General features: G+C 55.8%; 2 protein-coding genes across 6 annotated transcripts; one reads left to right on the plus strand and one right to left on the minus strand.

Annotated features, from left to right (window-relative positions):
* Nucleotides 1–8,358: 8,358 nt before the first annotated feature.
* LDLRAD2 (low density lipoprotein receptor class A domain containing 2) lies at nucleotides 8,359–18,414 on the plus strand (the record flags this gene model as incomplete). Its single annotated transcript, XM_082612110.1, is given in 8 exon segments — nucleotides 8,359–8,440; nucleotides 10,968–11,009; nucleotides 11,012–11,398; nucleotides 14,286–14,354; nucleotides 14,357–14,420; nucleotides 17,848–18,008; nucleotides 18,131–18,286; nucleotides 18,386–18,414. Coding segments are annotated over 8 exon segments (990 nt in total).
* A 270-nt stretch (nucleotides 18,415–18,684) lies between these two features.
* HSPG2 (heparan sulfate proteoglycan 2) lies at nucleotides 18,685–121,416 on the minus strand. Of its 5 annotated transcripts, none has more exons than XM_082612553.1 (98): nucleotides 121,271–121,416; nucleotides 86,027–86,162; nucleotides 84,528–84,572; nucleotides 78,620–78,729; nucleotides 78,460–78,518; nucleotides 78,003–78,163; nucleotides 76,811–76,861; nucleotides 76,256–76,384; nucleotides 75,805–76,059; nucleotides 75,594–75,713; nucleotides 73,456–73,587; nucleotides 73,159–73,303; nucleotides 72,912–73,063; nucleotides 72,670–72,816; nucleotides 71,020–71,183; nucleotides 70,323–70,502; nucleotides 70,031–70,227; nucleotides 69,775–69,922; nucleotides 68,928–69,055; nucleotides 68,495–68,581; nucleotides 68,348–68,406; nucleotides 68,113–68,180; nucleotides 67,064–67,204; nucleotides 66,766–66,942; nucleotides 66,448–66,627; nucleotides 66,216–66,334; nucleotides 65,448–65,559; nucleotides 65,164–65,277; nucleotides 64,947–65,074; nucleotides 64,477–64,563; nucleotides 63,940–63,989; nucleotides 63,528–63,622; nucleotides 63,073–63,213; nucleotides 62,509–62,700; nucleotides 56,788–56,880; nucleotides 56,382–56,462; nucleotides 55,927–56,157; nucleotides 54,146–54,259; nucleotides 52,329–52,456; nucleotides 52,104–52,190; nucleotides 51,028–51,086; nucleotides 50,670–50,834; nucleotides 50,406–50,516; nucleotides 48,335–48,435; nucleotides 48,056–48,236; nucleotides 47,043–47,168; nucleotides 46,746–46,898; nucleotides 46,523–46,665; nucleotides 46,062–46,197; nucleotides 45,827–45,981; nucleotides 45,451–45,601; nucleotides 44,596–44,765; nucleotides 44,369–44,510; nucleotides 43,796–43,947; nucleotides 43,483–43,618; nucleotides 43,234–43,385; nucleotides 41,944–42,079; nucleotides 41,656–41,807; nucleotides 41,155–41,293; nucleotides 40,912–41,063; nucleotides 40,170–40,305; nucleotides 39,901–40,052; nucleotides 39,562–39,700; nucleotides 38,803–38,954; nucleotides 38,441–38,588; nucleotides 37,048–37,199; nucleotides 36,485–36,626; nucleotides 36,004–36,155; nucleotides 35,473–35,614; nucleotides 35,206–35,346; nucleotides 34,742–34,876; nucleotides 34,308–34,489; nucleotides 33,583–33,778; nucleotides 33,153–33,332; nucleotides 32,582–32,842; nucleotides 30,814–31,018; nucleotides 30,175–30,272; nucleotides 29,479–29,745; nucleotides 28,629–28,738; nucleotides 28,279–28,426; nucleotides 28,080–28,196; nucleotides 27,308–27,419; nucleotides 26,391–26,535; nucleotides 26,207–26,306; nucleotides 25,954–26,063; nucleotides 25,721–25,829; nucleotides 25,052–25,150; nucleotides 24,442–24,663; nucleotides 23,907–24,151; nucleotides 23,391–23,562; nucleotides 23,174–23,296; nucleotides 23,031–23,087; nucleotides 21,207–21,282; nucleotides 21,046–21,124; nucleotides 20,849–20,919; nucleotides 20,566–20,649; nucleotides 20,051–20,154; nucleotides 18,685–19,904 (listed from the first exon to the last, which is right to left on the minus strand). In XM_082612553.1, exons 1-98 carry the CDS (start codon nucleotides 121,331–121,333, stop codon nucleotides 19,732–19,734), a joined length of 13,254 nt encoding a protein of 4,417 aa, XP_082468679.1. In that variant the 5' UTR covers nucleotides 121,334–121,416; the 3' UTR covers nucleotides 18,685–19,731. The 5 variants fall into 5 exon arrangements, with proteins under 5 accessions (XP_082468679.1, XP_082468678.1, XP_082468681.1 ...); XM_082612552.1 differs by having other exon boundaries at nucleotides 50,670–50,837; XM_082612555.1 differs by lacking the exon at nucleotides 76,811–76,861.
* Between the last annotated feature and the right edge of the window lie 480 nt (nucleotides 121,417–121,896).

Genomic DNA, 121,896 nt, shown 5'->3' on the forward strand with positions numbered 1-121,896 from the left:
GATTTGGCTTCCTAGTCTATAAAAGGAGATGATTATACCTGTCTCAGGGCTTTTCTGGAGTGAAGGTATTCAAAACACCAGACTTGGAACTGGCATCAATGAAGAGTTATTTACTAGTAGCTTATCAAACTGTAAGTTGCATAAAGAATGTGGCAGATGAGATGTGACAGCCTTGATGTAGGAATGTCAGCCCATATCCAGGACTCAAGGAAGGTCTGAGGGGAGAGAGCCCTTGGAGATGATCCAGTCTGGCTGACCCATTGTACACAATAAGGGCACATTGATTGGTGGGGACAATGGCCCTTCTCTAGAGTTACCTGAGCATGTAGTGAAGTGACCAAAGCCTCAGTCTCAAGATGCTGAGTACTTGGTTTCTTGGTGAGCTGCCACCACCCCCAGCCCCTAAGCTGAATGGCATACTGCCGCCTCCCAGGGGCAGTTTCTAGGGTACACAAGTTTCCTCATCCTCGTCTTGGTATTGACTGCCCCCTAGTGGACATTTTCTCCAGAACCATGAGTACCAGCTAAATACCCCAGAAGGGCTGGGCACTGTCCAACCTATTTGGTCCTCCTCTTCTCTCTCTATGCTCACTCCTGTGGCTCTCTTGCCCCATCTTGTGGCTTTACATATTATGCATGTGCTGACTACTCCCAAAATTGTATGCCTGGTCTGCACTTCCCCCCTCAATTCCAGACTTGGAGATCCAACCTCCACTTGTCCTCTCCACTGGAATGTCAAATGGGCATCTTAATCTGAATGTGTCCAGAACAGAACTCCTCATCCTCCCCCGACCCTGCTCCTCTCACAGTTCTTCCCCTCCCACTTATGGCAACTCCATCCTTCCAGATGCTCAGGTTAAATCCCAGGGTACCCTCCTTGACTCATCTCTTTTCTTCACACTCCAAGTCCAATCTGTCAACAAATCCTATTGGCGGTACCTTCAAAGTATGTTCATTCAGAATCTGACTACTTCTTGCTATTGCAAGAAAACCAAAGTTTTCTTTTCTTTTTTTTTTGGCCATGCCATGCGGCTTGAGGGATCTTAGTTCCCCAACCAGGGATTGAACCCGTGCCCCCTGCAGTGGAAGCGCAGATTCTTAATCACTGGACCGCCAGGGAAGTCCCCAGGCCACCATCATTTCTAGACTTATTATTAAAATAGTCTCCTATCTGGTCCTGCAGCATCTGGCCTTGCCCAGTGGTTCTCATCTCAGAGAAAAAGCCAAAGTTCTTACAATGACCTCTAGGGCCCTACGTGATCTGATCTCCTATCACTCTCCCCTTTGCTGCATTCACTCCACACTGTTATTGCTTGTGCCAGGCCTGCTCTTGCCTCAGGGCCTTTGCACTTGCTATTCTCCCTGCCTAGTATATTCTTCAAAGAACTGCATGGCTGGTTGTCTTACTCCTTCAGATCTTTACTTAAAAGACTCTTCTCTGTGAGGACTTCCCAAGCTATCCTATCAAAATTTCAACATCTCTCTGACTTTTCACATCTCCTGGCCTTGCTTCATGTTTTTTCTTCTTAATATTTATCACTATTCAGTACATCATACATTTTACCCATTTATCCTTCTCTGGAATGTAAGTTCCACAAGGGTAGAGTTTTTGTTTATTTTGTTCCCTGAAGTATCTCCAGTGCCTCACACAGAGGTCAGTGGTATTTGAAAAATGAATTTACATCTTTCTTTTAATTTAACCTTCCCAACAATCCAGTAGGATACTTTAGTATTGTCTCCAATTTGTAGATGAGAAAACTGAGGCATAGAGAGGTTAAGTCACTTGCTTAAGGGTTACAGCTAGGAAATGGGACCTGGGGAATACTGTACCCCCCCTTACCTACCAACCTTATTTATTATCATTATCTGTACTCAGATTTCTCATCAGTTAAATGAGGCTCATAAGAGTGTCCTCTTTGTAGGTTCATTGTGACGATTATGTTGATAAAGCACGTGAGAAGCTTACAGCCAGTGACTGGAGTGTTGCAAACACTTAAGAAGTGGTTGCTAGGGATTTGCTGGTGGCGCAGTCGTTAAGAATCCACCTGCCAATGCAGGGGACACGGGTTTGAGCCCTGGTCCGGGAAGATCCCACATGCCAAGGAGCAACTAAGCCCGTGCGTCACAACTACTGAGCCTGTGCTCTAGAGCCTGTGAGCCACAACTTCTGAGCCCACGTGCCATAACTACTGAAACCCATGCACCTAGAGCCTGTGCACTGCAATGAAGAGTAGCCCCCATTTGCATCAACTAGAGAAAGCCTGTGTGCTGCAAAGACCCAACACAGCCAAAAGTGAAAAAAAAAAAAAAAAAAAGAAGTAGCTGCTAGAAATATGAAAAGGTTGACATGGAGTTCATGAAAGGTAGGGATGTTTCAGGCACAGAGCCTGGTCAAGGGGCCAGGAAGTTACTATTACTGCATTTAACACAGTTTCTGCATGGAAACTCCTATGCATCCTTCAGAGTCCAAGTCAGAAATGCTCTTCTCTGGGAAGCACTTCCTGACTTCCCAGGGTACCTCATGTGCTTGTTAAGATTGGGATTTAAAAAAAAAAAAAAAAAAAAAAAAAAGATTGGGATTTATTTAATGGTTGTTTTTTTGTTTGTTTGTCTGTTTATTTATTTGTTTAATCTGAAGCTGCTACCAGGCTATGAGCTCCCTGAGGGCCAGGTTATTTGGGTCCTGAAGCATAGACACTTTGAAGGCCCTCTTTAAAAATATGAAATTATAAACACAAAAAATTTTGAAAGTGAATATTTATTCAGGATGAGAAAAAAATCCCAGCAGTATATATTTTTAAAACCTACATGAAGTTTTTAATTCAAAGATACATCAGTTGTGAATTCCCTGGCTGTCCAGTGGTTAGGACTCCACACTTCCACTGCAGGGGGCATGGGTTTGGCCCCTGGTCAGGGAGCTAAGATCCCACATGCCAGGTGGCACAGCCAAAACAAACAAACAAAGAAAAGATACATCAGTTTGTTCTCTAGTCCTTTTAAGAAACCAAGAAAAGGTACTTTGACTGGTTTAGTTTGACTGTGAAAAGCAACACCACTTTTGTGAACTGAAAGAAAAATAAAATTTAAATTTGGCTCATTGGTTCCATACTTCATCTACCAGTGTATTTGCTGCTATTTACAAATAGAAATGTCTACTTAGTTCTATGCATTAATCTGAATAACAGATGCATATTATAATATTTGAGGCAGATGGTAAACTTTCTTATAGGTCTTATCATGGGGCAAACACTATTTTACAAAGTATAATAATGCTTCTTTTTTTCTTTTTTTTTTGCGGTACGCGGGCCTCTCACTGTTGTGGCTCTCCCATTGTGGAGCACAGGCTCTGGATGCGCAGGATCAGCGGCCATGGCCCACGGGCCCAGCCGCTCCGCGACACGTGGGATCTTCCTGGACTGGGGCACGAACCCACGTCCCCTGCATCGGCAGGCGGACCCCCAACCACTGCGCCACCAGGGAAGCCAATAATGCTTCATTTTTTAAAGTTGAGGTAAAGAACTTGAGCAACAAAATAGCAAAGCTTCATGGGCAGTGAAATGTAACCTCATGCTCTGATTATGCTCTCTGCCTTTCCATTAGGCCAGTATAGCTTTCTACCTGCTACAGTGGGAAACAGGAACTGCTTATAAAGCCTGAAAATAAGATGTTCTAAACCCAAATCCCAGAGCGTTTTAGTAGGATTAGCATCTTTGAGAAAAGTACTAATTGCCCAACTACTCCTTCAAAACAGCTCCAGGGCTTCCCTGGTGGCGCAGTGGTTGAGAGTCCGCCTGCCGATGCAGGGGACACGGGTTCGTGCCCCGGTCTGGGAAGATCCCACATGCTGCGGAGCGTCTGGGCGTGTGAGCCATGGCCACTGAGCCTGCGCGTCCAGAGCCTGTGCTCCGCAACGGGAGAGACCACAACAGTGAGAGGCCCGTGTACCGTAAAAACAACAAACAGGGGCTTCCCTGGTGGCGCAGTGGTTGAGAGTCCGCCTGCCAGTGCAGGGGACACGGGTTCATGCCCCGGTCCAGGAAGATCCCACGTGCCACGGAGCAGCTAGTCCCGTGATCCGTGGCCGCTGAGCCTGCGCATCTGGAGCCTGTGCTCCACAATGGGAGAGGCCACAACAGTGAGAGGCCCGTGTACCGCAAAAAAAAAAAGAAATAAATAAAATAATAAAAATAAAAATAAATCAAATTAAAAAAAAAAACCAACCAACAAACAAAAAAAACAGCTCCAAAGAAAAGCTCTGCTTTCTCAGAAGACTTATTCCATTCCGTTCCATTCACACCTTTTGCTAACTAGAGTGAAGAGCTTTAGATCAAACAGCACTTTTATTAATACTATTTTTCTCTCAAAGCAAGTTCTGCATGCTGACATTTCCAGTGTCGGGAAGCACAAATACTCTTACATTCAAAAGTTTTTATTTTTATTTTTCTAAAATTTATTTTATTGAAGTATAGTTGATTTACAATGTTGTATTAATTTCTGTTGTACAGCAAAGTGATTCAGTTATATATATATATGTATATACATACACATATATATTCTTTTTCATACTCTTTTCCATTATGGCTTATTACAGGATATTGAATATAGTTTTTTGTGTTATACAGTAGGATCTTGTTGTTTAGCGATTCTATATGTAATAGTTTGCATCTGCTAACCCCAAACTCCCACTCCATCCTTCCTCCCTCCCCCTTGGCAACCACAAGTCTGTTCTCTATGTCTGTGAGTCTGCTTCTGTTTTGGAGATAAGTTTATTTGTGTCATATTCTGGATTTCACACATAAGTGATACCATAGGGTATTTGTCTTTCTCCTTCTGACATACTTCACTTAGTAGGATGATCTCTAGGTCCATGCATGTTGCTGCAAATAGCATTATTTTATTCTTTTTTATGGCTGAGTAGTATTCCATTTGTATATACACCATATCTTCTTTATCCATTCATCTGTTGATGGACACTTAAGTTGCTTCCATGTCCAACAACTTTTAAAGTTTAAAAAATGGACAGGAACTTCCCTGGTGGTGCAGTGGTTAAGAATCCGCCTGCCAATGCAGGGGACACAGTTTCGAGCCCTGGTCTGGGAAGATCCCACATGTCGCAGAGCAACTAAGCCCATGCACCACAACTACTGAGTCTGCACTTTAGAGCCCATAAGCCACAACTACTGAGCCCACGTGCTGCAACTACTGAAGCCCGTGCGTCTAGAGCCCGTGCTCCGCAACAAAGAGAAGCCACTGCAATGAGAGGTCCACTCACCGCAACAAAGAGTAGCCCCCTCTCTGCAACTAGAGAAAGCCCGTGCGCAGCAGTGAAGAAACAACGCAGCCAAAAATAAATAAAAAAGAAAAAAAAACCTGACAAATACCATGAACACTATAAATTTAAAATAATAGCACGTTTTTATTAAAATACTGCTTAAATCTCTTCTGTGATACTTTTTTCCTTACTTTTCTTGGCTGCACACCCTTTTATGATTTCTGTGACAACACTATATGATATTTTCTATAACAGGACTAGAAAGATAAGTCAGTCTTTCCTTTAGCATGATTGACCAAAATTAGTTTTTTATTAGTGATCATTTAGACTTTTTTTCTTGAGCTTTGCAATTCGTTATTAGTAAGATTATTTATTCTCTTAAGGACTGCTAAACTTGGGATAACCACTATCAAATTTCTTACATATGTGAGCTTTAAGATTTGGAAGGATTTTCCATAGACTGGCTTCTGGCTTCATATGTTTCAAACCTTATTTCTCCTCCAATACCCTCACACCAGCGAGGCCAGGCATAATAAATGATCTCTGGTTCTGCACCTTCATATCACAACATATCACAGCATAGAGGGCGTGAGGAGGATTACTGGAAGGCATTCTGGGGCATTTATTTGAAATAATAAAACTATACCTGGAAGGAGCTAGGACCCCATAATTATATGCCCCCCAAACCCAAACCCAAACCCAAACCCAAAGCCACCTCCCCTTAGCCAGATTTCAAAAATGCCCGTGACCATCTGAAGAGAGGTGCAATGGAGGAGATTGGGGTGGAAAGAGACAGTGATCTGAATTGACTGTGGTTGAAATATCTTAATTTTGTAAATTTTATAAAAATATATAATCTCTTGGGGCTTCCCTAGTGGCGCAGTGGTTGAGAGTCCGCCTGCCGATGCAGGGGACACGGGTTCGTGCCCCGGTCCGGGAAAGATCCCACATGCCGTGGAGCGGCTGGGCCCGTGAGCCATGGCCGCTGAGCCTGCACGTCCGGAGCCTGTGCTCCACAACGGGAGAGGCCACAACGGTGAGAGGCCCGCGTACCCCCCAAAATAAATAAATAAATAAAGACAGTTTTCTGAGTGAAATAAATTATGAATATGGCTATATTTAAAAAAATATATATATATATATATAATCTCATGCAAATAATATGTCCTGATGTGTAAGCTTCACGAGTTTCTTTCTTTCTTTTTAAAAGTGAAATCAAGTTTATTTAGAGAGATACACATTCCATAGGCAGAATGTTGTCCGTCTCAAGAGGGAGAGCGGCCAGCTTCAAGGGTTTCATGATAAATCCACTCCTGCCAAAGGAGTCCCCCAAGGCCTAGCCTTGGACATCACACACAGTGGGGTATCAAGTTTGCATCGAATGTCAGGACTAGAAAGAAGAGCATTAGAGAGAAGCAGGGCCAGTGGTTTTAACCTTCTCATACAGTCTTCAGACTCTGAGGTGGTGTCTCAAAGTCTGAGGTGGGGACTTCTGGAAACATAGATGACCTCTGTTTAAGTAATAATGATGACATTAAGGGTCATCATCCAGCCTGACGTGCATTGTGCACTTTACTATGTGACAGACACTGTTCTAAGTAAGTAACTTGATACCCCACTTGTATCAAGTTACTTACCCTTTACAATATACCTACAAAGTTGGAACTATCATTATTCCATTTTACGGATAAGAAAACTGAGACTTGAAAAGTTTCAGCTTTATATATTAAGGTTCCATGTATAATGCCTTTGTAAAAAAATGGTTCTACTAATTACAGGTTTTGAAAAAGGCTGAAATGGCCCAAGCCCTTCCTTTTACACATGGGGAAGTAAAACCCAGAATAAAGGGAGGTCATTCGCTCAACGTCACACATTTGTCCTTTTTCTTTTGTAAAAAAATTTATTTATTTTTGGCGGTGTTGGGTCTTCGTTGCGGTGCGCATGCTTCTCACTGAGGTGGCTTCTCTTTTTTTTTTTTTTTGAGGTGGCTTCTCTTGCTGCGGAGCATGGGCTCTAGGCGCGTGGGCTTCAGTAGTTGTGGCACGTGAGCTCTACTTGTGGCTCGCGGGCTCTAGAGCGCAGGCTCAGTAGCTGTGGTGCACGGGCTTAGTTGCTCGGCAGCATGTGGGATCTTCCCAGACCAGGGCTCGAACCTGTGTCCCCTGCATTGGCAGGTGGATTCTTAACCACTGCACCACTAGGGAAGTCCCCACACATTTGTTCTTATTTCCTGGATGCCTGCTCTGTGCCAGGCACTGTTCTATGACCTAGGGCTTCAGAGAACAACAAGACACAGAACACAATTTTAGTGGGTGGGGGGCGGTTAATGTACAATACATACAAGATATAAATAAGCAAAGTAATTCCAGTGAGTGCTGAGATAAATTTGCGGACATGGGACTGAGTGACAGGGAGGGAGAACACTAATTCAGACTGAGAAGTGGTCAGGGAAATGTGGTCTGAGCAGGTGACATGTGAGCTCGAAATCTGAATGACCCAGAGAAGCCAGCCATGGACCTCCATGGGAGAGGACACCCCAGGTGGAGGAACGGTGAGGGCAAAGGCCCTGAGGCAGGAATACTTTGTCTTTAAAATAGAGCAGACTCCTGGGCCAGCGCTCATTCACCACTTGCTGCCTCTCTAGGCCCTCAGAGAGGCCCTTTGATGTCCTGGGGCTCCCTTAAGCTCAGCCCTAAAATGCCAACTTCTCCAGGAAGGCAGCAGCTCTCTGAGGCTGTGGGTCCCCCTCCCAGAAGCCCTGTGGCTGAACTGGATCTGAGTTTCCTGGTTCCTGTCTGGCAGGGGATGAGCAGACATCCTCTCCGCCTTCTCTCCCCAGGCTCCAGCCCCAGTCCCAAATCTCCATGACAACCCTAGACACAATCCTGATCTGAAGAAGGATCTGGAACAGGGAGCACAAACATCACTGAAGAGACCAGAGGAACTGGCATACTTGCCTCCCTTGCTCTCTGTGTCCCGCCAATCCCTCCACTGGCCTAACCAGGCCCCTATACCCCAGTCTCCCCAAAGACCCCAAACTGCAGATTCTGCAGGTCTTCCCCATCGCTGGGCACAGGAGGGCCTGGATGGAAGCCTGTCCTCTGCAGCTGCCCCAAAGGCTGCTCCTGCTGGGGGCAACTGCCCTGACTGTGTCTGCTCTGCACACAGGTGAGTACAAGGTGGCTTGGTTGGGGCAGGCAGGAGATTCAGGTCCCACCACCCTTTGAGATTGTGTTTCCTCAATCAGCACTCACCCTGATGAGCTGGGATCCCTTGAGTTGGGAGACACTGGGAAACCCTGTGCTTGGTCTTGGCTGGCACCCTCAAGTCCACCCCCAACCCTGTGGGTAGCTGGAGCTCCAAGTCACCCAGAAGCAGGTGTCTGGGGGCGGGTGGGGCAGTCTGGCACCGGGAAACACTGTGGGCTTCGGAGTCAGACGGCCCTGCGTTCACACATACACCCTTGACATTACTGTTTCCACTGTCTAAGACTTGGTTTCTTCAGCAGTAAAATGGAAAGAATAATAGGCCCTTGCCCCTTAAGGCAGGGGTCCCCAACCCCCAAGGCCAGTCCGCAGCCTGTTAGGAACTGGGCCTCAAAGCAGGAGGTGAGTGGTGGGCAAGCGAGCGAAGTTTCATCTGCTACTCCCCGTCGCTCCCTGTCGCTCTTCTGCTGCTCCCCGTCGCTCCCTGTCGCTCCCCATCACTCCCCGTCACTCCCCGTCACTCCCCGTCGCTCCCCGTCACTCCCAGTCACTCCCGTCACTCCCCATCGCTCCCCTTCGCTCCCCATCGCTCCCCGTCGCTCCCCATCCCTCGCATTACCACCTGAACCATCCCCACCCCCCGACCCCCGTCTGTGGAAAAATTGTTTTCCACAAAACCAGTCCCTGGTGCCAAAAAGGCTGGGGACCGCTGTCTTAAGGGACTATTATTATTGTGCATATAAGGTGAGATAAACCATGCAAGACACATAGACAGTGCCCAGCTCATAGAAGGTGCTCGTTCACCCACTCTCTAAACCTCCGCCTGTCCCGTGTGCCTCCAGGGCAGGTTCTGGCTTTAGTAGGTCCGCACAGATATGAGAAGATGCTCCCACGTCCTGAGCCCTAATGGAGAACTTCTCCCCCGAAGGCCCACATCCCGGCTTGTCCTCAAGCACCACCGGTGCCCCTACCATGCACCAGAAAAGCCACGTCCTGTTCTCTCTCTACCCTTACAAACATCAGATGGTTTGAGTACTTACACGTTATCTCATTAATCCTCACAACAACACGGTACCAGTGAGGATGTTTTGGGTTGTAAGTAACAGTTACCAGACTAAACAGAGCTTAAATCATAAGGACAGGGCTGCCCTGGTGGCACAGTAGTTGAGAGGCCGCCTGCCGATGCAGGGGACACGGGTTCGTGCCCCGGTCCGGGAAGATCCCACATGACGCGGAGCGGCTGGGCCCGTGAGCCATGGCCGCTGAGCCTGCGCGTCCGGAGCCTGTGCTCCGCGACGGGAGAGGCCACAACAGTGAGAGGCCCGCGTACCACACACACACACACAAAAACAACCACAAGGACATTTATTATTTCACTTAAGAAGAGAGGCCAGAGATGAGTCCAGAAATGGTTAATTCAGCAGCTCAACCATGTCAGGGCTCCTCCATAATTCTCATGACCTCATCCTTGCAAGGTATCTGCTGCAGCTCTGGGCATCGCATCCTCAGTCAATAGCTTTCAAAAGCAGGAAGAAAAAGGAGCTCCTCATCACACAGCTCTCCCTCTTTTTTTTTTTTAAATCAGGGAGGAAAACCTTTCCCAGGAACCCTCAGCAAACCTCTCCTTAAATCTCATTGGCCAGAATCAGTTCACAGGCCAATCCCTAAACCTGGCAAATGGAATTAGGATTACAAGGCTTGGTTTAGGCCAAAGACCAGGGGGCCTCTCTGATAATTGAGGGGAATTAAGTTTCTCTTAGCAAGGAGAAACAGGGAATGCCTGTTGGCTGGGCAGGTGCCCAACTGTGTCTCCCACATCCTTTTATTTTTTGGCTGCACTGCGAGGGTTGTGGCATCTTAGTTTCCCGAACAGGAATTGAACCTGGGCCCTCCACAGTGAGAGTGCGGAGTCCTAACCACTGGAGGGAAGGCCAGGAAATGCCCTCCCCCATCCTTGAATAACACGTCCATAATGCTCATTAAATGCCAGGCACTGTCCTAAGCACTGAACCCATACACATCCACAATCCTTTAGTTTCCACTACAAAATATGAAAAGCTCTGACAACCAAAATTTGTTCTTAGCTAACTAACTGGCAACACCTGACCTGAACTGACAGGAGGCTGTTTACAGTCTGTGTTTGTCCTACTTAGAGTACATGTTCTGTGCAATTGCTCTAGAAAATGTGTTTGATCGTGGAGGGCTGTGGCAGACTCCATGTGGGGCTGCAAAATATTATATATGTTTCTAAAATCTGAAAAATTCTGAAACACATCCTAGGGTTTCTGAATACGAGACTGAGGACTTGAATTACATTTTTTAATCCTCACAAAAATTCTGACATTGCTCAATCATCCCCATTTTCCCGACAAGAACACTGAGGCTCAGAGAGGCTGAGTGACTCACTCGGGGGTCACACAGCGGGCAGAGGGCAGGGCCAGGCTTGGAACGGGACCGCATGGTTCCAGGGTCGGTGCTTTTCGCCGAAGCCGACCTGGTGGACCCGTGCGGCCGGACGTGGCAGGGGGACGGCTGCTGCTGCGCTCGCACTCCGCGTCGTGCCGCTTCTACTTCGTGGCCCCGGACACCGACCGCAGGCTCTGGATGCAGGCGACGACCCCTAGCGACAGGATCCGCTTCCAGTTCCGCTTCTTCCTGGTCTACAGCCTGACCCCGGCGGCGCCCAACGCCTCCTCCCCGGCGCCGGCGCCGGCGCCGGAGGACCCCTGCACCCCCGGGTCCTACCTGCAGTTCTACGAGGGCCCGCCGGGGGCGCCACGGCCCTTGGGGGCCCGGTTCTGCGGCCTGACCATCCCTGGGCCGGTGGCGTCCTCCGGGGGCTTCCTGGGCCTGTGCCTGGTCACCAGAGGCCGCCAGCCCCACGTGGACTTCGTGGGTGAAGTCTCCTCTTTCCGGTTGGGTGGGTGCGGGCTGGTCCTGAGAGAGGGCGGGGGCTGGGGCCTGGCGGCAAGGTCAGGGGCTTCAGTAAAGGGCGGTCCAGACCCAAAGAGCCAGCCCCAAAAACCTGACTTCCATGGATGCACGGACCAGCCCCTCACCTGTTCACACACAACTCCCACTCCCACACGATTCCCACACACTCACACATCTCACACTCCAGCACCCACCCCACTCACACACACTGTACCTGTGCACAACTCACACCTCGTACACACACCTGGCACACCCACCTGTGCCACACACACTGAAACACCCAACCCACAGGCCTGGTGTACTGTGCACTCTCTCCCACACACAGTTCACATCATGCACACCTCATCGTACACAATACCACTTTGCACACTGCCATGCAACTCACACACTCTCATGTTCACACACTGACTTCTCTGTCCTGGGTCCACCTGATTGCAGAGGGGCCGAGAGTTGGGACTCTGGCTGTAAGTGACAGAAACCCACTTAGGCAAGGAAAGGGAACTGATAATAATCCCTTGTTGAGCACTGCCTTTGGCCCTTTGCATGCCAGATCTCATCTGTTCTCACAGCAGCTCTTCTGGGCCGGTGCTCCTACCCTCGTATTTATTGATGGGAAACAGGCTTGGAGAAGTTGAGTGAAGTGCCACAGGACTCCCAGCTCACAGGTGGAGGAGCCGGGCTTTAACTGCTAGAGTTTGTCCTCTGCTCAAATTGAGTCAAGGCTTTAGACCCAGCAGGTTTCCCCAGGACTGAAGACACTCACTGATGTTTCAGCAGAGGAGCTGCCAAAGCCCAGAAGTTTCCAAAACCTTGGAGAAACATCATCGCCCTCGCTGGCAAAATATCCAGACTGGAGAATTAAACATGGGGTTGTGAGCACTTCAAGGCAAGAGCAGGGGGGCCTCTGAGAGCCAACACAGGTTCACCAGGAGCTGGACCTCGACATGCCAGGCCCTGGACAGCCCTTCAACCTGAGCTGGTCAGAGAGCACCCCCTGCTGTCTCATGTGTGTCTTTGGGGCCATGACTGATGGTGCCTGGGGTCCCCTTTCTGGCTCCTGTGGGCTCTAGCGTGCCAAGGGTCCCATTATATTGTTTTGCAGGCAGATCTCACAGGCTAATTGGAAATCAACCCCTCCCTCCCTCCCTCCCTTTCTCACCTTCCGTGAGGTGCAAGCCAAGCATGTTGCAGCTGCTTTGTGTTTAGCAGGATTGGACTCAAAAGCAGGCGGCAGTGGTGAAGCCCTGTCACAACTCTGGCTTCCCTGGATCACTTTTTACCACTTTTTACTTGGATTACTGTTTGTGTTTTCTCTCTCACAGATATTCACTTTTACCCCTGCACATCTTTTATAAATTAGAGCATTCACTTTCATTTGCACATGAAAAAACCCCAAGTCAAGTTGGCTTAAGCCAAAGGAGAACTTGGGGGGCTCCTATAACTGGGATATTAAGGTGTTCGTTCAGGTATAGCTGGATTCAGGAGATCAAGTAATGCCACCTGGGCTCTCCCTTTGCATTGCACTGGGTCTGTTTGGCTTCCATCTCAAGCAGCTCCAGTTCCTCTTTCTACTTGGCAGCAAGGTGACCCTGAAGCTCCAAGCTCACAGTCCCCCTTATAACTCTCACCTCAGTGAAATAAAGAGTGAGGATCTTTTCTCTCTCTCTCTCTCTTTTTTTGGCTGCTGCGCCAAGCGCCTTGCAAGATCTCAGTTCCTGAACAGGGACTGAACCTGGGCCCCCGGCAGTGAAAGAGCTGAGTCCTAACCAATGGACTGCCAGGGAACCGCGAAGATCTTTTCTTACGGTTCTAGGAAAAGTCCTCGGGGCCAAATTTGATTAGTCACATGGGCCATGTGTCCGTTCCCGGGGCCAGGAATGGAATGCTCTGATTCCCATGTCCACCTCTGAGCCATGGTATTGGTCAGTCCCTCCTGAACCAGCTTTTCTCTACAGAATGGGGTGCTGGGTAAGCCAACCTGTCTGCCACACCCTGTGCACCAAGTCATACCCTTCTCTCACCTGTGTGCCTATTCATTCATTTAACAAAGATTGAGTACCTGCCCTTGTGCCAGGTGCTGTTCTAGGCTCCAGGGATACATGCAGCAGTGAATGAAAGAGAAGTCCCTGCCCCATTTGAGCTGACATTCTAGTGGGGGAAGCAGACCATAAACAAAGAACCGATCAAATCCATAATCTGCAGAGGTGGTAAGTGCTGCAGAGGAACCCAAATCAGGATAAAGGGGTGGTGGGGGAGGGATGGTGTGCCATTCTCACGTGGAGGTGATGGCAGGCCTTCCAACACGATGACATTTGAGTGGAGACCTGAGGGGAGCACGCCATGCAGTTACGGGCAGGGCTGATGGCAGGTGCAGTGCCACGAGCCGAGATGAGCTTGGAGTGTTCAGGTTGCTGGGCTACCACAGGCTGCATGCACACACGCGTGCGCACACACACACACACACACTGGGTGCCACAGTGCTCATGAGCATGGGGCTGAATTCCTATCCTGCTGCTTAGATACAAGCTATGTGGCCTTGGTCTAGTGACCTAACCTCCTTGTGCCTCGGTCTTCTCATTTCTAAAATGGGATTGATAATAGTATTGACCCTACAGGGTTAATGTGAGAACTTAATGAGCTGGGATGTGAACCACGCCTGGCTTGGAATAGGAGCTCAATAAATGTTAGCTGCCATCATCATCATCACCATCCCCATCATCATCTTTATGATCATACACCTGTCTCATCCATACTCTCACTTGCACACACATGGAAACAGCCTCTCCTGCTCACACCTCCCACATTCCCTCCCCAAAGGGCCAAACATTCTGTGGTGCTCAGTGTCCTCACCGTGCCTCCCCTCTCAACCCCAGGATCCTGTTGTGCCTACTTCCGATGTCAGAACAGCAGGTGCATCCCCCCGAGGCTGGTGTGCGATCCCTGGGCATGGACAACTGTGGCGACGGCAGTGACCAGGCTTCGTGGCCAGCAGCTAACTGCAGAGGTCAGTGACAGGTGTGGCTTGGGCCCTGCTGAGCAGCTGGGTTAGAAGCTGGAGGCCGGAGGCACGGGTGCGGCAGGAGAGGATAAGGTGAGGCACAGTAGTGGGGAATCCATTCAGACCAGACTGCCTGAGGAGCAGAGGATGTTAGAGCTCAAACGGTGATCGAATCCAGCTGCTTCCAAATGTCATTTCAGTGGTGGAAGCTTTTCCTAAACAGAGCCTTGCAGAGGCCCCAGGCTTCACAAGGAGAGATGCTCTACTTGACGTGGGAGGCCTGGGCCGCGGCTGACTGATGTCCCACTGAGAGACTTGAGTTTGACCTTCAAGACTTTGAAAACCATTGATCCAGCCTGACTCCCACATTTTATAGATGGGGAAACTGAGGCCTAGGGAGGAGAAATGACTTGCCCAAGGTCATAGAATCACTGAGTGACATAACCAGGAATGACCTCTGTGGATGGACAGAGGGGACCAGACTAGGTCACCCCTGATTATCCTTCTTAGGAATCTGGATATGCCCCACTCCCAGTCAGGGTTGCCATGTCCTGTTGAACAGGTTGTTCGTTGCAAAAATGCACCTGGCTGAGGGGTGAAACCCAGCTTCCTGGGAGCCCACACACTTCCCTCCCAGCCACTCCTCAGGGTCCTCCCTGACACTATGCTCTGTGCCCAGAGGCCCGGGCCCTACGTCCTCTCCTCCAGCTGCCACACCCGTTCCCTCCTCGTTCTCCTTTATACTGTATCGCCAGCTGGACTCATCTTTGAATGCTACTTATATAACCACCTCCCCACCTGACATCTCCACGTGGCTGTGCAGGCGGGTCTCACACTTAACTTGCCCCAAACTGAACTCATGACCCACAGCCTGCCCTGCGTCCTGCTCCTCACCCGTGTCCCCTTCTCAATCAGTGGCAGCTTTGAATTCCAGTTGTTCAGGCCCAAACGGTTGAGTGGTCCTTTACTCCCTTTTCCCTCTCAGCCCATAACCAAGCCATCAGTGTTGTCGGAATTAATCTGATGTTTTCCTCATGATAAGGCTGCAGTCATGGGTTATGAGGAGGAAGATCCCAGAGGTCAAGTGCACACCAGGCCAAACCAACGCGATCACTCCCCAACATGATCCACGGATGTTGATGTTGGCCTTGGTCACTGGGTTGAGGCTGTGTTTGTCAGTTTCTCCACTGTTACTCTGTCTCCTCTCTCCACACTGTCCTCTTTGGGAGGAAGTCACTGCGCGCAGCCCACACACTAGCAGGGAGTTAAGCTCTCCTGCCAGGGGAGCATTTTATTCTTTTTTTTTGGCTGCACCCCTCGGCTTGCAGGATCTTAATTCCAGGACCAGGGATTGAACCTGGGCCCCCGGTAGTGGAAGCGTGGAGTCCTAACAATTGGACGGCCAGGGAATTCCCCAGAGGAGGCTTTTAATTGTTTTTTTATTTTTATTTTTTTGCGGTACGCGTGCCTCTCACTGTTGTGGCCTCTCCTGTTGCGGACCACAGGCTCCGGACGCGCAGGCTCAGCGGCCATGGCTCACGGGCCCAGCTGCTCCGCGGCGTGTGGGATCTTCCCGGACCGGGGCACAAACCCGTGTCCCCCGCATCGGCAGGCGGACTCTCAACCACTGCGCCACCAGGGAAGCCCCTCTGAGGAGCGTTTTAAAACACTAAGTCAGATCGCGTCACTCCTGTGCGCAGGACCCTCCTCACTCCTCACTCAGCCCACACAAGCCTCCCAGGGGCCTCCAGGCCCTGAGTGACCTGGCCCATCACCTCCCACCTGCCCGCTTGCTCCAACAGCTCCTCCACTCCGGCCCCTGGCAGCTCCTTCCACGCTCCAGTCTTGTCCTGCCTCTGGTCTCTCACTAGCTCTTTCCTCTACCTGGAGGCTTTTCCCAAAGGTTTACACGCTCATTCCTTTGCCTTCTGCAGGTCTTGGCTTAACCCTCACCCTCTCCATGAGCTCTTTCCTGACCCCTTTGTTTAAAAATAGCAACCCTGGGATTTCCCTGGGCGGTCCAATGGTTAGGACTCCGCGCTTCCACTGCAGGGGCCACGGGTTTCCTGGTTGGGGAACTAAGATCCAACAAGCTGTGCGGCCAAAAAAGAAAAAAAGAAAAAGAAAAGCAACCCTGTGTCCATTGAAAGAAAAACAGGTAAACAAAAGTGGTATGTCCACACACTGGAATATTGTTCAGCCCTACAAAGGAAGGAAATGCCAACACATGCTACAACCTGGATGAACCTTGAGGACATTATGCTGACTGCAATGAACCAGTCACAAAAGGACGAATACTGGGGCTTCCCTGGTGGCGCAGTGGTTGAGAGTCCGCCTGCCGATGCAGGGGACACGGGTTCGTGCCCCGGTCTGGGAAGATCCCACATGCCGTGGAGCGGCTGGGCCCGTGAGCCATGGCCGCTGAGCCTGCGCGTCCGGAGCCTGTGCTCCGCAACGGGAGAGGCCACAACAGTGAGAGACCCGCGTACCGCAAAAAAAAAAAAACAAAAAAAGGACGAATACTATGTGATTCTACCTATATGAGACATCTAGAGTACTCAAAGTCAAAGAGACGGAAAGTAGAATGATGGTTGCCAGGGGCTGGGGGGAGGGGAAATGGGGAGTTATTAATAATGGGTTCAGAGTTTCAGTTTTATGAGATGAATTCAGTTCTGAGAATGGATGGTGTTGATGGTTGCTCAACAATATGAATGGACTTAATACTACGGAACTGTACTTAAAAATGGTTAAAATGGTAAATTTTGTTTTGTATAGTTTACCACAATTAAAAGAAAAATAGCAACCTTGCCCCTCGCCAACATGCCCTGTCCCTTTCCCTGCTTAATTTTCCCTCGTAGCACCTATCTCCATTTGACACATGGTAGAATTTGTGTTTTGTGTTGCCTCACACTAAAATGCCAGCTCCATGGAGACATTTTTGTCTATTTTGCTCACTGTCATATCCCCCAGTCCCTAGAGCAATGTCTGGGGTATAGTAGCAGGTGATTGAAAAATACTCATCAAGTGAGTGGAAGAATGAACCTCTCTGTGTCTCCGTTTCCTTATCTGTAAACTGGGGATGATACACCTAACCTCTCAGATTTGTCATGAACTGTAAGTGAAATCCTGTGGGTGAAGGGCCCAGCGCAGAACATGGTGCTTGGTGCACAGAAAATGCTCACTACAGCATTACTCCTTGAGAAGTAGCTCCATTCATCCACCCCAGCCCCTGGAGCTAGACTGTGAGTTCAAGTCCACCCCTGTCACTTCCAGCTGTGTGATCTGGGCAAGTGACTTAACCTCTCTGTGCCTCACTTCTCTTATCTGTGAAATAAAAATACTAACACTAAGAGGTTTTGGGAGGATTAAACAAGACATAATCATACCCCGCAAGGGGCAGATCTCAGTGTGTTAGAGCTGTTATTTCCCACTGCCAGTCCCTCTCTGGTGCCCAGCCAGGAAGGGAATACGGATGATGGTACCTCCGGGCCCCTGACTCTTCCCCCAGCTCGCAGGTCTGAGGGCCCCCTGGGTATTGCAGCTGAGCGGAGCCCCCCAGCATGCCGGGACCCTGCACGGCAGGATGCGGCTCCGGAAGGTAGATGGCTCTTGGTCATCACCTGCTGCCACTCCTCCCGCCGAAACCACACTTGTCCCTCTCTAGTGGTGGGTGGGGGCAGCTGGCCCAGGCTGAGGCCTGAGTGCTCTTTCTTGCGACAGGCCTCCAGCCGCGGGCGGTGGCGCTGGCCTCCTCATGGGCCTCCTCTGGTGCAGCTGCCCCTCCAGCCGGCTGGCTTGGTGGGCTGGTGGTGTGCACCGTCCGTTACACATGTCCTGGCCAGGTGGCCCCTGGGGGCCTGCGGCTGAGTGAGCCAGGTCAGGGGGGGTCATCCTTAGAGAGGCTGTGGGCATCAGAGGAAGGAGAGTGGGCTCTGGGGTCAGACAGTCCCTGGGTTCTGCCCCCACCCCCCACAGGGCTGTCCAATCTTGGGCAGATCATATAACCCTCCGAGACTCAGTCTGCTCCTCTGGAAAATGGGATGATTCCTGCCTCACAGGGTCATGGTGAAGGCCACAGGAGGCAGCTGACCCTGCAACCTGCACGGTGACTGGCACTCTGCTGGATCAGTGAAGGGCAGGGAGTAGGGGCCTCGCTCACCTGAAGCTGCCTTGCTTCACTCCCGGACCTCACTTGCCCTGCTCTCTCTGCCCCAACCTGGCCCACCCTCAGGTACCCTGAGTCCAGTCGTAGTCAAAGACACAGGAGACAGCCCTGGCGGGGATAGCACCGTTTATTAAGAAAGATCAAGACAAAGACCACAGGAGGGTCCCTTCTAGGACACAGAAGCCAGGCGTTCCGGACCCACATCTGGGGGCTGCTGGTGGGGAGGGCGCTTGCCCCCAGTTGGGCCCTGGGGCTCCCGCAGATGGGGCAGGGCTGTCACGCCCCCTTCCTGTCCCTCCCAGTCATGAGTCCCGGCTCCCCTACCCAAGGCATTGACTCCTTCCGACCACCAGGGCTCTCCTCCCCCCATGCGCCCTGGGCCTTCACTTCCAGATCAGTGGGGGGACGTGGCCTGGTGCAGGCAGGGAGGCACTCTCAGTGCTGGGCTCTGCCTGTAGCAGCTCCTGGTAAGAGTTGGGGTGGGCTTTCCCTTGCAGCCCCTCAGGGCAGGGGCCCTGGGCTAGGTGTGGGGTGGGAGGGATGCAGGCCAGGAAGGCTTGGTGGGAGGGGGGAGGCTGCCAGGGGCCGGTGGCCTGGCTGGCTAGGCGGAGGTGGAGGGGTGCTGGGACACGGGCTGGCAGGGCTGGGGGCTGCCTGCCCAGGGGTGAGCTGCCTTTCGCACCACAGTTAGCACTAAAGAGCTTTCCCAACCCGGAGGGGGGTGGCGAAGGCCACTGCGATGCCCTCTGCTCCGGGTAGCTGGTGAGGCTCCAGGCTGGAAGCCGAGCTTGGCTCCTGTAGGAATGAGGGCTGCCCAAGGGCTGAAGAAATGGGCAGCCCAGCACTACCTTGGGGGGCTCTGTCGGTGGGGGCAGTTCTGAGCCTGCTCAGCCACCGTGCCCGACCCCCAGTCCTGGTGACCCTTTGAGGCATCTGCTCCCATGCAACCCACCCTGCCCAGCAGCCTGTGGCTTTGCCCAGGTGTGTCTGTGTGGGGTGGCGTGCCCACCCTCCAGTCCAGCCCAGGGCAGTAGCAGCAAAGCATGGCATCGCCTCCGTTTCTTACAAAATATTCATAATAATAATATTAATAATAATATAGTCGACGCTGTGGGGCTGGGGCGCTGCCCGGGAGTCCGTGTGGGGCAGGCAGTGCCTACGAGGGGCAGGGGCGCGTGTTGGCCCCCGCCTGGGCGCGGTGCTGCAGGTCCAGTGGCTGTGGAGGCGGGGTGCCAGGCCGGGCAGAGTGCAGCACCAGGTTCTTGATACAGCCCATGATGCCCGAGGAGAACCTGCCCCCGGTCAGCACCGCCACGTCGGGGGCTCCACCTGTGGGGAAGGGAGAGGGCGGGGCCTGTCAGCTCCAGGAGGTGGGGGAAGGAAGGCCCCGTGCTCTACCTGTGCCGGAGCCCCGGGCCCTCCCCCACCTGGAGGAGCGGCCCCAGGCCTGCACGAGGCCCGAGCTCAAGACTTACCGACGTAGATGCTGCCCTTGGTGTTGACTGCCACGTTAGGGCCTGGGGACTGGCCGCTGACCAGCTCCTCTCCGTCCACCTGGATGGAACCTCTCCGGCCCTCTCTGCAGTGGAACAGGGTCAGGCCCCTCACCACCGATCCCCCGTCCTTCTCAACCCAGTGAGAGCCCCCTCCCTTTGCTTACAGAGACTCCAGTCAGAGCAGTGTGCCCCCCGCTCCCTGAGTTCTTTCTTGCCCCCTCCCTCCGCTGGATGAGAGATCTGGTCCCACAAACACAACTTCCTAGCACCCCACCCAGGCTTCATCCATCCCCTAGGGTGCTTGTGCGCCCACCCCAAGGAGTTCTGTCCTGCCCTGGAAGTCTGTGCTCCGGCTGGCGGGCTCTCCCCCGACCCTGGCTTCAAGTTCTGTCTTCCCAGAGCTCAATGCCTGCCTCCCTGCGCACGATGGGGGGCGTCCTGTCCCAGTCCAGGACTCTGGGCCCTTCGCCCTAGTGCCCGGGGGGCTCCCTTACCGCAGTGCCATCACCCGATGCCACTCGCCATCGTTGATGGGGTCCTCAGAGACAAGGCGGGCCTCCCCACTGCCCAGCTGGTAGCTGCAGTCACACAGGCCCAAGAGGGTGTGAGCAGGGGGCAGGACTGGAGGGGGTGTGGGACGGTGGTGGTGGTGTGCAGCTGGGGCACTGGGCGCTGCAGCTTCTTGTTGGGGGGGCCATGGGGCTGACCGGAGGGGAAGCCACTGAAGGGTAAGGGGGCTGAGGGAAGGGAGAGGAAGGGTCGGGTGCCAGGACCCACCTGAAGACAAGGTGCCCATCCTGAAGCCCAAGACTGATGAAGTCCTTGCCTCGGCCAGACTCTCCCAACTCCTACCAGAGAAGCACAGGGTTCCTGGGGGCTACCGACAGCTGTGGCCTCCTCCTTCCTCTCTCCCACTTTTGTGGCCACCAGGGGGCTGGGAACCCTGAGATCCTGGGTGGGACGTCCACACTTACCACGCCCTGCCAGAGCAGGAGGCCGCTGGCCGTGCTGGTCTGAACCTCCAGCTCGATGGTCTCAGGCACCTCGGGGAGACTGTGGTGCGGGGGAAGTGGGTGAGAGGGCAGGAGTCCCAGATTCCCGTTCCCCACCCTGGGCCCACAGACTCTCTTCTCACCTCCTGGAGAAGATGCGGCCAGGGAGGGCGAGGAAGCCGTCATCGTAGAAGTAGGCTCCGTACTGCCCGGGGGCATCTGTCGGGGGAGTGGGGGCGATGCTGGGACATCTGCTCACCCGCATGGAGTATCCATCCCGCATCGGTGCCCTTGACCCCCACCTCCACCCCGACCTGTACTACTGCAGGGCTCTGAACCTGCAGTCCCTGGAGACCCAAGGGGGCTGGGGGCAGAATTCAGAGGCCTGTGAACTTGGCTTGGAGAACATTACAGTTCTAGCCTTGCTCACTTCTCCTTGAAGGTTAGCAGTTCCTTTAGTAATGCAGGTAGGCAACACACTGAAGGAGTAGCAGGGCCTGTGACTCAGTCACCAATGGAAGATTTCCTTATTGCATTACAGTTGCTGCAAATATTTCAAAACATTGTTTATGCTTATTGCAATTGTGGTAGCTAACCCTAACCCTAACACTAGATCTTGTATTTAATGCATTAATAAAGATGCAAAAAAACTTCAAATATTTTGATAACCTTCTTTCAGAACAATTGATTCCCTTTGAAATCCTATGTATTTCATTCTATGCAGTCAGTAGGGTCCAGGTAGGGTGATCAACCATCTCTATTTGCCGGGTCCTGTCCTGGTTTTAGCTCTGGAAGTCCCACATCCCCAGAAGCTCCTCAGTCCTGAGCAAACTGGGGCAGCTGGTCATCTAGGTCAGTGGCACATAAACGGTTCTGAACCTTTGTACTCCCTCCATCTTACAGACGGGAAGACAGGTCCAGGGATGAGTGACTTGCCCAGGAAGTGGGAAGCCTGGATGGCAACCCAGACCTTTCGGCTGCATCGTCCACACTGTGTGTGTGGCTATAACATCCCCAACCCTACCTGGTCAAAGCCATCCCACACCAGTGCTGGCCCCTGAGGCCTGGCAGCTACCAGGGTAGGTGACACTTTGCCACCCTCCACCAACTGATGAAGTTAGCAGCTAACAGTTACCAAGCACCTACTATCTGCTAGTCACCATGCAGGAAGTTTCAAATCCAGCTACAAACATAATTTTTAACTGGGTCCTTGTAACAACCCTATGCCTTTGCTATAACATTAACAAAAGCTAACATTCTGTGCCCACTCTGGACCAGACATTGTTCTAAGCATTTAAAATACATTAAAGAATTTTACTCTCACACAAAATTTTATCCAAAGCCTTGTGGAAGGATGTTACTTCTTTCTATTTTATATGTGAGGAAACTGAGGCACAGAGAGGTTAAGTGAGTCACCCAAGTCACACAGCTAGTAAGTGGTAGAGCTAGGATTTGAACCCAGGTTCTTATCCACTATGCCACTACCTCTCCTATTATATTAGTAATAAATAAGGTATGTATCTATAATGCAGTTAGCACAGGACCTGTAAATGTTCAATAAGTATTCATTTTTACAAATCATTATCATTGCTTTTAAACAGATTGTGGAATCCTTGAGAATGAGGGTCCTGCCTTACGCATCTTATATTTACTGCTCCCAGGGCAAGGATGGGCACACATACATGTCTGTTGCTGGAATGCATGAATACAGAGGAGGGTACAGAAGTGAAAGTGGTTCAAGGGCCTGCCCAAAGTCACTAGGCAGTGAACATAGGGCAGGACCCAGCTCTGTGCGGCTGTGCTCTTCTTATTCTGTCTCTCTATGCCCAGGGAGCCTCTCACCTGGGTTGGTTTTGTTCAGAGGCCAGGATGGAGGGGTGGGGTCATTGGAAGAGGGGCTGAGAGACCCAAAGCCTGGGAGGGACAAGCCTGCTCAGCAGCTCTGGCTGGTCACAGCAAGTACGTACCGTTGCCCCCACTGCCTTCAAGATGCCAGTCGGACTCCGCTATGCCATGTGCAGAGCCTGTGGGGAGAGGCAGGGTCCAGTCGGTGGGCTGTGTCAGGCCCCAGCGCCCCAAGGGGGAGGTGGAGAGAAGCTGGGGCAGTTACCTTGTTGGCAGCGAGGGCCAGAGAAGCCAGGGGGACAGAGGCAGCGGGTGCCCTGGCAGGTACCCCCATGCAGACAGGGCTCACGGAGCTGGCAGGGGTTCTCCTCGTGCTCACAGAGGTCTCCTGTGGGCCAGGGGAGAGGCGAGTGGGCATGGGCTGGAGCGGCCACTGACCACCCCCCACCCCTCCCTCCCAGTGCCTGGCCAGGCTCCCTCGCCTTTGAAGCCGTCTGGACACAGGCACTGGAACTCGTATTCGCCAGCAGGCATGCACGTGGCGCCACTGAGGCAAGGCTGGCGCTCACACGGGGAGCTGTCGTAGCACTGCCCAACGCCTCGGCTGCCCAGGAAGCTGTAGGTGAGGTCCAGCCGCTTTCCATTCACTGACACCTGTGGGCATAGGGACACTAAGGGACTTGAAGAAGGCAGGAGGCTGAAGTACGGGTGTACCAGCAGAGAGAAGACTGCAGCAGAGGGTAGCTGGGAACCCAGGCTGGAACTTGAGCAGTAATGTGGGTTTCTAGGGTTGCGGGGGAGGACCAAAGTCGAGGGTCTACTGTGTGCCAGGAGCATCCACCAGTGCAGTCCCTCCTCACTACAACCTTCAAAGCAGGTGTAATTATACCCATTTTACAGAGGAGGAAACTGAGGCTCTGATCCCAAGCACCTTGGGCTGGCTGCAGGCGGAGGGAAATCACCCCGCCCTCCCCGCTTGCCGTCTGGAAGTCGCTCACCTCGCCCACGCAGCCGCGGAAGTGAGCGCTCATGTTCGTGGCCAGGGGCAGCTGCAAGGACGGCTCCACACCACCCAGGTAGAGCAGGGTGTGCAGGTTGAGGCCCTGGCTCTTGCCAGGTGAGGAGCGCAGCACAGGGCGCCCGCCGTTCACCCGCAGGCTGCCGTCCTTGTTGAGACGCTCTGCGGATATGCGATGCCAGCGGCCCAGGGCCAGGGGCTCAGAGCTGCGCAGAATGGCCAGCCCTGGGGAGGACGCCGGCAGGGTTGGCACATGGATGGCCCTCTGCCCTGTCCCACCCCCTACAGGAACTTGAGCAGACGGGGAACCTCCTTCAGCCTCCCAGTGTCCCAGAGGAACCCGAGAGGACTAGAGACTTGCTTCAGGTCACACAGAGAGAAGGAACGTGAAGAACAGGGGACTCCGGTTGGTCTGACTTCAGAATTTATTCCTCCCGTCTCCGGGGGTGTGGAGGGCCAAGGCGGGCACGGAGCTTGGTGCCTACAGCTCAACTGCATTTGGTGTCAGTGCTCACCTGACCCCAACTCGTAGCGGAACTCCAGGTGGCTGCCAACCATCGCCAGGGACACGAAATCCTCCACAGGCCCGCTCTTTCCCCCGCTGAACAGCAGGACTCCATCAGGGGCCAGTGGCTTAAACTCAACGTCCAGGCGTAGCTCGTGGTGCGTGTTGGTGAGAGCAGGCAGCGCCAGGTAGGAGTCCGCGCCCGACAGGGAAGGGGTGGTCACAGTCACACCTGCAGCAGCCACAGCTCAGCCAGGGCAGTGGGGATGCCAGAGTCCTGGGAGGGCTCCAACTATGCAGCCTTCCTCTGGGACCCCTGCCCACCCCACTCTCCAGTCCTAGAGGCTCGGGATCAGCTGGGCAATGGCTGCAACAGCCTAGAAGCACCCTGCCCCCAGCACTACAGACCAGGCTGGATCTCCGATTAGATGGGGTTCCCCTTTGGGGCCCTTGTGTACGGGATTCAGGCTGGGCATGAAGCTTGGCCAGGTGACTTTGAGGCCCTCTGGCTCTGGAATAATTTTATCATCCATAGCGCCCGTCTTGGCCTCAGAATGCCCTGCCCAGCTTCTCCCGTCCTTACTGGGACCCCTGGGGGTCTCAGGCCCAGCTCCACTTACCTTCCTCACACTTCATTCCCGAGCGGCCCAGGTGGCAGCGGCAGGTGTAGCCTTGGCCGTCGGGCCGGTTCACACAGGTGGCGTCGGGCCCACAGGCCTCTGGGGGACACACAGGCCAATGAGGAGGACACTGAGGTGGCCTGGGAGATGGTGGGGTCCTGATGCCAGAACTCTAACTACTGCCTGCCCCCCGGGGGCCTTGGCTACTTAGGGCCGGGACACCTGGGAGGGCTGCATCGGGTGACCGGGGAGGAGGAATGGATTCGGGCAAGGGTGGGGCCAGAGGAGGCTGGGCAGGGAGAGAGCAAGGGGGGCAGTGAACAAGTGACTCTTTTGTTCTTGAAAGACTGTACCTGGGTGGTGGGTAGGGGGGTGAGTGCCTTGGTAACAGATGGGAAGGTGGTAGGTACCAGGGAGCAGTGATTGGGGCTGGGGGGAGTGTCCGGGTACAGTGACAGGGGATGAGTGCTTGGGTAGCAGAGATGGGAGGCATGGTGGATATTAGGATGGCAGTGATGGAAGTCAGAATCCAGAAAGAGTGGTTAAGTACTCGGGAAAGATGGAGAGAGTGTGGTGAGTCTGGTTAGCAGTTGGGGTGGGTATGACGGGGCAGCAACGGGCAGAGGGAAGAGCCCGGAGTGGCAGTGATGGAGAGGGTGGGTTACACACCTGGGTGGCAGTGCAGGGCCTGCGAGTGCTCACAGCGGCTCCCGGTGAAGCCAGCCGGGCACACACACACATAGCTGCTGCTCTCCGAGTCCTGGCACTGGCCCCCGTTCTGCAAAGCAGCCCCCGGAAGTCAGACCGAGAACACTCTGGTCCTTCCCCACTCCCCACCAGGGCCGGCCATGGCTGAGGACAGTGGCCTGGGCGGCCGGGAGGAGTGTGCGGTGTGGGGTTACCTGGCAGGGCCGGTCCCGACAGGTGGGGCAGTGGGAGATGCCGTGCGCCGTAAGGTTGAGGTCGTGGAAGACGATCTCCTCACCCTGGATGCGCAGCTCCCGGACACAGCCTGGGGGGCGGGCAGGCAGGATGAGCCAAGGCAGGGGTGCAGGGAGGCCTGCCCAGCTCCAACCCACGCCCTGCAGTGCCCTCCCAGGTGCTCTGCCAGCCAGGTGAGGTCTGGCCAGGGCTGAAGGTGGGGAGGGGGTTCACCTATGAAGCCGCTGCTCAGCCCTGCCTTGGGGATGGCGCCATAGTCGGGGTAGCCACCCAGGTAGAGCTCCTCATTCAGGTCCAGACCCTGGAACTTGCCCTGGACAGGGGGTAAGTCAGGAATGGCAGAGGCTGAGCGGAGGTGGGGAGGGGCTAGGAATAGAGGAACGGGGCTGGGTCTCACCTGGGAGGTGCCGTTGACCGGGGCCAGGCTGCCCACGATCAGGGAGCCCTGGGTGAGGCTGCGCAGCAGGGTCACGGTGTGGAACTGGCCCAGTGCTAGCGGTGTGGGGTGACGGATGGTGGCCATGCCCGAGCCTGCATCAAACCTGCTCCAGGGGGTGGGAGGGAGGGCCAGAGCGGGAGAGGGCGGATACGGGGTTTGTAGGAAGGGCTGGGCAGGGAGCCCAGGCTGGGCAAAGGTGTGGATGCCATTCCCTGCCATCCTGCTCCAGTTCCTGTCCTGCCTTGTGCTCTCGCCCCACCACCACCCCCAGCTCACCCTATCCCTGCCCCTCCCCAGGGGTTCTTCTTCTCCTACACTCTTTCCCTGGGAGCTTATTCAGAGCAGCCCCCGGGGCTCCAAGTGCCCCTGGCTCTAGGCCCTACAGCGTAGCACCTGGCCTCACTGTTCGTCTGAGCACTCCTCCCTCTGAGATGACCTTGTTTCTTTCCTTCTTTGTTTGTGGCTGGTCTTCCCCAACTAGAATATACAGTCCCACAAGGGCCAGAACTTGATTTGTTTTGTTTGTATCAGTGCCTGGCACATAGTAGGTATTCAGCAAAAAACTGTTGAATGAATAAATGAATGAATGAATTCTGGCCTGCAGCAGTCCCACCCTGGAAGGACACACTCAGCATCGCTGAGTATTTCTGCTGCAACTGTGTGCAAGTCTGAGGCTGCTTCCTCCGCCACGTGGCTGGCGCACTGTGCTGACCCCGGCAGCACGGGGGGTCACCGAAGGTAACGGCCACATCTCCTCCTTCTTTCAGAACCTCCGTCGTACAACTCAGCCCAGGGTGGTGTGTGCCTGACGAAAGTCCTGCAATCTAGTCCCCCAGCCCCCCTTCCCCTGTAAACCGGGAGGGCGAGGGTCTCACCGGAACTCGGGCCTCCCGCCCACAAGGCCGAAGGAGATGAAGTCGGGCTGCCTGTTGGCCAGGTTGGTGGGGCTCCCTGGGATCCGCTTCTGCCCGTTGTACAGCAGCATCCCTGGGCGGGCACAGCTGTGTTAGGGCCTCCCGTCCAGCCATGGGCTCCCTGTCTGCCCAGCCCCGGAACGAATGGCCCAAGCTTGTGAGCCTTTCCCCTCGCTAACTGCTGTCCCTCCCTCCAGCACACCCCACACAGCCAGGGCGTCTCACTCTCAGGATGGGGCCCTAAATAGAAGGGGTTTGCTGAGAGCCCCTAGAAAGAAGCTGAATTTGCTTCACTTACACTGTAGGGTCTACCTGAAGGAGGAGAGGGAGGCGGAGACTCACCCGAGTAGAGAAGGAGGCCTGGACAGTGAAAGTCAGAGACCCGTAAGAGGTGGGAGGAGACAGATGAGAGAGAGAGAGAGAGAGAGGAGGGAAGGGTGAGAGATGGGGAAAAGGAGGAAGGAGCAGAGACAGGAGCAGGGAGATGGGACAAAAGGACTGGGGGTTGCTGCACCAATGGCAGAGGGGCCGGGGGAGGCTGGGGTGCAGGTATCACAGAGGAGGGAATGGAGGAGAGGAGGCATGAGAGAACCAGAGGGGGAGGCCCGGCTGGCCTGGAGCCCCTGGGGCAGGGAAGGCTGAGGACTGGGGGCTGCCAGGGCTCATACCCTGATGGCAGTGACTTCAGAGATGCCCAGCCCCAGGCCCCCCAATCAGCTCCTCCCCTGCTCACCATCGGCTGAGTCGGGCCGGAAGGTGATCTTGATCTCAAACTTCCTGTAGGCATCCTTGATGGTGGGCAGCGGCAGGAATGAGTGGGGGGTCTGCGTGAAGTAGGGCACCACCCGCTCTGTGGGCAGAAAGCACAGTTCAAGACACCACCCACAAGGTGGCGGGCAGGGTGCTGCCTATCCCGGGGTGTGTGGTCTCACCTGGCACCTGCAGATGGGCAAAGGCTTTGACCTTGCCCTGGCGGTTGGTGGCGGTGCAGACATAGGTGCCTGCGTCCTGGGGCTGGACCGAGGGCAGCAGCAGCATGTTGTTCTCCAGGCGGCTGTCAGGCGGCAGGTTCCCATCCAGCTGCAAACACACTGGCGCTTTGAACCCTGGCCTTGGCCCACACCTCCACGGGGCCTGTCTCCCATCCCTGCCTGGGGCCCACCCTCAGACATGGCGTGCATACTCTGGGCCAAGCCTGGGCCAGCTCCTGGGGGCACCGAGATGGTGAGGACCTGGTCCCTTCCCCTCAGGCACGCCCGCTGGTTTCCTGCCTAGCATTTACCTTGCTCCAGGTGATGTCAGGAGTGGGGTAGCCAGAGACCATGCAGGGGAAGACAGCTGCAGAACCAGTGGGCACACGGACCTCTGGGGGCGTTGAGATCTGCGGCAAGGCTGAGAGGGGAGGAGGAGACACAGGCCATCAACCTGATGACACCAACTGTTTGTAAGCCCAGCCTGTGTCCTGACTCATTTAATCCTCATGCCATCCCTGGAAGGGAGGCACTATGTCCCCATTTCACAGATGAGGAAACTGTGGCCATTCACTCCTGGTTGCACAGGTGGAACCATGCAGAGCCAGGGCTCAGGGACAGGTCCAACTGACTCCATAGGCCGAGCCTCTTCAACACACCTGGGTGGAAAATTGTGCAGCCCTCTGGGGACCTGAAAAGGGGGTACTAGGGCAGTGTGGGTAAGTTTGGGGCAAGTCATAGGGCTTGGGGTGAAGAAGAATAGCCTTTGAAGAACACACAGATTGTGTCTGCCTGGCATCATCCATTGTCCACGTTTTACTGTCTTTTACGTCTGTTTTGTGTTTGCGCTGTCTCTGCCATCAGACTGAGCTGTAGGTCTTCCTCATCAGAGCAGGAGCTCCAGCAGGTGAAGACTACTTATCTGATTTCCTCTTGATGCCCCATGGCACAGCTTTTCCCTGCAAGTTCCAGCTGCCCCAGAGGAACACTCACTGCTATTCCCTGCTGCACCTGCTTGTTCTGAAACCTGCTCCCTAAATACACCAAATTGAAAATCCCCAAGAGAGCAGGAAGGAGGCGTAGCACAGGTAAGGCAGGAGATGGCGTGAGAGCAGCCCCTGCACGCTCGCCGGCCCCGCAGAGCTCCCTGCCAGCCTTCACCTTGCACGAGCAGCAGCACGTGGGACTGGGTGGTGCCTGCGGCATTGGTGGCGGTGCAGCGGTACTGCCCTGCGTCAGCCAGCTCCACGTGGGCGATTCTGACGATGCCTCCGCTCTGCACGATGCCGGGCCGCAGGCGCCCTCCAACTTTGCTCCATGTCACCTGAGGCTTGGGGTCACCCAGGGCCAGGCACTCGAACTCCACGGCATGGCCGACCACCACGGTCTGCACGGAGGTCCGGATGTTGATGAGCACAGAGGGCAGAGCTGGGGGAGGATGAGGCAGAACAGAGTGAGGCCAGCCTGTTGCAGGCCTGGGCTCAGTGAGGCCGCAGACTGCCCCAGAAAAGGTGAGCACTGGAGCCCGAGGCGTTCAGCATTTCATTCACTTTTTTGTGCATCCACTCATTAGCATGCTCACTTGTGTGCTCTTTGTTCATTCGTTTTACTCACTTGTGCATCCGCAGTCATTTTCATTGGTTTGTCTGAGCACCCACTCACTCCGCCCATCTCCCTTCTTCCCTCCTCCCTTGCAATATTTGTCAAGCCCCCTCACTCTGTGCTAGGCGAAAGCAAGATACAATCAAATACTTCTCTTTATTTGTACACATTTAAGGGGTTTCTTGGGGAATATGGTCCCTGTGCACTTCACCTCTGTCCCCTGCTCTTAGCAGAAGCCTGAAGCCACCGTCCTACCTTGGACAACAAGCTGGGCACTGGCCTGGGCCTGTCCCCATGGTCCATGGGCCTGGCAAATATACGTCCCTTGGCAGCTCTGGTCCAAGTTCTGGATTCTGTAAAGAAAAAAATAATAAGATATCAGTGAATAAAAACAATTGGTGAGAATACTTTGCAACTGTGTGGGAGTTAAAAGTCGTCAAGTATCAGCACACGATGTAAACTTCTAGTCTCCCCAAAACCATGGGAGGTAGGTAGGAAGTCAGGGTGAGTGTCACCACACCCATTTTAGACCAAGACCTTGTGGTCTAGAGTTCCAGATCACACAGTTATCAAGTAGCAGAGCTGAGATCTGGGTCACATGTATATATCTGGCCTCAGAGCTTGTTCTCTTCCCTTTAACAATAATACGAACATGGGCCACTGATTACTGAAGGCCTTCCACATGCTAAGCACTGTGTTAAGTGCTTTAGGTTATCTCATTCTGGTCTCATATAACCCACTGTACCGCTGAGAACACTGAGGCTCAGGGAGGTGAAGTGACTTGCCCAAGGCCATTGTTTTATGCTAAGCCCAGTAGGATAGGTATTCTAACAGCCCCACTGGGTGCCTTGGGCTGGCATGCCCAAGTTCAGTCCTGCCACTGCTCCCACTCACCGGAGCACCCCATCATGCATGCTGTGGCCGGGAGGCAGCTGACCCCCTTCTTTGATCCAGCGGAGTTGAGTGCCCAGTTCGCTGGGCACGACACAGTGGAACTCGACGCTGGCCCCTATGCTCTTGGTCTCCAGCTGAGGCGTGACCTGAACGGTGGGCGTGGATCCTGCTGGGATGGGGGTGGCGGGGAGAGAGCCGGAGGGGCCTGCGGGGACAGGTAAGAGGGAGGGTGTGTGTGTGTGTGTGTGTGTGTGTGTGTGTGTGTGTGTGTGTGTGTGTGTGTGTGTGTGTGTGTGTGTGTGTGTGTGTGTGTGTGTGTGTGTGTGTGTGTGTGTGTGTGTGTGTGTGTGTGTGTGTGTGTGTGTGTGTGTGTGTGTGTGTGTGTGTGTGTGTTATCCCCGATGCCCCTCCAGGACCCAGGAAACCCCCACCCTAACATTCAGGGGACGTCCTCCTGTTTGCCTCTCTGACCAGGGAAAAAAGGCCTTTCATTGGCAGATTCATTCATCTGCTCACTCGTGCAGTCATTCAATCAACACAAATAAGAGCCTGTGGAGTGCTGGGCTGTGCTTCCAGAAGCTCCTGGCCTTCGGGAGGGGAGGGCAGCCCAAGGCGAGAGCGGGAGGGGTCGGCCTTGGAAAGATTCAGACACCTGAAGGAAGGACAGCAAAGACTATTCTGGCTCTAGTCTAAAATAGGAGAGGGACTTCCCTGGTGGTGCAGTGGTTAAGAATCCGCCTGCCAAAGCAGGGGACACGGGTTCAGGCCCTGGTCCTGGAAGATCCCACATGCTGCGGAGCAACTAAGCCCGTGTGCCACAACTACTGAAGCCCGTGCGCCTAGAGCCCGTGCTCTGCAACAAGAGAGGCCACCGCAATGAGAAGCCCGTGCACTGTAATGAAGAGTAGCCCCCACTCGCCGCAAATAGAGAAAGCCCGTGCGCAGCAACGAAGACCCAATGCAGCCATACATACATACATACATACATACATTAATTAATTAAAAATAGGAGGATCCCAGGTGAAGGCGCCTAACGTCCGGGTGCAGGGGACATATGGGAGGGTGGGTCAAATGCATACTATCACCATTTACCAAGTGCCTACTAGGTGCCACGGGCTCTACATATGTGTCCCTTTCTAAGTCAGCCTGTGTGCTGGCATTGTCCTCTCCACTTTACAGGATGAAGAAAGTGAGGCTTGAGGTTCACTGACTTGGCCAAGGTCACACAACTATCAAGTGATCGGGCTGTGCACTGAACCCAGGACCTGGGCTCCCTTCGGTCCAGGCTCTTGAGGAGACCACGGAGATGTGGGATTCTTCAGAGATCCACTGAAACCCTGGGCATCCGGGGGTGAGGTGCTACCCTATCACACATCCATTTTTGTCACCGTCCAGCATTTACGCAGCCCATTCTGGGTGCTGTGGTGGACAAGCCCGGGGCTGCTGAGATGTTGGGTCCAGGCCCTGCCCTGAGCATCCTCCGTCTGGCAGGCGAGGCAGGCTGGGGTACTCATGTAAACATAGCCTCTGGCAGTATGAGGTCAATGCCAAGGGAGGGATGCAGCAGTGAGAGCTAGGGTTGCTGAGAACACAGTGACTGGGGTCTTCCTGGGGGGAAAGAAGGCATTCCAGATAGGGTAGTGGAGGGGGGTCTTCGTGCCCCAGGTGGGGGTCCCCTGGCACCAGCTGAGGGGTAAGTGAAAGGCTCGGACAAGCGCCTGGAGGAAAGCTGACCCCTTTCTACCCAGCCTGAGCTGGGGCTGCTCACCTCGGACCAGCACCTGGGCGAAGGCCTCAGCTGAGCCCACCTTGTTGGTGACCCGGCAGCGGTAGCGGCCTGAGTCCTCAGGGGCCGCAGGCTCAAAGAGCAGCATCGCATTCCTGGTGGTTGCCCTCCCAGGGAGGCTGCCGCCCACACGGCTCCACTGGAAGGTGAGTGGGGGCGTCCCATGAGCCAGGCACTGGAGCTGCACCGTCTCCCCTGCCTGCACCGAGGCGTGCTCCGGGACTGTGGTGGCATACGGCGGGCCTGGGGTTAGAGACACAGAGGTCAGGGCGGCGAAGAGCAGAGGTCAGGATGGGAGCAGGTGCTGGGCCCTGGCGACTTGCCAAAGGACTAGGGAAGCTGAACGGGGAGCCCAGAGGACTGGGGATGAGGGAAGCCCAGGTCCCAGGAGGGGACGTGGGTTTTAGGTTAGGGCAGGCTCCAGGGCCTGAGGTGCATGTGGCCCTCCAGATAGGTTTCCTGGAGTTCTGTCCAGGGTGTGGCCTGGTTGGGGGGCTCAGACCTCCATGCAGTGCGGAGAGGGTAGCCTGAGGAGGGTGGACGAAGGCCTTACTCTCTACATGCAGGGCGATGGTGGCCTCAGCATGCCCGGCAGGGCTAGTGGCGTTGCAGATGTACTGGCCCGAGTCCTGCTGGGCTACCCGTGGGATGATTAGCGTGTCACCTTCCAGCTGGTGCTGCCACGGCAGCGGGGAGCGCAGCTTGGACCAGTGGATGGTGGGCGTGGGGCTGCCTGTGGAGTGGAGTGGCAGAGGTTGGTGGGCTGCCCCAGGACTGGCTGGGGGTGGGATGGTCAGGAAGGGACCTGGGTCAGCTTGCTCCTTCATGGGGGGCACAAAGTGGGCACCTCAGCCATCACTGGGAGATTGCCAGCAGTAAAGCCCCCTTCCTGAGCATGACATCCTCTTCAGGCCTCTTATGTCTAAATTCAGGCCCCAGGGCCCGCTGCTCTGCCTGCCCCGTGTGCCAGCCCCCGTCCACACCTGTGGCTGAGCAGCGCAGGGTGGCCGTGTGTCCAGCTTCCACAGTCAGCTCGGCTTCTTCTACCTGGACCTGGGGGGTCCCTGGGGCCACAGTGCCCGAGTCTACAATTACTTCCACTCGCTTCTGCGCTGTGCCCAGTGCATTCTGAGCTAGGCAGACGTAGACGCCTGCATCTGATGGTTTAGCTGACGAAATCTGGAAGAAGCAAGGATGTTGGTCATGGGGCCACTGAGGGGGGACCTTGGCATCAGCCCTCTGGCTTGCTTTCACCTCTTTCTTCTACCCGTCCCTTTGTTTTTAGCTTTCCTATTTGACTGGCTGCTTGAGGGCTCACACTCAAGATATCCCATTAGTCTATCCATCCACACATCCACCCCCCCATCTACCCGTCCATGCATCCATCATCCATCCATCCATACATAAATCTACCCACCTATCCACTCATCCACCCATTTACCCATCCATCCATCCATCTACCCACCCATCTACCCACCCATCCACCTACCCACCCAACCACCCATCCTTCTACCCATTCCTCCTTCCACCTTCCTTCTTTCTTTCTAACCGTCTTCCAATCTAGCCATCACCCACCTATCCCATCCCTCCCTTCCTTCACCAATTCATCACCCATCTGTCCATCCACCACTCTCTCCTCCAGGCAACTGCTCAAGAACGGGCCCTGACTGGGCCTCAGATCCAGAGATGAGACCCCCCCTGACATCACCTGCAGCACCGCGTGGCTGTCCAGGAGCCCAGGTGCCCGCTGCTCCAAGTTGGTGGGGGCACCGATCCGGGTCCAGCGAGCAGAAGAGCGGGGCTCCCCAGCACTGACACACTCCAGGGTGATGGCTTTTCCCACTTTCACCCGCACGGGGCTCTCGGGGAGCACAGACACTGTAGGGGGCCCTGCCCAGAGGAATGACACCACTGATACACATGCAAGGCTCTGCTGGTCACATGCACTGTCACAGCCCCCTTACCAGTAACTGCCAGTGGGCACTAGTCTCCCCACTGCACCCATGTAGAGACTGAGGCTCAGAGGAGGAGAATGCCCAAGAGGGAGGCAGTGGCAGAGGCTGGATTTAAGCCTGGAGGTTCTGAGCTCGGAATCGGGGCTGGAAACATGAAGTCAGAGCCCACGGGGTTGAAGCCCCTCACCGTGCACGCTGAGGTTCACGACACTCTGGGCCACACCATAGGCATTGGAGGCCACGCAGCGGTAGGCACCGTGGTTGCTGGGCCGGGTGCCCATGATGGTGATGATGGAGCCGTTGGGGCTGATGTGGACATTGTCTGCGGGGTTGGCATCAAGGAGGGTGTGGTCAGTGAGGGTGTCCTCCTGCCTTGGCGCTGCCAGTAGGCACACCAGTGCCCCATGGCCCCGACCCCTCCAGTCTGGGTGTATCCAGCTCACAGGGTCACAGATGGTTGATAAACAAGTCCTTGGAGACTCCTGGGTCCAGCCCTCTCACCATCCAGATAGGGACAGCAAGTCCCCAGAGGGGAAGGGCTTTACCCGGGGTCACACAGAAAGTTTGGTGCCATGGTGGTCTCTGCCCAGCCACCAGTGGTGATTCTCGTGCATTCACACCCGCCTCCAGCCCCCCATCCCCCCGGCTCACCCTCCAGCTCCTGGTTCCGGGTCTTCCACTCAAGGCTGATGGGGGCCGCGCCATCATGGATGAGGCACTTGAAGCTGGCATCTTGGCCCTGCCGCACGGTGCTGCTGGGCGGGTCGATAGAGATGACAGGGCTCCTAAGGCCTGGGGGAGGACGGAGGCAGAGGGCTGGGCTCAGCAGGGCTGGGTGGGCTCCCCTGCTTCCCCTCCCCCCTCCTCAGCCCCAGTGTCTCCCCGCCTCCCCCGGCCCGTGGCGTCTCCCTCACTCACGGTAGGAGGACCCTGCACTGGGCGGGACAGTGACCGTGAATGAGGCCTCGTGCTCAGGGCCCGAGCTGCCAACCACACGGCACACGTATTCTCCGGAGTCGGCCTGGGAGACGTGGTGGAGCCGCAGCCGGGAGCCGTGGGTCTGTCGGAGTGAGGAGAGGGTGGCTATCGTGCCAGAGCACTCGGGACAGGGCAAGTCCCCAAGCCCGGCTGTGCCAGTGCCCAAGAGTTCTCAGGAGCTCAGGGCTCCAGCTGGTGGAGATGAGGAAGCTTCATTCACAGAATCCTACAAGTCCACTCCATCCCCTTTCCAGAGGAGGATACTGCTGCAGGAAATGATTCAGCAGCAAAGCCAGGAGAAAAACCCAGGTCTCTCAATTCCCAGGCTGCTGAACTCCTCCCCGCAAAGTATTTTATCCCCTGGGGTCCCCAAGCATGCCAGGGTTTGTGTGAAGAAGGTTTGGGATGCAGAAGGCAACTGCAGGTCAAAACTTGCCTGCCCTGAATCCTCCCCACCTCTGGCCCCTGTACCTGGTGCCGGGCGGGGAGGCTGCCCCCACGCTTATACCACGTGACCTGGGCATGTGCCTGCCCGGGTACCACACAGTTCAGGTCCAGGGTTTGTCCTTCGGCCACATGGGAGGAGGAGGCCTCGATGTGGATGGGCTGGGCCAGTCCTGGGGCTGTGGGCACAATGGGTGGGTGAGAAAGGGGCGGCCCCGGGGGTGCAGGCAGAGACCTGAGGTGGTGGCACCAAGTGCCAGCTGGCCCTCCTGGAGGTGCAGTGGCTTGAGAGTGACTGACATGGCTGAGCACCATTGACCTAAGAAGGGTCTCTGTCCCCTGGGGGCCGAGATGCCCTGGTGAGACCTTGGTTCCCAGTGGTTGGGGGAGGGGCTGGAGGACCTTCCTGGAGCTGAGGGCTAGAGCCCTGCTGGACAGCAGGGGGAGCAAGGCCAGGCAGGGGCCCCCAAGCCTGTGCCCAGAACCGCCCGCCGCTCCTGTCACTCACCAGGAATGGGGCCTGGGCTGGAGGCCTCGATTGTGACCAGGACAGAAGCCTCCAGAGTGCCTGAGCTGCTGGCCACTCGACAGGAGTACTCGCCAGAGTCGGCAGGGGACACCTGGTTCAGCCTCAGCAGGGGGCCATGGACCTGGCCAGGGTGGGGTGAGAGTGGGGAGAGTGAGCCGGGGGGCTGGTGGCCAAGGCCGTCAGACGTCCCAGCCCTCTCATACCTGTACCCCAGGGCTGTCATGTACCATTGCGGGTGCTGCCTCCTGCCAAAGGTGACCCCCTTTGACATTAGACGTTGGGGGGTATGTTTACTATTATGCTATTCCTGGCAGGAGAAAGTCCAGTGTCTTGAATAAGAGGCGTCCTTTTCTAATTTGCACCAAGGTGCTGGGCAGCCAGTGACGGCCCTACCATGCCCAGCCTGTTCTTAAACTCCTGGGTCCCAGTGATCTCCTGCTGCCATTTTCCTGAAGCCCCGGATGTTGGGGCCACCTTCCCTCCCGGGCAGAGGACGGGGTGGGGTGGGAATGCCCACATCCTGCTTTCTCCAGGCTCCATACCTGGTGCCGGGCGGGAAGGCTGCCCCCGCGCCTGTGCCATGTGACCTGGGCGTGGGTCTGGCCAGGCACCACGCATTTCAGATCCAGGGTCTGCCCTTCGGCCACGTGGGAGGAGGAGGTCTCGATGAGGATGGGTGGGGCTCTGCCCGGGGCTGAGGCACAGGAAGAAGTCAGTGAGCTGGGACTCCCTGTGTCCTCAGCCCCTGCCCCTGGGTGCCCAGATGGTCAGGCCAGAGGCCACAGGGAGACGGCCTTGATTCCCCCCTTCCCATTCCCCTGAAGCCTGGAGCAGCTGGGCTAGCCTGGCGCCTCATTCTCCCAGCCCAGCCCCAGACAATGGTCCCACCATCTCCTGTGCTCCCGGCACCACTGGCGGCCAGGGCTCAGGGCCAGGCAGCTCCACACAGATCACTAACGTTTCCCAGACTTGAGTAGTATGGGGCTAAGAACCCAGACTCTGGGGCCAGACTGCCTGGGTTCAAAACCCAGCCCTGCCATTTATTAGCTGTGTGACCTTGGGAAAGCTACTTCACCTCTCCATGCCTCAGTTTCCCCAACTGTAAAACAGACAGAACAATCACACCTACTTCAAAGGGTTATTGTGACGGTGAAATGAGTTAATATGTGTAAAAATACCAGGGCCCAGCACCTGGTAAGTGCATATCACGTTCATTACTTAGCAATTCAGGCACTCTTTTTTTTTTTTTTTTTTTTTTTTTTTGCGGTACGCGGGCCTCTCACTGCTGTGGCCTCTCCGGTTGTGGAGCACAGGCCCCAGACGCGCAGGCTCAGTGGCCATGGCTCACGGGCCCAGCCGCTCCACGGCATGTGGGATCTTCCCGGACCGGGGCACGAACCCGTGTCCCCTGCATCGGCAGGCAGATTCTCAACCACTGCGCCACCAGGGAAGCCCAAGGCACTCTTATCATGATGTCTGCTATGGCCATGTGCTCCCTGTGCTATTAATTCCTTTACACTTTCCTTTCAATTGATTCACTTAAGAAAACCCTTAAACACACAGCCCCATCATAGGCAATGATTTCCATGCAATCATGACAGGTTTGATGTGTTGATGTTTTTTCCCTAACATTATCACTATTAATATAAAAAAAAGTTCAATCAGGGCACCAGCTAAAATCACCCTCTCAGATCCCGGAGGTGAAATTCCAGCCTCTACTAGCCCCACTTTACAGATGAGGAAAGTGACACACCGAGAGGAATCCCTCGTGTAACATTTCAGAGTGTGGACAGAGGAGCCGGGACTCAAGCCCACACAAGCCAGACTCCAAAGCCCATGCTCTTGGGCCCTCGGGATGAAGCCCACTTGATCTGGCTCTCGAGCCCTCCTTTCTTCCCTCCTCCTGCTTCCCAGCCCCACTGTAGGGATCCTCACCAGGGACGAGAACAGTGCCAGAGCCAGAGGCCTCGATGGTGACCAGGACTGAGGTCTCCAGGGGGCCAGAGCTGCTCACCACGCGGCACACGTACTCGCCCGAGTCAGCCGGGGATACCTGGTGCAGCCGCAGCCGTGAGCCGTGGGCCTGCGCAGGGACAGGATGGGAGAGGAGCAGAATGAGATGGCACTTGGAATCCTTGAAGGCTGGGGCCAGGGTCCAACCTCGGACGCAGGCAGGCACTGCACCACACAGGGGATCCCAGGCCCTCCTTCCCGGGCAGAGCTTGGGGGACAGGCCCCTAGCCAGGGCCCGCACATCCAGCAGCCCTCCCATTATGTCCTGCCCCCAACTCCCATACCTGGTGGTGAGTGGGGAGGCTGCCCCCGCGCTTGTACCATGTGACCTGGGCATGGGCCTGTCCAGGGACCACGCAGTTCAGATCCAGGGTCTGCCCTTCGGCCACGTGTGAAGATGATGACTCGATTCTGATGGGCGTGGCCCCGCCAGGGACTGGGCGCACAGAAAGAGCAAGTCGGGGCTTTGGTCATGGTCAGATTTGGGAACAACTGGGTTGGTGGGAGCCTCAGCTGTAGAAGCCTCCACCCTCCCAAGGTAATAAGAATAGCTAACGCTTATTAAGCACTTACAGTACGCCAGGCACTGTTCTAAGTACTTTACATGCATTAACTCACTTAGTCCTCACAAAATTCACATACTTTCTGCGACGATGGAAATGTTCTATTATCCGCACTGTTCAGTGCAGTGGCAGCCAGCTATGTGCGGCTACTGAGCACTTTGTTTTTGAAATGTGAATTTAGAATTTTAACTAATTTTAATGACCCTGCATGGCTAGTGGCCACTGTATCGGACAGCTCTCTGAGGATGGAATGATCGACATCCCCACTTCACTGATGAGGGTACGGAAGCTGAGAGGGGAGAGTCACTCCCTCAAGGTCCCTAGTGGTGCAGGCAGGATGTGAACCCCGGCATCCTTCTGCTGAGCCCTCGTCCTGGACCACCACCCTCCTCTGAGGGCTCTGACTACAGGGCCTTTCTTCCCCGGGAAACACTGGTACCTGCATCTCCCAGTTCCTTCCTGGGTCTTCATCAGACTCACCAGAGGGGCTGCCGGTGCTGGGGGAGACTGAGACCACGATGGAGGCCTCCTGGGCATCGATGTTGTTGTTAGCCCGGCACACGTACTCGCCTGAATCCGCCACGGACATCTGGTGCAGCCGCAGACGGGAGCCGTGGGCCTAGGGGTGTGGATAAGGAGGGAGGGAGTCAAGGGGCTGAGGGGTCACCGGCTGGCTCAGGCCTCCTCCATCAGACTGGCTGAGGCTACCCTCTGTCTACCCAGGGCAGGAGGGAGGACTGCCAGCTAATGTTTCATGTTCTTTGCCCATGGGGGGCTGTCCCTGAACTGCCCACCCCACTGCCAGGCTCTACTCTGTACCTGGTGTCGAGTGGGAAGGCTGCCCCCACGCTTGTACCACGTGATGGTGGCCTGGGGCTGCCCGGCGACCACGCAGTTCAGATCCAAGGTCTGCCCTTCAACCACCGTGGGGGACGAGGACTCGATCCTGATTGGTGGGGAGACACTGGGCACTGGGGACAGAGAGGAATGCACCACATGGCCGGAGTCAGACAACAGTGACGGTGCCAGGCACCTCGCTGCCTCCCCTGCACCCGCTTGCCTAGACCCCCTGCCCTAGGAGTTCTCACTGTGGGAGGAGCCGCTGCCCTGGATGGTGACGATGAGCGAGGTCTCCTGGGAGCCGGCACCATTGCTGACATGACACACGTACTCGCCCGAGTCCGCGGGCGTCACCTGGGGGATCCGCAGCCGGGAGCCCACGATCTGAGGGGGAGCAGGTGTCAGGGGGGTGTGGGCAGCACCTCCATGTCTTAGGTGCTGCTGCTGCTGCTTCCCCTGGACTCCGGGAGCCTCACTGCCTTGTCGGGGGTAGCCTCCACCCTGGCCTCCTTCAGAACTCTCTTGGTGGCCTTCCTGAGGCTCTGGGCTGGGTGGACAGTGTCTCCAGCCTTTGGACTATTCTCACCCGTCACCCCTGCAGAAAGCCCATTGAAGCCCTCCCCGGTGACGCCTGTTATGGCGCTGTCACATGGCATGTCTGCCTCGCCCTTTAGCCTGTGAGCTCCCTGAGGGCAGGCAGTGGTCTCATTCCATTTGACTCCTTAGTGCCAGGACCAGGACTTGGCCTGGAGCAGGTTCTCAGGGAAATGTAGTGAGTGAGTGAAGCAAAGAATGTTATGTACAGGATCCAGTTGAGGTCAGTGGGACTTATCTCCATATCCTCAGCACTGGTCCAGGGCCTGTCCAGCAAGAACACTCAATGTTTGTTGAATGACTGAATGAGCACAGACGGGCTGTTGACAGCTCTTCCTGATTCCCGTCAGGGCCGGTGACCCCAGCTTTTGCCCTCCCTGCCTGCTGGTTCCATACCTGGTGCCGGCTGGGTAGGCTGCCCCCACGCTTATACCAGGTGATGGTGTGGGGGGCTTGACTGGCCACCAGGCAGTTGAGGTCCAGCGTATGTCCATTGGCCAGGGAGGCTGAGGACGACTCAATGCGGACGGGGTACACCACGCTCTGGGCTGGGAGGGTGAAATGGAAGGCAGGGTGTGGGAGCCACTGAGGGTGGAGGGGCCCTCCCAGCCCATTTGTTATGACCCCTGAGACACTCACAGCGGGAGGGGCCGAGGCGCTGCTGGATGGTGACGAGGACGGAGGCTTCCTGGGTGCCCGAGCTGCTGACCACGCGGCACACGTACTCCCCAGAGTCAGCTGGAGTCACCTGGGGCAGCCGCAGCCTCGAGCCGTGTACCTGGGAGGGGAGGCAGGTTCACAGCCAGGCTCCCACCCCCTCCCCTGGTCCCTATCCCAGCCAGACCCGGCCAGATGAAGCTTTAGGGAAGCTCTTCCAGGGAGAACCACCATTCATGACCCTTCAATTCCCTTGCCCGAGGTTTGGGACTGGGTCCAGTGGGAAGAAGTGGGGGACTGGCATTTGCCACTTATGGGGCAGGTGAGGTAGACAGTGTGAGCCCATTTGGCAGATGAGGACACTGAGGATCAGGGAAGTCAAAGGACTGGCCAGGCAAGTGGCAAAGCAGTATCCAAACTCAAAGCTCCTTACTCCGCAGTCTCGAGGGTCCTTCAGGCCCCCCTTAGCACCCCACCTCCTACCTGGTGCCGGGCAGGGAGGCTGCTCCCGCGCTTGTGCCATGTGACCTGGGCGTGGGCCTGCCCAGAAACCAGGCAGTTCAGATCCAAGGTCTGCCCTTCAGCCACGTGTGAGGAGGACGACTCGATCCGGACTGGAGGGGTGACCCCCAGCGCTGGGGACAGAGAGCAGAGGGTCAATCCCTAGCTGGGAGGAGAGGGGGAGGGGAGGGTGTGAGTGGAGGTAGGGACTGCTGGTCTCTGGGGTCCTGTCACTGCTGGAGTGGGAAGCCTCCCCCCAGCACCACTCACCAGGCACAGAGTCTGCAGACTCAATGGTGACCAGGACGGAGGCTTCCAGAGGCACTGAGCCACCTACCACGCGGCACACATACTCGCCCGAGTCGGCTGGGGACACCTGGTAGAGTCTCAGCAGTGAGCCATGGGTCTGGCCAGAAGGAAGGTGAGGTCAGAAGGGGCCCTCTTAGGACCCTCGCGCCTATAACCTGCCACCCTGCCTCACTCTGAGCCTGAGAACTGGCTTTTAGTTCTGTCCTGCTCAGGGGTGAAGCGGGTGTCTTGTCCCAGGAGTGAGGGGTGGCCCGGAGGAGCCATGGGGAACTGGGCAATCACTAATACCACACTCCATCAATTCTTACACACTTAAAAAAAAAAAATAGGATAGAGAAGATAACCTGCATATTATTTTTATTTTATTTTTTATTATTATTATTTTGGCCACAGCGTGCGGCCTGCGGGATCCCAGCTACCCAACCAGGGACCGAACCCGGGCCCTTGGCAGTGAAAGCATGGAGTCCTAACCACTGGACGGCCAGGGAATTCCCTAGACATACTTTTTAAAGTCTCTGAAATCAAGATGCATCTCACAGTGAATTACAATTACAAATGGCAGTTGTTGTTTTTTTTTTCTCCTTAGAGGTACATAAAATAATGGTGCATCTTGCAATCAGTGGCATCCTAAATTCTATAAAATATATCAATAATAAGTTAATGAGGGTACTTCCCTGGTGGTCCAGTGATTAAGACTCCATGCTCCCAATGCAGGGAGCCCGGGTTTGATCCCTGGTCAGGGAACTAGATCCTGCATGCCACAACTAAGATCCCGCATGCCGCAACTAAAGATCCTGCACACCGCAACTAAGACCCAGCGCAGCCAAATGAATGAATGAATAAATAAATAAATATTTTTAAACAATAGCTACTGATACGACAGCAGTAACAGCTCACAGCACTTTCTATGAGCCAGAGCTCTGAGCACTTTGCATATAAGTTAATTCATTTCATCCTTAAGATAACTCTGTAAGGGAGGCACTATTATTACCATTTTACAGATGCTGAAAATATGGTACAGGGAGATTAAGTAATTCGCTGAAGGTCACAAGCAAGGAAGTGGTGGGAGCAGCAGCCACACCTAGGCTGGCTGGTCCTACAGGCTGGGACCATTGCCCCACACACCTGTGCAGTGGGGTCCTAGGCCTCCCCGTCTCAGAGGAGCCTCCAACCCACCCTACCCTTGACCTCCACTCCCCAGTGGCCTCCCTCTTGTTCCCTTCTTGGCCTGTCCATCCTCCGGTCCTATACCTGGTGCCGGGCGGGAAGGCTGCCTCCGCGCTTGTGCCATGTGACCTGGGCGTGGGCCTGCCTGGGCACCACGCAGTTCAGATCCAGGGTCTGCCCTTCGGCCACATGAGAGGAGGAGGGTTCAATGCGGATGGACTGGGTGCCACCAGGAGCTGGGGGAGAAGACGGTCACTGGTCAGTCCAGTTCTCTGCAGCTTCCCCCGTCTTTCCCCTTTCTCTGTCCAAGCGCAGCCTGGAGGTCCCACTCACGGTAGGCGAAGTTGGCTCCCTGGGTCCTGGTTACCGTGACTGTGATGGAGGCCTCCACACCATTGCTGGCCCGGCAAACATACTCGCCTGCATCAGCTGGTGAGGCCTGGAAGATGTACAGGCGGGAGCCACGGACCTGGACAGCCATGGGCAGGGGTGTGAGGGGGTTGCTTCTCAGAGCTCAGCAGGTACCCCCTACCCTGTTCCTCTGAGCTGGGAACTGACAGCCCCTCAGCTCAGAAGCTGCCCCCGCCGACCCACTGTCCACAGCTTGGCCTGGCTGGCCCCCTCCTGCCTTTCTGCCGCTGTGTACCTGGTGCCGGGCGGGGAGGCTGCCTCCACGTTTGTACCACGTGACCGGGGCATGGGCCTGCCCGGGCACCACACAGCTCAGATCCAGAGTCTGCCCCTCGGCCACCGTGGGGGATGAGGATTCAATCCTGACAGGCGGGACGGGTCCTGGGGCTGTGGGGAAACGGGCGAGGGTAGCAGACGTTCCCCAGAAGAGAAGGAAAGGACTGTTCCCCCTGGAGCCAGCTCAGCCTGTGGGTTCAGTGCCCTGGGCTTGAGGTCCTCGGCTGAGCAACCCTGAGGGGAGGGCTGGGGCAGGAGCCAAGCCTTGCAGAGGGAGTGAGGAAGTGGGAGAGATGAGGATAACTGAGGCAGGAGCAAAACCATGAGTGATGTGGCCAGAGGGAACAGTGATGGGAAGACGGCAGGTTACTCAGAGAAGTGGAGTCCTCCTGGGCCGGCCCTGTAGCCAGCCCCAAGGTGGGCTTCCTGCCCTCCCCTTCCCCGCATCAGCAACGGGAGTCACTAGGGCCTCGGCACCTGGGAAGGCTCTCAGCGCCCCCACCAGCTTGCCCTGTCACTGGCAGTCACTCACCGGGGATGGAGCCAGTGCCGGCGGCCTCGATGGTGACTAGGACGGAGGTCTCGAGGGGCCCAGAGCCGAGGACTACGCGGCACACGTACTCGCCTGAGTCTGCTGGGGACACCTGGTTCAGCCGCAGCAGTGAGCCGTGGGTCTGAGTGCAAATAGGGAGGGTCAGGAGGGGCCTGAGCAGCTCCATCCAACCCCTCCAGCGGGCTGGCCCTGGGGGGCTGCTGTACCTGGTGCCGGGCGGGGAGGCTGCCTCCACGTTTGTACCATGTGACCTGGGCGTGGGCCTGCCCGGGCACCACACAGTTCAGATCCAGCGTCTGCCCTTCGGCCACATGAGAGGAGGACGACTCGATGCGGATGGGCTGACTACTGCCTGGAGCTGGGGCTCCACCAGGAGCTGGGGCGCAAAGGAGCTGGTCAGAGGCCTGGGCCCCTGAGCCCCAGCCCTGCAGCCCTGGAGCAGAGGGTCCTGGGATCTGACCAGGCCCTAGCTTGGGAGGGCAGATGGGAGGCCTTCTAGGGCTGGGACCATGCTTTTCTGCCTCGGCAGGGCCAGCCAGACCCCTCTTTCCCTCTCTGACCTTCAACTTGGAGTTGGCTTGCAGGGAACCAGAGTCTTTTAGCGCCCAGGTGGGGCCAAAGGATGCAGACAATGATGCCACAACTCCCTTCTTTAGAGTGCACGCCGTGTACTCACACTACATGGCAGTGCTACTGTCCCCATTTCACACGTGAGGAAACTGAGGCCCCAGAGGTAAAATAACCAGTTCAAGGCTGATAAAGGGTAGAGCCAGGATTTGAACCCAGGTCAGCCTGACTCCCAACTCAGTGTTCAACCCTGACTCTGCTGCTTTTTGATGAATTCTGAAAACAGCACCCTCCTCATGGGGTCCCAGGTAAGTCAGGTCAACCTGTCCCCACCCTCAGTCCCCTCATCTCTCCTTGCAGGGAGTGGAGGGTTGAAGCCTGCCTGGAGCACCTCTTCTTGTCCTGATGGCATCGAAGAGACCACAGGCACCAGCCTTGGGAACAGAGGGCAGGTCGGAGGGCTCGGCCCCCACCCAGCCCCACTGGCTCCTCACCTGGGGTGTAGCTAGGGCCCGAATGGCTGCCGTGGAGGACAGAGACGATGATGGAGGCCTCCTTGGGGCCTGACTCATTCTCCACTCGGCACACGTATTCTCCAGAATCAGCTGGTGAGACACGGGGCAGCCGCAGCCGGGAGCCATGCACCTGGGCCGGGTAAGGACAGAGCCATGTGAGGATGGGGAGAGGCCGAGGTCAGCACTCCCTCTGTGCCTCAGCGCCTGCCTCTGCTCGGAGCCGCCCCGCATGGGAAGCCGAAGAGGGAGGGAAACAAGGGCGGACCCTGCTCGTGCAGAGTGCAGAGTGCAGAGTGCCAGGCTGTGTGAAGGACCATCCCCAGGTCCCCTGCCACGGGCTCAGGGACCCTCGTACCTGGGCATGGGGAGGCAGGCTGCCCCCTCGCTTGTACCACGTGATCTGGGTGTGGGCCAGCCCTGTCACCATGCAGTTGAGGTCCAGCGTCTGCCCTTCAGTCACGGAAGGTGATGAGGACTCAATCCTCACTGGCGGGGTGCTGGCACCTGAGGCTGGGAGCAGAGGGGGAGTAAGCAGGCCTCGGGGGGACCCTGGCTTGCCCTCCCATGCCTTCAGCCCCAAGGCCCCGCACCTGGAAGGACAACCACTTGGATCCGGGCCTGTGCGGTGCCCGCGGGGCTGGTGGCCACGCAGATGTAGAAGCCCGCGTCGGCAGCAGTGATGGCTGGGATGAGCAGCGTGGCGATGTCTGTGCGCTCAGACCGGGCCTGCCACACGGCGAGAAGGGTCAGCCGCCCGAGGGGCCCAGGCAGCCTGGCAAGGGCTAGCCAGGGAGGGCAGGAGGAGGGGGCATAAAGAGTAGAGGCAAGCTCCGAGCCAATATAAGGACCCCAGTTGGGCACCAAGGAGGGCAGAGCCAGGCAGCAGAGCAGGAGGCTGCCGGCTGCCACCCGCCGGGACGCACGGAGCGTGAGGTCTGAGCAGGGCACCATCTTGGAAGCGAAGGGAACCAGAAGAGGAGATGGGAGGGGCAGGGGGCAAGTGCTGGGACTCCGCTGAGCCCGTGGGCCTGGCCCGGGTGGGTATCCTCACCTGTGGGGGGAGGCTGCCCCCCTCTTTCCTCCAGGTGATGGTGGCGCTGGGCACACCCGCAGCCCTGCAGTACAGCCTGATGCTGCGGCCTTCATGTACCTGGGTCCTCTCTGGACTCACCTGGACCCTAGGCCCGCTGCCCCCTGCAGACAGAGTCCTGTGAGAACACCTCTCTGGGCTGCCATGAGCTCCCAACCGCCCACCCTCAGCCCCGTCCTCTCACCGTGCACGTGGAGCACGGCCCTGGCCACGTGCTGCCCGGCGCTGCTGTGGGCGCGACACAGGTACTGGGCTTGATCCGAGGGCTCGACGGCTGGCAGGCGCAGGATGCCGCCATGGATTTGGGCCTTCTGAGGGAGCTGGCCACCGGGGCCCCCTGACGTGGAGAGGTGGGGTCAGCACCCACTGGATTGGCATTGCCAGGCCCCCCAGGGGTTGAAGTCCACAGCCTAGAGTCCTGCCGCTGGCCCCCATATGCAGGAGAGCCAGGCCCTGACTGTCATTCCCACCGGGGCCTCACCTGTCCACTCGAGGGTGGGCGTGGGTTTCCCTGTGGCACTGCAGCGGAACTCAGCCAACTGCCCAGGCTGCACTGTGAGCTGTGGCGGGTGGATGGAGACCACGGGGGCAGACGGGGTGGCCGAGGCTGACAAGGGAGGAGAAAGCGTATGTGGTCACGGTGGGGAGGGAGCCACGGCAACAGCCTCCTTGCCACTCTCTTTGCTTCCACTCTAGCCCCTCGTGGCCATTTGTCCATAGAACAGCCAGAGGGAGCCTTTAAAATGTCAGTGGGGGAATCCCCTCGTGGTCCAGGGGTTAAGACTCTGCTCTTTCACTGCTGAGGGCGTGGGTTCGATCCCTAGTCGGGGAACTAAGATCCCGCATGCCACATGGCGTGGCCAAAAAAAAAGAAAAAAAATGTCAATGGGGTCTTGTTACTTCTCCACTTAAGACCTGTCCGTGGCTTTTAGAACAAAATCTGAATTCCCTGCTGTGACCCACTGCGTGTACCCACCTCTGCCCACATCTTCAAGTCCCTCACCCCATCTCCCCTCCATGGCTCCAGCCACGCTGGCCTTGCGTCCCTCAAACACATCAACATGCTCCTGCTTCAGGGCCTTTGCACATGCTGCTTCGTCCGCCTGCTCTTATGTGGCTGAACAACTTCTCTTTCCTTCAGGTCTCAGCTGAGATGTCACCTCCTCAGAGAAGCCCTCCCCAACCACCCCACGGAGAATAGCTCACCCTTCTCCCACCTCATTCCTCACTTTCCAATCACTCTGTTTACTCCTGTCCCAGCACTGGTCACCCGCGTAATTATGTTGTTTGTCCACTTGTTCCCTACAGAACATGGAGGGCAGGAGGGCAGAGCTCCTGTTTGTCCCCTCCCACCCGTTTCTTCAGAGTCTAGGCCAGGACCTGCCATACTGTAGTTCAGAAACTGTCAGCTGAATGAAGATATGGTCACTGATTTTGGTGGATGTGGAGAAAGGTCAGGACTGGGTGAGTCAGGCATGGACATGAACAGTGTACCTTGCACGTGCAGTGTAGCTGTGCCCTGGTCCATGGCGAACATGTTGGAGCCGGTGCACACGTAGGTGCCCGCGTCACTAGGCTGTACACTGCGAATGGTCAGGATACCGTTGAAATCCATGGCTCGGGCTGGCAGTTTCCCATTATGCAGGCGAGTCCACACCAGGGTGTAAGCCGGAGACTGCAGGCAGGACAAGGGAGATGGGATGGGAGTCCGGGTGGGGCTTGGAGACCCCAGAAGACAGATCCTCACTGATGCCCACTCCCTGCCCCGCCCACCTTGCTCTTGGCTGTGCAGATGAAGGTGACGTCGGTTCCGGGACGCACGCTCTGGCTCCGCTGCTCTTCTACTGTCACTGTGATGGGCTTGCTGGGAGCCTCTGCCGGGACGGGAGGTCCCCCAGTGAGCTGGGTGCTGGCCAGGCCGCTGTCCCGTGGCCACTTTCTCTCCCTCTTCATCACCCCATCCGGATGTCACTTCCTTCCCAGTCTGGCTTAGATTCCATTCCACTCCCTGGCACCGCCCTCCCTCATCCTGGCCGAAACCCATCATCTACTTTCTTCCTGCTGGCACTGAGCACCCAGCAGGCTGTGATCAGGGAACATCACACCATGATCCCCTTGGCTCCAATTCATGATCACAGACCACAAATGAGCTCTTAACACTTCGCACTTCACTCCAACTGGGCTTCTCTGTCTGGTTTGAGTTTCTATCCTCCCAAACAACCATTTCACACCTGCTCCCAACTTCTCCACCCTCCTGAAACCCCCCCTTCCACTTCCATGGCTTCAACTCACGCTTCTTGAGAGAACTGAAACAATTAGTCGGGAATTTTCCACGTTCCCAAATCTACCCACCTCCCTCCTTCCTGGTGCCTGAAGGATGAGACTTCTCCCCACCTCCCACTCCACCTCAACTCCCCTTCCTGAGTGCTGGAGCCCCTCCCAAGGACTCCAGCTGTGCCCTCTCCTTTCCTTCCCCATGGGATCATTCTGCTCCATAGACAAATGTGTTCTAGAATTTCTCATCTCTGAAAATGCCCCCTTGACCCTATACACCCCTCAGCTACTGCCCCATCTCTTGGCCTCCCTTCAGAGCCAAGAGTCTTGAAAGAGTTGTGTACACTGGCTGCCTTGCCATCCCTTCTTTGCCTCACTCCCATCCAGTCTCTACCCCATCTCTCCACTGCAAACCGCTCTTGTCAAGGCATGACCTCCAAGGGTTATTTTTCTGTCTGAAGCTGACCTTCCCGGGGCATCCGGTGAGGACGGCCACTCTCTCCGGGAAGTCGTTTCCCCTCTTGATTTCCAACTCACTACCTCCCCCGGCCTCCTCCTGTCTACTGGCTGCCCCTGCTCACTCTCTTGCTGTCCTCCCTCCTCCATTTGTTCCAGTTGGAGCTCCTTGGGGCTCTGTTCTGGGCCCTGTTCTCGAGCTACACTCTCCTGGGTAATTTCATCCTGCCCCACCCCTATGCCAACAGCTCCCAAATTCATTTCTCTGGCCAGGGCCTCTTTCCTGAGTTCCAGATTCACATATCCAAATGCCCACCTGATGTACCTACTTCAGTGTTTCCCCAAGCTTCTCAAACTTTAACAAGTCCAAAACCAAACTTGTGGTTCCCTCGGACCTGTTGGTGGCAGGTGTTGCTGGTGCCCCACCCATGTCCCCTCGTCACTTCAGAACCAACCTGCCTGACTTCTGCAGCTGCTGCATTTCTTTGCATGAGGGTTTTCTCAGGCCACGGGTGACCATTGTGTGTGCCCACGAGGTGGGACAGAATGCAGGGGAATCGATGCTACTGGAACAGGCCCCAGGCAGTGACTGATACGAGCTGGTGTGCACATACCCCAGCTCCCTGGACCCTAGGGCGGAGGGCAGGGGGACTCCAAGGAGCATGTTTTACTCTGGAGTTTCCCAGGGCTGCCTCGGCTGCGTTCAGTAACAACTGCTCTAGGTGGTAATGTGTTCAATGACACACCGTTTATTGGATGCCTTCTCTTCCCTGTTTCATTTCATTTCCCAAATAAACTATGTACACACAAATCCTTGCCTCAGCCTCTGCTTTTGGTGGAGCTCAAATGAAGGTGCCCTCCTGTTGGATCCTCTCTCATCTCAGTAAATGGCACTCTGCCCAGCTGCTGGAATCCAGACCCCTAGGCTTTTCTCTCTCCCTCAATGACCAGACTCAAGTCCTGCCAGTTCTGCCTCTAACATCAGCCTTGACCCATCACCTCTTTCCATCTTCCTGGCCAGTGTCCTCGTCCACCATCCCCTCTGGTAGATGGTCTGCAGTTTGCAGCCCATCCCAGGACAGGCAGTCTTGTGGACAGAGGAGTAGAAACTCACCAGTGACCAGCAGCTCTGCCCGGCTGGTGTTGGCATGATGGAGATTACGACAGGTACAAATGTAGACTCCAGCATCTGAAGGCTGGACGCTGGGGAAGTGGAGCTCGGAGCCTGGTGGCAAGGAGATGGGAGCTCATTAGTACAGATGTACCCCTTTTCCCACCCAGTCCTGCGTGTGGGTCCCTATAGGATCTCAGCAGGGCAGGGTCAGACCCGTGCCTCCCTTTCCATTGGAATGGCCGAAGGGCCTGGGGCCATGTGTACCTTGATGTCGTTGCTGGGTGCTGCTGGGCAAGGGCCGCCCATCTTCACGAGACCAGTAAAAGTAGTGGGGTGGGCTCCCACTGACCTGGCACCGCAGGGAGTGGGGACCACCTTGGGGTACTATGCTCCGAGTTGGATGGACCTGGACCACCAGCGGGGCTTGGTCTGCTGGGGGAGGGACAGGAGAGGCCATTCAGGCAGGAGGCCCCCAGCATGTACCATTGTCTCAGATATCTCTGCCCTCCCAAACACTCGCGTGCCCCACCCTTCACCCTGTTCCCCAGACCTGGTAACTCTCAAATTTCCTGGGTCCCCTGCCTTGCCCATCACCTTGACCCAAGACCATGGTCCCACTTACTCCGTGGCAGGCACTGACCCCCTCGCACATTGGGGTTACCCACGTATCCTGCGGCACATCTGTAAGGAGGAACAAGGACCAGCTGTGTCAGACCCCAGGGGACCCAGTGCCTCATAGTGGACTTGGGGAGACAGAAGCTCAGCTCTCTGCCCAGTATGGGGTGAAGAAGCTCTGAGCTCTGGAAGGACTTCAGAGACCAAAAAAGCCCCACCACAGGGCCTCTGGGAGCTGAGAAAGGGGAGTGTGAGGAAATGTCAGTAGGTTGGATTCAGGGAAACATTCATTCAACAAATGTTTATTAAGCAACTACGAGGCAAGGTTATTGAAACATAACAGTAAACATGATAAAGTCCTTGCTCTTATGAAACTGACTTGTTGGGAAACTAACATGGAAACTATGTAAATGAGAGTGATGGACATCTATGGGGGTTGTGAGGGCATGGTGGGGGGGCACTAATCTAGCCCTAAAAATCAGGAGGCTTCCCAGAGGATGGGACTGCTGAGCTGCTATATTCCCTCGGAGTGGACTGTACTCTGTAGCGAACTTATCACTGTTTTAACTATGTATTTGTATGATTACTCACTATCTTGTCTCCCATTATAGTTGCGAAGCTATAAGGGCTGGGACTGAATCTGTTTTGCTCATTACTTTATTTCCAACACCTTGGCACACTGCATGGCACACAGTAGATGCTCAATAAAAATGTGCTGAATGAGGGAATAAAGCTGAGCCTTGAAGGCTAAACAGGAGTTAGCCAGGAACAGGCGGTTTGAGGGTGAAGAATGTTCCATGAAGAGGAAATAGCACATGCAAAGAAATGAACATGAAGAAGTCAAGAAATGAAGCCCAGCTAGAGTACAGAGTTGGGTGTCAGAAATGGGATGTGACTGAAGAGTGATAAAGCTACCTGAGGAGCTTGGGCTGGTCCCAAGGGCAATGGGGAATCTTGGAAGGGTTTTGAGCAGGGGAGGGCCATGATCCTGGTAGGGACCTTTCTGAGCAACATCATCCAGGACTCTCACCTAGGAGTCTACCATATGCCCCCTCCCTTCATCCCTCCTATTTGCAAACTTACTGCTCACAGTACTGGCCAGTGTAGCCAGGTTCGCAGGCTGTGCAGCGGTATCCACCAGCTCCCAGGCTTTCACAGGTGCGGGAGAACCTGGGATAAGAGGCAAAGGTCAGGCCATGGGACGCCCACTCCCCACCCTGTTCCCTCCACTTCTCCCCCAAAAGTCAGTTCAATGCCCTCCACTCCCCAGTGGGAGTTCTTCCTTGAGCCTTGAGCAAGGGCACCCACATGTTCTCTGGGTTGGTCAGTGGGCAGGCACAGGGCTGGCAGTCCTCAGGTGTTCCAGCCGTGGCGTCTCCATAGTAGCCAGGTGCACACAGCTCGCAGAACTCCCCGGCGGCATTGTGCTGGCATTGCTGCGAGGCACAAGGATGTCAGCTACTTGCTATTTGGCAAAATTTACCAAAACCTGTACAATTCTGTAATCTCTTGACCTCGAAATTCCATGTTTGTGAGCTTATCTTAAAGAGATAGTCATAGAGGGGCACAATGACTTCGCTACAGGATGTTCATCTCAGTGGTGTTTATAAAAGCAAAATGCTGGAAACAAACCATGAAAGAAGAACTGAGAAAGTTAAAAAGAGCACCCATCCAAATAGCTATCAAAAAGGATGATACTGATTCCATTTCTTCCATTTTTCTACCTAAATACCTGTAATATCAGAGGAAAGTCCCCACATGAGTATGTGGGGGCGGAGTTTTAGGAATAAGTGCTTCATCGTAAAAATGTGTGTGGGTTTTATGTTTTCCTCCAAAGAGATCCATGTTTCTTTTATTAACGTAGCATATTCCTCATTCCATATTTAGCTTGTGGCTCTGTCAACCCCTGGTCCTTGACCACATACCCTGGACAGCTATACATACATCACTCCGAAAAGTTCAGGTATAAAAAACTACTGAAAGGGCTTCCCTGGTGGCGCACTGGTTGAGAGTCCGCCTGCCGATGCAGGGGACACGGGTTCGTGCCCCAGTCCGGGAGCATCCCACATGCCGCGGAGCGGCTGGGCCCGTGAGCCATGGTCACTGAGCCTGCGCGTCCGGAGCCTGTGCTCCGCAACGGGAGAGGCCACAACAGTGAGAGGCCTGCATACCGCAAACAAACAAACAAACAAACAAACCAAAAAACTACTGAAATATTCAAAGACGTCATGAACTTGTAAGTGAAAAAAGTTGATCATAAAACACAGTGATCCTATGGTTATTTGTAAAACGAAAGGTATATTAATCTGCATAAATATTTGCCTAGAAAAAGAGCAAAAGAGCTCCACAGTCTAACATTGACAGTAATTACCTCCAGATGGTAGGATTTCAGGGAATTTTTACTTTCTTTTTAAGTTATCTCTATAGTCTGATTCTTCTACAGAAAACATGTGTCACTTTGGTGATAAGAAATAGCAGGGGGCTTCCCTGGTGGCGCAGTGGTTGCGAGTCCATCTGCCGATGCAGGGGACGCGGGTTCGTGCCCCGGTTCGGGAAGATCCCACATGCCGCGCGGCGGCTGGGCCCGTGGGCCATGGCCGCTGGGCCTGCGCGTCCGGAGCCTGCGCGTCCGGAGCCTGTGCTCCGCAGCGGGAGAGGCCACAACGGGGAGAGGCCACAGCAGTGAGCGGCCCGTGTACCGCAAAAAAATAAAAAAATAAACATAAAAAAAAAAGAAATAGCAGGAACCAAAGTTTTCTTTTCTTTTTTTTTTTTGGCCATGCCATGCGGCTTGAGGGATCTTAGTTCCCCGACCAGGGACTGAACCCGTGCCCGCTGCAGTGGAAGCGTGGAGTCCTAACCACTGGACCGCCAGGGAATTCCCCCAAAGTTTTCTTTATAAGGAAGGATGTTACTCCATAGTTCTGGCCACCCCACCATGCCTGCAACCCCTCGATGCCCAGACCTGCTGGGCCAGGAGCTCTTCCCCATAGGATGTGTCCCACGACCTTGCCCCTGGATCCGGGTCTATCCAAACCAAACCCCTCCCTATCCCACAGCCAGCCCTGACACCCCACCCAGGCCCAGCCAAGCTGACCCCTGCCCTGGCCCTGCTTGCATCTTACCGAGCAGGCCCCGGTCTCTGGGTGGCACAGGTCTGAGTGGCCATTGCATTCGCACAGCTCACAGTGGCCAAGGTAGAGTCCACTCCCAGTGCGCGTGTAGCCCGGGGCACAGTCCTGGGGGTAGAGGGGAGAGTTGGTCTCTGTCTCCATTGTGGTCCCACTCAGAGACAGCAGACCTAGAACCCGTCTCCTCCATCCCCCCTCCACCATCTAGACTCCCATTGGCTCTTGGCAGGGAAATTCCAGGCCCAGCTCTCCACCCCAGCACCCCCTCTTGGTAGCTCTCCTCCCCCATCTTCACTTTCCCAACACTCCAGAGCTGGGACAGTGTCGCCCCCATCCTGCCTGGCATCTCCAGTCACTCTGGATATACTGAAATAACAGTTCATTCTTAACGGAGAACCCTTCTCCAGCCCCAGGACTTTATCCCTGAAAAGTCTTCTGGCAGGGTCTTTATTGAAAAGTGTAACCCTGAGATGGAAAAAGGGAGTTCAGGAGATCTGGATTTGGGATGAGTCCTCGAAGACCTTTATGACTATGTTTACATTTGCTCAGTAAAGTGAAAGACGCAGCACCCATATAACCAAGGATGTTTTCCACATCCTAAGTGGGTAATCATGGGTTCTGACAATAATGAATTTCTGTTCGTTGCCCCTTCTTTGAAATCTCTCCAGGCCCTCACTCCCCAACCATTTCAAAGGGATGTTTATAAATCTGTTTTGCTTCACTGTGGAAAACGTGCACCAAGGATTCTGCTTTCCCCAGGGGTTCTCCTTCAAAATGTGTTAAATTTTATAACTTCAAGGGACGTGAATTCATCTATTTGGATTTGAAAGTTCTTGTGGACACGGCAAAGGTGCACAGATGTAAAGCTGCAGAGATGTGGACTTCCCACTGGGACTCCCTCAGTTGGGTGGGGGGCTAGCTGTTTCCACGCTTGACCTCCCTGCCACCCACTTGGCATTGCAGCCCTGCCCTCTTCCCTCCTGCGATCCCCCTTCCCCAGTTCCACATTCATTCATCAAATGTTAACTGGTTGCCTGCTTCGTGCCTAGGGATTCAGTGGTGAACAGTCAGCTCAGGCCCTGCCCTCGTGTTCAGTCTCCAGCTGGACCCTGCAAATGTCCTTGGAGTCCCTCCATCTGCCGGCCCTCTCTTCCACCCCCTACCGCTCTTCCCTCCCGATAGGACTCACTGTCTCTCCCCCGCCCCATCCATCTCATTCACTGGGGGCAGAGGAATTTTCCTGGGGTTCAGTTCTGACCCCAGCACTCCCTCAGCAGCTTGGCAGTCCCTGCTGGAGGGAGCCTTGCTCCAGGCCTGAGGAAGCACCCCCCACTCAGCTTTCCAGGGGTGACCCTTCTGCATCGCAGGCTATGTCCCCACACATTCCTCCTTCTGAGCTTCTGCTTATTCTGCACCCCCTGCCTAGAATGCTACTCTAATCCACGCTGTTCACCACTCTGAGGCATTTCCATGCTCTGCTTTGGGCTAATTTGTGTCTCTGTCTCTCTGTCTCTGGCGGGCATCCTGGGAACATGAGCTGGGTCTTAACGTCTGCAGAGTATAGCTATGTGCCCTTGGGTAAGTTGTGCACCCTTCAGAGCCTCATTTTTAAAAAAACCTGTTAAGAGGGGACAATTACGCATCTCTCAGTGCTGTTGGGAAGAATAAATGAGGTGTTGCTGAGTATATTAAAGTTATGACAGTAATCACAGGTGGCCCAGTTGACCTCTTGCTGATCCGGTTAGCGCAGAGGCATCTGGGCCGGTCACACTCACCTGGCAGGATAAGCCGACATAGCCCGGGGGGCAGCGGCATTCCTCCACCTCAAGGGCCCGGGGTCCCTCTGAGGGCCCAGGCTGGGCGACCTCCAGGCTGACCGCGCTGATGCTGGCTGCTGCTGGCATCGAGGAGAACGTGGCCCGGACCAGGAGCTCGTCCAGGTCAGCCAGTGCCATCAGGAGGTGCTCACGGGTGGCTGGCTGCCCATCAGGCCGGCGCCAGAATTCCTGGGTTGGTGGGGGAAGACAGCAAATGAGGGTGAGGGGCGTTGGGCTTTGTGTGCTGTTTCTGCAGTGCCCCCAGCCCCAACACCTGCCTTCCAGGCACTGGCCAAGGACCGTTAGCTGAGGATGGGGGGAGTGAGAGGCAGTGTAGCTGGCGTCAAAGCCAGGCTCCGAAGCAGGGTGGAGGGTGCAGACGGTCAGACATGGTGTGGCCGAGTGCCTCTCACCTCTCGGAAGATGATCTCGTAGCTCTTCCTCTCCGGGCCCTGCAGCGCTGGCTGGGAGGCCACCAGCATGATGTTGTTGCCCTGGGGAGACACGAGTGGGCTTGGGAGGGGAATTGAGGGGCTCTCGGGGACAGTGGGCTCCTCTCCCAATCCCAGTCTCCTACCTCTCCAATCTCCCAAGCTCATGTACCCAAAGGAGTCAGGTACATGCCCACTACCCCATCTTCCAGCAGCTGGGCCTCTGCCTACATAGTGTCCAAACAGATGGTGGGGCAGGGGCATGGGCCTAACTAGTGGGTGGGTGCCAGGCCAGCTGAGTGCTGGACTGAAAGGAAAGAAACACTGAGGGTACCCCCAGCCTCCACCTTCCCCTTTTGCCCACTCGGTGTGGAATCCATGTGCTCACCGTGATCTGGACATCAGGGTCAGACAGCGGGCTGCCCTGGGACCCCGCTGTGTAGGAGAGGGTGTACCGCAGCTTTCCGCCATAGGCTGCCACCTGCAAGAGGCAAGCCCTGCAGTCACAACCTGACTCTGCCCTCCTCTGGGGTGTGTGCGACCAGACAGGTGAGGGGGCGGAGCCTCTGGAGGCCTTTCTGCACCCGTGCTGTCCTCCCCACCCAACCGGAGGCTGGTGGTTGCCTAAGTGACAGGACATCTATCAGTTCCTTCACAGTCTCAGACCTGGTGGCAGTGTCCCTGAGAAGCCTCTATTCTGTTTTATGGGGTTTCCCATTTCCCACTGTCTCACGATCCCAGCAAACAAGCTCCAAGTCCCTTCCATTAAAGGAATTTCCCATAAAGCAGACAGGGGTAATGACTGTGACCACCACAGGGAGGTTGTAGAAGGTTCAGAAGTTCTCAGCCATGGCGGGGGCAAGGGGATGCGGCAAGTTGCCCCTCAGAACTCTTGCCTCCTGGGTAGGTGGTTTTTGTTTGTTTGCTCAGAGTCCATTTCCCCTGTTGTTTTGCAAACTGTAGTCCTGGTTTCCTTGAAAGGAAACTATGTTCTACAGGCAGCCTGTGTGGTTTGTGGGGCCCGGCCCCTCCTCCTCTAAAGTGGAGACGTGAGCCAGGTCTGGCCAATCTGCACATTCCACCACTCCTCCTCTCTGCTCCAGCAGGGATGAACATGTGAACCTGGTACTTCTGCCCTTTCTACTGGAACAGAAAAACCCCCTTTACTAGTCAGATTGGAAGCTGGAGAATGATGCCAGCTGAGATAAAGTCCTAATGAGCTCCTGGGTCGAGCCATGCCTGATACCAGCTATCTTTGGGCTTTGTACTTTGTACTTTCATGAGCCAATAGATTCTTCATTGCGGGCAAGCCAGCTGGACTCGGGTTTCCTATTGCTCACAACTGGAAGAGCGTTATTGTTTGCTGCTGGGGGCTTCCACTTGGGCAGCCAAGGCCCCAGCTCTGCCCCACAGGACTTTCCTTTCTCTCCTCTGCCACTAGGGCAGTTGTTCAGGTCAATACCACACTGTGTCAGGCCTGGCCCATTTGCTCATTTGTGTTCATTCAGTTGGTGAGCATTTATTAAATACCTACTGATGACATGCCAGGCCCTGGGCTACACAGGCCCTGAGGATGTTCTCCACAAGCTCAGGGTGAGGTAAGGAATTTAGGGGCATAACCAGATAACCATGAAACAGCTGGTTTCCCGTTTTCTTTGGATGTCAGCAAGCTCATCGCCATGTCTAGGACCAAGCTGCAGGTGTGTACCGCAGGGTGGCTAAGGGAGCAGACCCTGCAGTCTAAGACTGGGGTTCAAGTCCAGCTCTATTGGCTGGACAGCCTTGGGCAAGTCACTTAACTTCTCTGAGCCCAACTTTCCTCCTATGGAAATGGGAATAAAAATAATACCTACCTTGAAAGGTAGTATGAGGATTAAGTAATGCAGGCCACGTAAAACCCTGCACTCAGCATAGGGCCTGCTGAGCACACGGCCTCAATGCTTGCTAACTCCCCTCATTGCACCCAGCTCCACCCCTGGCTCCAGCAAGCTTCCTACCTTCATTTCCCCCTGAACCAGACTGTCTTGTCTGCTTCTCTGAATGTTATTTTATTGCATATTGTGTGTGTTCTTAAGAGGAACTCTAAATCATTTCTGGAACAATACTAGTACAAATGCGATACTACTAATAATGACGATGATGACGATGACGGTGATTCCGACATGACAGGAATGATAATCAGATTAACATTGAACTCTGGGAGGCCAGGGTCTTATTCTACGCATATACAGTACAGCACACAGTAAGTACTTAATGCTTCTTGAATGAATGAATGCAGTCCCAAGAGCTAGGTCAGTGACCTGGATACAGGGTAAAGGGAGACCAAAGAAGAGGTGCCTTACCTCCCAGTTAAGATAGCCTTTCTGTCAGGGGACTGTGGCTCGCTGAAGGGTAAGAGCTGAGCTGGGTTCGATCTCAGCCCTACTTTGACCTGGATGTGGGACCCCTCTCTGGGCCTTGGCCTACCCATTTGTGTCATAAAAGGTTTTGACAAAGGGCCCTCTGATATTTTAGGATTTGATGACACCCCTATTCCCCCACCCCCCCCAAATCCTTGTTACCTTGTTCCCCAGGAAGGCTTTGGGCAGCTGCCAATAATAGAGGCTTTCAGGAAGCAGAGAGAAGCCTTTGTAGGAGAGAGAGAACTAGGACAGAAGGACAGGTGGTGAGAGTGGATCGAACAGGTCGGGGGCCAAAAGGGCAGAGATGGTCCCAACGGGGGTGAGAACAGACCCCAGAGGGAGGTCCAGGAGGGCAGAGGGATAGAAACCCCACCCCCAGCCCCACAGCTCAGGTCCTGGCCCAGCTCTTTGGACAACTTGCTCCCCTGTCTGGACCCGGACACCCCAACTGTTCTCACTGGCTGTGGTTTGGGTCGGTGTCTCCTCACATCTGGTGCTACGCCCCTTGTGGATCCCAAGATGATTTACGGGGCACACCAGAGAACATTTTAAAATTTAGTGGCTATTTTGGGACTACCCTGGTGGCGCAGTGGTTAAGAATCCACCTGTCAATGCAGGGGACACGGGTCCAGTCCCTGGTCGGGGAAGATCTCACATGCCGCGGAGCAACTAAGCCCGTGCGCCACAACCCCTGAGCCTGTGCTCTAGGGTCCAAGAGCCACAACTCCTGAGCCCGTGCTCCGCAAGAGAAGCCACTGCCATGAGAAGCCTGCGCACCGCAATGAAGAGTAGCCCCCACTCACCGCAACTAGAGAAAGCCCGTGCGCAGCAACAAAGACCCAAAGCAGCCAAAAATAAATAAATAAATAAATAAATAAATAAATAAATAAATAAAATTTAGTGGCTATTTTAATGTGTATTTAAAAATGTAAAACTAGCATAACTGAGTTGGTATATGATTGGTTGAAAGAAAAAACTGGAGTAAATAACTGTCCAAGTGGTGTGCAGAAATGGCAGAATTTGTGAAATTGGTTCAGAGAAAACTGAAGTCTAGAAAACACGATGGGTGTGGGGGGCGTGTCCCTTGGTGGGTGCTTTGGCACATACCTGAGAGCCTGCTGAGGAAGACAGAGAAGCAGAGGAGGAGGGGGAGGAGGGGGAGGGAGAGAGCAGAGCTGCTTGCAGAGCAGCTGCCGGCTGGGGACGGGGCGAGAGCCCCTGGGGAGGGGGCCGGGGGTGGGCAGCAAAGCTGGAAAGGAGCCGCCAGATCTCGGCATCCATCCGCCTCTGGGCCTCATCCACCTGGGGGACCGAGAGAGGGTAGGACAGAGGAAAGGAGCAGAAGGACAGAAAGGACACCGTGAGGCTCTGCCTGCCCCCAGGTCGGGCCAGGTCCAACCAGCCGCCCACGCCTGTGCTATCTGTTCACAAGTGCCGATGCCTGACGCTCCGGCCTTTGTACCTGCTGCCCTTTTGCTCCCCGTGAGACTGGTGGAGCTCCCTGGAATGGGCCCGGACTACGGGGAGAAGCTCATAGAGTGGGTACCCCTGGTAAGAGAGGGGCAGACAGTTCTGCCCAAGCTCAGGCTAGAGGGGCTAGAGGCAGCCCCAGGGGCATATGTGGTGCCGAGACGGCTCATTGGGCCTCACGTTCCGTGCATGCCCATGGTACCAGCCCAAGCCACTCACAGTTCTGTAATGCTTCCCAAGGGCAACACCGGAGTGGTCTGGGCATCAGGTTGGGGCCTGGCCTGGCCTGGGGGAAAGTAAGGGCCCAGGAAGGCCAGGGCCTCAGCCCCAAGCTCCTACTTGGACTGTGCTGATTTCTTCCCTGGGGCCCTAGACACAGGCTGTCCCCAGCCAGGCCTTGGCTGTCCTCTGTGACAGCTGCTGTGTCCGGCCCTTGCCCTGTGGGGGCCCCAGGATCCTCCCAGCAGCCACAGCTGCCCTCAACTGCTCCTCTGAGAGGGACGTGCGGTTCTGACAGGTAGAGGGCACAGGCCAGCTCAGACCCTCCCAGAGCCCTAGAGCTGGAGCCCTGGGGGGTGTCCTCTCCCCGTGGATATGGCGGCCAGAAAGGCCCACGCGGACTGGGGAGAAAGACGCATGCTCCCTTCTCCAGGCTGGCACACAGGGTTAACTCCAGGCCGTGGAGGGCCGTACACACACAGATGGTTAATGGAGGCTGCTTGGGAGACAGCGCTGGGGTAACCTGGTGGGCCAGGTATAGTCACATGGTTTAGCATCAAGTTAGTTTCCTGGCTAACTCAGCCACCACTCTGGCCACAGACGGTTGGCACCAGAACCAGACCACACAGTAGACGAGGCACACACCCCTCCTGGCTCTAACTCCTGCTATCACAGGGCTTGGGCACAGCAGTGCCCTGACCGTGCGCCATCGGGCACGACCTGGGTCCACGTGGACCCATATTGCCCGGGGCACTGGGCATCTCCCCATGCGGGGCTGAGGGCATCCAAGAACACACCATGCCCACGTCACATCAGTTTCACACCACTCAGATTGTGGGCCTACCTGGTGAGCCTGTTGCATCCGCGCAAAATATGCCTCCCTCTGTGGGGCACAGGGAAATGCCAGGAGAGGGAGTCAGAGAGAAAGAAAGGTCTGAAGCTGCAGGGCAGTAGGGAGGAAGACGCGGAGGCCAGGAAAGGAGGAGAAGGGAGAAGGGACCAGAAGGCAGCCAGCCCTGGGAGGAGGCTGGGATACGTGGGTCTGTCCAAGGAACAGGGACAGGGCAGCCTTGAACACCCCCTCCTAAGTGTCCCTGACCTTCCTGGGGCCCTGGGCGTGGGGACACATCTGCTTGAACACCGGCCTCAGCCAGCAGGGGATGCTTGTACCAAGACCCACTTTCCCTGGGTGCCCCCAGGTGGCTCTGACCACTCACAGAACCCATTTGGGCAGCCGTCCTGGAGTCCAGCCAAAGACCCTGCACCCCACCGTGCCACTAACACCATCGCCCCATCACCTCCGCGCTAGACCGTGACACTGGCGGAGCAAAGACTCCGACTAGTGTAGTATTTAAGGGCGGCCTCTGACCTGGTTGGAATCCCAGCATTGCCACCTTCAGGCTGTGGGAGCCCAGGCAAGTCCCCTAACCTCTCTCACCTCAGTCTTCTCACTTATGCAATAGGGCAGTAGTTGTACTTAGCTCATGCAGTTGTGATTTATGACATGTAAAAGTGCTTGCAACAGTGCCCAGCACAGAGTAAGAGATCAGTAAATATGACCTCTAATAAGAATACCCAACACCAAGCACAGGGCTGACAGCACAGAGGGAATTCCATGTGTGAGCAAATGAATGAAACTGAAACTGTGTCTCATTTGTCCTTGTGTTTCCAGGGCCTCGCTCAGGACCTGTTTGTTGACTAACTGCGCGAAAGCTAATAATCATTAACAGGCGAGCACTTATTATGCACCAGGCATGAGCTCTAATCCTCCGAACTGCTTTGGAGCTGAGGTTTATCAAAAGGCAGCCAGCTGGGAAGCGGCAGGGCTGGGTTTAGACCGAGGCCTATATGACCCCAAAGGCTGCACGCTTAACCATGACATGGCATGCTTCTCTGCCAGCCCAGACTGCTCTGAGGTCAACTCGTGTCTGAGTCCCTGCTGGCCCCAGGGCTTGGCAGGGGCCTGGCTCAGAGCTGGCGATCAGGCAGGGTCTGCCAGGCCCTGCTGCATGTCACACCTTGTCTCCCTGGTATGTCTCCGGCAGCTGCCAGTAGAAGGACTCGTGGCCAAGGTTGGCGAAGTTGCCAAAAGTAAGCTGGGCACCCTCGGGCACTGGTTCCACGGTGAAGCCTCCTGTCAGGTGGCTGTTCCGCTGTGGGTTCACCAGGGTGAAGCCTTGGAAGTCCCCAGGGGCAAAGTGGGTGGAGATCTGGCAGCAGAAGGAGGATGGGGGTCAGCCTGGGCGCTGGGGCAGGCACCTTGGTGGGGGAGGGGCGGGGGTGGGCATTAGAATGGGGAATGGGGGGATGGTGAGACCAGGGCTAGGACAGAAATGATGGGGAAATGGAGAGGACATTTGGGGGAAGGAGGGGGTTGGGGTCAGTGATGACATAAACAATAATGGGGTCATGGGGAGGGCATTAGGGGCGGGGGCGAGGGTTGCTGGGATCTGTGCTTACATGGGCAGTGATGGAGGCATGGGGATGCCACTGGGCTAGGCTTCTCACCTGCCCCGCCCTAGTGATGAGCCAGGAGAGGCCGGCGGCAGGCCCCGGTGCTGGGGCAGTGGAGGGGCTCTTACCAGGTGGCGCGTGTAGGAAGAGCTGGTGCACTGCTGGGTGATGCCCATGCAGAAGCAGGGCAGGCAGCCAACCGGGTTGCTGGCGCTCAGGTGAAAGTGGTGGGGCCGGCAATAGCTGCAGGTGAGGCCTTCCACCTGGGCCTGGAGGATGGGTAGAAAGGTGGGTGCGGGGAGCTCGGATGGCTCTCTTGCACCTTCAGCAGCCTTTGAGGCCAGGCTTCCCAGCCACTTCCAGCAGTTCTGGGGAGCCCCTGCTGCCCCCATGCCTAGGCCCCAGCTCCCATCAGATGCTGCCTGACTTTCCACGAGGCCCCGAGCAGTAGGGCAGAGATGGGTCCTGCGAGGAAGGGTGGCGGGGGCGCAGGGACAGCCCTGAGGGTATGGTGACAGGGAAGGCCTGGCAACCACTGTGGCTGCGGTTCAGGGCCTCGTGGAGGGCAGGGGTTTGTACTAACCTTGCACTGGCATTGTCCAGCAGAGTCACACTGGTCGCTGATGCTGCCCTGGGGGTCACAGCCACAGCCGATCGGCTCTGGCAATTGGCCGTCTCCTGAGGTGGAGGGAAGCCACAGCTGGAACCCCAAACCTGCCACCGAGCATCCCCATTTCACCACCCTCTGGGCATCTAACTTGCCACCTGAGAGAGGAAGTGTTTGTTTCTGAACACCTACCACGCACAGGCATTATACACATTCACAGCAGCCCTCTGGGGTACGTGGGCCTTTTACTGCCCCCGTTTTACAGATAAAGAAGCCGAGGCTCAGAAAGGTAAAAGTCACTTGCCACAGGTTGAAGGAGAACAAAGGCTCTGTCCTAGCTCCACCCCTAGGATAGCCAGATCCCAAAAGCCTCCCCAACCGGACTCACTTCGACAAGGCTGGCCCTGGCCGGGGTTGCCATAGTAACCTGGGGCACACCTGTGGTGAGAGAAAGCACTGGGTGAATGGAGGGAAGAACCACAGAATCCTGGACTGTGCTGGGGGCCCCGAATTGGACTCAATGACCTCAGAGTGCTGGAAGGAAACTATTAGCCTAACTCACCCATTTCACAGATGGGGAAATAGGTGGGAGAAGAAGGGCAGGGACATGCCCAGCATGGTCAGGCCTCAAACCCAGGACTTTCAGCAAGAATGAGGGGTTTTCTGGGAAGATTCTGGCCTGGTTGGGGCAGGGGGGCAGGGGGTGTTGGGAGTTGGGGGCAAACTGCAGGCCTAGATCTCTGAGGGCCTCGAATGCCAGGCTAAAGGTTTAGGCTCTCGGGTAAAGGAGCTGATTGTCTTCTGGGGGCCTTTGTGAGGCAGAGTGGGCGGATTCTGGTTCCTTCTGGTCAGGAGGGCTGGGCCTAGTCTGACTCCAGGGGCAGCCCCTCCTGCACGCTCCCCACCCTGCCCGCACCTGCCTCACCTCTCACAATGACGCCCGCTGTGGCCTGGGGAACACGCATCACAGGTGGGGTGGCCATCTGTGTCCAGAAAGCAAGTGTGGGTGGCTCTGTGGGTGTGGGGGGCAAATTTCCAGTTAGAAGGTCAGCAGCTCTTCTTTTAGGACCAGGGCAGGAGGGAGAGGAGGAGCGGGCATGTGAGTTAAGGTGTCCTGAGTGCCAGCTACATGCCAGGCTCTGTGCTAAGAGTTCCATGGCATCATCTCATGCTCACACCAGGGGCCAAGGTGGAGGTACGTCATTATCCCCATTTCACAGATGAAGAAATTGAGGTCCAGAGAGAGAAGTGTATCTTATACAAAGTGACACCTTGAGGGAGTGGTAAGGCCACAATTTAACCACTGCCTCTCAGAAGGGTCTGGGAAGAAGGGAAACTGGGGCAGGGCAATGGACGTTTCAGGAAAGGGCAGGTACAGGCAGGGACTGGACGCACTGGCCAGCAGCGGGGGCTCCGTGACAGGGGCACGGCTGGCAGTCTTGTGGTGTCCCACGCTGGGCATCCCCGTAATATCCGGGCTGGCACTGCTCACATCGGGGGCCCTCTGTGTGGTGCTGGCAGCCCTGTGGGGGGGGGGGTAGAACGTGGGTTGAGGCTGAGCCCCTGGAGGCCACAGATCCCTGGGGTAGGAAAGAAGGAGGGTAGGACTCACCTGGCAGGCACCTGTTTCGGGCTCACAGACCTCTGTGTGGCCATGGCAGCTGCAACGTTCGCAGGTGCCCAGGTAGAGGCCGCTGGGCATGCGTGTATAGCCTGTGTCACAGTCCTGGGGGCAGGAAGATGACGGTGGAGGGACTTCCTCAGTAGGGGCCGTTCTGGGAAGGGACCACTGGATGGCTGGGGCGGGCTTGGGGAGGTGGGAGAGCTAAAGGAGGAGGAGCCAGCAAGCACCGTGGAGGGAGCTGGCTGGACAGGTGGGTGGGGCCCAGGGCTCACCTGGCAGGATGGGCCACGGTACCCAGGTGGGCAGGTACACTGCTCCACTTCCAGTGCAGGGTCCTGGCCAGTGTCCTCAGGCACAGCCACGTCCATGCTGATGCCAGAGATCCTGGGTGTGGCAAGACCCATTATGAACGAGCACTCGCGCTGGCCTGGCACCCCTGGAGCCCTACATGCTATCACCTCGTTAATCCTCTCAGCAGCCCTGCGTTGATGCTACTGGGGCCCCGTCCAGCTCCCTGACTGGGCGTCCATGCCCCAGCAGCTGCAAGGGCTGTGGTGAAAGGCTTATACCTGTAACTTCCTCCAGGGAATGAACGTTCCTTGCCAGGAGAGGTCACACTGTCCCACTCCCTTGGGGTGACCAATGACAGACTGACCCAGGGTACAAAGGTCCCTCTGCCTCAAGGCAGGATGACTCTGCAGGGCTCCATGGGGATGAGACCGAGGCTGGTCTTCACCTGACACCGCTTCCTTGCCTGGCCGCTTCTCCCTCCTGTGTCCCTCCCTCCCAGGTTCTCCTTGTCAATCACGGGCACCCAAATCCCCATCTCAGGCTTTGCTTCTTGGGGACCCGACCTAAGACAAGCCTTCTGAGGGAGGTACTGTTATAATCTCCATTTTACAGATGGGGAAAATGAGGCACAAGAAGGCCGCAGAGCCAGAAAGCAGCAGAGCTGGCAGTCTGGCTGCACCACGTCGCACCGCTTAGCCTGGAGCCACCCCCAAGTCCCCTCCGGTCCTCCCGCCCCGGGCCCCAGACACCTGCTCTCCGCTGGCCGCTGGGTGTAGGATGCCTGGATCAGGAGGGTGTCGATGCCCGCCAGCGCCATCAGCAGGTGCTCCCGCGTGGCCGGCTGTCCGTCAGGCCGCTGCCATGCTTGCTGCCGAGGAAAGAGCTTATCGGCTGCAACCCCTGACAGCCTGACACCTGAGTGAGAGGGGCAGGGGGCCTGCCCGCCTCCCCCAGGGGGTCTCCTGGGATGGTGTTGCTCACTTCTCGGAAGGGCACGGTGAAGGTGCTGGGCTGCCCGGGGCTAGGCTCCTGGGAAGTGTGATGCTCCAAGATAATGTTATTGCCCTGCAGTACCACCAGCGGCTGCCTGTGCAGGGTCGCGGAGCCAGGCTGGGGCCGCTGGGTCACTGTAAAGCGCAGCTCTCCGCCGTAGGAGGTCACCTGGGACACAAGGCAGACAGGTGCTCAGCTGGGGCCCCCACCGTCGGGCCCTGCCACTGCTCCGGCCACCTCCTCCGCCTCTTCTCCAAAGGTACCAAGCTGCCTGGAATTCCCTTTCTCTTCCCACCCCCCGCCCACCTTGTCCCCCAGGAAGCGTGAAGGGAGGCTCCAGAAGTAGGGCCCAGATGGGAGGCTGTGGAAGGAGGAGAAGACCAGTTCCCCGGGCATGGGTGACGAGATGCCCTCGCTGGTGTTGTGGGTGCCCGCGGCGTTGGTCAGGCTGAACGGAGTGGGCTCCTCAGAGGCCCCCAGCACCTGGGGGGGGGGGGAGAAGAGGCCGGGATGGGGGCCGTGGCCTGTGACTGGCCCTTGGTCCACCCAGCCCTGGGCTTGGCTGTCCCGCCAGTCTGCCCAGCCACCCGCCTCGTGTAGGTACCTGTGCGCGGCTCCAGGAGGAGCTGGTGCACTGGCGACTGACGCCCATGCAGAAGCACTTGAGGCAGCCGTCAGGGTTGTGGGTGCTCAGGTGGAAAGAGCCAGCGACACACTCATTGCACAGGCGCCCCACCACGTTGCTCTGCAGGCACAGAGCTGGGAGCTGCAGGGTGGCCCACAGGAGGGGCTGCCTGGAGCTTCCGGTCCAACCCACCCATATTCTAGATGGGAACCCAAGGCCAGAGGGAGCCGTGAAAAGAGCACACGTATGAGGGCGGCCACCATGTGAACAATAATTCCCCATTAACGGGAGCTTATACAACCAATCGTTTTTCTCTTTTCTCTTTGGTTGCTAGGGGGCTCACAAATAAATTTTAGACTTGAAATATAGCAAAGTGGTCAGAATAATTACTGCTACTATGAGTGGAGTGTTTCATGAACTGTGCTAGTTTCTATCCAACCAGCACCTCCTTTAACTCCTCTAAGTCCCTTGAGAGGGATGTGACATCTCCATGCTGCACACGAGGAAACCGAGGCTCAGGAATGGGAAATGATCTACACAGGGTTCCTCAGCTTGCTAATCCACTCTGGGATGTAACATCAGGAATGCCTGATTTCAAAATCTGCCCAGTTCTTTTTTCTGCAGACACCTGATGCTCCCACCCTCAGTGCAAACCATTTCCCTCCTCTGAGCCCCCATCTCCTCATCTGTGACTTGGTGTTGCTACTAGCTACACCATTGTGTCAGTGTGGAATGAAAGCACGGTTAAAGCAAAGGTACAGTACAGATATAACGGTCACACAAAGAGTGACTAGCAAAGGACCTGAGACTTGAACCCAGGTCACCTGCCACCCCAAACCAGTGCTCCTTCCTGATGCCAGGCCACCTCTCGTGAAGGGGAAGACGAGCCCACCAGGCCCATCTGCCTGCAGCTAGGTCACCGCCCACTGGCCAAGGAGCCATGGAGAGGATGGAGCCTCCTTCCTCCCTCTCCCCGCTGTGTGCTGGGACCCAAGGCCCCCGGGGTCGGGGGGGGAGGTCACGCGTACCTTGCAGAGGCAGGCCTCTCCAGAGGTCCCCGTGCTGCCTCGCTCATCACAGCGCACAATCTGCTGGTCTGGAGACACAAAGTAGGTATGGGCAGGCACGATGGGAGTGGGATGGACATAACCTGGACAAGGCGGGGCGGCTCCCCAAGGATCACGGGGTTTGTGCTGGTCTCGGGGACTGGGGCCTGGTGGGCAGCCTGGGGAGGTGCCAGGGGATGGTGGCTGTGATACTCACTGGTGGGCCTGCACTTCCCGCCGGGCTGGATGGGGTTGCCCTCATATCCGGGGGCACAGCTGCGGGAGGGAGAGGGTTGTCAACGGCACTCCCATGCCCCCACCCACGATGGCCTGCTTCTCCCAGCCCCCACCGGCTCTCCCTCACCTCTCACAGCGGCGGCCCGTGTAGCCTGGGGCACACGCATCACACGTGGCTTGGCCATCCGTGTCCAGGAAGCAGGTATCTGAGAACCTGTGGGTACCAAGTGGACAGGACATGGGGCAGGGCTGCGATGATGGGCCAGGCGAGGGCTTACGGTCCCACTCTGGGAATGACTGCTGTCCACAGGGACATAGCAGGCTATGAAGCCCACCTGCTCTTGGTCTGCAGCCTCATAGCAACACTAGGAGGACAGATGGGCCCATTGTATGGAAAAGGAAGCAGGCCTGGAGAGGTCAAGGGGCCTAGTATAATTTAGTGACCAGGTGAAGATTTGAACCCAGGCAGGTCTCCCATCTCCCTGCCCAGAGGATGCCCCTAGCCTACCGCACTACCCACTCCCTCAGCCCTATGTGCCCCATCTCGAGCTGGGTCTGACCTGCGGGAGGCATCGATGTATGGACAAGGGCAGGGCCGGCAGGCGGTGGCCGTGGCCTTGGTGGCGTCACCAAAGAAGCCGGCCTTGCATTTGTTGCACTGTGGTCCCTCTGTGTTGTGCTGGCAATTCTGGGAGGAAGCGGAGGGAGTGGTTCAGGTTCTACAGAGCAGCCCTCTGACCCCAGTGTGAGGCCACATTGGACCACATGGGCTCCGTGAGGGTGGGCCTTTGAGGCCGGCTGGATCAGCCTCTCCCATCATGCTGGAACTACCCCACAGCTTGGCAGATAGGGGAGCACCCGGCTCCATCCTGACGGGGAGCTCACCACCTCACGTAGCAGCCTGTCCCATAGAAGGTTCCAAATGCCTGCTTTGTTTTGACCTAAACCCACATTCTTCTCCCAGTCTGCACCCGCTGGCTAGTTTTGCCCTCTGTAGGCCGTTCCTTCTACCCCTGACAGCTCTTCGGGGATTTGGAGATAAGTTTTCCCTGCTCGAGGCTTCCGTCTGTCAGCTCCACAATCCCAGCTCCCTCCACCATTCCTAAGAAATCATGTATGATTTATAGGTTCCTTCCTCTTAGGAATGCCCTGCTAAGGGCCATGCTTTATACACAGTACTCTCCAGGATTGGTCTGACCAAGGTGGAAGAGAGTAGCACTTTCACCTCTCCTATCTGGACATAATATCTCTGTTAATGCATCCAGAGGTCATGATAGCTTGGGTGGCAGCCATGGCAGTCACTCTGGAGGCTTGTGCTAAGCGCTGGGTACAAGGAAGCCTCAGCCTGAACCTCCCACTGAGCCCTTGCCCCTAGCCAGTATCCAAGTGCCAGCTGGCATGACTCACCAGGCAGTGGCCATACACAGGGTCACAAGAGCTGGCATGGCCATTGCAGTTGCAGCCAGAGCAGGTGCCCAGGTAGGGCCCACCAGGCACCCGGGTGAAGTGGGCATCACAGCTCTCACAGGACAAGCCGGAATAGCCAATGGGGCATCTGTGGGGACAGGACCAAGACAGTGGCTGCAAGAACCATGAGGCCTTGCTGTTTCTCCCCTATCTTTGCCAGGGTCCCTGTGGCCCCCGGCCCTGCCGGGTCAGGCACCTGCACTCCTCTACGCTGTGGGCGCGGCCATGGCTGGTAGCGTAGGTGACAGTCGTATCCATGGAGAGGTCACTCAGCCCCACACTAGCCATCTTGGCGTTGTACACTGTCTGGATAAGCACAGCTTCCAGGCTCTGCAGCACCTGCACCATCTCCGCTCGCTGCACTGGCCGGCCAGACTCATGGACCCAATGCTCCTGGGTGTGGACAAAGGCGGGCGGGGTCATGCATCAGCACCTGCCCAGCCTGTACCCCCTTCACCGCCAGCCCTGAGGGATCAGGCGCCACACACCTCAGACAAGTGGACTTGGCGCAGGTTCACAGAACCGGGCTGGGTGGGTGTGTGGCCTCGGGAGAGCAGGCGATGTCCGGCGCCCACCAGGACCACGTCTGGCCGCTGCACTGGCTCCAGCATGCCACGTGCCAGCTCATAGCGCACCTTGTAGCGCAGGGAGCCGCCGTAGGAGTCCACCTGGCCGAGATAGGGCAGATCAGGGCTGGGCCAGTCATGGGCATGCTTGATTCTCACTGTGTGTCCACTCGTTCCCCTCCTCCCTCACTCTGCATAGCTGGTACTGCGTGTCCAGCACGGAGCTGGGCACAGGGAAGCAGAGGTGGGTGGGACTTGGGCTCTGCCTTGGGGATGCTCAGTCCAATTTGGGGGAGCAGTCTGGTAACACTGTGTAAAAGGTGCCCAGGGAGGCCGGAGGAGGGCACTGGGCCTAGCTCAGACGTGGCGAGTGGTCCGAGAGGGCTTTCCAACAGCTGAGTCAGAATTCCTCCCAACCTGACCATGGCAGGCCTGACCCTGCACTGAATGAATGAGCCGCTGCCCACGGAGGGCTGCGCTGGGGCAAGACAACGTCTCCCAGAGCAAAGACTGCCCTGCTGGCCCCCAGCTTCAGAGGGAGCGGAGCCCAGGCAGGTTCTGGGCATGTGCAGCGGGGCTCGGCCACCTCCCCATCCAGGGCAGCAGCCCGGCCTGTCACCTTGTTGCCCAGGAACTGCTCAGGTAGAGCCCAGAAAGAGTCATGGACCAGGAAGCGTCGGGACAAGTCGACCAGCTGGAACTCCTGCAGAGCGGTGTCAATCTGCAGCTGGGTGGAGGAGAGGGGAGGCATCCCGGGCTGCGAGGGCGTCGTCACATTCACGCCTGGGTGGCAAAGGCGAGGGGTGAGGGCCATGCATGTTCTGGCCCAGATAGCCCCCTTGAGGGGCTGTAACCCAGAGAGATGGGAAAGTTTGGGGAGAAGTGTGATTTAGAGAGAACGTTGGTCTCTCTCCCAAAGTCAAATAAAAGCAAAGTTTTTTTTTTCCTCCTGAAGTTCTGGAGCATCTTCCAAAGCATGCTCTGGGCAAAGCCAATGCTTCAGAATGATGGTTGGGAACCATCTGGGAACCCCAGGGTCAAGGAAAGGTCAAGGGGATTTTTTGCAGCAGGACTTTTCAGAGCCTTTGCTTGCCAATAGATCCATGGACTGTCAGAGTTGGAACAGCCCTCAGGAGGCAGTAGAGACATACACAGGGCTGAAGAATGGGCGCCTAAGTCCTGGTTCCACCACCCTCCAGATGTGTGATCTGAGCAAAGGCCTCAGTTTCTCTATCTGTAAAATGGGGGTAATAGTGGCTTGCTTCACAGGGTTATTAGGAAGCTAAAATGAACAAACTGATATAAAATGCTTAAAACAGAATGTGGCACACAGGAGGTGCTCAAAAACCGGTTAGCTGGTACTGTTGCTGTTATTATGACGGGTCACCTAGTCCAGCCCTCTCCTACACACACAGACACAGACACAGACACAGACACACACACACACACAAACACACACACACACACACACACACACACGAATTCTCTCTACAGCACCCTCCCAGATCTCGAGGGCAGTACCAACCATCCAAGAGATGGCATTTCTGTGATAATGGCAATGTTCCTGAACCCAGGTCCGTTTGATGCCTGGGCCCATGCCATTCTGCCTCTCAGAGCCAGAGAGAACTGAGACCAACTGCCTGCCTTTATGTTTGGGAAAACAGGCCCAAAGAAGCCAAGAGTCTCAAAGTCACACAGGCAGTAACTAGTGCACTGGAGGTCAGCCCTGGGCTAAGAAGATGCCAAAGCTTTGGCTCTTAATGCTCTGGGGTCACTGGTGCCTCTGCATTCTGCAGGGTGAGGATGATGAGGACAGTGAGGATGACATTACGGAATACTTACTGGGCACCTACCAGGGACCAAGCACTATTCTGAGTGGCTTATGCATATTAATCCATTAAGTCCTTATAACAACCTGGGTAGTTAATATTTTATCCCCATTTTGTAGATGAGAAAACTGGGACACAAGATAGTAACTTGGCTAAGGGCACACAGGCAGTAAGGGTCAGGGTCAGGATTTGAACCCAGACTCCGGCTCCAGAGCCCATCCTCCTCGACACCTAACGCAGGCAAATATCAACCATGTGTTTGGCTTTTCCTAAAAAAGTTTGTTTTCCCCTGAAATGCTCTTCTTACAGGGCTCAGCATTTCTTCAGCAACGCCGTGTCCCTCCCTGAACTGGCCCCATGTGTCCAGGGCATGCTGCTCTCCTATATCTGCCCTCTGAGCCCGCTGGAGCCTGCCGCTTGCCTCCCATCCACCAACGCACCCTTGAAGTCATTGGGCCGGTCAAAGCGCAGCCGGATCTGGTCTCGGAAGCGGCGGCTGCTCTGGCACACGGTGGTGATGCCAAAGCAGAAGCAGGGCAGGCAGGAGGTGCTGTGCTCCACGTAGAAGTGCCCGTCGGGGCAGGGTCCTGCGGGGCGGCAAGGGAGCGGGCTACTGCCGGTCCCAGGCAGGCAGCCCCGGCTCCAGCCCCACGCCCGGTGCCCACCTGCCCAGGGGCCGTACCTCGCTGCGGGATGAGCTCCAGGACACCGTCGGGGATGCCGAACACCATGCCTCGGGCGTTCATGGCCTCACAGGTGTAGGCGCCCTGGTCTGCCTCCTTCACATCACGAATGGTCAGCGTGCCACGGCCTCCCTCACTCGTCATTGTCACCCTGGTGGGCCCCGAGACAGAGGCGGGGGGTCAGGCCTGGACCACTGGCTGCACCTCCGCCACGTCCCCAACCCCTGCCGGGGCCCAGAGCTGTACCTGGGATGAGAGGGGATGTGGCCCCAGTTGAGTCTCCAGTTGATGATGGGGGTGGGGACGCCAATAGCCACACAGGTGAAGGTCACCGTCTGGCCCCGGGAAGCCTGGACCGACTCTTGGGGAGGGGTCACCACCTGGGGAGGCACTGGGAGATGGGAGCAGGAGTGAGGGGTGGGAGGGGCAAAGGGAGGGGGAGCGGGGTGGGGGTGGGGCAGTGGCTCAGAGGAGCCAGGCCAGAGAAGAGACGGTGGGGATGGGGCCCAGGGCCCAGAGCTCGCCGCCCAGCTCCCTGCTCACTGCAGCCAAACTCATCGCTGCGGTCGGGACAGTCGCTCTCCTCGTCACAGTGGAAGCTGGCCGGGATGCACGTGCTTGTGGAGACACAGCGGAACTGCGTGGGCCCGCATACATCCTCAGGGCGCTTGGCGGCTGGGGACAGAGCCAGGTGGTGTGGGCAGTGGGCACTGCCCTCAGGGAGGACCCCCCATTGCCTACCCATGCCCAACAGCCCACCCTGCCCACCTTCCCCAGGTGTCCCCAGGATCACTGTCTCATCGCGCCCACATGACAACACAGCTGCCCTGACCAGGCCCAGACCCAGACTCTGCTGCCACGACGCCGTCCACAACGTCATGGTCACCGGTCAGCAATGAAGCACACTCTACCTGCGTTCCCCAAGACAGTTATACCTGGCACGCCACAGTCACTCAGCTCCTCCCACAGCCAGCCACCAGAGAAGCACAAGACCGCTGGTCAAAGGCACAGCCCCAGTGGCCAGTATCTCTGGACGCCGGGAACACCTGGGCAGTTCTGGCTACTGGAAAGGTCTTGCGAGGGCCTGCCGCAGCCTGGACCTCGCTGCTCTGTACCCCTCTAAGTAGCCTGACCTGAGGCAGCCATCTATGGACTGGCCAGAGGCCTGGAGCTGGCCTGGCCCCAGGGCTGGGCCCCAGCTAGACATCTCTCGTAGATGGTAACTGACATTCTTTTTCTGGAAGACTGAGCTTGATACAGACACACAGGCAGGGACAGAAAGGGCAGAGTGGTGCAGGAGCAGAGGCCACCCGTCCACAGAGAAGGCACAGAGAGGAGACCAGGAGGCAGCCACCTACTCCCACTCCCTCGGGGGCTTCTGGCCCAACACCCCACAAGCCCCCAAAGTCATTTGGCTTTCATGTTCTCTGTTCTGCGCTCTGTCAACAAGGACTTGGTCTTCCTTAGACTGTTCCCCCGCAGAGGCCTCTGAGAAGGGCTTGTCAACTAAAACCCTCAATTACTTCTCTCTCCCAAAGGGCCATGTTGTCAGGCAAGCTTAGAGCCACAGAAGGGCATCATAAAACTCTGCCAGTCTGCAGCACGATGCTGCTTCTCTCCAGGGTTTGCTGCAGAGCGCGGAAGGTGAGGGGAGGCAAGGAGGAGAAGCCGGACCAGCGGACACTAGGAATGTCAACACGCACTCAAACATGTGACCCAGGATCACAGAGCAATGGTTAGAAGATTATCCTCAATCTTGGACTAATAAGCCCCAGGGTTCACCTCATAGGACAGAAACCACAAGATGGTACCTGATATGGTCTCTGACTCTCCAGTCTCACCCATTTGACTATCATAATGTTTATAACATTGACTAGATGGATGGATGAGCCATGGATAGATGGCTGAACAGATGAAGAGGAGGAAGGAAAGATGTTGGCTATATGAATGGCTGGTTGCCTGGAGAGCTGACAAGATGGATAATGCATGGATGGATGATGATAGATGGATGGATGAAGAGATGGATGGCAGGAAGGATGCTGGACAAATGAGTGGATGGATAGACAACAGATTGATGGATGATAGAATGGATGATGAAACGGACAGAAGGAAGGATGCTGGATACGTAGATAGGTAGACAGACTGATGAAGAACTTTGCAGATAAATAATGGATGGATGGATAGTTGGATGAGTGGGTGGGTGGATAAATGGATGCAAGAGAGGAAAGATGCTGGACAGACAGATGGACAGATAGAGAGTGGATAGCTGAATGGTCACATGGATGAAAAGCTGGGCAGATGGAGGAACAAATAACTCAGAACCAGCTCTAGATGAAAAAACTCTAGACCCGTAAGAGGAAGGCTTTGACTCACACATACATCAAGGACCCCTTCATCAAGGGACCCTCGTGTATCAAGCCTACTTGTCTGACCCACACACAAGCATATATGACAAAGAGAAGATGAATGGTAAAAAAATAAATAAAGGGACATTAACCACGGGTAGTCTACTGCTTGCTACAAAGGCCAGCTCAGAGTCAAAGAGAGATAAGCCTTAAAGTTTGTCCCCAGGGCCTCTACCACTCAAACAGGGACAGCACACAAACCTGCCCTCGAAGGGTCGGGGCTCGGGGAGCTAGGCCAATGGGCCGGGGGCGCCGGAAGGACGCTGGGACACTCACGGCAGTCGGCTTCATCGGTGCGGTCCTCACAGTCAAAGTCGCCATCACAGTGCCACAGCTTGAGGGCACAGTGCCCATTTCCACAGGGGAACTCGTTGGGTTCACAGGGTGGGGTGGGGCCTGGGGGGACCAGGCAAGGTTCAGCCAGCGGCCCTCAGTGGCCATTTCCCCACCCCCTGCATCCCCACCCACGCCCCTGCCCGGCCCTCACCGCAGTCCAGCTCGTCACTGCCATCCCTGCAGTCCTCCTGCCCATCACACACGTAGTCTTTGGGGATGCAGTGCCCACTGCGGCATGTGGCCTCGTGGGGCCCACAGGGCACGGGCCTGCCTGGACTGGGGAATACAACCTGGGGAGCAGGGGTGGCTGGGAGCTGCCGTTGGATGGCTGCTTCCGGCTGGGACGGTAAAGGTGGTATCTCCGCCAGAGGTGGTGGCTGCGAGCTGAGCTGGTGGACCGGCTCCTCTGTGGACAGAGCCCGCTTAGCGTTGGCATGAAGGGGTGGTTCCTCACCCCTCGCCCCCTGCCACTCCCCAGGCCCTGACCCTGTTATCACCCCTCCTGTGTCCCTGCCCACCTCCCGCAGACCCCTGTGCCTGCAGCAAACCCTCCCAGCCCCGGACTGACTTGGAGGCCACCGTGTCCCCAGACAGCTCCTCACCACAATCGAGTTCATCAGACATGTCCCTGCAGTCAGGCCTCCGGTCACAGCGATACTCCAGGGCCACACACTCATTGTAGCGGTGGCAGGCAAACTCCGCCTCGGTGCAGACCCTTGGGAACTGGGGCACTGCGGGGGTGTGGGATAGTCAGAGAGGCAGGCAGGAGTTGGCAGAAAATGTCACGGGCGGCACAGGCGCTGCAGAGCTGGGAGGGGGCTTTGGGGCTCCGTGTCAGGCCACGTGGTTCCTGGCAGACTCAGCGAGGGCACAGAGCACGTGGTGAACACATCCACAGCACATGTGGGGTGTGGGCTGTGTGGCAGTGGCCTCACCCGTCCCTTACACAAACCCCACACACAGCTAACACGCCACACCATGCAACAACCACAGCACGCACGTGCGGGCCACAACCAGGCCTAGAGAGGATGAAGAGGAAGAGGAGGCGGGGCGGCCTGTGGGCTGTGCCCAGCCATCTTGCCCTCATCCTTCCTTCCCCTCCATCCATTCGCTTCTCTAGTTACCCGGCTCAGCCTGGGTCTGGCTTACACTCTCACCTGGTGTCACTGCGGCCACCACAGCGGCCAGGGGGGGTGGGGGTGTCTGTGCTGGAAAGGAAGGTGTAATCAGCAGCAGTCCCACCTGGGACCTGGGGGCTATGGGTTGCAGGGCTGAACCAGGCCATCCTACCATCCCTAGCCTGGAGGACTCATTGGAAAGTGGGGATAAGAGGACTGGAGCCTCAGCAATCTTCAGACCTGGGCCTGGGGTTGCCAAAGAACAAACTTGATCTTTGGGCACATTGACTGAGGTTTTGCGTGCAGAGCAAATGATTTCACCCTTTTTTTCTGATTGGGTGACACCATGGTAGGGATGGGTTCCACTTAGTCCGGGATGGTGACATTTCCCAGAGAGAGGACTGAGATGGAGACTGGGATGGGATGGGAACGGTAGCTTGTGAGGAATGAACTGGGACTGCTTGGCCTAGAGAAGAAAACACTCAGGGAGTTGAAACAGGAGACAGAGGGTGCAGTGAAAGGAAAGCTGGGCCTGTATAAAATGGATAACTAATAAGAACCTGCTGTATAAAAGAAATAAAAGAAAAGAAAAGAAAAGAAAAGAAAGCAAGCTGGGCCGACTGAGAGTACGAAGGCCAGGCCTGAGCATCTAACAGCTGTGTGGCTTGGGGCCACTTTCTTGTTCTTTCTGAGCTGTGTTTCTCAGCTCGTCTCATCACAGGTTCTGGCAAGACCAGCGGAGACACAGGGTTTGGTTTACTTTCTGGCTTTTGCACTATCTGTGTATGTGGATTTGGATAAATCATTTGTCCTCGCTGGGCCTCAGTGCCCTCATCTCTAAAACAGGAGAAATAATATCTGCTTCATAGGAATTCTTATGAAGACTGAACGGTCAGTGAAGAATTGTTGGTTATTATTAAACACAGAAGTGTTTTTGGACCTGAAAGCACTGTATGAAGAAAGGAATTATTATTACCTATTGTCAACATAGAGAGGTTAATAGAGAGTGGAAATTGGGTCTACTGAGTACATGTTAGAGGAAACACATGTTGCTCAACCCAAGCCAAGATTGCATAAAGATTGATGGGGCAGACTCATAAGATAGTGAGCTCCCTGTCCCTAGTGGTGTGCAAGGCCAAGCTAGGAGAGCCCATGGTGGTGACACTGAAAGGGGGCCCACGTGAGTCTGCGAAATTGGAGGAGGTGAGCCTCAGTTCCAGGGAGGGCTCACCTGTGCCCAGGCGTCGGAACTGGAATCCCTGGGGAGAGGTGATGTAGGAGGCGATGGAGCCACTGGAGATGACGGTGTGGAGCACCTCCTGAATCTGAGCCCCATCTGCATTCCCTTCGGAGCCCACATCCAGCTCCACAAAGACCCAGCCGTCCAGCTCCCTAGGGATGGGTATGGGGGGCAGGGCAGCAGGGTGAGGAAGATGCCTGGGGTCTCAGCTCCTCCCTTGGCCCCCTGCCTGACGCTCAGACCTGATCTCTTGACTCTCCCCCTGCTGCTGGATAGCCTGTACCCCGTGCAAGGCAACTTAAAGTCCAAATTGTACCCCTGCCGATTCCCGAATTTCTACCAATAGAGATTCAGCCCATTAGGCTTCTCTTGCCTCCCCTCCTGGCCCTCCCCATCCTTGTCAGTCCCTCACCAGCCCCCACCCCCCACCCCAGGGGACCCTTCTCACTTGATGAACACCACACTGACAACCTGGTCTCCAGGAATCTTCAAGTACTCTGACTCCAGCTGGAGAGGGACACAGCACCATCAGACTCCAGATCCCTTCACCCCACCTTCAGTCCTGCCCTGCCATACTCGGGGAGCTCCCCAAAGCCCCTTCACCTCACCGTGTCTACCACAGCCTCGGACACCTCTCGGAACTCCTCGGAGCCTGCATCCTCCAGCTGAGGGCTGTAGTCGATGGAGCGAGTGAAATTTACCAGGGCCCGGAAATAAACTGCAGAAAGGAGTCGGGTGTGTGGGGGGGGCGGTGTCACTATGAGGGGCCCAGCCTGGCAGGTAGTGGCCTCAGGCAGCTGGGCCAGTGGGTGGAAATGGGGGGGATGGTCCCCAGAGACCTCTCGCTGAGGCTGACACCTGTGTGCCCACAGCTGTGCCCAGCACTGCCTGTAGGAGCACGTGCTGCAGTGGCCCTGGGAAGCCGCCCAGGGGTCAAAGCCGAGGCCCCACCCTTGAGTGAATGGCTTCAACTAACAGGGAAAATGGCCCAATCCAGATACTAAGTGATAGTGCAGAAGAGGAGACCTCCACTGGCTCAGAGGAAGGCTGGGTAAGAAGGGGTGGCTTCCAGAGGAGGAGGACCTGGCACAGAATATTTTTTTGGTCGCGCCGCGCGGCTTGTGGGATCTTAGTTCCCCGACCAGGAATCAAACTCGGGCCCCCTGCAGTGAAAGCACTGAGTCCTAACCACTGTATCGCCAGGGAAGTCCCTTTTTTTTTTTTTTTTGGCACAGAAATTACTCGAGAGTGACCGTGACACGCTTCCCCACTCCCCCATTCATGCCAGGCATCACCCTCAGGGCTCAGCTCAGTCATCACCTCCTCCAAGAATACTGCCTGAGCTGCCCTCCTTTCCCGACCCTGGCTGGGTAGAGGCCTCTCCTCTGGGGCTCCCCCAACCCCTTGGCTTCTCCCATCAGAGCACCTTCTACCCCACGTGGCATAGATCCTGCCAGAGCATCATCATAAAGATCGTGGGTTCTGAGGTCAGCCACACATCAGGCATGGACCTTACCTCTCTGAACTTCTGTTTCCCTTTTGGTCAAATGTGCATATTAATTACATTTACCACACTGGGTTGCTGCAGGGAATAAATGATATCATGCTTACAAGGCCATCTCCCTGTGCACGAAGATGCAGCGCCTGGCATAGAGCAAGTGCTAGGGAATCAGAAGTTACTGTCATCTTTCTCTCCACTGCTAGACTATAAACTTGATGGGGGGAAACCTTGGATCTCATTCACCCTGTACCCCAGTGCTTGCATAGAGCCTGGCACAGAGGAGGTGCCTAATAAGTGATGGTTGAATAAATTCATAGCAGATTGGGGTGAGCATACACTTACAACTATTGTTTATTAAGCACCTACTATATACACTTTATGCACATTAAATCTCATAATGTTCAGAGTTCATAATAGAAGTTATGAGTTGCAAATGAATCATATATATGTACACACGCACACACTCACACACACACACACTGCTTAGATCAGAGCCTGGCACATAGTAGAGGCAATATAATATGAGCTATTAATATATGAGAGGCGGTATAGCTTAGTGGTTAAAAGCTCAGCCTCTGGGCCTCCCTGGTGGTGCAGTGGTTGAGAGTCTGCCTGCCGATGCAGGGGACACGGGTTCGTGCCCCGGTCCGGGAAGATCCCACATGCCATGGAGCGGCTGGGCCCGTGAGCCATGGCCACTGAGCCTGTGCGTCCGGAGCCTGTGCTCCGCAACGGGAGAGGCCACAGCAGTGAGACGCCCGCGTACCGGAAAAAAAAAAAAAAAAAAAAAAAAAGCTCAGCCTCTGGAGCAAAATTTCCACTTACAATTAAAATAACTTAAAATTGCCCTGTGACCTTAAGCAAGTTACTTAATCTCCCTGTGCCTCAGTTTCCTCATCTATAAAACAGGGACGATAGTAGTGCCCACCCCAGACGGCTGTTGGGAGGATGAAATAAGATAATGAATGTAAAATGCTTATGGCAGTACCTGGCGCACACTAGGGGCTGCATGCGTTAGCTGTATTATCTCTGGTCTTTAAGACAAACTGAAGGAATGGATTTGGTTTTATTTCTTCCCATCTGAGAGAGGCATTCATTGCTTTATCGAATCTATACTGAAGGTCTTTCATATGCTTGGCAGTGTTCTAGGGGCAAGGGATATAGCAGTGAACTTCATAAAGATCACTTTCTAGGGGGAGGAGAAAGGAAATAGAACAAATGGGCAAGGAATATATGGACTATGAGGGAAAAAAAAACAAGGGCTGGGGGAGCGGGTGTGCTGGGGTGGGGGTAGGTCGCTACTTCCCCAGGGCAGCCAGGAAGGCCTCTCCGCAAAGGGGATGCTTGAAGGCAGACAGTGAGGCACTGGGAGGCCCCTGAGAGAAGAGTACTCCAGGCAGAGGGGACAGCAGCTGTCCCTGAGGCAGAAGTGGGCTCTGAGAAGTGACAGACGAGCAGCGTGTGGGCAGCAGAGCAGGGAGTGGCACTGGCTGGGCCTGTCCTCTTTCCCCTTTACTCTGTCCGGCAGGTCCACAGGCGCACACGCCCTCTGCGCCTGGACCCTCCCCCTCTGCAGCTCACGGAGCAAGTCCTGGGCGCATCAGGATGGCAGCCTAGCAAGCAGCCAGAGGGAACTCCTGCACCAAGAGAAGGTGCTTGTGAGGGCAGCACGGCCTGCGCTGAATCACAGGGACCATGCTGGGCTGGGCTCCTGGGTGCTGGGCGGGCGGGGCCCCGTGGGCTGGAGCGTGAGGGCCGCGAGCTTGGCCACAGAGGCCTCTTGTGAGCTGGCACAGAGGCGCATTGAAAGTCCTCCACCCTGGCCCCTGGCCTCGGCACTGCGGCCCAGCGCGGGCGAGGAGGCCAGGGCTCTGCCCAGGAATGTGCCCGCTGTTGGGGGAGGGGGCTGAGGCTCCACAAAGCCCCTTTCTACTAGGGCCTGGGAAGGGCACGGACCCTCCCACCTGACCCCACCCCCTGCCTTCTCCCAGATCAGGGGCAGGTCAGGATGAGCACACCCCCTTTTCCACCCTGAGAGGCCTCCCTGTGGCAAGTATCCGAGGGCTGGGGCAGAAAGTGAGTTTCAGGAACCAGCCCCCAGAGCTGAGGGTGCTGACGGGGAGTGATGCAGCCTGGGGTGGGAGTGCTCTCTGGGCGCCTGCCTGGCTGACCAGCTCCACGCTGGCCCTCATCTGACCCCATCTGGACATCTCAGTTGGAGCCAATGGCTGGAGGGACGGGAGGCCCAGAGCTGCCCGGCACCCCGAGTGGGGTGGGGAACACACACCTGACCACCCCCAGCCCCGGAGCCAACTACCCCACCTATGCTCGATACCCAGTCCCTGTTCAACAGAACTCCTCCCCCACACACCTGGGCCCCCGAACCCCAGCCCGGTCCCTCTGGGTCCCCAGGATCAGTGAGGCCCGAGGCCCTAGCCTTTTCCCTGAGGGGTTGCTGCACCCACCCTGTCTACACCAGGGGTCCGGCCCACTGTGCTTAGATTGTGTGCCTGGCTGGGGCCTGGCTGCCTCCTGGGCAGGGGCAGGAGACAAGGTGAGGCCAGCTTGGGTGGGGACAGAGGCAGGCCTGGCCCCAGACCCTGCAGAGAGGTGCCTCTGACCCTCAAGTGTGACCAAGTGCAGGCCAGGGAGGAAAAGAGGACAAAGGAGTGAGAGGAAGAGCTGGGAGAGAGGAGGGGGAGGGAGAGAGGGAAAGGAGACTCCTCATCGGGCTCCAAGACCATCACACCAGCCACGGGAGGGTGGCCCGGGGGTGGCCCAGGGCCTGCAGACAGGGAGGTGAGGAGGGGCAGAGACAGCAGGGAGGTGGCGAGACCAAAGGGAGAGACAGAGGGGGGAAATGACAGAGAGACACAGAGACTGATGGAGACAGAAAACAGAAAGAGATGAAACAGACAGAGAGATGGAGACAGAGACACAGAGAGACAGATATAGGCAGAGACAGAGAGAAAGTGGTGGGGAGAATGAGAGAGAGAAAAGATGAGACAAAGGCGGATTGGAAAGAGGGAAAGACAGAGGGACATGGAAGCAGAGATGCAAGTCCAAGAGGTGGAGGGGGAAAGGCAGCATGAGACAGAGACACACAGAGTAGGAAAGAGATGGCCCAAGGCAGGGCAGGGAGGGAGCAGGGGAGACATGTAGACAGTTTGCCAGCAGGACAGACAAAGAGACAGTCAGAAGGTGGAAAGATTGGGTGAGGGGAGGCGGGCAGGGTTCCCAAGGCGGGGAGGCAGAGCCAGGAGCTGTCCAGGAGGGGTACTGGCCTGGGGGTTGCAGTCAGGGCTGGAACAGAGCCAAGGGGGCCACAACACTGCCCGAGGGAAGGGGTGAGGGCGGAGCCATCTCAGACATTCCAGGGTCGGGGGTTGGGTCAGTCAAGGGGTGGGCAGGCACGGCCCCATCATGGTCAGGATGGCCCTTGCTTACCAGAGTTAGCAGGGACCTGCCCTTGGGCAAGGCTGAAGCAGGCACACTGACCCTGGGAATCAGGGAGATTTATCTGATGCCTCCTGGGCTGAGATTCAGCCCAGCTGCCTGGACCTGCCCCAGGGGCAGCGGGCTGGTGCCAGCGTTTGGGTCTGGAGGGCCTAAGGCCCCACATCGTCCCATAGATCAGCCCCACCTACAAGGAAAGGCTCCTGCCCTGCCCTTGGGCCCTCCCCAGCTGCTGCCCCCCATCCCCATCCTTCCCCCACCTTTGGCTTCTCTTGCCCTCATAGCTGCTTCTCATGGGAGGAGGTGGGCCAGCAAGGACCACTCAAAGCAAGTGGAGCTGCTGTGAGCAGCCCCCTGGGAGGGGGCTCTAGATATTTCTGAAGGGACAGGGTGGACTGGCCTAGGGCCTCAGCAGGCAGACTTGGCTTGGCAAGAGGCAGCTCCCAGAGACACATTAGCATCGGCCATTCTGGGGTGTGCATTGTGTGCATGGGGCCCACCTGACACCCACACACAGGCCCCACCCAGCTCCCAGGCATCTGTAGCCCTGCAGAGACTTACACATGGAAAAGCTTCAGGCAGTGTCTGCGTTCCAGGTGCTGGGAGGTCACAGTCAGGACTGTGCCACCCAGGGGTCAACCCTCCTATCCATACTGGCCCGGTTAGGATGCCACCCTCTGGCATTGGGATGCTCCTGATATGCCAGCCGTAGGGAGGCAACCCCGTCCCTGGAGGGACCCAGGCCAGACTCGCCCCAGGCCTGCTGGGGTGGGCAGCACAGGGATGCAGCAGGGCCGCCCAGTGGTGACTCTGAGCTGAGCTCCATCCTTGGCCCTGATCACGTTGTGCCCAGGCACTGGCTCTCAGAGAAGGCAGCATGAACCGCATGGCTTTGTCCCGAGTAGTTCCTTCTCTCGCCAGAATCCCAGGGTGGGAGGAAACAGAGACTCTGAAGCCTCGGTCTCAGCGCTGGGCCAGTTCCTGCTCTGGCTATGCACTTGGAGTGCTGGCAGAGTGGGCAGCTGATGGAGGCCTGATTCCTTTCCCTCCAGGAAGCCCAGCCCTCTTTCCCCAACCCAGGAACTTCAGCTTCCCAGCAGGTGACCCCACCTAAGGCAGGTTCCTTCCCAGGTCCAGCTCTTGGCTTACCCAAATGCCTGTGCCACAGAGTCCCCTCTGTCTGCCCACCCCTGCCTGGGGTCCCCCACTCTGCAGCATTCACCCCCAAGGAGGACTCTGGGGAAGGACTCCACAGCTGAGCCGCCCAGGGAGGTGAGAATCTGTCTTTGAATGCTGAGTGGCTGACTTTCAGTCCCTATCAGAACCGGGCATTTCCCAGCACAGGCAGGCACAGAACCTGTCCATACCCAACCCTGCAGGGACTGGCCAACCAAGGCACACAACTGTCACTCAGCGGGGATGAGACCATCCCCATGGCAGGCACAAGGAGCCCTCAAGGCCCTCAGTCCAGGAGATGCCACCTCTGTGGCTGGGAAGACCTGCTCTGGGGCTTCCCCGGGGGCAGGATGGGGGCCTGTGCCATGCCCCCAGATACTTACCCATCTGGAAGTCCCCGCTGCCCAGGTCCCCACTGCCCACACCATCTACAAGCAAAAGAGAGACTTATTCAGCAACAACTAATCTTTGTTGAGCACCTACTGGGTGTCAGGCAGTGTTCTGGGCACCTGGCACATGGTGGGGAAGGTCATGAAACCACAGCTGTTGCCTCCTCTCCACACTTAGGGAGGGCCGGCCTCTAAAAGCCAGCTTGGAAGCCTCCATCAGAGAGGGTGTGGACCAGGACGGATGGGGTGGGTGGGGCCAGGTCAGACTGGCCTCTAGGTGAGAATGGGAGGAAGTGGAGTAGGGGGCCGTAATCATCCTCTACTGTGCACTGCCCACCACCCTCCCCTTAGGTCCTGCTCAATCTGGGCTGTAAGGAGAAGCAGCCACCAGTCCCGAGTCACACAGTTTTAAGTGGAGGATCCTGCGGTCACTGGGACCAGGGCTCAGGACGCACGCAGCTTTTAGCCTACCTCTTTTTTTTCTGAATTAAAAAAAAACCTGGGGCTTCCCTGGTGGCGCAGTAGTTGAGAGCCTGCCTGTCGGTGCAGGGGACACGGGTTCGTGCCCCAGTCCGGGAAGATCCCACATGCCGCAGAGCGGCTGGGCCCGTGAGCCATGGCCGCTGAGCCTGCGCGTCCGGAGCCTGTGCTCCGCAACGGGAGAGGCCACAACAGTGAGAGGCCCGCGTACCGCAAAAAAAAAAAAAAAAAAAAAAAAAAACCTGAAGTATAGTTGCTGTATAATATTATACAGGTTACAGGTATACAATATAGCGATTCACAGTTTTTTTTGTTGTTGTTTTTGGCTGTGCCGCTCGACTTGTGGGATCTTAGTTCCCTGACCAGGGATCAAACCCAGGCCCCCTGCAGTGAAAGCACCAAGTCCTAATCACTGGACTGCCAGGGAATTCCCGTGATTCATGATTTTTGAAGGTTATACTCCACTTACAGTTATTATAAAATATTGGCTATGTTTCTCATGATGTACAGCATATCCTTGTCGCTTATTTTATACCTAATAGTTTGTACCTTTCACTCCTCTACCCCTATATTGCCCTTCTCCCCTCCCCTGTACCCACTGGTAACCCACTAGTTTGTTCTCTACATCTGTGAGTCTGCTTCTTTTCTGTTATAGTCATTAGTTTGTTGTATTTTTTTGATTCCACATGTAAGTGATATCATACAGTATTTTGTCTTTCTCTGTCTGACTTATTTCACTTAGCATAATGCCCTCCAAGTCCATCCATGTTGCTGCAAATGGCAAAATTTCATTCTTTTTTAGGGCTGAGTAGTATCTCACTGTATATGTATATACCACATCTTTATCCAGTCATCTGCTGATGGACACTTAGGTTGCTTCTGCATCTTTCTTAGTCCATCTCCTGAGGTGCCACCTTGGGCAAGCATCCTGGAGCCTCTTTAAGGACTGGTGGGAAGAACCCCAATTCCGTCCTTACCCCTTCCACTCCCAGCCACCAGAACCCTCTGCTCACCTCCGGAGGCCTCATCAGCCAGGAAGTCCTCATCATCAGAAAGGTCTGAATAGCTCCAGCCAGCACGGCCCACTGTGGCTGTCTCTGCATCCTCGGGCAGGGACAACCCATCATATGCCCTCAGCCCGCAGGTTACCTGTGGGACACCACACGAGCAATTGTGTCAAACTCTCCAACTCCTGCCAAGCCCAGGACCCCTCTTCTCACTTCAAGGGGGGGCCCAGAGTCCCACCCCAAGGCCCTCCGGCAGTTAAATCAGACATGGTTTGGCAAAGACAGTCAGGCTGGGGCTGTACCATTGTTTTTGACTCAGTTTCCCCAAATCTCATTAGCCCCTGCATGAATCCTCAAATAAACTTATGTTTGTTTTGGGCCACACTGCACGTCTTGTGGGATCTTAGTTCTCCGACCAGGGATTGAACCCGTGCCCCGTGCAGTGGAAGCGCTGAGTCCTAACCACTGGACCGCCAGGGAAGTCCTGACAACAAACTTAAAATCACTTTGGTAAGTGACGACTCTTCTTCCTTTGGAGAAGGCAAGTGATATCCAGGACATGAGTTAGTGGACAGGGAGACACAGGCAGGTAAAGGGTGACCGGGGCCAGCAAAGATGGGGGATGTGGGCAGGTGACAGGGTGGCCAGGGGCAGCATGGATGGGGGACAGAAGCAGAAATGGAGGGGAGGTCAACTGAAGCTGTTGCCCCCGACAGCAGCCCCCTGCCCCCCTGCCCCAGCCATCTTGGCCACCTCTTTCTGCCTTGGTCTGACCTCCAAATCTCCAGGCCACAGGGAACACATTCCAGCCATGTTGGAGATCAGCTCTGGCACTTGTGGCCACACTGACAGGAACATCTGTACACCCAGAAGCGGGGGGGTGGAGCCCAGCTGCTGGGCTGAACGGGGGCAGGTCAGGCGTGGTGTCCACTCATGTGACCTCGGGCTGCAGCTGAGCCCAGCACAAGCTCCACCTCGGGCTCTGTTCCACAGAGGGGCGGCTTGGACCCCGCACCCTGCAGGCCGGCACACAAGGGCCCCAGCAGCCATGACCACTGCCTTTCTTGGGGATGGGTGCGGACAACGAAGGCCTCTTTCCCCTTAGACAAGATTGAGGTGTTTCCAAAGGAGTTTTACAAGATAACTTAGAGGAAAACAAGCCCAGCAGAGCCCAAGGGAACCCCAGAGCCCCCAAGCACAAGAGTGCATGGATTCACACACCCAGCCCCAGATGGCCTGGCACTAGCATCTCAGGCCCTGCTCTGGCCTCAGCCCTATCTGGGGAGCCCAGCCTGACCAGAAGGAAATAGTCTCACTTGTGAAAACCAAACCCAGCCCCCACTGGCTTGACAACGTGGTGGCAGCAGCAGAGAGGGCCAAAGAGAGGAAACACAGAGAAACAGCCACTCCTTCTCCCTCCCTGCTTCCCCAGCTTCACACAGCCCATGTCTTGGAGCCTTCGGCCTTTTCTCAGCCGGTGCCTCTTTTGTGGTCATGATTTAATATGCTAATCTGAGCACAGGTTAGGTGCATTTTCAAAGAGGATACTTTTTGTTTATTTTTATTATTATTATTTAATATAATAGTGTTTACTTTTACTTGTTGACAGTTTGCTTTATTTATTTATGGCTGTGTTGGGTCTTCGTTTCTGTGCGAGGGCTTTCTCTAGTTGGGGCAAGCGGGGGCCACTCTTCATCGCGGTGCGTGGGCCTCTCACTATCGCGGCCTCTCTTGTCGCGGAGCACAGGCTCCAGACGCGCAGGCTCAGTAATTGTGGCTCACGGGCCCAGTTGCTCCGCGGCATGTGGGATCTTCCCAGACCAGGGCTCGAACCCGTGTCCCCTGCATTGGCAGGCAGATTCTCAACCACTGCGCCACCAGGGAAGCCCATCAGCTGGTGCCTTTTTTGGAATGCCCTTCCTCCTTTTGTTTACCTGGATAACCCCAGTTCATCCTCCGAAACTCACCTAAACATCACCTCCTCTAACTACTCAGTAACAAAACGCAACAAATTCCATATAGGCCTGGAAACATGGAGGAATCTCAAACACAATATGCTGAGTGAAAGAAGCCAGACACAGAAGACTCCATAGCATATGATTTCACTTCTATGAAACCCATGGGGGAAAAGTCTCATCTATAATGACAGAAAGATCTGTAGTTGCCTGGCACCAGGGGTCGGGTAGGGCTGTCCGGGAAGGGTCACAGGAAACCTTTTGGAGTAACGGTCCCCTGGTTATATACAACTCATTCTCATTATTGAATTGTACACTTAAAGTGGGTATGTTTTATTGTATGTAATTTACACCTCAATAAATATGACTCAAAAGAAAATCTCCTCTGGGAGGCTTTGTCATGACTCCTTGGCCTTTCCAGCCACCTCTGCCCCTAGGCTGGGTTCTGGGCCCTCCAGGGCTCACACTGTAATGACCTGTACCTCCACTGAATGACAGCACCTGGAAGGCATGGCCTGTGATGAGCTCATCTCTACCTTCTCAGCACTCCATGTTCAATAAATGCTTGAATAAACGAATGGACAAAAGTGTCATCACCTATTAATTCTAGCTGCTTCCTGAACATGACTTGTTCTGAAGGTACCACCCACCCCCAAGCAGTCTATATGCATCTCCCTCCCAGGCTGGGAGCTCCCTGGGGGGAGGGGCTGGGCGCCATTTGGTCATCTTTGTGTTTGCAGTGCTACCAAGCCTTGCGTAATGTCTGCACTGCCCATGTCTTATCCCCTAAAGCCCCTTCCCCGCACAATCCACGGGCATATCCCTCCTCCTGTTCCTTCTTTTTTTAAAAAATATATATATTTTTGAATTCACATGTATTTTATTTCATTATTCTTTGGCCACACCACGCGGCATGTGGAATCTTAGTTCCTCGGCCAGGAACTGAACCCGCGTCCCCCTGCATTGGAATCGCCGAGTCTCAACTACTGGACCACGAGGGAAGTCCCTCCTGTTCCTTCTTTCCCCTCCCTCTCTCTCTGGACTAGTGCCCATTCCAGCCCTGGGTGGCCAGTAGACTTCTGGGCCATGCCCATGAGGTCGGCATCCAGGAATGAGCCTTAGAACCTCAAGGAGCTGGTGAGAAATAGATTCCTGGGCTCCTTCTCAGAGCCGCTGAGTCAGACTCTCCCCACCCCAGCCGGGAGGGTTAAAGTCGTGCATGCTCAGGGGATTCTGACACTCATGGTTACGAACCACAAGACTAGCCCCCTACCAGGGGTTCTCCCTCCTCCCCTGGGTAGGGGTAGAGGGCAATGTTCCCACTGGGTTGGGGGCGGGGGTGGTCCTGAGAAGGCCCTGATTGACCTAAGGGGAGTGAGGCTAGGGCTGGTGCAGGGGCACTGACACCGGGCAGAGGAGATTAGAGGGGCAGGACCCTCCCCACTTGGGGAGGGCTCTCCTTGTGTCATTGCCACCCCCTCTCCCTCCCCATGGAAGCAAGGCCGTGGAGGGCATGCACGGTGCACAGAGATTCCTGCCCCCCCCTAGACACCAGACGGCTGTCTGGAAAGGAAAATCCTGGTGGTAAGCAAGGTCTAGAGCTTCTCCCAGGGAGGGAGAGGCCACTGGGGCTTGGGAATGGACAGGAAATAGCAAAGAGAGATTCAACTTGGAAAAAATGCTAGGAACACACATCTGCAGTGACAGGAGAGAATCCAGAGCATGGCGGGTCCTGGACCGAAGCCCCTCCACCCCAGGGACCCCAGGAAATGGTCTCTGTGCACGCCAGCCTGCCCTTGCTTGCAGTCCCTACCCCAGGACCCGAGGCTTTGGGGTCAGGTAAGGGTCTGCAGCAAGGCACAAGCCAGCAAGAGCAGAGACTTCACTTGTGGAAAGCTGAAGATCAAAAGGTTTTAACAGCTGTATTTTACATCTGGGAAGGGAGATGAAGCCAGGCTGGAAAGAAGCTTCCAGAAAGAGCCCCAAAGAGCCTGAGACTCGACCATAGAAGGGAATTTGGATTCAGAGCTGGAAAGTCCAGAGTCTACTTGGGGAATAAAAAGAACTAACATTTATTGAGCACTTACTATGCAGCAGGCACTCCTTTAAGGATTTTGTAGGTGTTAACCCAGGTTAGGTGTTAGGTAGCCCCACTGTAAAGATGGGGAAATGGAGCACAGTCAGGAACCTGCCTGAAGATCTAGCACAGGGTAGAGCTGGGATTTGAACCCTGGTGGTCTGGATCCAACAGCTAAGTCCTTACCACTGTGCCACACCACCTCTGTAACGAAGGCTGTGGAAGAGACGAACCAACTGAGGTCACTGAGAATCACTCCCACAAAGCCTCTCAACTGCAATTCACAGTTTACAGAGCATTTCCTCAGCCTCAGTGTCATCTGACCCTGACAATGACCCCCTGAGATGGATGAGCTGGTGTGGATGGCCCCCACTGGCTGGCAGAGTCAAGATTGTCCCAGGACCCTCTGAGCTCCCTACCCCAAGCCCCTGCTCCCCAGGAAAGGACATGGGGCTGGAGCTGGGCCTCTGCGCTGGCCATGAGGCCCAAGCAGTGGGCAGGGCCAGGAGGCCCAGGGTTGGCCGGTCTCCATCCCCAACCGGACCAGCTCCCAGGATGGCTCATGGGATGCCTGAGCTGGCAGCGTCCTGGACCCATACAGCGGGTGCTTAAGGTCCCAAGGAGGGCCATCAGTGGCTCCAAGGTCAAAGGCAGAAATAGAACCCAGGTTTCCTGCACTGCAGCCTGTCTCCGGCTGTGAGGGAGCCCTGCTTCCTTCCAGAGGAACCCAGTACTTCAGGCAGGCGTTGGAGCCGGATGGCGGGGCCAGACAGGAGGGGTCCAGAGGGCAGACCTGGGCCAGAGAGGAAGGAGTCAAACAGAGAAGGGGATTTTCCAGACCCTGCAGGTTCCTGGTGAAGGAAAGGAGGGGGCAGCTGACTCACACAGGCCAAGGACTGTTCTAGACTCCTAGGAACAATTGCGTGCGGTGGAGGTGTGGGCAAAGTGCCCCCCACACACACAATGGCCAGGCACTCCCTGAACACAGGCAGGGTGAGGCGGGGGCGGGGCCAGACAGGCAGGATATCAAACAGACGGGGGACTTCTGGGAAGCACCCATTCTCAGAGGCTGGGTTGGATCCAGGCCCTCCAGTGAGGATGAGGTCGCACATGGAGCTCCAGGTCCAAGTCCTGCAAAGGCCCCTTGGGGACCGGGAACATTGGCTGCGCCTTCCTCTCCTGGCCTGGGTGAGGATGCAGAAGGAGCCAAGGATGTCTGGGAAGAGTGTGGGGGTGAAAAGTCAAGCCATGAACAAGGGGTACAGAAGGCAGAGGTTTTGGGGTACAGGGGGAGGTACAGATACAGATAGTGGATATGGGGTGTGGGGTTTTAAAAAGGAGTTTTTAAGTGAGGACTGTGGGTCTTGTAGAGGTTACGTGTATAGACAAGAGTTTCTGGCGCTGCTAAAATCAAAGCTGTAGGAAGAGACACAGTGGTAAGTGAAGAGACGACCATAAGAATGGTCATTGTCCACGGAGGGCTTTCTCCATGCCAGGCCCTGTCCTAAACATACTCAATGAATCCTCACAGCAACCCGGGAGGGCTGGCACTACAGGGCCACTATCCCTCATCTGCAGTAAGGGAAATCCAAGGAGCTCCGAAAACCAAGAGTGGTTTTTCTGTTTGTTTGTTTTTAACAAGTTTATAGCAAGCTCATTTGGTGTCAAGTCCTGACCTAAATTGACGTGAAGCTATTAATAGCTTATTCACTCCACTTAGGGTAAACAGTCGTACATTTTGCTGCAGCAATATTAATGTGTTTGATTATGGGGTGTTGCCCCAGACTCTACCGAGGATGTCACATCACAGCTGGCACATGCTCTATGTCCCCTTTCTCAAGTTTGGAAACTTCTGAATTCTAAAACATGGCTGACTCCAAGGGTCTCAATTAAGGGATTGTGAACTTATAACTGTTATTTCCATTTTGCAGGCTCAGAGAGGGTCAGCTGTGTAAATGGGATTAAGCATGTAAGTCATTCAGCCTGGTACCTTGTATACAGTAAGTGCTCCATAAGCATTAGAATTAGTACCGTGCAGGGGGTGCAGGGTAGAGGTGAAGGGCTGAGAGGCGATGAAGTGACGCACGGGGGCGTGGGATTTGGGCTCAGGCCTAGGGTCACTTTCAGGTCTGGGATGAAGGGAGGGGTCTAGCTCTGCTGCCCAGGCCCTGGGCTGGCTGGCTGGGCGGGGCCCTGGCTGGGGGTGAAGCTTGGTTTCAAGGCTCAAGTTGTCTGCCTGCTCTGAGGTTGATTCTGGGAGGACTGGGGGACTTTGGGCTTCTCCAGAGACATTCTTCCCATGTCTTGGGCAGCCAGCCCATTCCCCCTCCCCTACCTCCCCATGGTCCAGGCCTGGGGCTGAGCCCTCCACCACCCCCCAGCTGGGCAGGAAGGCCTGAGTACCGCAGTCCCCAGGGTGGCTGCAGCTGCCTGGAGTGTGAGCTCACTCCATCAAAATCCAGAGACAGCGTGCGGGTGGGGGACAGACGAGCCGCTGCCTGCCCACCTGCCTTCTGCCAGCACAGACTCTGCCCCCTCCCCCATCTAAGGTGGAGGGACCAGCAGAAGCGTGACCCGAGGCCCCCGAATCTCCAGGGAGGGACCCAAACTCAGACAAGTTCCTCCTCCCACTCTTCTATGACGCAGTGCTCCTCCCACTCTGCTACAACCCAGGCCCCAGATACGGGGTCAAGGTGCCATGCCCCACCCCCAGGCTGCTGGGTACCTTGTCCACGAGCAGCAGCAGACGGCAAAGGGGAAGGAATCTGTCAGGGCAGCACTTTGTTGTGCAAACTGCCAGGGGCGGGAGGGCCCAACACAAAGGCCAAAAGGCCTTTAATCCCCTGGCAGGCTGAGAGGGGCGCCGGGCCGGAAAGGAGGCCGCAGCCGCCTCTGGCATGCCTGCACTGCCCGTGCCACTCGGGAGCCCTGCCAGCTTCCCACACTTGGGCTCCCAAGGCGGCAGGATCTTTGCCAGCCAGGTGGCCAGGAAGGACACAGATCCCCCAAATAAGGAGAATGGCTGAGGCTCGTCAAGTGCTCACCATGTGCAGACGCTGAGATAAGGTCTATACAAGGCTTATCTCACGCAAACCCGCAACCTCATAAGGCGGACACTGGCGGCTCCCCCACTTTACAGATAAGGAAAGAGGCTCAGAGAAGGGAAGTCACCTGCCCAAGTTCACACAGCTAAGGCAACAGAAATCCAGTTTGAAAGTGGGGCCCCTGTGCTAGCTCAGAGGCACAGCTGCCAGCAGGCCCCTCCTTCTGACCCCTGCCCTCTGTACCATGGCCTGGAACTTGGAAAGGCAGCATTCCAGCCAGGGTCCCGAGGGAGTGCTGAGGCCCAGTCAGGGTCTTCAACCCTGGCCAAGGGAGTAGGAAGCTGGGGCCTGGGGCTTCTCATCCCAGCTCTGCCCCAAACTCATCATGTGACCCTGGACAAGCCCCTTGACACCCTTCCCTTTTAGCAAACTGCAGCCATCTCAGTCAATGTGAGCCAAAGCACCAGGAGGACAGGACAGTGATTTTTATGTTTTGATCATTGCTGCATCTTCAGAACAGACAACACATAGTAGGTGCTCAATTAATATCTGCTGATTGAGGGGCTTCCCTGGTGGTCCAGTGGGTAAGACTCCATGCTCCCAATGCAGGGGGCCCAGGTTCGATCCCTGGCTGGGGAACTAGATCCCGCATGCATGCTGCAACTAAGAAGTCCGCATGCTGCAACTAAAGGATCCAGCGTGCGGCCACGAAGACCCGGAGCAACCAAAATAAATAAATAAATAAACGAACAAATATTTTTAAAAAATCTGTTGATTAGGTGGCATGGTGAAAGAATGAATGAATGAACAAATGAACTTGCCCAACAACCCTGAGGTAGGAATTAGCCCATTTGACAAAAGAAAGCAAAGTTCAGAACAGAAAGTAAGGACTTGCCCAAGATCACACAGCTGGCATATACCAGAATTATCTCTGGGCTTCATTTCCCCATTGGTAAAATCGAGGCCATAACACCTCATTCCAAGAGAAGCAGGGGACTGAATCACACACTCCCTGAAATCCATCCTAGGACACCTTGCCCTTAGATTACAATCCTGCCAGGTCTCAGTTCTCTTGGTGATAAGAACGGTCTTTGGCCACACTTCTCAAAGCAAAGAACCCTGCTTTGTTGGCTTCCTTCCTGGAGCTGCTGGGAGAGACAAGTAGAAGGAGGGGTGACCTGCTTTGGGAAGTGTGGCCAAAGACCCTGAATTTGGCCCTTTCCCAAGTAGACCTGACCCAGGCTCTGCCTTGAAGGCCCCTCTAATATAGCTGGGGCGGGCGCCCAAATGGGTCTGCTACAGCCATGGCCGAGCAAGAGCACTTTATCCCTGCGTGTCAGAGAGATGTGACCGGTGGGGCACAGAGGGTGCACAGCCCCGATTCTAGGCCACCTCGGCCTCTTTCTAGCTGGGTGGGCTCAGCTTCCTCATCTGTTAAAAAATGGTCATCAATCAGACCTACCCCATAAGGTTCAATTCCAGTCACTCTGACCTCTACTTTTTGGGCATCTAATAGGTGTTGGCCCTGAGGATAAAATGAGGAAGTAGATGGTCACGGAGCTCCGTGTGCCTAATGGAGACAGACCACGAAACCGAGTGATGACAACACAGTGTGCAGAGAACCCTGCAGAGGACGTACAGGGGCTGGGAGAGCCCAGAGGAGGGTCCGCCCCACTTAGCCAGGCTGGGTGGAGGTTGGGGAGGGTTTCCCAGGGGAAATGACAATTCAGCTGGGTTTGAAGACGATTTTGCCTAAGCAGGATGGAGAAGGGAGACAGAGTATGCACCAGGCAGAAGGAAGGTGGGCTGAGGGCCGGGAAGAAGTTTGGTGCAGTGGGACATGGTGTGCCAGGTGGCAGAGGATGAAAGGAAACCAGCCCTGAATGGGCTTTTCCACTAAAGAGCAGTGCCCCTTTTTGTGCTGTTGTCATGGTGCTGGTCACAGAGCCCCATTCTCCCAGCCCCCCCGGAGTCCCCACACTCCCTTCCTGCTCTTACAGCCCAAGTACGGGTCTCCCCCTGTGCTGAGTGTGCTGCCTGCCGCTTACAGGGAGGAAGCAGGAAGCTGCTGGGAAATGTCTCTGCCCCACCCATGTGCCAGGTGGGGCCACTGTGGTGGGAGTGGCCGAGTGGCAGCTTCCGGGCTGGGCCGCCCAGCAAGAAGGTCCCCAGGGGTTGAACGTTGTCCACCAAGTACTGTTGGTGCCAACAGCGCCTGTGGTGTTCACGTGCCTGCCTCCTGCCCACAGCCCGGTTCGGTCCTCAGATTCTCTGGCCATGGAACACTGGCGCGCCTGTGGGCCTTCGAGGCCACACCAAGCTGGTCGGGTGTGCCCATGTTTTCTGCGGTCACGGCCCACAGATTTCATGAATGAAGTCCCTAGCACAGTGCCAGTCCTACGGGAGGATGCGGGGAGTGTTCCACACATTTTCAATGAAATGAGACGCCACAAACAACAATGAACCTGAACAGACTAGGTTAGGCCTTTCCACTGCTCTCGACTCACCAAAGAATTAGGAAAAGAGCCCTTATTATGGCCAACCAGCTCCTGTGTGATCTACCTACACACACGTGTATATACTTATACAGACCTCTGCACTTCCTCTCCTGCTGTGCCCTCCCTACTCCCTGCCACATTTGTCTCAACAGTTCTCAGACACACCAAGCCCCAACCCACCTCAGGGCCTTTGCACTTGCTGTGTCCCCTGCCTGGGACACCGCCCCCAGGTGTACACATTCCTCTTCCTCTGGTTTTTGCTCAAATGTCACCTTTAGAGAGACCCAACCCGACTATATCCCAGGTCCAGGATCCATTATAGTTGGCTCTCTGTCGCTTCCCTTACTTTGCCTCACACGACCTCACCACTTAAATTCTACCCTACCTTTTACATGTTTATCATCAGCTCCGTGAAGGCAGGGACTTTGTCCATTTTGTTCACTGCTGAATCCCCAGCCCCTAAAAGTGCCTGGCACTCAGGGGATGCTCAATAATATTTGTTAAATTAATGAATGAACGGGTTTACAAATCAAGAGACAGGCTTAGAAAGGTGACTTGCCCATGGCCACAAAGACGCTGAAGCCAGACCCCTGGTTCCAAAGAGGGAACTCTGTTCTACTTGAGCCCTCCTCCTGCCATCTCTGACGCCTGGAGCTTTGCAGCCAGGAGGCCCATCTCTGGGGGCACAAGAAGCTGTCCACGGTCACTGAGGAGAGACTTGCCCGCTGCCCAGACCAGCATCCCAGGGAATGGGCAGGGATCTCAGAGGCAAGCAGGCCCACAGCTCTGGCTCCAGGGCCTTGCGCAAGGCAGCCAGACAGCCAGGCCTCAGTGACTCCATTCCTGCTTGCTCCCGTGGGCATCAGCAACAGGAAAAAACAGGCTGGAATGGCAGCCCAACAGCTGCAGCCAAAAAAGCCAGCTCCCCCTGCCCCAGGGGCTTTCCTCATCTGCTTCCTGGAGGGGGAGGAGGGGGAGGAGGGGCAGGCAGGGCCGAGCCCATGGTTGAAGATAGGCCTGTGGGCAACAGAGCTGGAAATAAGAGGAAGGGCCCCTTCCTTTTGAAGCACCCCCCTGTCCCCTTTCCTCATGACTAATGTCCATTCCAGGGCACAGTAACTCTGGACAGGAATAGGTATGAGGGAAGGTCATGCAGACAAACACTTCTGGGAAAGGCTGGCTGCACAAAGCTGAGCTGGTTCCCTAAGTCCTAAGTGTCCCAAATACCATGATGAGGGAAGGGGGACAACTGTTTAGTGTTTCCCAAATGTGCTTAATTTGGAACCCTTTCTTCATGCAGACCTCATGGGACTAGGGTTCCACAGAACATACTTTGGGAACACCCACCCCAAACATCCGCCTTTCCCTCAGCTAGCTGCCAACTAGCTCTTCCAAAGTAAGGCTTTAGATGTAAGCTATGAGCCACCACCACAGGGGTTTTGAAAAGGGGGTTCCTGAAGAGAGAAAAGCCCCAAGGCCACATGAGAAGTGCTGACAAAGGAAAAGTGGGCCAGGTGACAGCTAGCTGGTGGCAGGAGGATATGTTCTCTCCTGGGGTGAGAAAACCCAGACAGGAGCTGCTCCTTCCCTCCCTGGCCATCAGCTGCCCTCTCACAAGATGAGTCCCTCAGAGAGGACAAGGAGGGTAGCCCAGAACCTGGTCACTCCCAGTGCCCTAGGATCAAGGAGAAGGCCCCAGGGTATCCATGCCCAGAGACAAAGGGAGCGGAGTGATCAAGGGAGGGCCCAGCTGCTGAGTGCAGAGATGGGGACGGGGGATTGCTGGGGGCGAGGGGAGGTGGGAGGGGTTGGTGGTCCTCCAGGCAGCAGGCGGGCCATGAGGGATGGAGAATGGGCTTCCAGCTCACCCCGATGTCTTGGGCAAGTCCCTTCCCCTCTCTGGGCCTCAGGCTCCCGTGTCAACTGATGCAGTAGGCCTAGATCACTGTTTTCCAGTCTGTCCTCAGGGGGTGGGGGGAACAGGTAGAGTTTGGGCCCCCTCCCCCAAATACTCACTTCAATAAAAAACAAATTCCATCTTTTCCCATTTTATATCCTGACCTTCTACATAATATGTCTGGTTCAGTCCCCGGTTAGCTGTAAGCAAGTTACTTCACCTCTCTGTGCCTCTGTTTCCTCAGCTGTAAAATGGGCATGATAATTTATAATAATAGTAGCTACCTCATAGGGTTGTTGTAAAATGCTAGCACATGGTGGAGGCTCTATAAGTGTTCACTGTTATTTATCAAAATACAATAGTATTTAACCAAAATACCATTATTTTGATTGAAACAAGGGTTTCACTGCTTAATAATAAGTTTAAAAGTTTTCAGCTTAGACGATCCCAAAGGTTCCTTCTGGCTTTGCCATTTTATGACACTGAAACCCTGAAATGTTAGAATTCTAAAATTCTAGGCGGTGACTCCCACCAGCACAGAGAGCGGGGCTTGGGGAGGGAATTACAAAGCGAGGACCCAGCCATAAGGAGCAGACTTCAGGAAACTGACCAGCGAAGGGTACCATCTTCATCATCGTCATTTACCTGTTTATACCTCCCCCACTACCCTGTTCCAGAAAGACTCAAAGCAACTTACAAAGGTATACACGTAACAGCAAGAGAAAACCAACTAAACATGCATAAGAAAAACTGTATTACAGTAGACAGGGCCTGGACTGGAGTGAGACGAGTAGGCGGGAAGCATGTCCTCAATTCTGGAGGTCTGGGAAAGTGACAATGCATTAGGTTCTAAGCTTTCCAGTGGCCAGTGGGAAGAAGGAAACCTGACCGGTCCCTGGATTCTGTGTCCCAGGAGGTAGAAACAAACCCGTTGCTTAGAAGAAGCACAACTGGGCTTCCCTGGTGGCGCAGTGGTTAGGAATCCACCTGTCAATGCAGGGGACACGGGTTCGAGCACAGGGGACACAGGTTTGAGCCCTGGTCCGGGAGGATCCCACATGCCGCGGAGCAGCTAGGCCCGTGCGCCACAGCTGCTGAGCCTACCTGCCACAACTATTGAGGCCCGTGCCCCTACAGCCCGTGCTCTGCAGCAAAAGAGCCACCACAATGAGAAGCCCACGCACCGCAACGAAGAGTGGCCCCCGTTCGCCGCAGCTGGAGAGAGCCCGCGCGCGGCAACAAAGACCCAACACAGCCAAAAATAAAATAAATAAATTAAAAAAAAAAAAAAAAAAAGCAGCAGCACAACTGTTCCTGATACTGATGGCATGAATGTCCTGAGGGTAAAGATTTATCTGGCACCCTTCTTTACCCTTGCTGGGGGGGCCAGCATCCCACTGGAGTCCACTGACCATGAGCCTTTGACAATGAGGTCAGGGGCAGAGGCTATAGTGTTCAAAGATCCAAGAGGCTGGAATGGTGGTCCAGGGAGCACCCCCAGCATCCTCGGTCTGGGCAGGATTACCCATCCCTCCCCATGCCTGAACACAGCCAGTGCCCAAAATAGCCAGAGCAGGAGAGGGTGCCAGGAGGCCCGGGGCAGGGGACCTGGCTAGGCCTGCCCACAGAGGAGGGCCCAGTGGGCCAAAGCACACACATCCCTGGGGTACAAAGGAGCACCTTCACTTGGGCACATGGCCCTCTCTGGGAGTCCCCCGCCCACCAGGTTCCCCCCCTTGGCTGCATGTTGCTCACGCAGAGTCTAGGCAGCTGCTCCACCCTTTCCACAAGGCAGGCCTTCCTGCAGGAGCCAAATGGAAGAGTCTTCAGAAAAACACCACCCGTACCCTAGAGGGAAGTGCTTGAAGACCTCCTCCTGCTCCCCACCTCCAAGGTCTGTCTCCCTCAGGATTCTCCTGGATCTCCCCAGCTGTAGGCCAAGACAATGGGGGCTATTTTGGGCTGCATGGGGTATTTAAAGCTCTGGCTGGGCCTCATTCCCGGGGAACAAGAGGCCTTGACCTCTGCAAGACCTTCCTGAAATTGTTGCTGCTATATTGTGGTGGATGTGTCTCAACCTCTCCTGCCAGGCCTTAAGGCCCCGAGGGATGCTGCACAAGTGCCTCTTCCTCCAGGAAGCCCTCATGGCCGCTAATTAAGACCCTTGAAGGAGCTGGGTCCTGGCCCCTGCTCAGCCACTGATCTTCTCAGCCCACACTTTCTGCATTTGCAGTTTTCTCATCTGCAAAATGTGGATAATACCATCAGTATGTGTAAAAGTACTTGGAGGCTTCTGTGGTTAAAATGAAGCTGTGTCTGCCCAGCTACCATGTGGGGGAGAAGGTAAGCAGGGTGGAAATCTTGTCTGTTTTGTCACTGCTCTTTTTCTAGCACCTGGCACACAGTAGGTGCCAAATAAATATCTGATATAAATATTTGTGGAATGTGTCTGTAACCCCCACAGAACCACCCACAGTGCTGAGTACACAGGTGGTTAATACTCTTTGGTGATAATATTGCCAGATCTCATTTTGGGCACTTGGACCAGGCCAGGCCTTATGCTAAGTACTTTACATTGATTATCTCATTTAATTTGCTCAGCAGTCTCAAGAGGTCTATACTATTATTATTTTATAAGCAAGAAAATGCGAGTTCCACTCCAAGTGGTTAAGGAGCTTGCCTGGGGTCCTAAAACTACAAAGCGGCCTAAAACTACAAGCGGGAATCAAACCCAGGAATGCTGAAGTCTCTATAATCCTGCACAAAAACACCCCCAAGAAAGGCAGCACGGTGAGGAGCTGGGAGTCAAGAGCCTGAATTCAGCCATTCAGTAGCTGTGTGACTTCAAGCAAGTCACTTGGCCTCTCTGGAACTGTTTTCTCTTCCATAAAAACAGGAGCATTTATTCTTGTTCCTTTGTGTCATTAGTAAAATCAAAGGGATTTAGGGATGTGACCATGTCCCCCATGTTAGCCCCAACCCCTCCCCAGGGTCAGCAGCTATGAAGGACGGTGGGAAGATGTCCTGGGGAGGACGGGGTGCCCACTGCTGGCTCTGGAACAAGGCTTGGCAGCGGCTGACAACAGCTGGTATGAGTTCTGGGCCTGGCCCAAGTAGGGGGAGAGGGGTGGGCTGAGAGGTCACCTCTGGTCCTCCTCTGTCACCCTTCCCTGCTGACAGCTGCTGGGGTCTCAGGGCCAAGGGCCCCGCAGCAGGAGGGGGTGGGAGCCGGCTGGCTGGCGTCATCTCAGTCCTCATGCTGCCAACTGCTCAAATCCCAGGGTGCCTGGCCCTGCCGGGCTCACTGGCCAGGACGCAGGCCTCGCTGCCCCACCCCGTAGCCCTTTCCCCAGTTCCCTGGGAAGTCTGGGGTGAGGGTGGAGGGGCTGGAGCAAAGGTCTGCAGGTTGAACATGCCTTGCTTGCAGCCTGGGCTGCCCCAGACCCCCTGGGGGGAGGTGGCTGGGCAGGTCTGGGTAGGAAGGGGGTCCTAGGAGGGGCCTTGTGGTTTTCCTGGCAAATGGCTGGGGTTGCAAGCCCTGCAGGGACCCTTCTTGGAGCCTGTGAACTCAGCCTGGCCTGGCCCCACCCCAGACCCCTCTCAGCCCCCATAGCTCCACTCCCAGCTCAGCGCCGAGCCTTTCCAGTCTGCTGCAGCCCACGCGGCTCTTTCTCCTCTGAACTCCTGCCTACCCATAATTACCACTGACCATATTTTCCAAAGCGAACATGAAGAACAGTTTAACAAAGGATTCTTGGGCCACTTCCGGGTGTCAGAGGCAGCCTGGGAGATGTAGTCTGGATTCCAAATTCTAGGACATGTTCACAGTGCTTTGGAAGGACTTTGTTTTTTTTGTTTGGCCACGCCGCGTGGCATGTGGGATCTTAGTTCCCCGACCAGGGATCGAACCCACGCCCCTTGAGGTGGAAGCGCAGAGTCTTAACCATTGGACTACCAGGGAAGTGCCTGGAAAGACTATTTTTATATTATTTTATTCATAAATCAAAGCCATCCTAGGAAACGTGTGTTGGCCACATGCCACCTCACACCAGTTAGAGCTGACTGGACACCCCAGCCTGGCAACTTCCTAGCTGTGCAGCCCTGAGCAAATCACTTGGCCTCTCTGAGCCTCTGATGCCTCATCTGTAAAACAGGAATAAAAATAGCCACCTCACAAGGCTGTTGTGAAGATTCAGCAGGACAACCCAAGAGCTTAACCCAGTGTCTGACACTTACTAGGTTCAAGTGTCACTTCTTGCCTTTCCTCTCCTCCCACTCCTACGCCACCAAGACCTTACACGCCAAGAGAGTGAGCTCCTCAGAACCCCCTGGGGGGAATAGTCCCTGTTCTGCCCCCTTACAGGCTAGACAGGGCTCAAGAGGAACCTACCTACAAAAGGCTCCGATGGATTCCCGGGTCCTGGGCCGTCAGGGCAGGAAGGGATCACCTAGCCCAACACCCTCACTTATCAGAAGGGGAAACCGAGGCCCAGAGAAGAGAAGTAAGGACATTAAGGAGGCCCAGCAAGTGTTGAAGAGGCTGAGTTCACACCCATCTCTGCCTGACTGCCTCTGGGTGACGTGACCTCTTGGAGCTTCATTTTAGTGTCCCTCCCCCCTGGAGCATTGTTACAAAGAGAAGTTGGATTATGTATGCAGAGTTCTTACAGCAGTGCTGGGTACTCGGAGAGGACGCAGCAGCTCAAGGAAGAGAGGAGGAAGTCTCCCTGCAAGTTGATGGCAGAGGTAGACTCAGGACCCAGGTGTCCTGGCTCCTAACACAGGGCCCTTCACTCTCCACGATGCCCCCTTCTTCCCATCCGTCCCCAAGGCTGGGGTCCGGGTCGCACAGATGAGGACTCTGGGAAGGTGGCATTAGGCTGGGTCTTTGCGGTGGGCTGATCAAGGCCTGAGACCCCAGTCTCAACCTCTGGGATTGAGAACTGGTTCCTCTGGCCCACCCCAAGACCCAGTCAGACAGGCCCAGCAGAGGAAACGGCAGGAAGTGCTGGCAAGCAAGGGGTGCGTGTCCTTGGCAGGGAGAATTCACCTCCCAGGGACTTGGGTTACCGGGTTACCGGAAATGATAAATCTCCCACTGCCTGTCACCTTCGACCAAGAATGCAGGCTGCCTGGGGGAACATCCTGTCCACCTGCCCCAGGACAGCCCAGGGACAGCCAGGACCTTGCCCACCCCCTGCTCCCTGCCCTGCCCCTGGGGCCTTGTCTTGGTCTCTGGGGCCCCGCAGCCAAAGAGCACCTGTCATTCTGGGAAGGTTGGAACGGTTGTAAATAACCAATCACAGGAGGAGAAGAGAGAGCTGGAAGGGGGACCCTCAAAATATTGAAAGCCACCCCTAAACCTGATTCATTCAATCCTGTCAAACATGGATTCTGAGCCCCAAGTTTGGATGAAGGCTCCGATCTTGTTAACCCAAGGTAGGAGGTGGCACAGTGTAGGCTCTGGGGTAGGATTAACCCGGTTGGAGGCCCAGCTCTGCAACTTGACAGTCCGGAGGCTTTTGGCAAGTCACTGCAGCACCTCCCACCCCTCATCTCTGATACGGAAGCGACACGGCCGGCAGTGAGGGGCACCCTCTGACATTCATGGAGCTCAGCTGTGAGTCGTTTAGCACAGGGAGTGTCTGGCACACAGCAAGGGCCCAATAAACAGTGGCCATTAGGTATTGGGAAGTGTCGGGAAGGAGAAGGGAAGATAACCAAGAATTGTCATGTGAGTAGGTATTTGAGCCATGCGTGTCCTCTGCCATCACGGAGCAGCTGGATCATAAACCAGGACTTGTTAAATGCTGAAAGTGCTGAAAGGGAAAATACAGCAGGGTGAGGGGGACACGGAGTGGCTGGGTGGAGGCTGCTATTTTATACAGGCCATCTGTGCCACTTCTGTGGCACAGAAGTGTGAAGGAAGCTGGTGCCTGCACAAAGAAGAGCTCTCTGAGCACAGGGAACAGCAGCGGTAAAGGCCCCAAGGCAGGAGTATCCTTTGAATGTTCTGGAAACATCCAGGAGGTCAGTTATCTAATACCCATAATTGCCCTGGGAGTGAGTTATAATTATCCCCATTCCCCACATGAGGAACATGAGGCTCAGAGAGGCTGGCCAAGATCACAGAAGGAGTAAGTGGCAGAACTAGAATTCCAACCCTCCTTCTCAGCAAAGAGTCCAGGGGCTACTGAGTCCATCAGAACTCCCATGGGGAGGGAGAGGGCGGGAGAAAAGTATGCAAGGTGTTCAGTCAAGGACCTGATTCCTCCAGACTGGCTGTGTGATCTCAGACAGGTTACATCTCCTGCTGGGCCTCCATGTCTTCAGCCTCATGGACCAGCAATGCCTGTTCGTCCACCTCCCAGCTGATGAGGGAGGGGCCAAAAGAAGGGGGAGGGGAGAGTATGATGCCAGGAGGTGACCTTGAGCTTTTCTGGCACCTCAGACCCGAAGCTCCACCCCACAGGTGTGAATGCCACATACAGACCAGACCAACCTGAACCACCCAGCACGACTTCCTGCCTGCCCCCTCCCCCGCCAAAGAGTTTGCACCCTGCCTACACCTGCCTGGGCCTTGTCCCCGCTCAGCACCCAGGGCCCAGCCACAGCCAGGAATCTGTGCTGCACTCCAGCTCCAGGTGCCAGCCATGCCTCTCCCCCAGCACCCAGGACTCAGCCCGTGAACAGCTCCTGGCGTTCCCGACCAGGCGGAGGCCCATGACCGGCCTTTGTAACCAGGGGTGCCAAAGCAGGCCAGCCCTTATGGGCACGAGGCCAGACCCTGAGGCCCAGCCAAGTGCAAACAGCATGCTTGGCTCCCAGATACAGGCGCGTTAGAGCAGGCAGGCTGCCCACTGCCCCCATCACAACAAACTATCATCTCCGCCCTGCCGAGAGGGGCCCAGGCAGCCCAGGCAGCCAGCACCTCTGCTGGGAGCTGGGGACTGCCACGGGAGGCACCCCCCCACCCCGAGAATGGGCAGTGGGAATCTCCAAGGCTGGACGTGGAGAGTCCAGATGCCAGCAGCTGAACCGGGAACTAAGCAGAGACAGGCTGAGGGGAGTGGGTGGGAAATTTAGTGGGGAAGGGTGGGCTGGATGGAGCCGACTCACAGACTTTCCAACGTTACGTATGGAGTTAGGCAAGGGGAGAGTGAGACCTCCCCAGCGCCAGGGAGAAAGTGGGTCTGGCACAGTGTGGCAAGGGGGGCAATCCTGTCTGCCTGCATCAGGGCCCAGGGGTCTCGCAGGCCTCCACAGACCGGGGCTTCCAAAGCGGGACAGGGACCCAGTAAAAATGACAACAGTGATTCCTTACTGAGTGCACGTGGCACTTTCTATGCACTGGTGCTATCCAACAGAACTTTCTGCAGTGATGGAAATGTTCTATATCTACATTGTCCAATAAGGTAGCCATGAGCCACCTGTGGCTATCGAGCACTTGAAATGCGGCTGGTGCAGCTGAGAAACTTGAATTTCCTTTAATTAAATCTTAAACAGCCACATGTGGGCTGGCAGTCACCATACTGGGCAGTGCAGGTTTACAACATCACCACCAGTCCTTACACCAATCCTGGAGGGAGTGCTATCTCCATTTAACAAAGGAGGAAATTGAGGCTTGCCCAAAGCCACACAGCAGGCAAGCCACACAGAAGAAATCAGAACCCAGGCCTGGCCCCTCTGTTGTGCTCCGACCCAGGGTCAATATCAACCCTGGCAGAGACTAACGGAAATCGTACGTGCGTGGGCGATAAGCTGCCCAGTTGATCAAGGCATCAAGTCTCTTGCATTTGGCGCGAATTCTGTCGGTGGTTATCACATGCTGACCAGACGGGCCATTTATAAAAGTCTTTGATTTCTTGACACGAAGAAAAGGCAGAATGATGACGTACTAATCGCAGCTGGTTGAGGAACCAAGTCTTTGAGGACGCTGGGAATCTTCAGTGACGAGACAGCTGGGCTTGGCCTCCCCCACCTCATCACCCCAGACCCCACGCAGCCCCCCAAGGCTCCTGAGAGCTGCACGACACTCTCACATGGCACATTTTCCTGCCTCTGAGCCTTTATGTATGCTGTTCCCTCCTCCCAGAATGCTATTGCTCTGGCTCCCAATCTAATTTACTCATCCATCCTTCAAGGCCTGGCTTAATTACCACCTCCACTCTGAAGTCTTCCTGGACCCCCCCACAAAGACATCTTTCTCCCCCATACATCCGTAGGACTTAATTTCTACCTCTTAAGAGGGCTAGAGATTTGGTCTTAAATACAGCCACTTGAGTAAATGTCTCTACTCTCTTGCTGGAACCAAAGCTCCTTGGGAACAAACACCAGCTTGAGTTTTTTTCATCATATTTATATATGATATACTATATATATATATATATATATTTTTTAACCTTTAGACACTTCTCAATGCCAAGCGACAGCTAGTGGATAATAAACAATATTTACTAAATTGAATTGAATTTTAATATTGGCTTAGAAGTTTGGGGACTCAGTGTCTTACGATTCTGCCCTAATCTCCTGTGATCCTGACAGGCAAGTCCCTTCCCTGCCCTGGACCTCAATTTGTACATCTGTAAAATGGGGGCAATGATAGTGCCCACCTTGTTGGGAGATTATTTGTACTTATTACATCTATTTAACAAACCCTATGCGCCAGGCACTTGACAAATGTTATCTTCTTAACAACCTCATTTTATAGAGGAAACTGACAGTGAAATTAAACAGATAACAGAGATAATGCAAGTCAGGTGCTTAGTACAGCATGTGGCACATGGTAAGTGCTAAATAAACTATAGCAACACTTTTTTTTTTTCTTTTTCTTTTCTACAGAATTGGGAGAAATTTAGCATACTTTCCCAGGGCTGGGTACATAGTAGATGTTCCTTAAAATATTTGCTGCTAGATTGACTCAGTCCCAAGAGTACCAGTGATAGAAGGGGTGACCCTAATTGAGCCCCGGGAAGCTCCTGCTCTGACTCCCCCCCCGCCCCGTTCCCCAATATGCCAAGCAGTGGCCACAAGCACAGTAGAGAACCCTTTTCTTGCCCCACCTTTCTCCAAGGACAGGAAGTGTGGAATGACTTTGGGGAGATGACTCAGGTCCAGCTGTGCTGATCCCATAGGCAAATGGAGAAAAGAGAGTCTGATTAAGTCTCAAAGACAAGGGATATTCTGGTCCTTCTCCAGTCCTGCTAGGAGCTTGGACACCCCATTCTTCTCCTCAACCCCAGCCCAGACCAAAAGAGGGGAAGGAGGAGGAGAATAGTGAAGAAAATCAACATTGATGGCGTTTCTATGTTGGCCATCTCTCCAGGCCCGAGTTTTCACAACTGTCAAATGATAATTCCTACATCATGGGGGTGGTTTTCAAGATAAAATGAGACAGGACTTCCCTGGTGGCACAGTGGTTAAGAATCCGCCTGCCATTGCAGGGGACGTGGGTTTGAGCTCTGGTCCGGGAATATCCCACATGCCGCGGAGCAACTAAGCCCGTGTGCCGCAACTACTGAGCCTGCTCTCCAGAGCCCGTGAGCCACAACTGCTGAGCCCACATGCCACAACTACTGAAGCCCGCACGCCTAGAGCCCCTGCTCCGCAGCAAAGAGAAGCCACCGCAATGAGAAGTCCATGCACCGCAATGAAGAGTAGCCCCCACTCGCCACAACTACAGAAAGCCCGCACGCAGCAACGAAGACCCAACACACCCCAAAAAAAAAAGATAAAATGACAGTGTATGTAAAGCAGAGCTTCTCCATCTTTAACATGCACAGGAATCAGCATGGGATCTTGGGATCTTGTTAGCGTACAGATTCGGATTCCGTAGGTTTGGGTGGGGCCTGAGACTGCATTTCTAACAAGCTCCCAGGTGAGGCCCCAGCTGCTGGTGCACGGACCACCCTTTAGGTTATGAGAACAAAAAGGGACTAGGACAGCACCTTGCACACAGCAGCCCTCAATAAAAGTTAGCTACACTTTTTCTTCTAGAGATTTAATCACTAAGAATCATCCCTAGGGGATTAGAACCGTTATTTCACCCCAATAATACTGAGGCCCTGCGAGGTTGAGTGGGTTGCCCAAGCACAGAAGGCTAGGGCTCAAGGCAGAAGCAGGGGACTTCCCTGGCGGTCCAGTGGTTGAGACTCTGCGCTTCCACTGCAGGGGACAGGGGTTTGATCCCTGGCCGGGGAACTCAGATCCCGCGTGCTATGCGGTGCGGCCAAAAATTTAAAAAAAAAAAAAAAAATCAAGGCAAAAGCAGGATTCGAGGCCATGTCTGCAGATCCATCCTTCCCATGTATCACACCATCCCAAGCCCCACCAGCCTCAGTGGCAGCCAGGGGCCTGGAGCTGAGGACACACCAGCCCTGCCCCTCAGCCCCATTGCAGGCCCCTGTTGGGCCAGACAGGCCTCCAGGCAAAAGCCCAAGCTCCCCCAAGAAAGGCCTTGCACCATCACTTCCACTCCCCCAGCGGCAGCTTCCAGCAGCCTCCCCCTCCATCGCCTTATAAAGCGGCCCCGATCTGCTCTTTTCCAAGCTGCAGTTTAATTTTACATGGAGTGAACCAACTGTCCTCTCCCTGCAGCCTCGCCCTGCTTCACACATTCCTTCTGGAGCAACATTACCTAATTTAACCATAGCCCCTGCTCTCCGGGGCTCTCAAAATAGCAGCTGCCAGTGGGGGAAAATGCCCTAATGTTATCAAAATAAACAATTCTCCCTCCTCCTCCATTCTTGGCCAGCACCAGCCTCAAGACCCAGCCCAGGGAGGAGTGAAAGCTGGGAGGACCAAGGTGGGCCTGGGGTAGACAGAGATCCCGCCAAAGCCCTGTTCTCACCATCCTTCCAGCCCTCTCATACGTGTTCCTGGGACACTCTCTCATATGTGTTCCTGGGATCTCCCCATGCCGTCCCCAGGCCCAAATCCTCCAGCTCATCCCGTGGGCCAGTGTTGCCCTGGTTACCCAAAACTAAGATTCAGCTTTCACTTTTTCCTAATAACGAAAACTACAGTAGTGATAATTGCTACCGTTCCCCAGGTATTCAGTACGAGCTAAATACTTCCCACACCTTGGCTCACTGACACCCGCAAGGTAGGGATTTAGTATTCTCCTGTTTCAGATGAGGAAATGGGTGCTCAGAAAGGTGCAGTGACTTGCCCAGGGTCACGTAGCCTGGAGGTGGCAGAGGTGGGATTGGAACCAGAGCCCAGCTGCCCCAAAGCCCTAACCATGTACTACCTTCTAGCTGGGATGCCTCTGCAGGGTCTGAGCCCAGGAGAGGAGGAGCGAAGGGGGTTTGGGGGCTAGAAAGGGCCTGCTCACCTGATGTATCATTGTAGGGTCTGTTCACATGGCTGGTGCCAAACCACAGGGGCCTGTTATACCCTAGCTCACATTTCACCCAGGTTTTGTGAGTCCTAAGTCTGTCCCTAAGACTCCAAGGGCACAGGCTGCCTGTCCATCTGTGATTCCAAGCCCCTACTCCCTGCTCCCTGCATCCCATGTGCCCCAGAGCAAGGCTGCCACATTAAAGCAGGGAACAAAAAAAAAAAAAAAAAAGCAGGGAGCACCCAAGTGCTGACATACCTCAGGTGCAACCAGTGGTTAAGGAGCTGGGAGGGCGGGGCCTCCCCCTGGCCTGCTCTCTTAACATATAGAGTAATCATTAACCAGGGCAGAGCATCGCACCCCCAGGGCCAAGGCCAGACGCTCCAGACCCTTCCCACCTGAGGAATTCTGGGGCCACTTTCCCAGCCACACCACTGGGATACTGAGGCCCCTGGTACAAGGGAGGGGTGATTGGCCCAGGGAGGCCTAATCTGCTATTACTATGCAGGTGGCCCAGAAGGTGCCTGGAAGGCACTTAGGAGCATCTGGGCCCTCTTGACTCACTACTCTTCCTGCCCTGTTCCCCTCCCAAAATTATGAAGACCCACAAGTGAAGAGGGTTGGACAAGAGGATGGACCCTGGGGTTTGGAGCCTCCTCAAAGGTCAGGGGGAGGCAGAAAGAAACCAAGCCCCAAGGTTTATCCAGGACGAAGTACCAAGGGCAGTCTTGAAGGGGAAAAAGGAAAATCACAAAATAATAGTTCCTGTCATACATCAACTGCCTGTTCTGGCTGGCGGTGATTTAAATGATGTCTAATCTTCACTAAAACCCTGCAAAGACGGTATTACCATTCCCAGCTGATAGCTAAAGCTTAGAGAGGTTAAGTCACCGGCCCAGGTCACACAGCAATAAGTAATGGAGCTAGGACAGGACTCAAGGCTGTGCCTCCTGCCCATGACACTGTCTCAAAGTATAACCTGCAGAATGAACAGATGGGGGGCTAACAGGCCACATAAAGGAGCCTCTGAGTCCCGGCCAGAAACCCCAGGTGAAAGAGCGGGTAGGGGTGGGGGTGGTATGCAGGGTGTCCCCCATATCTGGATGTGTCACGTAAAGGTGGCCCCTAGGGCTTCCAGCACCTGAGGCCTGAGTGAGGTGGGTGGGGCCTCCTGGAGTGTTGAAGGGTGGTGGGTGGGACCTGCACCCCCTCCCCCAGGAGGTCACTTAGAGAATTCCCTTCAATTGCTCAGGTGAAACCTAGGTGAGGCCCAGGCAGGCTGGAAGCTTTGATCTTATCGCACATTCCTGCCCCCGCTCCTGCCCCAGCCATCCCCGTCCTTGTCCCCTCCCCACCTCCCCCCATCCAGGAGGTGGGAAACCAGGCGGACTTAACCCTTTCCTCCCATTTCTTCAAATCAAATCCAGGCTTGAGCAGACCTCTGCCTCCCTCCAGATCCCCCAGAAGAGTGGGGAGAGAGACGAGAGGAAGGAAAGTGGAAAGCAGGAGCTTAAGCCCTACTCTCCTTGTTTAACTCACTCAATGTCACGGAGCCCCAAACCTGAGCTCCATGGGCAGCTTCCATTTCTCTTAAATTAAAATAACCAGACTCAGTATAAATAAGCCTCGCTGTTTTCCACATCCATGAGCTCATCTGAGACTCACAGCAAAACCAGACTGCTCTCCTCTCTGCCCTGTGGGTCTTCTCCCCTGCCTTAGCCCAGGGGGGCTGTCTCCCCAAGACCCCTCTTCCCACAAGCCAACTGGAGGGAAACAGACAGTAACTAGAATAACAAACAGGGGCTGAGACAAAGTCACAAAGACCCCAGCTATCTCCCAGAGGTCGTGTGGCCCTGAAAAGCTGCTCCCAAGCTCTTAGAAGACTCTTCCTTGAATGCAGCCTCCTTTTATTGAATCACCCTCCCCTTTTATTGACTAGTCTCCCCTGTCAGACTAGAAGCTCCTTCAATCCATGCTAGGTGTTTAAACCTAACACAAGGCTGGGCGTAGAGCTGGCACTCCATAACTGTTTGCTGTATGAATGAATGAACGGTCCCATTTTGCATCTGGGGAAAATTATGCTCAGAGAAGTTAAATGACTTGCCCTGGATCCCACTGACAGGGCCAGGAGTACAGGAATCCTGTGACTCCTAGTCTATGTTCACTTGCTCAACGGACGTTTACAAGGCCTCCGGATCTTAGCTCAGCAGCAGGTGATCTGATGTGGGCGGACCACTGCAGGAGTGACCCCAGGTCCACACGGGAGGACAGGTGAGGCTTCAGTAAGGTCTAATGGAGCAGGGGGTCTTCTCCCTCATCTGTTTCCCTGGCCCAGGGTCTGGCACTCGTTGGCAGGTAGTCAGTGAAGGATGACATGAGATTGGTAAGATGGTGGGCTTTACCTGGTAGCTACCACCAAGTCTTGAGGACAAGCTAACAGTTTTCTCCAAGAATTCAACGTCCCCTTCCTCTGAACTGGCAAGTGGCCAAAAAACAAGGAGCCCATTTTGTGGGTAGGAAAAGCAAGGTCCAGGGAAGATGGTCTGTAGTTGGCTGGCAACCAAGTGGAGGCCCAGGCCTTGACTTCTTGCCTCCTGGTCTGACCAGTTACAGGGCAGGGGACTGGAATGCTTGTCACCTCAGCTATCTTGGTGACTTCCTCTCATTCTTTTCCAGTGTTAATGACTCCAGCTGCAGGCTACAGCCTTCCTGCTCACACGCTTGACAACAATGCGAATCTAGGGAAGATGGGGACAACTTCTGGACCCCTGCCCTGGATGCCTTCCTCCTCCACCAGCCAAATCCTCCTTGCTCTTGAAGGCCCACTTCCTCCAGAAAGTCTTTCCAGAGAATTCATGCCCAACTGACCTTTTCCTTCCCTGACAATCTGCTATTGTCTAGACTGGAGTTGTGCTGGGTAACTATGGTCCACGAGCCCTACCTCTCCGACAAGACCCAGAGCTTCTGGAGAGGAGGGACCACCACTCTAATTTCTTACAGGAGGACTGACAGAGCTGGATTCAGCTCTCACCTTCCTCTGCACCTGGATGTGTGATCTTGGGCAAGTCACCTCTCTCCTCTGAGCTTTCTCTCATCTGGGAAATGGAGGCATAATCCCAATTACGTAGGAAAGTTGAAAATGCAGACAAAACACTGGCACAATGTCTGGCACACAGCAGGTCCTCAGGCAATGAATGAGTGAATAAATGAATGGACGGATGAAGACTTGATTCCTCTGCTGCACAAAGATGTTCAAATGACACAGTTTGGGGGACTTCCCTGGTGGTGCAGTGGTTAAGAATCTGCCTGCCAATGTAGGGGACATGGCTTCGAGCCCTGGTCCGGGAAGATCCCATATGCCGCAGAGCAACTAAGCCCGTGAGCCGCAACTACTGAGCCTGTGCTCTAGGGCCTGCATGCCGCAACTACTGAGCTCACATGCTGCAACTACTGAAGCCCGCGTGCCTAGAGCCCACGCTCTGCAACGAGAAGACACTGCCATGAGAAGACCACGCACCACAACGGAGAGCAGCCCCTGCTCGCCACACCTAGAGAAACCCCCCGTGCAGCAATGAAGATCCAACACAGCCAAAACAAACAAACAAACAAAAAAGAAACTACACAGTTTGGGACTTGTATATAGATTTTGCTCCCAACTGTGCCACTATCGAGGTGAGCACAGGGCTGCCTCAGAGCAGGCCCCACTCAGCAAAAATCCATTGAACTCCAAACAAGGCAAAACCTACAGGCCCCAAAGGGAGCTTGGGACCTGACTGAGAAGGATCCAGGTTTCCAAGGGTCTCGATTTCAGGGAAAGCCAAATCCACCTCCCTGGGGAATGTTATCACTAAACTGAGCTGGATGCCAAGGGGCAAAAGGCACCCAAGTCTGAGAAGTAGGAGCTGGATAAGCCCACATGGCAGATACGCAGCTTGCTGTACCCTCCGCCAAGGCTGGCCCAGTCCACCTCCTCAAGGCAGCCTGTCGTGACTATGCCAGTCCTCCCGGATCGTCCTCTCTCTCCCTGCAACAGGCCAGACCCACTCAGGAGGGGATGACAAGTCTGGAGTCAGACAACCTGGGCTCTATTCCCAGCTGTGCCAGGTACTGAACGGATGACTTGGGCCAGCCATGCCCCCCACCTCGGTGCCTCATTTTCCCCAGATGCACAATGGAGATAATAATGCCAACAGCAAAAGACCACTGTGAGGATTATATGTGATAATGCTGGGAGAGAGCCCTGCGTGGGGCTTGGCTAAGAGAGGGCGGCAACCTGGATGACTGAGGTCACTGGAAGTCCCAGGGCACAGAGACTGGTCTGTCCTCAGGAAACTCCTAGGTCTCTGTTCCTCTGGCCAAAGGGTCACAGGAAGGCAAATGGCAGGAGGGGGAGAAGAGCTGTTAAGTGATAGAGGCCAGCGGGGCTAGGATTTCTGAGGCCAGAATTTCAGAGCATCCAGTCCAGGGAGAGATGCAAGAAGAGGCATGATCCCAGTTCCCAAGTATTTGAAAACTGGGAACGCCAAACAAGGAGAGGGATGAGTCAGCTGGGGTGAGGAGGGGAGGCCAGGACCAGAAGGAGCGGGGGCAGAGCTGGCTCTTTGGGGGTGAGTTTGGGGAGGCGGGGGAGACAGAGGTGGAGGCAGGCACCTGGAGGTGGGCTGGGAAGGGGCCAGAGGCAGCTGGGAATTCCCAGCCCCACCCCAGGAGAAGCATCTGTGGGGTCACCTCAGGCCACCTCTAAAGTCCTTCCCCTGCCAGCCCCGGGCTGCCTCCCCATCCCCACAGCCTGGGATTGGGGAAAAGATGCCAAATGTTAAAAAATGAAACACCTGGACATGACCCATCCTACTGGGGAAGGGGCATGTCTCTACCGAGCAGCCCAAGGAAAAAGCCCAGGGTGCAGGGAGCGGTTACCAAGCACGAGTGCGTCTCTTTCCTTTTAGCCCTGCTATTTCTCTAAGAGCCCATGGGAGCCAGATTTAAAGCTGTGCAACTCCAGCTTCCCTGGCAATGGACCTGCTACAGGTTTGCCCAGGGCTCCCCGGGCAAGGTCCTGTCTCCTCCAGTGGGCCTGAGGGAGGGTGGGGCTGGGATGGAGTCCCAGGAAGCCCCCCTCCACCATTCCCCTTAAGATGCATGAACATCCTTTCTGTACCCATGGGAGCCACTTGGCCACACCCTCTGTTGCTCAGAGCCCACCAACTGCACACATCTGGGAAGGGGACAATGCGTCCACAGGCTCCAGCCTTTCCCAGGCCACACCCTGGAGTGTGCCCCCACTCCTTCTCCCCCTACAGGAAGGAGCAATCAGGGTGGAAGGGTGGACTTTTTCTTGCAGCTGCAGCCTCAGTGGGGGAAGGGGAGCCAGTGACAGATCAGATGCAGTTACATCCGGGGCTCACAGACGAAGAAAGAGAGGCAGAGGGAGCAGGGAGGATCCCTTAACTCGGTCATTCATTCAACAAGCTCAGAGCAGGGCCTGGGTCAGTAGGTGGCAGCAACTGCGATCAGGAGAAGGTGTGTCATGCTGGGCACTGGGAACCCCGAGTCAAATACCACTCTGGCTGTGCCCTCAGCAGGAACCAGACTAATGGAGCAGCTACTGACTGTCAAACACTCTCACAATCCAGGTACTGCATGAGGTGCATCCACCTGGTCTCATATTCACCCGGGAACCAGGCATCATGATCTCCATTTCTGTCCTGAGGCTCAGAGAAATGAAGCAACTTGCCCAAGGTCACACAGCCAGTTGGGGCTGAGCCAAGGCATGACCCTCTGAGCCCACACCTTTCCCTTGTCCTCAGCGCTCCAAGTCCAGTCGGGGCACAGAAAAGTGGAACATGGCACGGTGGGCACCCTGGCTTGTCTCACATGCTCCAGATCCCAGCAGAGAACAGTGGCTGGGAAGAAGAGCTCCCCTGCGTCCAGCCTCAGCAAGGAGCCTGGGCCTTCTTGGCCAGCTGGCTTCTTCAAGGCCATTAATTTTTTTAATTAATTAATTTATTTTTGGCTGCATTGGGTCTTTGTTACTGTGCGCGGGCTTCCTCTAGTTGCAGCAAGCAGGGGCTACTCTTCGTTGCGGTGGGCATGCTTCTCACTGCAGTGGTTTCTCTTTGTTGCGGAGCACGGGCTCTAGGCGCGCGGCCTTCAGTAGTTGTGGCATGAGAGCTCAGTAGTTGTGGCGCAGGGGCTTAGCTGCTCCACGGCATGTGGGATCTTCCTGGACCAGGGATCGAACCCGTGTCCCCTGCATTGGCAGGCAGACTCTTAAACACTGAGCCACCAGGGAAGTCCTTCAAGGCCATTAATTTATTCACTCAATAAGTGTTCACCTACTATTGCCCAGCAGCCTAGCACCGGGCAAACTGTAACAAACAAAACTGAATGCCCGCCCTCTATGGGCGGAAGATGGGGAAGACAGTGAATTTCAATAAAACACATAAATATACAAGCTGTGAGCTTAGGCTGGGGGGTTCCCAAGAGATCGGTGTCCGCAGCTGCACAAATGTATTCTCAGCAAGAACCCCCTCCAGGCCAATGCAGAGGCTCCAACTTGGGGTGGGGGCTGTGGGGCTGCCCTAGCTGAGAGTCAGTCCAACACTGTCCCCTCCCCCATGCCATCCCCTCCATCACCTGCCATTCTCTACCCTCCTCCCAAGTCTGCTCCTCTGGAGCTCTCCTACCTCAGTTAGTGGCAGCCCCACCTTTCCGATGCCCAAGCCAAAGCTTATATGGAGACGTCCCTGACGCCTCCCTTTCTGTCCCCTCACCCCCATAGCCAGTCCATCAGCAAATCCTGTTGGTCCTACTTTCAAAATATACTCAGGATTCAACCTTTTCTTCGTGCCTCCACTGCCCTGGTACGAGCTCCCATAGCCTCGGGGCTGGGTCGTGGACTCCTTGCTTTTGACCTTGATGTCCCACGTTGTCTTCTCCACACAACAACTAGAGTGATCTCTCATCTCACTCAGAAGCAAATCCAAAGTCTTTCCTGTGGCTGAGGCTCTGCCCCACCTTCCCTTGCCAAGCCCCTGGCCGCATCCACCAACCCTCACCCATGCTGCTGCAGCCATGTGGGCCCCCCTGCTTTGCGCAGACACACCAAGCACACCTCTGGGCCTTTGTGTCAGCTGTTACCCCTGCCTGGAGAGCCCTTTCCCTAGATACCTGTAGGGCTCACACCCTCACCTCCTTCAGATCACTCTCTATCCTCTTCCCTGCTTTATTTTCTCTTCCAAACACTTACCGCCACCTGCCATATTATATTTATTGGGTCTCCCTGCACCTGCTATAATGCAAGTCACCTGAGGGAAGGGAATTGGACTTTTATGTTCTCTGCCGCAACCTCGGCACCTAGAACAGGGTCAGGTACTTAGAAGATGCTCGATAAATATCTGTGAAATGAATTTTGAGTCTAACACTTCGGGGACTTTAGTTTACAGAATATTTAATTGCATACACCATTGTCCACTCATTCATTCAACACAGACTGCAAGCCTCTGTGTGCCAGACACCACCCTGAAATCCAGAGCAACAGAGAAACAGGGCACCCTCCTCTGTGGCTCAGGGACAGGGCTCTGGCAGGCAGCCGGGAGCTGGTCCTCAGGACATCTCACAGATGTCACGAGTACCCCCTACCCTGGGATGCTCTGAGGTCCCTGCAGCCCTGGCACACATGGGCATCAAGGAAAGGAGGGGAGGGTGGGTTCTGGGGGCGGCTGACACTTGAAGGCCCCGCATTCCCAGGCCTCAAAGAGCTGCCTTGTTCCCAAGACTTTCAGGACGGTGCCCCTGGCCCAGCCATCCCAGCAGCCACGAGCCACTCCCTTCTCACGGCCGCTATGGCCGCTATTGACATGCACCCGACGCCACCAGGCTGGGCAGTGAAGCTGGCGGCTCCCCGCGAAGCGAGTTCCACACATTCTTCTGGGTTTCAGTCAGCCAGCTCTGGGCGCTGGGGCAGCCAGCAGGCCCCGGCCAGGCCCTGGAAGCAGGAGGGGGCAGCAGGGCCAAAGAGGCCAAGGCCGGAGCTGGGGCAACATTCCAGCAGGGCCAGGACCCTCAGCCTACCCTCCTGCTTCCTGGCGGGAGAGAGATGAGGGGAAGGCCGGCGTGGGCCCTGGGAGGAAGGGCAGGGGGCTCCGCAGATCCTTGGGAAGCTGCGGGGCGGGGGGGGGGGGGTCGGGCGGGGGACGCGGCCACGTTCTGCCCCTCCTCCTCCAGCCTGAGCCCTCACAGCGGGGAGTGGACTGGGGCAGGGGGCAACAGGCCAGGGCTGGGAGCCCTTCCCGCATGTCCCGAGTGGTCTGAGGGTCCAGAACCCACACGTCTGGCCTCCAAGTGGCTTCTGAATCATCGTTCCAGATCTTTCCACATCCTGGGCGGCCCCCTCACCCTCCCTCCTGAGACTCGCCCCAAGGCCAGGCAGCCCTGAAGCCTCTGCAGACTCACCCTAAACCTTCAGCCCCCAGGGAACAGCCAGGGGAATCCAGTGAGGACTCCGGGCCGGGCGGCCAGCCAGTCTCCCCTTCACTTCCCACACAGGGTAGGGCCCGGCCTGGCGCACTTAAGCCTTAAGGCCCCTGGATTAATTCAACTGTCTCTAGGGTCTCAGGGAATATTGGTGAGGAAATTAATTAACAAACCTACAAACGAACAGGCAATCCCACAAATGACTGCCCTAGAGTTAAGTCTTTCTAGGCTCCCGCCAGGGCAGGTGTCCCCAGGAGGCCCCGTGGACACTCGGGCACACCCATCCTGAGTGCCTCTGTCCCCAAAGCCAGACCCCAATCCTCCTTGCCCGAGGAAGCCCTTGCACCACCTAGGACCTGAGTCCTTTTATCAACATCAGTGGTGACAGTTTTATCAATACCCACCGCCTGCCGGCTACGAGCGAGCGGGATGCCGGTAGGGTGCTGAGGAGCTTCGTGTGGCTTCAAAGCCTGGCTCGTGGGGCCTCCAAGCAAAGTGCATGTGAGTTGTTGGGCAAGTTATACGATCCCTCTGTGCCTCAGTCTCCTCTGCTTAGAAAATGGGGACTGTACTCATAGCTATAGCTTAATTCATTCAACAGACATATTTACTGAGCGCTTACTACCTGCCAGGTGTTAAGGAGAGAGCAGCAGTGAACAAAAGCACGTAAGGTCCTGCTCGCATGAAGCTTAAACGGGGGGTGGGGTGGGGATAAACAAGTAAATAAATACACATCAGATAGTGACAAGAAGAAAACAGAGCCATGTAAGGGGACAGCTGACATTGGGCAGAGCAGTCAGGGACTTGAGGGAAGTGAGGCAGGGGGTCACGCAGATATTTGGGGGACAAGCATTCTAGGCAAAAGGAACAGCAGATGCAAGGCCCTAATGTGGGAGCGTGTCTGGCACGGTCCAGAAACAAAGGCCGGCATGTCTGGAGTGCGCAAGCAAGGGGTAAGTGGGCAGGAGGAGAGAGTTGAGAGGGAGAGGGGGAGGCCAGATCTGTAGGGCCTTGGGGGCTAAATTAAGTCAGGGGCTGCGGTCTGACGTGAGCAACATGGGGAGGGCAGGGAGGCTGTGAGCGAGGGAACAACGTGTGAGGATCCGTTGAGAAACTTCATGCGTGGCAGACAGTGGGCACTGGATTAATGTGAACTATCCATATTATTTTGTCAGCATCTGGCAGTACCCCAAGACTGCCCTCCCCACTACTGCAAGCCCTAAACCCAGTCACCTTCTGCCACCTTCCTTCCACCCATCTCCCGGGCTGGGCCTCAGGCCCGCAGATCCCAACTTGCCTGCACTCAGCCTGAGAACAGGCCCGGGCCGAGCCGGTGGGGGTCCTGGACTCCCTGGACACAAGGAACTCGGCTGGTGTGTGGCGGGGCGGGGGGGGGTTGTCCATCTCTACCCCCGCCAGCCTCTGCCTCCCTCTGTGGACAGACCTGCACCCTCCCTCTGGAAATCTCCAGCGCACACTCACAACCCCCTCCAGGCGGCAGATCTGGAGCAAGGGGGAAAGACAGCGCGGCCAGTTATGTCAAGGGGAGGGCTGAGGTAACACTGCCCCTGAGGGAAGGGGAGGCTCCTCCATTTCCCGCCTGGCCACAGCCTCCCCAGCAAGAAAACCCAGGGGAGGCAGGAAACAGGTATCTCAGTGACTTCCCCCCTCAGCGCTGGAAAACACCACTATCATCCTCAAGAACCCGTCTCTCTTGGCGGCGCCGGCTCCAAGAAAGGAAGGGCTAAGGCCCCAGCAGGCCAAGACAGGCCCTGAGTCACCCAGGCCTGGCCCCCTCCCCCAGCAAGCCTTCCCACCTCCTCTGAACTGAAATTATTCCCACACTTAATCACAGACCACTATTCCCTCTGTCTCCTGCCCCCAGTGAGGTCTTGAGCTCCCTAAGGACCACCTTACCCTCCCCTTGCGTCCTACCCTCACCCACTCACTGTCATGCTTGCAGACATGAACTGAAAGGCAGGAGAGATAAAGGGCAGCAGATGAGGAGGAGCCCAAGCCTGGCTAGGGCACAGGGCTAGAAGCCTGCTGGCGTTTAAAACTTACAACAAACTTCTCACCCCCATTTTACAGATGTGGAAACTGAGGCTCAGAGAGAGGAACTTGTCCCAGACACACAGCTAGGAAGTGGCAGAGCTGGGATTCGAACATGGGTCTGTAAGACTCCAGAGGCCAAGCTCTTTCCAGCCCTTCTACCCTCAGCCTAGGGTGGGACCATGAAGACCTCGGTGTGGTTGCTGAGGAGACTGTAATCCCACCGGATCAGAGCTGCCTGTTGACCCATCTCAGTTCTGGCAAAGTGCAGCCAGGGCCTGTTTCTGTTCACCCATAAGCCCCCAGTGCTGGATGCACTGGTGCACAGTAGGTACTCAGCAAGTATCTACTGAATGAATGAACCCTGAACTCCTGCTCACTGTCATGGAATGCTGCCTAAAGATGTGGTGAACGAACAAGTGAATGAGGATTGGCTGCAATCTGGGAATTCCTCCCATACACAGCAAACATCTCCTTCCCCCCTCCCCACTCCTGCCATGGTAGAACCCCTGACTAGGGGGCAGAGCTGGGGTAGGGTCAGAAAAGGAACATTTCATGTGCTAGGTTGGTGTCTACTTTTTGGAAAAGTAAAGATCAGTGTTGGGAGGTGCAAGTTCAGGTCAAGACTGGGGAGCAACTGGATGGATGGGCCCTGCTGGATGTGTTGCAGTGAGAGGCTGACAGAGGATTAAGGAAGCTGCCCTGATGGGGATGGGGGAGGAGAGGTGCTGGGTGGGTGGGGCAGGAGAGGTGAAGGGTCAGGTCTGGGGTGGGGGTTAACGAGTGACTCAGGAGGGCAGAGGTGAGAGGGAGCCTGCAAGGCGAGGACAGGGAGTCAGTCACTGGGCAACCACTGGCCAGCTTAGATGAGACCCTCTCTTGGCTCTGAGAACAGGGGACAGGGATGGCCCAGCACCACCTGAAAGAGGGTGGATTGGCTCTGTGGTTCGCCACGCAGGCCCAGATCCCCAGATGTGCCCCATCCACATCTGCCACCAGCTCCCTGCCCACTGACCCCGCCCTGCCTTTCTCAGGTTCACTGGGTCCTCAGAGCCTCTCCGGGCCAAGTGTCCTCTTTCTCTCAGCATGGACCCATTCAAGCTCAGAGTAGGGGGCTGGACTGTAGGGGCAGGCCTCCCCTGCACCTTGAAGACCTGGGGAGGAGAAAGCTGGGGAAACAGAGCCACTCACTGTCCACCACAAACTGGCTCAGCAACAGGCACTTTTTGCACGTACTCCACCCAGTCCTGCACTTTGAGGCCGTGTATTCTGAGTTCCCCTTGGGCATGTGGGCTGGTCTCAGAGAGGTTAACAACTTGCTGGAGGTCACACAGTTGCTCAGTGAAGAGCAGAGATTGATTCAATTCCTGGGCTGTGGGACTCCAGGGCCCGTGGGTGTTCCACACAAGAATCAGTTGTGTCCAGAACGGTTCTTTACTTGTGCCTGCCTGGTGACCAGCTCCCCAAGGGGAGAGACGTCGTGGTAAAGTTCCAGTGAGGATGGATATGGTCCCCATCACCACTGAGTGCCCCTGTTCCAAGCTGGCAAAGAAAGGCGTGTCCTCGCCCTGCCGAGTTCCCACCCTGCTCGAAGTTTCTCAGCCTGGCCCCCAGGAATGGCAGGCCGGGCCATGCCTAGCGCGAGTCTGAGACTCAGCAACGTGGCCGGGCGACCCACGGGCTCCCACGAGGGCCGGCCCCGCCCCCGGTCCGTCGCGGGGTCCCCCGGGTGCCCTTCGGGAGAGCCCCACGGAGGAGGGTGGCTCCGGCCTGTGCCGGCCCGGGGTCCCTGGCGGGCGCCGCCGTCCCGGGCCAGAGTCCCAGCCGCGCAGCCTCGGCGCCCCAGCCAAGGTGGCGGGGGCGGCGAGCGGGGCCCCGGGCGCCTCCCGCCTCTTCGCCCCGCACACTCACCCCGAGCAGCCGCCCGTGCAGCACCAGCGCCAGCAGCAGCGCGCCCACCGCCTGCCGCCCCATGGCCCGGCCCGCTCCGTTCACTCGCTCGCTCGGCGCCCGCCCGCCCGCAGCCGCCCGCTCGCCAGGCTGCCGAGTCCTCGGGACAGGGCGGCCCACTCCAGCCACCCCCACCCTTCCCGCGGCCGCCCCGCCCCCGGGGCAAGGCCCCGCCCCCGGGTCTCCCCGCCCCGGGCACCAGGCCCCGCCCCCTGGACCGCCCCGGGACTGAGGGCTGCGCTCTCCCCGGCCCGCTGCGCAGCCAACTGAGCCTTTGTCTGGGCCCCCAGCCCCCTCCAGGCGGGCCGCGGCCCAACCCGGCTCCCCGCCAAACCCGGCCTGGAGTCTGGGATGGGACGGGGGCTGGGGCCCTGCGCGTTGGACCACCCTCCCTCCACGTGCACGCCTCTCCCGCACCTCCCCACCGACCCCTGGACTCCTAAATCCATCTGCTCTCACACCCTTTCACACTCCGCAGACGTGACTGCACGCGGGCCGCTCTCCAGGACCTTCCAGAATAGCACGCGCTCACACGGGCGCGTTTGGTACACGCGCTCACTACAACTTTGGCTCACAAGATTACCTGC

The sequence above is a fragment of the Mesoplodon mirus genome (genome assembly GCF_964341445.2).
Source record: "Mesoplodon mirus genome assembly, chromosome: 3".
NCBI lineage: Eukaryota > Metazoa > Chordata > Mammalia > Artiodactyla > Ziphiidae > Mesoplodon > Mesoplodon mirus.

Coding starts and splice junctions, on each gene's coding strand:
- HSPG2 (XM_082612552.1), bottom strand. CDS start 121,333: ATGGGGCGGCAGGCGGTGGGCGCGCTGCTGCTGGCGCTGGTGCTGCAC. Junction 65,278..65,447: donor ACCGTGGCCCATCCTGCCAG/GTGAGCCCTGGG, acceptor TCCTGCCCCCAG/GACTGTGACACAGGCTATAC. Junction 42,080..43,233: donor GCCTTCCCGCCCGGCACCAG/GTATAGGACCGG, acceptor CCTTCTGGCCAG/ACCCATGGCTCACTGCTGAG.